The sequence below is a fragment of the Ostrinia furnacalis genome, unplaced genomic scaffold (genome assembly GCF_004193835.3).
Source record: "Ostrinia furnacalis isolate ACB-3 unplaced genomic scaffold, ASM419383v2 OfSCF3147, whole genome shotgun sequence".
Lineage (NCBI taxonomy): Eukaryota > Metazoa > Arthropoda > Insecta > Lepidoptera > Crambidae > Ostrinia > Ostrinia furnacalis.
The window spans coordinates 77,055-221,233 of record NW_021133386.1 but is presented as its reverse complement, the minus strand read 5'-3'; the positions used below and the strand labels follow the sequence as shown (position 1 = coordinate 221,233).

Here is a 144,179-nt window from a genome sequence, read left to right as displayed (position 1 = left end):
GGCAAACTCATGTATGTACCTCGCTTTGTATACCTCTCTCGCTCGCACGCTGTAACTTTACAGTATTATTGTTTATAACCCTGAATAATATATAGGCTATAATTTATGACGATCTGTGACAAACTAAATTTCACGCGGGTGAAGCCGCGGGCAAAAGCTAGTTATCTAATAATTCCTAAAACCTCTCTAAACAATTCGATATTCCTAATAATTGAGTTGGCTTTCAATTTCAATTGAAATTCAAATAAATAACTTACTTACCTCCCCGAATCAACTGGTAATTTAAAAAATGAAAATTCGGCATTTAATGATGAGTTTAAGCAACCAAATACCGAATAATTAATTACGACTTTTTCTGTTCACTCATTTTCGTCAATTGCGCAAAACAAAATAATATCACAGGCGGTTGACCGGCGCGTGACTCAAGCGAACCACAGGGAACGTGTGGCGAACGTCTGTCTGTCGCGCCACGTCGCGCTCGCATTCGTCCAAGACAGTCTTGCTCGAGCGGTGTCTGTCTATGTGTGCGTGGCTCGAGCGCGTTTAGTATGGAGTTTGTCTTCTGTTATATTTTGTGGTGCGGCCGTGTGATTTTTCATCGGTCATTGAACTGGCCTGATTATTATAATTATGATTAAAATGGCCACGGCCGAAATGACTGCGACCTCGGGCAAAGCCACGATAGTTATTTCGTCCTCTAGGAGAACTGTATTGTCCCTTGTATTGATTCTGAGCCCCGATTACGGTAATTTTTAACGTCAACAATCCAGACACGCTTCTCGATTCTGCGATACGATTGGTCGTTCAACAGCGTACGTCAGCTGTTTTGACCAATCGTATCGCAGAATCAGAAACGCGTCTGGATTGTAGACGTTATAAAAGTTACCGTAATCGGGGCTCAGATTCAATACATTGTGTTCTGGGACTAGGAATGACTGTTCATCTGTGGAGGCCCTAATTGCTTCTGGAAGTGAATTAAAAGTTTTTGATGCAATGATCGTACTTAGACGAGTGTTAGATAATCCGTCTGAAAATCGTTTGATTGCTAATCTCTCGTTAATGGGGCGGAGAATCTTAAAATTATTTTCATCTCCGTTTGCTTGGGCTATTGTTAAATTTACAAATAGTTCTTCTAATTCTGAACCGAATTTTTCTATAGACCTATTGCCTTGCGCGAAGAAGTTGTGTCTGAAGTGCGACTTCGGATTTTTTTTGTATGAGTAAACACTTCATATCTTTAACCAAATCATCAACTGATGTATAGGAAGACTGTAGGCGAAGTTTTGCACTGGGAGACAATCTTGTTTTTAATACAAATTCAATCAAAGTTTGGTGTAAAGCGGCACCTATCATTTTACTATATAAACTAATTCCATCGATTAGCTGAAGGGTAACGTGCTCTTGCCCTGTCATGACAGGTAGCAAGGCTATTGCTGTCTTTATATCAAATATGGGAGACATCTCGGTTGCCATATCTAAATTAGAACATTCAGAATATTCGGAACTCGAACTAGAAAAATCTCTCTCCTCTTTTTTATACGTTACTAAACTTTGAATACTTTTGAATAGGGATTTTATATCATTTATAATACTATTTACTAGAGTTAAGTCACATGTGGCTATCTCAGAATCGTCAATCTGTTCTTTTACACGGCCCAAAATATTATCTAACTCTTTATAGTATGACTGAGCTTCTAATAATTTACTATGTGCTAGTTTTGACGAGCGACGCTCCGGTCCTATCTTAGTTAAATATTCCTTTAAGTATAATAATTTTCTACGTAATTCACTTAAGTCTTGAGTCATATCATAATATTATAGTTTATATTTTTATAAGTAAAATAAGAGTAAAGAAAAAAAATGTCTACCTAATTGAAAACGTAATGGTCCATTTGAAATTTATAAAATAAAAACGCTTACTAGTTAAGTAGGTCACGATGTCATGATACGTGGGACGATGACAGGCGCGTGACGTGTGGCGTGATGACGCGTTGAGGAGCTAGCTGGCTGCAAGACTGCGTAGATTGGGCCGGGTTTATTCCCTGGACTCTGTGGGCCGGGATTACCCTGGACTCCGCTCGAACTTGGGCCGGGTTTATTCCCTGGACTCCGTGGGCCGGGATTACCCTGGACACCGCTCCAACTCTTCGTCACGAATTTATACTGATGTTGTTAGTTCTTGCGTTGATACAGTTATGTTGCCCCTGGTTATCTCACGCCGTAGTGTTTTTACGATATTAGCTCTGCATTTTCGCACCATGTACCAAACAGCAGCTAATATTGCGAGGATGATGAGCACGATGACGAGGATATCTGTTTGGCTGACTGCTGAGGCCTTTGACCAGGGCCGGATCGTGAATTTGTGGGGCCCTGGGCTGAAACTACTTGGGGGCCTATCTTAGTACTCAACTAATAGCCAAGCCAAAAAACTGTTTCTATACAATGACATATCATATAAATAGACACGTTATGCGCCTACATTATTTTATTTTAAAATGGCGCAAGTAGTCCTATTTGATAACAGCTATTCATTATGACATTTTGCACAGAAAAGGAGAATGGGGTAGAGTGAACCTCACAGGTATAGAGAACCTAAATTGTATTTTCGAATGAACTATCAAACTAATATTTAAACAAAAGCAAGACAAAACGTAACTTATTATTTTCCCTCAAATCAACTTGAGTCTTATGCCTTTTTTGTCTTTTATAATGAGTTTTCAAATCCGGATTATTTTTATGTGCAAAATTTATGAGGTTGTACCCTGAGATTAAAAGTGGAATATTCTCTTGCTAGCTACAAACAGACAGACATGACGAACCTATAAGGGTTCCGTTTTTGCCATTTGGCTACGGAACCCTAAAAAGACTTTAAAATTCGATTATTTATACAAATTGCAATCTTTTTGGGATCGGGAAGTAGCATTTCTGACTGTAGGCTTTGAAATATAATCCTCGATAGGAAAACATAGTACGCCAATCTTTTTCAGATTAACCACAGTTTTGATTCAGCAGACTGTAAATACAGGTACATCAAATTTGTTTGGGACTAGAAGCGTATTGTAATTTTGTAAAAATGTCCAAGGATAAATAATAAATAATTATTGTTATTCGTTTCCGCTATAATTTAGTTCCTCGAGTGAGTCTTTTTCGTTTGATCATAAATCATTATAATCATACAATAATAATAGCCATAGCATTGATTTTATCGATTTCGGATGAATACGTGTCAACACAGAAATATAATAATATTCTTTTCTGGAGAAAAACAATTCCGTGAGTTTAAAATGCAGAGTTCTTAAGTGATAGATATTCGCCCCAACTTCCCCTGGCAGTAGTCTCTAGATTTTAGCTCACATGTCAAATTCAACCGTCAACCCTTGGCAAATTGAATAAAAAATAAAATTTAAGTTTTTACTAAATAAACTGTATTTACGAATGAAATGACACATTTTTCTGGTTCATAATAGTGGCAGTGTAATTTGTACATCAACTAAAAACACACGAAGGCATATTATCAATCAATCAGGAAGGCAATCGGGAAGTGCATTCGTGGCTGTTCGCTGCAACCGATCATGTCCGACTGAATGCAAGTAGTACAATTGGCTTACTTTTGCATTGCCATTCTTGAGCGGGTATAACGTATTTATACTATAAAAACATCTTAGTTTCTATAATGATATATTATTCTTATACATACAGTGTGAGTCACGATAAAGTGCACATATGAAAATAGGCGAAACTAGACCTACTTTTATCGACAAAAAAAGAGGTCAAAATTTATTTGAGATTTTTTTTTCTGCCAATTACTTACGTTAGGTAACGTAAGGCCCCGGGGTTACAAGGGGGCCCCAGATCCCGCTAAAAAGTAGGCAATAATATGAAAAAAAAAATAGTTGTCTGTAAAGTCGGTTTACGGACGATATTTTTACGTGACAACGTCATAAGAAAATATTGATTAAAAATTGCATACTAAATTGTTGAGATTTTTTTTTTAATTTTTTTCTGCCAATTACTTCTTGTAAAGAAAACGTAATAACTTTTAAAGTAAGAGGTATATCCTGATAAAATAAAAACAGTAATAATGCTAAATAACAGGCGATACTAAAAAATACATAAAATGCCAACAAATAATAAAAAAATGATACATTTTGAGAAAAATCTGCATTTTAATTCGTGTTTTTTTGGTTATTTGATAAATTTCTCCAAATAATGCCCCCATAACAGATTGTTTTTATTATACTTTGTGTTATTCTTTATCGTATTACCTTTGTAAACCTAAAAATATCATGTCTCTATCCCTATCACAATGTTTGCAATGATCGTTTGAACTAAGCCTTGTCACGTAAAAATATCATCCGTAAACCGACTTTACAGACCACTTTTTTTCTTTTTTTTTTTAATTATTGCCTACTTTTTAGCGGGATCTGGGGGCCCCTTGTAACCCCGGGGCCCTGGGCTGCAGCCCAATCAGCCCATAGGTAGATCCGGCCCTGCCTTTGACGTGGCTTGTGCGTCTCCACTGGCGGTTTGTGCAATTATCACGTCCTCTTTTGTTTGAGTGCTGCCCATAATTATGTATCCTTTCTTCAGTTCTTCTTTAATATGGTGATGTATATTAATATACATGCGAAGATAATAATGACCGCCAATAGGGTAAAAAGGGTTGCTTGATGTGATTTCATGTTCTTTCTTCACGATTTCATTGGCTCGAGTGGCAGGGTCGCCATGAAGTATGTTGAGTCTTGAGGATGAATCAATACAAATGATGATCTTCAGAGGTGTTTATTAAAACATCTTCTCTCAACCAGTTTTACACTTATAATAATATAAAATCTATTTACATAAATTACTTTAATTATTCTTACGAAATCTGCCTTACTATGCTTTTAAAGCGCATACTCTGCTACTTTATGTTGCAGACACTATTAATAATTATGTTACTGTTAAACACTAAATAGCGACTTATTACACCCGTCTGCCGGACCACCTTCTCGTCCGTGCGCAACCGCGCCATGGAGGGGGTCAGTATAGCGCCGCTGGCACACCCATGGCAACACTCGAATAACAGACCAACAATCGCCCGGAACATTGTACCCCACTCCGGTGTCGCCATCTATTCGAAATTTGGTGTCAAACTTTGGGAATTTTTTCATCGCAACAAAATAGCCGACGGCTCAGCCGCCATTTTGTTTTTTGATAATCTGTAAATGTGGCCGTGAAGCAGACTATATAAGTCATAAAAACTCAAAAGAATTTTTAAAAAACAATTGCGCATCTCGGAGTGACACCTCCCTGAAAACACCCCGAAATCGCATTTTCAATCCAAGATGGCGGCGCGGCCATTTTGTTTTTCTTAAATTTTCTCAAATTTTTGAACACACCTTGGCAACCTCAACAAGCTCCCAAAAAAGAAAAAATTCAGGACTGAAAACAAAAAAGTTGGTGTCTCAAAAAATGCCGCCATTTTGTTTTTTGGTTCAAAAAATCTAAAAAACCTGGGTGTCAAAAAATCTAGTAAAAAACAAACACTAACAATTTTACCCCTCTCCCCTCTAAATACCCCAAAAATACCCCTGATCAGTCAGTCAGTCAGTGAGTCAGTGGTAATCGAGCTTTATATAATATATATATATATATATATATATATATATAGATAGATAGATAGATAGATAGATAGATAGATAGATAGATACCCTCAGAAATAAAAAATGTAAGCTCATTTAGTGGATTTAAAATTAAACTTGCTCAACATATTTTAGAAAGTACCTAAGCAGTTGGTTATAAAAAAATAAAATAAAATAATACGAATGCACTAAATGAGTACCTACCTATGAATAAAATAAGCGTTTTGAACGATCTATTTGAATACTCATGTAAATGATGTTCTCATGTAAGTGACTATTTGTCTTTTTTGACAATAAATATCTTTAACCATAACCATATCAAATATTTATGTATAATATGTATAACTATGTATTGAAAAAACATTGCAGTTCTTAGGTAGACCAAAGTGAAAATGTTTATAAGTTGTTGGCATAAGCTTCTGTTTTGTAACTATGGAATGAAGCTGGTATACTGGTTTAAATTAAACCTTATCACGAGACCAGAATAAAGCGTAGAAAGCAGAAATAATTCGCTGTTGTTTGTTTTGGACGAAATTGCTGTAGCGATCGCTGGTCGTCGCTGCTGCTGCATAAGGATGACCGAAACTGAAACTGCTGATGTGTTTTGGCACTCAAAACCTAAAGGTAGGATTACTGCTATTAAATATCTGATATATAATCTTAATAATTTTGGTGTTTATCATGCCACCGTTCAATAAAGCTGCTGCTTAAAAAATTGCGACAGTTGCACTACTACTGTAGGGTGTTGGTGATGTTTGCGCACGCGCACACATACAGTAACCGGATGGTGTTGAGGAAAAAAAATGCGTGAACCGGTTACCCCACACAGAGGCAAATATTCGAAAATAATATTTGAACATTTAAATAACGTTTTCTTGATTTAGATTAAAGTCCTTATTCCTATTGTAATTTTAATTTAATTTATGGACTTGTATACAAGTTTTAAATAAATACATTTTATCATTTTGTGTATTTTTCTTATTTNTGGTAGGGCTTGTTCTAAGTCCGCCTGCCTACCTACCACCATCTTACCTCAGTCTGTCGCCATAACAACAATATTAACAGCATTGTTGTGTTCCGGCAGTTACAGGTAAATTAGCCAGTTCCTCCGTGGTTGAGGATTCCGGGTGAAGATCGCTTCCACCTTCGGCCTGATCATCACTTATCATCAGGTGATATACAACCAAGAGCTTTCGTTGTGGATTAAAAAAATAATGTGTAAATAATGAACGTCATCCCGCAATACACATAACGGCTATACAGAAGTCATTTTTACGAACCAGTGCTTTTGTTTAAAGCGCTCGGTTTCCCGAGGACAAATGTTTTTTCATTAGCCTGCTATTGCAGACAAAGGCTTACATTTCACTACTTTTTGCGCCAATAGACCCGAAGCAACAAAAACCGTTTCGAAATTTCAATATTGAGAATCAACTCGTTCCTATTCGAATTCGAAACGCAATAAAAATACAGTAACCACGAACAATCGAGTGCTGTCTGAAAGCTCACTGTCTGTGATATTTGAATCGAAAACGATAAAACAGAAACATATAGGTATCCCAACTTTGTTCAAGGTATCCATGTCCAGATGTCGAGGAGGTTGCGGAATTCGTCTACGGGGTCGTTGCGTCAGTATTTTCAGGTCTAAACGTCGCTCGCTTTCGTCGGTATCTCACAGCGATTGAAGGATTGATAGATTATAAACTTCAGAAAACGATGTTGGGATTAGCCCTGAAGGGGTAAATGTACACAATTCTTTATTCATGTATGAGTGAAGTACTCTTAATAACAATGTGTGTGACAATCTTGTGTGACTACGAGTCGGGAGAAGTCTCTACAACTACATACTTGCTATCAGGTCAGTGTGCCTACCATGAGTTTACGTTAGGTGAGCTCGCTAGCGAATACGTCAAAAATATGTCATACATTTAAATGTCATTTTTTTACGCAGTCGCTAGCGAGCACACCTAACGTAAACTCATGGTAGGCACACAGTTCGCTATTATGACAATTTTAATTTTGCTAATAAATGCTACAAATGTCAAAACGAATACGTGCTCATTGATATTTTACAATCTACCAGCCGATGCCACAATTCATGTTCAATTTAATGCTCAAACTCTATTAGGCACTGGTTTGAGGTTCATTGGTTTTTGACATTACATTACTACTTTATTTTATTTTTCTACCTACTATAATAAGCATGATAAGTGAACACAAGAATGAAATTCACAAAAAATATTCAATCAATAAAATGTATTTCACGAAAATTATGAAAGATGCTCACCTGTATCACTAGGCACCAATATTATATGCGCCGTTTTAAGTCGCAGAAGGGCGTCGAATATTTTCCAAAATTCCATTATTATATCAAGTAATTCACAAAGAAGAAAATCCCAAGTTATCGCTAAATCACAATTTACCCAAGGTATACTAAAACGAAACCATTTTATTCTGCAGTAATCAATATTGTTTTTCAATCTCGAAACCTAACGTATCGAAATACAATAACAAATCTAGTTTAACGAAGTAACCGACACTTCTTAATAGTCCCATTAAACTGCAAGATTAAACTCGTTAGTGGGAATGGTGGAATTGTACAACAAGTATAGCCGAAGGTAAGTAAACAATCATTAAGTTCTAGACTTGGAGTTTCACACTGCACGAGGAATACGATCCTAATGATTGCTGCGTTTCCCGGCCCTTGCGATGTTGTTATTTTAATAAATAAACAAGGCGAACGAATCGGCGTTTGTTTATCTTCCGTGTTCACTTGTTTTTTAAATCGCATTCTGTGTTTTTCTTTCGAAAAAGAAAATCAATAGACACACCGAAAAAACAATAACAAAACAGTGAGTTCATTTCGAAAGTGTCCGAATGAACTAATAATTATCATATCATCAGAATACGATATTTGTGTTGAATGGTTGGTTATTAATGCTTATCAGCGGTGTGATGATCTTTGCTTCGGCGTGGTGTAGTTAAAATGAAGCCGCTTTGGGTATTTGGAATGTAAGCGACATTTCAGAACATCACAAATAAACACTACCACCGCGAAATTGCTTTGCTACGAATACCTTCACTCTCTAAGCCCTCGCGAAGACTAAAATGTAGAGATCTTAATAGTCGATTTTCTTTTACAGTGCACGCCACACTTATGTTCGCTCAACTTTGGTGGACGTGCAGTGTACTCGCGATAGTTCCTGTCGAAGAATTATGTTCGAAACGAAAGCACGTTGTTACCGATAATGCCACTGTCAATTATTACTCGCATAACTGCAACTCTCCCTATTTTTTAAACGGCAACCTAACGGCGATTACCTCCGTCGTGTATTCTAATCTCATTATGTCGAGTGGTGATTTGATACGCCGTACTTAAGCCATGATTTCCCAAATTGTCGATATTTGACCGATTTTGTTTGCAGATAGTTTCTAAATGAAAAGATATTTTAGCAAACAAAAAATTGTAGGAGTAAGTTAATGTCTTTAACTAGGGCGACAACTTTTCCAAAACACGATATTGCATAGTTTGTCCGATAAAAAAAAATTCCAAAGAAGTACGTCGACGGCTTTTTTGTTTTACTCTCATATATTCATTTTTAACATTTTACACTTAAAATATATACTAATAGATAGGACTTTGTATTTTCTAGGTCGACAACTTTTCAAAATTTTGTTATTGCGTCTTATTTAGTTACTATGATGAAAAAATGTGAAAAAATCGGCCATGACGGCTTGAACAATCTCAATCAGTCGCGCGGTGGCGCTTACGGAGGACGGACGCGTGTCAGTTTTATTCCTGTGACAGTTCGCGATTTGTCAATATTTTTGACAAAATCGCCTCTGTCTGGCGGGTGGCGAGTCACAGTATAATAATATCAGTATTACTGGAGAAAGCTAAGAATTTTCAATCATGCATGATACATAGTACATTTTCCAAATATCAGATAAAACCAATGAGTTAAAATTAATTTATTTATGGGAAATTATGAGTCAAGCCGCAGATAATTTATAATAATATTTTAGGCTGTTTTTATACAGAAATAAAGTTTATTATTATTATTTTTCCACGGTATCCAACCTTTGATTTTAAAACTAAGCCACGGGAATATTAAGAGGCTTCTAAAGTTCTAATATACTAATTCGCCTTCTTTTAAATGCCACCTAACTATTCCAAAGAAAGCGTCAAATTATAAAGAACAATATTTATTATGACTTGTCCTCCTGATTTATATGTTACGGTAAATGTGATAAAAATTATGAATAATTACCGGTTATTATGAAATAATTATGATTTGGTAAATGTGATTAATATGAGATCATTTATACATATATGTATCGGGTTGCCAGGTGTCCGGTTTTATCCGGACATGTTTGGCTTTTTACGGTCTTGTCTGGCCAAATATTGTCTTGTCCAGCCTGTCTGGCTTTTGTTAGGCTTTTTATGCGAAAGAAAGCCGAGCTACGGAATAATATCAAGCGCTGGGCAACCGATGATGATAGTACTTCGTGAGCTATGACACTAATTTTAAAGTAAAATGTCCGGCCAAATGAAGCACAGAGTCCGGCTTTTGTGTTTCTGGACCTGGCAACCCTATGTATGTATACATAGTCTGTTAAAAAATAACGGGAATTTTCGTTTTTTCAGAAAAGTATTTATTTATTGATCTACATTAGTATTTAAACTTTTAAAATAGTCCCTATTATACATTATACACGTGTGTTAGCGCTTCTTCCAATTCTCAAAATACTTCTCAAAGTCGATCTTTGAGATAGCCTTTACATCGATCGGCGACGCGTGTTTAATGTCACTTATGTCTGTAAAACGATGACCCTTTAAAGTTATTTTTATTCACGGAAATAGAAACTAGTCATACACAGCCATTTCCGGTAAATTTGGAGATTGGAACATTGTTACAGTTTTGTTTTAGCAAAAATTCGCCGCCACTTTCGCTCAAAATTCAGCAATTTTCTAACAAATTAATTTTTCATACCGACAAAAATCCAAAAAATATTCATAGCATGAGTCAAACGATATGCTAACATCATCAGCATCTTCCCTAATTGTGATTCGACGGTGTTTCATAACCACTTCTTTCTGTTTTTTTCACATTTTCATCGGTTGTTGATATGCTGGTGCGTCCAGAGCGCTCGTCATCTTCTATGCATTCATGGTCTTCTTAGATACGATTTTACCACTCGTAAACCCTTGATTCACTCACCGCAGACTCACCAAAGACCATTTTTAACATTTCAAACACTTTTCATTTCATTTTATAAGTAAAACTTGATTTAAATTCTTTGATCGTAAGGAGTTTGTTCCGGCGTTTCTTCTCAGCACTTGCCATATGTTTGTCTCGAAGTGCTGGTAGGGCCCAAAAGGTAAGGAGACATGTAAAGTGCCCCATAGGGGCTACCTTTTTTTTTATTATTTACTATATTTTGACGTTCATAAGTGCCACTTGTGGTCTAAACTGAATAAATATTTTTGATTTTGATTTTTTGATCCATTTTTCCTAACAAACAAAAATCGCCTAACTTATAAAACACGTGTAACTTAAGTGAATGACAAAAGTTCTCGATCGCAGCCTTTGAAGGTCCCATTTTTGGGATTTTCGCTTATATCTCAGAAACTGTCTAAATAAATAACTATGCGTCCTGGCGATATGACTATTGCAACAAAATGAAATATCATTTCATTTACTACTTTTTTCAGTCAAGTTTTTCGATAATATCTTGTATAGTTTTCGAGATATCTGCTCTTCATAGTTTTGTAAAACTTAAACATTTTTGCCTTATATTGCCGCTAAAAACCAGCGTCGGGGCACGCGTGCATGCACGCGTGGCTCGATTAATGCTGAGCGGGCGCCTTTTTGGCACAAAATATTATGCGTGTATAGTTTTAAGTCCCTTTGTTCTGTTTTTCTGTTTTCTTTTGTGTCAAATAAAGTTTTTCTTATTCTTTCTTATTCTTATATTTTCAAATAATTATGAGGAAATAGTTGCCGTAATTTACAATTAGATGATAATATTAGGTACTTTTTGATGATGAAAGAATATAAGGCGAGTCATCAATTCCGATGTTTCACAATTTTTTAAAGATGCTGAATTATATAACTAGATGGCGATACAGTTATTTAATTGATACCATAAATAATTATTTTAGAAGTTTACTGCTTGAATCTGAGTTAAAAATTATAAAAGGGCAGAACTAGGCAAGTTGTTTTGAGGATTGTTTACTATTTCTGGGTTTAAAATGATTAATTTAGAGTCATTTGCTTAAATAGAATAGCAATACGTAAAAGAACATTAGTATTTCATATTAAAATGAAGTTTACATTTTTGTGATCATTTGCTTACTATTTTTGTCGGTAAAAAGTATTTGTTTGACTTAATATTATCATCTTTATTTGACATTATTGATTGACAAACATTTGTGTGCATGAACATTATAATAATGTTTGTTTCAGGCTGGGTGTTTTCTAAGCATAATATGAATGTATTTATTTGTGTTATGTTATTTAAGTAATATGTTCATATCCTATAGTACAAGCTTTGCTTAGTTTGAGACTAGAGGCGCAGTGTTAAAATATTATGTCGAAGGATATTTAATATTATTATTTATTTATTCACTATTTGAAGGTTACGGTTGAATCCAACTTACGGCTTGTTTTTACACTGTGGCGTCATCGCGAAGCGCGAGTGTCAGCGCGAGTGTCAGTGCGAGGTGTGCGGGGGCTGAGGTAACGAATGCACGGCATCGAGGCGGTAAATCCTAGCCTTAATGTGCAATGGACTATTTTATGAAAGTAGCCTGACTATGAAAGAGTTCGCCGATCGATCGCGATTAGACATTATTGTAGGTATTCCTATAAAGAAGTTTATGTCATTTAATTAGCAAAGTCTTTAGGCTTCAGAAATATAAGCAATTAAGCATGAATGGAAACATCTGTAGAAAAGAGTTAGCTAATCTGAGATTTGAATTGTATCCAGCGGCTGTGGACTTCGCACGCGGGAATTAATTCTCTGCGAACACGAATGTCGAAGGATTCCGTGTAATCATTCCGCTCAAACCTAAATCGATAGCGAAGTTGTGACATTTTAAAAGCGAGCCACATTTGCCGCATTGAGGTGACAATATTGTGGCTGGAGGTGTTTGCGGTGGCTTGTTCGTGCCTCAGCTCAGAGACAAACTTTTTGCACCGATTACATTATTTTTGCGGAATACTGTTTAAATCGGAATCGTTTAAAGTTAGATGCTATACATAGTGATCCAAATGGAGCGCCGAGAATTTAAATGTCAAAGGCAACAATGTGTGCCGTGAACAAAAACTTTGGGAGCCCGTGGTAACAACTTCCCCTCGCGGTCGCTTCCCCATCACGATGCGACCATACCGGTTGCGTGTTTACCATTTGAAAAGCACTTTATGCATGACCATCGAGTAAAATGAGGCATTTGCGTCCGGTTACCTTTTTGGTTTTTGATTTTTATTGTAGGTTTGTGCATCTGTGTGCTTACCATGAGTTTACGTTCGATGTGCTCGCTAGCGAGTACGTCAAAAAATCTATGAAGATTTTATTTCTTGAAAGTAGCCGCTAGAGGCGCTGCACAATATGTCATACATTTAATGTCATTTTTTTACGCAGTCGCTAGCGAGCTCACCTAACGTAAACTCATGGTAAGCACACTGAGCTCTGTGGTGTCGAGATAAATCATAAATCTCTATAAAGATATACTACTATAAATAAGTGAAAATCACTTAGTCCATATTATGGAAAACTGCTCTTATAACTGACAATATATTTTAATGTCTTCTTCCCTGAATAATGGATAAATTAATACTTTATTAATTCCAATTTTAGCTATCGTAATCTGTAATATGTAAAGCTCGTTTATTACAAAGGCAACGGAGATTAATAAGGCTCATCATTATAATATAATACTTTTATAATTATAATACCCATTTAATAGAATAATAATAGTTCAGAATTAATGTTTTTGAGAATCGGCAATAACGGGTAAAAACATTAAAACATAGAACCCATTTAAAGCCAATTTCAAACTGTATGCGAACAACGCGAACTGTTTTGCAATTGAAATATTCCTATTGATGCCATTAAACAATACAAACCTCCTACTAAGATAAGTTTCAATCTAACATTTAATTAGACCCCTCTGTGGTCTAGTCTGGAGGTTATAAGGCTGGATTCTGTACTGTAAGCTGTTAGCTTAGAGTTCTATTTCGTAGGTAGGGTGTTAAAGTGGTGAAGAAATCACTTTCAGAGACTGCAGGCTACCTGATTGTCCGTTTAAATTGTTTAATAAAGGACGCTGGGTACTGCCGCTGGTGGTAGTCGTTACATGGGCCATGACAGACGCCTAGGGCGACTACAGACCGACAGTGAAGCTATTATAACCTACACTGAGTAATAAGTACCCGCGGAATTAAATCTTAAATCCTCCGTTTTAAAGATTCAATGAATTATAAACATGTTGGTGTGGCGTGTAAATAGCCACACCAGGAATAAAAAAATTGCGGGGAAGAAAGATGATGCGGGGGTCGGCTGGTGACTCCAAACAACTCAAAAATACAGCTGCATAAAACGGAAACCACCAACCTGCGGATCAGAAGACGGAGACCAGGCTTCGAGGGTCGACCCGTCGATATTTCTTGCGGTTTTGATTATTTCAATATCTTCAGCAAATATTCAGCGGATTTTTTCACAATGACTTCATTGACAGACGTTCCAAGACAAAACAACATAGAGTTTTTTTCTTAATTTAAATACCTAGCCACACCACATGTTTTTATTAAAAAGTCATAAAACCCATTTATTCTCCGCAAATATGTTTTTAAAACACGTCCGAATATTACTTTATTAACCCTACCACTGCTTCGGGACCATAAATGGGCCAGTGCTGAGAGTTGGCGTAGCTTTTTGAATCATCCGTAACGTTAATTGTGTACGGATTAGCACAATTCGCTTGCGAATCCCTATAGTATAGGTCAAGTCAATCGTATAGGGCCTATACGATTGACTTCGATTTCGCACGTAATACGAGTATCACGATATGGTAATTGTACCCTCCCTAATAAAGTTTCATAGCCAACCAGGCTTGATGTCATAATCAAATTACCGTGCTCCAAACATAATTGATGCATTTTTCGCCGGCGGACGGAGCTCGCAATTAAATTTAATAAGAGCAGACATGCTAAAATAAAACAGTGAAATACAGGAAGGCGTCATATACGGCGTGGGGGCCAAATTTACCCCGTGTCGCAGTTTGCTTTTTGTTTTCTTGTGAAATTTTGTCTTCCTCTCTCATTTACTTTAAAAATTATTTATCATCAACCAAAGTAACGTTCATATGAATACTTTTTCTCCGTAAAGATTCAGATAATTTTAATTTTAAACAACATAAAATTGAATTCTTCTATGTTTTAGCGTGTTATAATAATATAATCAATAGAGAAGGTATTATAGATTTTCTAAAATAGAACATTTCCCTGAAAATCAGAGTAGGCGTAATACCAATGCTCCCAAAACTTCAAAGAAAGAAAAGTGACGAAAAGTTTACAAGTACCTACCTAACTTGATGAGAGGTCCTGACACAATAACAACCCTGTAAAATTCAACTTTTTAAAAAAGTATCATAGTGCTTATAATGAGATATAATGAGATAAAATGAGATACACTCAGCAACACGATACTCGTAATAATAAGCAAGCTCTACAATCTCCACTCGACGATATTCATAAGGGTATTTGAGACAGAATTAATATTAATCCCACATAGGTGGCTTATGTTACGTTCATATGTAATTAACTATTGCGAACGAACAGCTATTGTTTGCATAAATACAAGGTGGAAGAGATAGGTATGGACTGTGAGTACCTAGTACGAAAATGGAAAACCAACAGAATTTCTTACGGGAAATTAAAGATTATAAAGTCATGTTTTCTTTTTTGTTGCATATTATCACGTAGTCCGTATTGTATTCGTATCGCATTAACTAGATTTCTATTAAAGTCATTGATTCATTAGTTATCTCTCCTTTTTAACCATAAAATCCAACGGGACCCACGAGAACGTTTTTGTACCCTTATTTTCTTAAAAAAAAGTTCTATGTTCATTTTAAGTCAATGAATGCATCAAACGAATTAAACGTAGTGTCTATTTGCTGCACTGATTCAGATAAGCAAATACACACAAAGCTTAAATTCATTAACAGCAGTAGTAGTAAACACAGCAGCACCCATTAGGATTACCTTTGCCTAACTAATAGCGTGGAAACGCTCCTGTACTGGACGAATAGACCGTCTAGATAGTAATTATCAATTCCGAATTTCCGAACGTAATATCGAATTATCGCACGCATTTGATATCGAGGGACGGGTGGATGACGAATGCAAATTGCATATTGCATTAAAAATCCACTGATGCATCGCGGGGGTTGATCGGATTTGACTCGAGCTCCGGCCACGTCATGTATAATGGTTTGCCTTCCAAATTCGGTTTATTGTTTTGCCGCTGATGTGGCAGACGGGATATTTGCTGTCTTGTCCTGAATTTGAAGCTAATTTAACATTTCAGCAAAAAGCTAATGATTTGGTGGGTAAGGTGAAATTGAAGATAATTACTTTATTATTAAACAAACAACAAAACTGACAGCTAGCCTAAGATACCTACTTTAATTAGAAAAAGAAAAGGAACATTAAAAAGCCTAATGAGATCCAAGTAAGATAAACATTAATTGAAAATCGCAGACAAAGTGAAATAAAAAAAAGTGTTCTGTGAAAGTTCTGCAAACAAATTCGACTGCGCCTTGGATTTCCCAAGGTCCATCGATCGTCCGTCAAACCGAACTGGTGTAGGGCTGTGAACTTGTGAATATAAAATCCTTCGTGACAACGTATCGTAAAAGGACGAGACGTGCGAGGTGTAAAAAGTAGGCGGCAACTCTATTACGGACGGGTAAAACCAACCGCCGGGTTCTATACATTTCGCCTGCACTCCTGCATTGACGTTGATGTTATAGGTATATGCGCCCATGCAGTGGTTCAATTTCAGAACATTGTAAAGTCCCCTCCCCACGTCCGTTGAGCGCTCTCTCAAGCGAAAGAAGCGTCACGCGATCACAATCCGTACGCATACGCCGACTACGGGTACATAAATCAGTCGCAAAAAATTACGCCGCAGCGTAAGTGAAAACTGATGGGCGTCATCATCACTGTCACTGGCAACGTATCTACAAACTCAGCATCAGTACCATAACGTGGGTCCTATATTTTACCTCAAATTACGAATTTATTCAAACCATTATATTGCTGTGGATTGTCCAATGTGGTAAAAGTGCTACTCGTATGTCGTAACGTAAATTCAGTGAATTCATTGGACTAAAAGTAATGACACTTATTTCATACAAGTGAATCAATATCATGAGATGTTTGTTTATTCGAATCATTCAGAAAGCAGTGAAAGCTGTATGAAATTACATCTACGCGTATCATTTACACACAAGATTTTCTGCAGGCATTAAGTACACGACACGATTATTTATTAAAAAATGCCCGACGGCATCCCTAAATACTTAAAACTTTTTCAATCTTGCTAATTAGCGACTGAAGTATTTTCGTATCGGAAGTGAAACAAGACCGCTGTAGTAGTGAAGTTTGAAAGAAACTGCTCCGCGGAAGGGGTAAATCCCAACTAATATTATAAATGCGAAAGTAACTCTGTCTGTCTGTCTGTCTGTCTGTTACGCTTTCCCGCTTAAACCTCGCAACCGATTTTGATGAAATTTGGCATAGAGATAGTTTGAGTCCCGGGAAAGAACATAGGATAGTTTTTATCCCGGTTTTTGAAACAGGGACGCGCGCGATAAAGTTTTTCTGTGACAGACAAAATTCCACGCGGGCGAAGCCGCGGGCGGAAAGCTAGTAAGAAAGTAAAACGAGGAATGTACAACGTCGTAATGAGATAACGAGGATAAAATTTACCTGAAGGTATTTCCAATCGACGGAGTTCTTTATATTTCTTTGCACAGGATCAATTACACAAAGTGTGAGAAATGAGAGCGGTACAGTTAAAACAAAACAACAATTTCTACTCAAGCTCCATTATTTGTAGTTATTGTTTACAAAAGTCCGCGTTCATTTGTTTTGCATAGAACTCTTTCAATAGTCGTTGTTCAATAGTTGTGGTAATTTCACACTAACTGCGCAAATTAAACGAATCAAATTAACCAATACAATGAATGAGTGTGCATAAATGTAACTGCTGGGAATGGTTTCTAGCATTTCTCTAAGCCCGTAAAGTGCCCTTAGCCCGTTCTAATATTCCAGCGCGGAAAATGAAAATTATTGTTTGACTACAGACAAGTTACTCGTGCGAGCAGCGCTTGTATTCCCCATCTTTCTTTACGCAGCAGAGACATGGACAGTACGCGACTTGGAAAAGAGGAAGATAGATGCCCTGGAGATGTGGTGCTGGAGAAAGATGCTCGGGATATCATGAACAGAGTTCCGTACCAATGTGTCCATACTCCAGGAGCTCGGTGTCACTCAGCGTTTATCAACCGTAGTACAGTCGCGCATACTGCAATACTTCGGACATGTCTCGAGGCGGGATGACAACTCCATAGAACGACTGGTCGTCCAGGGCAAAGTCGAAGGAACCCGATCGCGTGGCAGGTCACCAATGCGCTGGACCGACCAAGTGAAAGCAGCGGTAGGAGACGGCTTATGTGACTGCACCAGAAAGTCTGCCAATAGAGAGAGATGGAGGGAGATCGTGCGGAGAGTTGTATCCGCCTCTACAACCGATGTAAACAAAGCCTCAACGTGACCACGACCGCTCTGCCAAGAGCGTAACGACTAAGAAGAAGAAGAAGTTACTCGTAATGTTTCGGAACTTGCAAATTAAAATCCGTCACACCGTTTAAGTTACAGAAAAGTGAGAAGAAATGAACGTACGTCAGTTGGACAAAAAAGATTGATTGATTAATGTCTTGTAATTAGTCTACAGTTATATGTATGTTTAAGCACTAACTTAATTTTAAGTTAGTGCTTTCTCATGAAACAAGAACTAATACTAAAAATACACAAGGAACGTAACTATGGGAACACGGCACCTGCAGCCGTATGTAGCGCGGGTATTCCCCGACTAATAAATAATTGTGAGCTTATAAAAACCTAAATCTTAAATTATATACTTTTATTTTTATTGTTTTAATTAAGCGAGTTAGGAAACTAAATAACAATAAATTTAATAATTATGAAATGTAATTAGTTTAGTTGTAAATATTATTTGATCGAATCGAAGTTATTATAAGACAAAGAACGTTTGTGGTTGGTGGCGATACGTAAGGCGAAGAATTAAGTTCATGATTCGTTTTTATGGACCAATCACAGGACTGGTTCTTTACTTCAGCGCACTTTTAGATCCAGAAGAATAATTAACAGCCGACATGTAGAGTATAATTACGCACAGTATGTATAATTGTATATGAGTCGTCATAATATGGTATAATATTCGACTTGACCAGCACCTCCAGAGCACGAAATCATAAACATGTACGTACATATTAGGTTGATTCCTGATACTCTAACTGGAAACAAATACACGAGGATATTTCTCGCTGGGATTCAAACCCAGGACCTTCGGATCACTGAGTCGAACCCTCGAAACTCTAGCCATCGCATCCAATGCTGTAATTCTGAACTTGTGCAAGAATATTAAAACTACTTAGAGGGGTGTCCAAGTTACTTTCAAAATGTTGAATGGAATTTATTAAATAACAACGTAACATTTTGTTTAGAGCTGTCGAGGTTGAGGAAGTCTTAAAAGAGGAGGTAAGCTGCTTAATAACCAAGGTAAATTACTTTTAAAAGAAAAAACTTAAACGGTGATTTAACATTTTATAATTAATTTACTAGTAGTACATTAGGTACTTCCAAGTGGAAGAGAAGATTTTGCGTCGACTACTAAATTTTTTCAGCGTTGACTGAAATAAAACAGGAATATTTCTGTTCAATTTGGCTTTGATTTGAAACTTGTATCGTCGTTTTAATCTTATTTCTGAATGCTATTATAGTATAGACAACAGCACATCCGACTACACATTATCATTGTAAAATAGTTCATTAACAACTAAATTACATTATAAGTACCCACACAACATCCTTCAGTGAACTTGACGTGCAGTCGTATCTACGTTGTATTGTTACGGGAGTCTAAGGCTGGGTTGCACCATCTTACTTTAACTTTGACAAACGTCAAAAATCTGTCAAACTCCATACAAAAAGCACCTGTTATCGTTATAGTTACGGTCAAAGTTAGGTGGTGCAACCCAGCCTTATATGTTTGACAATAACAAATGGAGTCTACTAACCGGTCTTAACAAGAAAAAGCCGAAAACTTGGTACATATTTCGGTAAAAATATCCAACATTTCCAACTTATATTAAAAACGAACTAATATTAAATGCTATTCATACCTCAGACTTTAATATCAGAAAGCTAATACTTCATATACAGAGTGTCCCATAAAGGCAGGCTGTAAGTGTACACAGCGTGTTCCATGAAGTTGAAGGGTGTATTACCGAACCCCTGATGTTTGAAGACAGGTAATTCCAATTGATTACATAACCTTGATTTGTATTTTAGGAAAATTTAATAGTTCTCAAGATATTAAAATAGATTTGGCCTTTTTGCCAATTAAGCAGGAAAAGACGTGTAACGACTAAACGACTAGAGTACTTATTTTTACTGAAGTAGTCAATTATTGGAAAAATCTTATAGAAATACGAAAATAACAATTAGCAAGAAAATTAACAGGCAATAATTAGGTACAGGCAGCAATCAGTTAAAACCAACACGAGCGTCTAACAACTTATAGAATAATTTTCAGAAGATCCTTGAGTTATTATTGAGTGGTCTTTGTTTTGAACATTCAATTATAATTATAACTAGCGGCCGCCCGCGACTTCGTGCGCGTGGATCTCGTTTTACCCCCCCTTCATCTATCTTTCAGATTTTTTCATACAAATGTTTTTTCCCGCTAACTCCCGTTCCCGTGAGAATTTTGCAATATCCTGTTGTAACTAAGCTTTAAGTTTACTAAAGTACCTGCATACCAAATTTCAAGAGTCTATCTTACGCGGTTCAGATTTTTTCATACAAATGTTTTTTCCCGCTAACTCCCGTTCCCGTGGGAATTTTGCAATATCCTGTTGTAACTAAGCTTTAAGTTTACTAAGGTACCTGCATGCCAAATTTCAAGAGTCTATCTTACGCGGTTTAGATTTTTTCATACAAATGTTTTTTCCCACTAACTCCCGTTCCCGTGGGAATTTTGCAATATCCTGTTGTAACTAAGCTTTAAGTTTACTAAGGTACCTGCATGCCAAATTTCAAGCGTCTAACTTAAGCGGTTTAAATTTTTCGTACAAAAGGATTTTCCCGCTAATTCCCGTTCCCGTGGGAATTCCTAAGTATCCTATAACCTGCCCAGGAGTATGAAGAATAATTGTACCAAGTTTCGTTAAAATCCGTCAAGTAGTTTTTGTTTCTATAAGGAACATACAGACAGACAGACAGACAGACAGACAGACAGACAGACAAAAATTTTACTGATTGCATTTTTGGCATCAGTATCGATCACTAATCACCCCCTGATAGTTATTTTGAAAGTATATTTCATGTACAGAATTGACCTCTCTACAGATTTATTATAAGTATAGATTAAATTAAGAAATTGTTTCTAAGCTTATTTTCGTTGTTTCACTATAATTATGTTTGAATATACTTAGACTTTGAATGCCTCCTAGCCTCCTACACACCACACACCTTATGCTTCGCGTGATCTTTATAAAGGCATAAAAGTAGGTAGATAGTGACAGACTTTATTGTACCTACAGACGAGTCTTCCAGTGACTTGGCCCAATTTTAGCTTGGCCCATGGGCCAAGTCGCTGGATTGAATTTTTAAATACTTGTTCTTCTACTAACTGGGCCCATCTTCAATATTTTTATTCTACACTAACAAATGTTTAAACAATCTAACAAATGTCCAAATCTACTCTACAATGTTAGATTGGGCCAAATTGCTGGAAGAAAAAATATTTAAAAAAATTCAATCCCGCGACTTGGCCCGTGGGCCAAGCTAAAAGTGGGCCAAGTCACTGGAAGTCTCTACTTATGACAGCTTATCAAGCTAAACATTCTAACATCGTAGCTGTTATATTAGATTCTATTTTGCTAACAAAAAGGCATAGTTTGATGTGCAGCAGACTGTATTTATCAATGAATGAAGGGGAATGAATCAATTTTCTAAAATGAACACACCTCAACGTGCCACAAAGTTCCAAATTTAAACTACGTTGCTCCTGTTAGCGACCTCCCGATAAGTTCATAAGAACTATTAAGTAATCGACACTTTAGCTAAGTTTTAAGTACTTTGTGTAAACGCCACCACCAATGTGAACCGAGATTTAGCATGTTAATAAAGTTTTCCTAGCGCGGGAAGCGGCAATGCATATGACTCATATGATATGCACAAGTTATAATACTTGTAGTTAATTGTTCATAAAGACTGTAACCTATAAAACACGTTGTTTTTAATTTGTACAAATATGTACCTACTTCAATAGGTGGAAAATGGTCGGTGTAAAACAAACATTCACCAAACTCAAAGGGCAAATAGCGAAATACAATTTTCCGTTGACATTCGATTCGGTGCATGGGAAAATTTTGTGTGCATTTTTGTTTGTTTTTCAGTTTTTATTTACCTTTTGTGACTAAAATAACCGTGTAGAAAATTGTTAAATTCCTTAGTTCCTTCTCTTCTTTTTGTTGAATGAGAAGTAATAGAGTCGTTTAACACTAACACACAAGAATTAGGCCCGATTTCCACCAAGGTGGAGCGATGCGAAGACGATGTGCGGCGAAACTGGCAGGCTATTTTCACTAAAGCAGAGCGGAGAAGAGCGGAGCGATGCGGAGACGAGAGGAGATGTGTGAACTGTGCGTAGCTGTCAGCTGTCAGTCTATTGCTATCTATGAAACATTACACCGCTCCGTACATCTCCCGCACCGCTCCGCTCTTCTCCGCACCGCAACGCGTTGCACCGCTGTCAAATTCTATAGAAAAACAAGTGCACCCGACACTTCTCCGCTCAATCCATTTCCACCGAAGCGGAGCGGAGTGGAGATGTGCAAATAATGGAATCAGTGTGCTTACCATGAGTTTACGTTAGGTGTGCTCGCTAGCGACTGCGTAAAAAAAATGACATTAATTGTATGACATATTGTGCAGCGCCCCTAGCGGCTACTTTCAAGAAACAAAATCTTCATAAAGATTTTTGACGTACTCGCTAGCGAGCACACCTAACGTAAACTCATGGTACACTGATTGGTTATCCAAAAAACTTCCCTGATTGTTGGAAAGCGGGCCTTAAACAGAATGATGTATTGAATTTAAATATTGTTGTTGAAACAACAATGGGTTCATAATAGATTAAAAGTGAGTTATGAGAGAATGCACTCGCCCCAATATGGGGCAGGAAGGTAATCTTGTTAGCGGACACGCAAACATCGCCGCATAAAACGTGTGCAACAAGGTATTTATTGCATAAGCCATAAATACATAAAGATGTACCTTCTCTCTAGAATATTTTTTGGAATGTTTCTTGTTTTTCTCTACCTGCCTCATGTTATTTGTGTATGTTTATTTAGACAATTTTATGCAGCTTACTATTTTATTTATTTTACCAATGGTCCGTGACCCTCACTCGGCATGGGGCACACTGAAAACCAGCGCCGTGGCCTTCGTCACCGTGGTCCACGGCATGTGCTGAGTGGGGTGCCGTTGCAGTGGACATCTTGTTGGTGAATGGGTGGCACTGCTCAGTTTACTCTTGTTTTTTTTTTCTTGTTCCATTATTATGTGCCACTATCATGTCTATGTAATTGCCTGTAAAAAAATGATTCCCACGGCAATCCAGTTATGCGGGATCCAGTAATGCAGGCTCCGCAAAACTGGACTATATGAGAACACACATTACGTCCTAATACGTACATAATATTAAAACACGTAACGTAAACGGGCTCCTACAAAAAACAGTACCTGCAAAAAACGGAATGTCTCCGTGGGAACAAGCCCTAAGAAATATAGGCAGCAGCTAAATCAAAATACTTTCATAGATATCTCTCGTCTCTCTGACTCATGATGGCATAAAAGAAACAGTAGTTTTAGTACATAAATTAACATTTTTACGTACTACTAATAGCGGCTGCAATAAAAACAGGAAATGTCCATTGTCCTGAAAAAGGCACTGTAAGTCTATGGAAACGGGATGATGTAAATTGATACGAGAAAAAAGAAACTGAAAGAGCTGAAAAAGAGACTTTGCTCTTTCGCTTTCAAAAGCTGAACGTAAGCAGCAAGGTAAGAGACGCAAACGCTTCAGGAAAATTGACTAAACGAATAAGATCCGAATGCCGTAGAGATACGGTGCAAAATCATACATTGGTGATCTTTGGTGGTTATATTAATATCTCATTGTTGGACATACTGTTTTCCGCGTCAACTGTTTATTTTCATGCGGATCTTTGCGCTTTTCCTTCTGCCTGTGGCTAGATGGATGGATTGATTTCGATTTGTCACAGAAAGTCATTAAGAACCATTTTAATTATTTACCAGGAGCATAACAAGTATAGTTTCATATCATGTCTACATTAAATATTATTGATTAAGTTCCCTTTTTTATTTACAAGCTTTATATTGACTTCACTTGTTAGTATGTGTGGGACAAATCTTGCAACTGAATTTAAGACAACTTCTCCTCAACCTATTGAGCTATAATTTGGTATACTTATGTAAGTTAGATGACAATGCAATGTTATGGTACCATTGAGCTGGTCTGATGATGGAGAAAAAGGAGGAATAAATTCCATGCGCGATACAAGCTTTCGAAATTATTTGAACCTTGCATACCGACAATTATTTTTTTATGATATTTTTTTATCATTGTTCAGGTCTGTCTAATGACGGCCTATATAAAATGGTAGAGGTCGCAAATGTATGACCAAACTCCTTGGCCGCTCGCCTGGCTGGCGAGAAACTTCTTTTTCTTTTATGTTTCTTTTTCGATTGTCACTTTTTTCTCTTCTCTTGACTTTTCTACTTCGAAATAAGCAACATGTAATTTGATTTTATTTTACAATATAATTTTATTTTACACCACAAAGCCTTTCAATCAATAATCTCTCGTAGTGTCGGTGACGTATTTCGTTCATGGTCCTACGAGTCGGATTGGCTTTGAAGAAAATGGTAGGAAAATTACGATAGTCCATACAGCGGAGTATCGCCCGTACAAAATTACCGGATAGCAAAGGTGCTATCTTGGACTCCATGCAGTGGTGTCAGCGGTGACCACACGGCAGCGGAAGGGTCCGGTCTCTGGTGTAGACTGGATAAACAGTACGGGAGGAGCAGAGAGTCTTTGGCAGCGGTTGGCTTGGCGGCAACCGAGGAGCGCTAGGGAGCGCTACATAGAACGAGCAAAGCGAGCGTGAGTGAGAAGTACGAGCCTAGGAGCTGATAGTGCACGTATCGTCGTCATAGTGTGTGTTGTGAAGTGTAATCGTGAGTACTTTAAACCTTACTTATTGATACGAAACAAAACGAAGATTTAAAACGTAACTTTGGGACATTTAATATTAAATCTACATTAGAAGTTTGCAATTCTCAAATTTACTCGTATTTTTTAAAACAATTTTATGTTTTCTGTTGCTGTTTATGTGTATTTTTGTTCATATTTTGCTTGTTTTGTGTATTTTGTAAATAGATTTGTAAACTATGGAGCCGCTAGTAAATGTTCAAGAGGCCACTAAGGCGGCAATTGTCAGAGCGTTCACGAACTTTAAAAAGTCTCCAAAAGATAGACTGACTCAAGCTTATCTTGAGACCAGGCTAGAGTTATTAGAGCAACATTGGGGAGTCTTTTTTAAAACACAACAGGAGATAGTAAGCACGATTGATGAGGATGAATTACAGGAATCTCACTATTGTAGGGACAGTGTGTTTGATGATGTTGAGGAGCTTTATATGGAGTACAAGTCTCACATCAAGGATAAATTAAATAAATTTCATTCACAGCCTAGATTAGAATCACACACAGAGCCAGCTCAACACTCAACTCAGTTTAAGTTGCCTGAAATTAAAATTCCAACGTTTTCAGGAAAGTACATAGAATGGCAAACTTTCAGGGAGCTTTTCATAGGACTAGTTCACAATAATCAATCATTAGATGCAGCACAAAAGTTGTACTATTTAAAAGCGTACCTTGTAGGAGATGCTGCACAACTTTTAAATAACGTTTCAGTTTCAGCTGAAAATTACATAAGTTGCTGGAAAAAACTCGAGCTTATGTACAACAATAAAAAGTATTTGGTCAACAACATTTTACAACGTTTGTTTAATCAAAAAAGCTCAAATACAGAATCGGCTCAGGATATTAAACATCTTTTAAGTACCACCTCTGATTGTTTAGAATCTATTAAGAACTTAGGTGTGGATGTCTCCTCTTGGGACATTTTTATCATTCATCTCATCTGTGGGAAACTTGACAAGGAGACTAGGAAGGCATGGGAACTAAACATTTCATCAGTCGGGACTGATGAACTGCCGACCTACGAACAGTTTGCTCAATTTTTAACTGCACGATTCAGAGGTTTAGAAAACTTGCATGAAAGGACTAGTTCAGAGAGGGTTACAGGTAAAAGCTCACAATCTTTTCATTCACGAAATGTAATTTGTACATATTGTAAAGCTAGTCATAAGATTGTAAATTGTAAAAAGTTTGCTCATGAAACTAATGAAACTCGTCGGTGTTTTGCTCGGGAAAAAGGGTTGTGCTTTATTTGTTTGTACAACAATCACTCTGCCAAGGCTTGTAAATCCAACTTCAGATGTCATATTTGTAAGAAACGTCATCATACGTTGTTACATCCCAGCGGGTTATCGAAATCTACGGGAGATAAATCGGCGAAGGGCGTAGATTCTGCCATGCGGGCGGAAGGTAGGACTAAAGCTAGTTCAGGCGCAGAAGTAGGGAAGCCTAATGAAAAGGCGGTATCATTTTCATCGACAGGGAAATATAACGAAACGGTTTTATTACCAACTGCCTTGGTTGAAGCCGAGTCAAAAAATGGTACTTACCGCGGTTTGCGAGCCTTATTAGATCAGGGTTCGCAAGGATCTTTCATAACGAAAGCAATGGTTCAGCGCTTAGGGCTGAAAGAAAAACCAATTGAACACGCCGTGACAGGTGTAGGCGGGGATAGTAGCTTATCCACGAAATCTACTGTGACGTTAAATATTAAGTCTAGGTTGGACCCAAATTTCAGTATGCAGGTAAACGCGTTTGTCCTGAAATCGATCACATCTGTCCTTCCTTCGGTAGAGGCACGTCCAGTAGATTCGATCTACTTGGTACCACAGGACCTTGCCGATCCTGAGTATTACAAACCTCACAAAATTGACGTCTTGTTAGGCGCTGAGGTATACAGCCAGGTCACACGAACAGGTATAAAACGTAGTGCAGATAGGCGTGTATTAGCTCAGGATACGACGTTAGGTTGGATATTTTCAGGCGTCGTAGATACAAACTGTCCATCCAAAACCAAGTCATTTACAAACATTGCGGTAATGCATTCACATGCAAGGAATAAAACACTTACCTCAATGTGTAAGCGGCAATACTGTTTCTGTAAAACTTGTAAATAAATAATCTCAAATTGTATTCTGTTAACCTATTGTGTTAAAATTGTTTAATTTCTATGTGTTATAAAGTATGTATGTAAATATTTGTAGTGTAGTTACTACAATGCCTCGAGGCAAGGATGTTTCTGTTAACTTTATGTAGGATAGTTTAATGTGTTACCTCTAAGGAAGAGATTTTAGTTGTTTCTTGTTTTTTAAAAATAGCTAAAGGACATTCTGCAATAATGTCCTTTGGCGGGCGGAATGTTCAGGTCTGTCTAATGACGGCCTATATAAAATGGTAGAGGTCGCAAATGTATGACCAAACTCCTTGGCCGCTCGCCTGGCTGGCGAGAAACTTCTTTTTCTTTTATGTTTCTTTTTCGATTGTCACTTTTTTCTCTTCTCTTGACTTTTCTACTTCGAAATAAGCAACATGTAATTTGATTTTATTTTACAATATAATTTTATTTTACACCACAAAGCCTTTCAATCAATAATCTCTCGTAGTGTCGGTGACGTATTTCGTTCAATCATTAAGAGGCTCATATTCAACTGTGGATTTTCTATGGCGGCTATCGTGTTTTTGTTGAAGCCTGTATTCTTTAAAATTCTTTTACAAGGTATATTCCAATATCAAAATTCTGAAAATTGATTCAGTGGTTAGGCGTACAAAGGTATAACAGATAGAATTACTTTCACATTTATTTTACCATTATTGTTATGAAAAGCTATTGAGCTGCACTTCCAGGAAGAGCGATATAATGCAAACTGCAAATAAACAGCTTCTGTCACAATTTGTAATTTTTCCATACATTATGAAAGCGAGGATTACGCAATTACGCTTTTGCATTAACACAAAATATTCCACGAAAACCAACCTTTGGAATTCCTCTTTAAGTGCTATAAGCTGCATGTAACTGTACACACGAATTTAATTGATAATCGATAATTAAAGCGATTTTATCGAGAATATTTTTTAGTAATGAATTTTTTCGCTTCAGAACCAATCTACATAACTATCTGAAATCATACTGTTTGAAACGTAACGAATATTTATTAATTAAAAGCCAATTCCACGCGAACGAATACGAATTTACGAATACAGGCACAGCTAGTATGACTATATTGATTTATCTTGATTAACTTCAGTTTTTTCCACAATGATTACCCTCTATCGCGTTGCCATGACCAATCAGAGTAAGCAAACACAAATAAAAACGTGCCGTAATGCCATAAAGCCCTGAAAAACAAGAATAAATATTGCCGTAAGGAACAGCATTTTCCTCGCGAAACAATTTTCCTATTTGCTTTATTGAGAAAGCTGTTGTTCTGTTTCGTTAATGCGAAGTGAGAACGTGAAAGTTGTCTGAGGATAACAAAGGCGTTTATTAAGAAAGAGCGTTGTGCCGACAGCTTCTATTTGAAAGATGCAAAACACATGTTGAGTTGAGCTCGTATTAAAGTTGAGCATCTGGCTGAACTGGCGCTAGGGGGTTCCCAACATTTAACTAGCCGCTGCACTGGCGAGCTCGCGCGAAACCTTTCAGCGAACTTTGAAGATATCAAAGGTTTAACGTTAAGTCTGGAATTGCTCTGCCCCCACAATCCACCGCATTCCCATGTCTATTAGGCATAGCTCAACAATGGCCACGTTGATTATCGGCATTTACGATTTCAAATACTGAAATTAAACGCTTTGTTGAGAAATACGAACGCGGACGGTTTATGAATGAAATTAATAATCAAATAACGTATTGGTAATAAATAGCGTTATTTTAGAAATTAAACGTGGTTGCCCGACAATATTGGCTTTTATTCTATGTAAAGAGAGAAGACCTTTTCTGGTTATATTGAATAAATGGAGTGGATACCTGCCGCGTGCGACGAGGAAAATGGTGCAATAAATTCCGCAATAAAATAGGTGTCGGCGAGCATAAAATGTGCATAACGATCGCCGAGCTACGCTGCTTATCTAGCTCCGGCCGCCTCGCGCCCGTCATTGTTCCGCGACTCGGTCTAAAAACTTGACCAGTGACGTTTGTGCACTCGATTTTGTTTTGTCACAGAATAATACAGTACACATCTCAGGAACTGTTATACCTATGTCGGATGCAGAATAAAAAAGAAATAATAAAATCTTAGGACGGTTTCACACAGCGCCAGCTAGCCCCATAGTAAGCAACTTATATGCTTGTGATATGGGTGCTAGCTTAACGGATATACTACTTATATACTGTTTTTTAATTTGTACATACGTATAGTACCTACATAGTAACACTCAGACCCGTCACAGAAAAAAAATCAATTTTCAATTTCCACCCGACCGGGAATCGAATCAAACAATCGAACTATGTAAGTATCATGTATCTCTTCGGAGTGTATCTTCATAAACACAAAGGCATATATCACGTCAGCACAGTCTATTTCTAATTAGGGTTTATGGTTTTGGCTTACCTCCATTATTCCGATTACCTAAATACATATCGATAGCTTTTGAGCATACAAACAATAGATCTTCAATGCAGATGTGATATCAATCTAGAGGTAATTGTCTAATAACTAATTCTGACAGGAATAATGCAGTAATGTAAAGCATTGTATAATGTCTCATTATTGTTTATTATATCAATCTTGTGTTAGAAACATAAAACATTCATATAAGTGTTTTATTTGTTTAAAATGTAAGTTCGTTAAAAATCAATCGTTGCGTTTTGAAGATATTGATACTTCACCGTCGCGATATTATATCTTTATGAATAATAACGATCTCGATTGACAAAGGAACTGTAATTTTTCACGAGAACTGGTGATTGATAGCGCATTCATGGAATTTCATGAAAACGTTCATTCGTGAAGGGCGACCCTCTTTGTCTTAGGTGCAATTCATTTAGGCGCTGAAACTTTTTGTAACAAACGAAGTCTGAAGCACTAACGTTTAGTATACTAAAAGACAATGGAGCGGGGTATCAGCGAAAAAAGACGGATTAAATGCCATTCCCGGCTACGACCGAGCCGGAACAGAATCTTTGTGTTCTAGCTATCAAAGATGTATTTAAACCAGGCACAGACTTTAAAATGGAAACGGTATTGAAATGTTTTAGAGGTGTCCGTCTCTAAATTGAAGTGCCAAAGATAAAAGTCCACAAAACTAAGGCCGACTGTCTATATCGAGAGAACCTCTAACTTTTATTCATATGCCGTAGGAGGCTTATCCAGTTACACCAGGCAATATATATGAGCGCAGAGGGCTCTCCACTCAACCTCATCTAACGCAAGGGGGCTCAGTAAATTAGCCTAACCAGTAGCGTGCGTGCATTACTTTTCAGAGGGAGGCAGACTTTCATAATATTTTCTATAATAAGACGCCATGCACTTTGGTTACGTCTTAGACAGGCACTGCTTTTGCCTATAACTTTAGTTTAATAGGCTTCTTACTTGGTACAATAATAGCGAGAGTTGCTAAGTTAAAAGGTACATAAAAGTAACTTTCATTGGTACATTATTGACAGTAAAAGGTATCGCGTTCCTTGAATCGACCTAGTAGCTAGAAATAGGCATGAGAAAGTAAGTGATTGCTTTACCGTGAGGTCTGCCTCATGGGAGACATAAAAAGTAGCGTAAGAATCCGACCTCTACTTTTCTATTCTATCGCGCCGAATGTAAACTTCCATTACCCAAGTACCGATAAGTTTTAGATTTATGTATACACTTTCGTATGTACACATGGTTCAAAATCCTAATTGATCAATATGAGTTGGACCAGTGGGAACGTGCCTGTGCATACAATGCGTCCGTTGTTTGTGACACAGGATAAAAAGCATCAAATTAATGCACTCACACTTAATGGATTTTGCACCAGAACCAAACGTTGAATATGGATGGAAGTGACAATCGATTAAAAACGTTTTAACGACAGGTTTTCCTTCGTGACCGTTATTTTTAGTCACAAAACGGTGTATGTAATTTTAAATTCTAATCTTAGCACCTCTGTAAAGATATTATTTGAGTTGTATTATATTTTACCTGTCCTTGCAGTTTAGAGATGCAGTCTGGAGTGTGAATAGTGTCTGGAGCACTGCGCAGTGCGTGCCTCCCGGAATCCTGTGGCAGGGCACTCTCCGGCACGATGTAGGCTTCCGCTTTGCTAAACGTTATCCATACCACCGAAACTCAAGATATATTCGAACTAAAATTCTGCCAAAGGATTTTAATCCTTAACACTTCAAGACCGCTTTAAAATGTTAATATTTAAAAAAGAAAGTAAATACAACCCCGTTATTGTAACTAACAAGTTCTTAACAAGATTAATCTAGAGGAATGGAGAAAATGTCAGTAAATAACAAACGCTGAATAAAAATATCTTCTAACATTTGCTTAGAAGCGTGTAATTCTAGGAACCTGAGGAGTTTTCAGGCCGAGCTTAACGAGATTGGAATTACGTGTACATTTCTAAGAATATGTATTTTTTATGTGTTAATAATGTTTTAAGTATTCAACGGAATAAGTCTATAAGTTTATTTAAAAATGATACATTTCCAAACAAATAGCAATACTAGTGACTATATTGTTGCAAAACATAGATTCAACCAAGTTGCATTAGTATAATATTGGCTAGTTGGAGACTCCGAAAACTATGTAATTAAATCGCAAAATAGGCTAGCAATTATGTGTCGTCCGACCAACTCGAAATGGAGCGATATTATTGATGCATTTACTGGAAGTAAGCTCCTGGGGGAATCACGACAGGAGCTTATGTCTTCACTACACCGCGTTTAATTAACGGAAAGTAAATTGGACATGAACACCTTCGTGTGATAGCGTAAGTACTGTTAATATACGATCTCAGACTGAAGAACCGACCTTTAATGGGTCAAATATATTTGTTTAGTATCCTTAACATTGCATTGTAGCTTTCAGTGGTTATTTTAAGCACGTGTAATCTTTTATAATGGGTTTAAGGAATAATGTGTACTAGTAACTTTCATTTATTTCTTCGTTCAACTGTCTAGTCTTACATTTCTCCCCATAGACGGAAAGTAAATAGAAATTAGTTCACAATGCAAGATTGTCTTGAGTTTGTCTTTTTAAGAATATAAAATAATAAATAAATAAAATTAAACACAGCCAAAGAGCACTCAGTAGTAGTGTACGTATCTGAAATTGATCTAGTATTTTTCCTATAGACTTTTATAAGTGACAATAAGGTATTGTGTAATAACTACAATAGGAAGGAAGCGGCGGAAGCGTCGCGTACAAAATGCTGCATCTCTAGACGTCCAATTCCGCACAGCGATTCCGATATATCCTATTTCATTTGTCTCTCTCGCTCACTTGGGGATCTGGCATGAGTGAGAAAGAGGAACAGTGACATGACACCGGAATCTTTTTTTCTTAGGTCCCATCTGTCGACGTAGAATATGTTCGACGCGCCTGTTATTCGCAATAGAGCTCGAGCCGCTCTCGTGAGCATTTCATTAGACTCCCACGAGTTCAATTTTAAATCCATTCAAAAGAAATATCTACAATGTCTAAGCAAATAGTCCGTTCAGAGGAATGTCAAATAATCGTAAAGAAAAACAAAACGTCCGGATTCTTCAGACTATTACGTAAATACTTCAAATAACTTTTTTAGCTTTTTCATTATGAAATAAGACTCATGTTGAAACGTAATTTGTTGTCAATATAGCGCAAATTTTAAACAATTTACACTTCTGATATATGATAACACGTACAAAAGTGGTAATAAAATAGTTGACAGCATTTTTCTACAGCTCCCAAGATTGTTTCAGGTAGTAAATTCGATTCAAACATTTTTATTTATTCATAAATTGTGAAGGTGCGAGTTGAGGGCGTTTCGCAGAAATTCCGTAATAAAAATTATAGTGAGAGAGAATGAGCACTCCGCAAACACACAGCCGCCAACCTGCAGTTTATTAAAATCCAATGTACAGGGTTTTAATAAAGTGCTTGCCGGAGACCAAGATTAAAGTTTAAACTGTGAACATTTGCGCGTCTCCGCACGGGGGCTTTATATTATGGGGTTTGTGTGCGATGGTCAGTGGATGACCGATCGATGGAGAATCCTATATAAGACTATCGATGAGTTTAGATCAGTCTTTCCCAAAGTGGGCGATAACGTCCACTTGTGGGCGCTGCAGGCTTAAAGGGGGGCGGTAAGAGACCCAGAAAAAAAATCGGGACGTTGTGTAGAGGCTTGGGAGGCGTCATCTACTAGGAGGACTCTTAGACACCGACTGAGCTCGACTCTTGACTACAAAAATGGGGGGCGCTAAAAAATATTTTATTCTCAAAGTGGGCAGTAGACTAAATAAAGGGAACCGCTGGTTTAGATGATCAGTTATAGTAGGTACTACTTAGCTCATTTACCTAACTAATCTCATGTAGCTATTGTAAAACTTTTGCATGTCCTGTAGATATGCTTTTTTATCTAACACCTGTACCGTGTTTCTGTAAAAATATGTATTATTATCTATACTTACTAATATTATAAAGCTGAAGAGTTTGTTTGCTTGAATGCGCTTGTCTAAAGAACTACTGGTCCGATTTAAAAAATTCTTTCAGTGTTCAGGTTGTGAGCTGAGACAAGTAACTATCTAATCCCCGCGGGCGGAGTCGACAGAAGCTAGTATTTAATTAATAATAGTATAAATCTGCACTGTAATCCGGAATGGCAGGATCATTCAAATCCTATCAATAGTGCAGCAGGGCTTAATTAGCGTATCTATCAGCTCGCGTCTTCACCGCGATACGAAACGGATTATTGTTCCGTTCAGATGCTCGGTCGTCATCGATATTCTAAGGGAAATTAATGAAGTATGTCTCGTAGGTATTGTATTAATTAAAACTGTCTTGCTAATCCTCCCTTGGGTTTCCATTTCCAACGCTTTAACTAATGCCACTTTGCTTAGCTACGAGTATATCTGTGTTTTGTGAGAATATCCGTTATGGGACTATCTCAAGTGGCATATTTAGTTGCCATAAAGTTCTTTATTTGTTTAGACTAATAAATAGTTCTTACAAATCGTCATTTTGCTCTTAAGGAGCCTCTACATGTCTCATAATATTTTTACCCTACCACGCTTCGAGACCAACATTTCATAAGTGCCACTTGTGGTCTAAACTGAATAAATATTTTTGATTTTGATTTTGATTTGGCAAGTGCTGAGAAGAAGCGCCGCAACAAACTCAGTCACCACTGTCTGCCGGTTAATATAAATAAATAGAAATAGCAGTAGTAGGTACATTCGATTCAGGAGCAGTTCCTGAATTTACCATGCATTCTTGTATGGTGTATCTTATAAGAATGGGTATACAAAATTGCGTGGTATATTAAACAAGGTAGTGTCGTGCTAATATCTAGACTTACAGATTAAGATACTTAAATACTAGTAGAAATGACTCGCATACATAAATTTGAATAACTTGGATTGACCAGTCCCCGAAAGCAGCACCTGTTCACAGACATGACGAGTGAACCAGCCATCGCTTCACTCGACCATATTAGAGGGAATGTAACGACCCGCCTCACTACGCCACCACCACTCCAGAGACGTTTTAGTGAGAATGACAATACCAAGTTATCTCTTTAAAAAAATCTAATAATAAAGCTAAGTAACAGTCCAGATTGAGAAGCATGACACTATAACATTTGAGAAAATTAGATTAGTTTATACATTACTTTTCATAGCACGATTTTAATTCTTTTTAGTGCGAGCATGAGTTTAAAGTTAAGTTAAGAGCACAATTTATTGACAAACAATTATTAAATATACCAATTAGTGTGTTAGCAATATAGAGATAGGTAGGTAGGTTGTAAATCGTAATTTAAACTGTCTTTCTATTCCCTGCATTGGTTCCCGTTTGATCAAATACCATTTTGCTAGGTACGAGTATATTATTGTTTTCTGAGAATATCAGTTATGCAATGCAGCTATTATAAGGGGCACATTGCCACATTATTATTGTTAAAGAGTAGAATTTATTGTGAAACAACAATTAATATAGTGTGTTATTAGCAATGGAGATAGGTACTGTTGTAATCAATACTGTCTTGCTATTCCCTGTATTAGTTTCCAAGTTCCAACGTTTGATCAAAGACCACTTTGCTTTATGAATCGGTTATGCAACTACTAGTATCATAAGGGGCATATTGCCATATTTTTTAAAGTTAAGAGTACAATTTATAGTCAAACTTTGGACTGTGGCAGCTTGCTGCTGGCGAATGACATTGACTGGTGACTCCCGAGCAAGGCGGGAACGGCAGATGGGGACAATTCGCGGTAATAACTGTGAATCACTTTGTTTTAATTATTTTTGGTGACCACATGGTGATTGAAATCAAATAAGTATCAAAATGTGTGTTGAAAATGTAGAGCGAATAACTAAAAGAAAAAGTTTCTGTATGAATTTAAAGAGTACTACTCAGGCACAAGTGTATGCCAATTTTAATTTGTGACCGTCTGATCGTGCAAAAGGTTCTATTGGTAACTTGTTGCATTTTTATTAAATCCGTCACGGATATTGCAACGAAAGTGCTTGAAACCAAATAAATGGCAATGCCAGATTTTGTATGGAAAGTGGCGTCTTTTTTTTTTCGCGCGGCCATGGACCAAACTTTGTTTTTTGATTACAAAATAGTGTAATAAACCAAACTTACTATGGCATGTATACCTCTAAACTCAGTCTGAACTGAGTTACGAGCATTAGAAGTTTGATTATTTTCATACTAGATTTGCTTTTTGTGCGCAAGTTTTGTAAGAAATTGCAACAAAATATTGCGCTATTTTTTTATTGCGCTGATTCTGCTCCATACTGATGTCTGGAGCCTTTAATGGATGATATTGTTTGTTTACACATACAATCTCACTATTTTGTTGCAATTTCTAACAAAACTTTGCGCGCAAAAAGCAAATCTTGTATGAAAATCATCAAACTTCTAATGCTCGTAACTCAGTTTAGACTGAGTTTAGAGGTATACATGTAATAGTAAGTTTGGTTTATTACACTATTTTGTAATCAAAAAAACAAAGTTTGGTCGATGGCCGCGCGAAAAAAAAAGACGCCAATTTCCGGCATTGTCTTTTAAAAGCCTTTAATCCAGTTTTCTGTTGCATGGTGGAACATGTCGAATGGACGCGATCATAATTGTGTTACATTGTTTTCGGCCTGTTTTTAGGGTTCCGCACCCAAAGGGTAAAAATGGAACTCTATGAGACTACTATCTTCAGTCTGTCCGTCATCAGACTGTAAATCTCATGAAAGTGATACTTAGCTAGACAGTTATTTTTGTGACGTATTTTTGTTGCCACTTTAAGAAGAAATGCTAAAAGCAAAATAAAATAAATATGTAGGGCTCCCCTACACTTACTTACTTTTGCTCGAAAACCTAATTTTAGGGACAAACTATTTACATCTTTAAGTTTATTAAATGGAACCCTACGTGCGCGAGTCCAACTCGTACTTGGCCGGTTTTTAAACGATAGGCGCGGCTTGCGAGATCAGAATATCGGATTTTAGTGGTCACGGGCGCACGGCAAAGTTTAATACCCGACCTAAGTACACGCCGGGATTTAAACTTAAGATGGGTTTCTTGCAAAGCTGCATCTTAAGTAAACCATAATTGAGCTGGAAAAGGTTTTTGAAATGTTCGTTGAGATAACCGTATTTATCTCAAGAAATAAATCGTAAGTAACACAGTTAAGTACATAATATGCTAATAATATACAGACTTCTAAAACTCATAAGTCATAAGTACATGCTAATTGCCAGTATAAGGAATTTTCAAATGAACCCAAAGAAAATTGCTATATTCGTTACGCATTAAGAATACATTTATTTTAATTGCCTATAAAATTGAAACAGCTTATCAATTCAATTTATTTTAACATGAAAACCGTCTTGCCGGTATGAATTTATTTACCTAACATTTAACACGATAACTTTTACACAATAATATGCTAGAATACTTGTTCATTATTTTTAACTTACTATAACTATTATTACCAAAGATATTAATATAACCGTACGATTCATTAATGGCCTGTCACAGCGTTACATTAATATCTGCAATCAGATTATGTCGACCACCAAGACCAATCAATCAATTTAAACTTTAAAGTGTCAACTAATATTGATTGTTCGATAACAAGTACTCGTATAGGACGATGGATTGTCTCTAAACTAAAGTTTATTTATACATCGCCCCAGGTCAACTTGCTTAATTACTGATTTTGCTGCTCGTTAGATACGTCGCTCTTTTCGAGAAATCGAAAAGTCAGAAACAATGTTCCACCTCCCATGAAAACCATACCAGCGAAAACTTGTTAATTAGAAACTCGGACGAGGCTGCAACCCAATAAAAAACAATCTTCGCTCTAACAAGGGACTGTTACAAACAGTTTATTCAGAATTTAAAAATACGACAATGCCCGGATACGTTTCTCCGTTTCATATTTCACCAGGAACAACGCGACCAACGAAAACTAAGGTAGAAAGGAGTTCAAACAAACATTAATTAACTAGAACCGTGTATGCTCTGAACAATATCAAATTCGAACAAAGAGACAAAGGTTCGCTTTTGACAGTCCAAATTGGTATGCATTTCGTGTGATTCTTTAACTTGCTTGCAAACTAATATAGAGTGGCATTTTGAATAGGACAGAAGGACCGAATTTTCTTTGTGTTCAAAAGCACAGATTGACAGCGACACGTGAGTCACATCCGAGCAAACTCAATTATTTGTCCAAGTCGGGCGAACTGGTCAAACTAGTTCTCTTGAAGTGATGTACCGAACCGGCGCCCCCATATTCTCACGCAGATACGCGGAAGGTCAAATTGTCAGCTATCCTGCTTTTTATGCCCAGCTTGTACGGGACAAACTCTGCGGGAGGTAGCTTACAATGTTTGTTCTCTTGTTGTCGAGCTAAACTATGAATAATATCGATTATCGATCGCCATTTAACTTTTAATACGCAAACGATACGACTGAGTCGCCTATTATCAAATTAAATATGCATCGATATGGCCTGCACTTATCATATCATGATGTTGGTTCAAAACGGCGGTGGAAGATTTTAACGGCATCGTTAGTGTAGACCAGTGGTTCCCAAACTTATTTCGTCTACTGCCCACTTTGAGAATAAATTATTTTTTAGCGCCCCCCATTTTTGTAGTCAAGAGTCGAGCTCAGTCGATGTCTAAGAGTCCTCCTAGTAGATGACGCCTTCCAAGCCTCTACACAACGTCCCGATTTTTTTTCTGGGTCTCTTACCGCCCCCCTTTAAAAGCCTGCAGCGCCCACAAGGGGGCGTTATCGCCCACTTTGGGAAAGACTGGTGTAGACCCATATTTTTATGCCTAAAAAGTTATTAAAAAAATAGAACTTTTTTATTAGGTGTAATAAATATCATCTGGGCTACACATTCCTATACGTAGAAGGGTCGATACAGAAACAGATTGATCCTCGTGTCAATTTAGCAAGGTTTCCTTTTATATGTTACTTATAATTATTTTATTGTGCATAATTTTAAGATCCCTTTCGTTAAAACATCTTGTGTTAAATTAAGTTTAGTTTTTTATGCTTAGTTTAAAATTTAATTATTTTGTTTTGATTCACAGTTCTCATGTATTCTCGTCGCAGAATATCAGTATCAATTACAGTTGAAGATCGCAGAAACTTATTAGAAGTTTCTCCCATTAGCCGTCGTCTTGATCGCGATTCATCCATCATGCAATATTAAGTTTGCTATCACAACGCGCCGAATTCAACTTTACTTTTATGAAAATGGAAAGATACCATACATAAATATTTATGTATCACATCAACGCCCTGGGCGAATACGGTACCCGATTCTCATGGCAATGCCGAAAAGGATAAGGCAAGCAATTTTTAAAAAATTACAGGAACATCACAAAATGCAAGCTTTGCAGAGGGGACGCCCTATACTAGTAGATACATACTCGTACAGGAAAATCTACGTAAAGTATGTTGGCATATTTTTTTCCTTTTAAACAAATCCTCGATGGAATGGTAATGGATATCGACTTATGGTGCTTTTAGATCAGAAACTGATTATTTTCTTTAGTAAGTAGGTAACTCAATCTCAAGTTATAAATCACTTTCAATCGATCACTATGTACACAGCGGAACCAATTTTTCATATCAGTTTTATTTTCAGATTCAATTGCTTTCCATGGTTTGATAAGTTAATCAATTGAACTGTACTTGTCGTTGCGCAATATTGAAAAACCAATTACGTTTAAAACGACGAGCATTTACGTGTCGACTAGGTATACAATACGTTGCCCTAACCAAAATTGACACGCAACACGAACTTGCCCTAAAACAAAAACATATTGGCTAGACTACACACGGTCAGTTCACACACTAAAACGTCCGTTTACTACGTAAATATTGACTTGGAAGTCTATATATACTTTCTTTCCAACGAGTCAGGTGAAAAATAAACTTCGGCTTCGATTGCAAACAAGAAATTAAAATAACGAAGGCAAATCGTCGAGTACGCTGTTTGCTTTACTTGCCATTGTTTACCATAATGTCTATCTGAATATTGAAGGTGGATATTTGTTTACAAGACCTGAGAATAAATTTAAGCCGTACAACTTGAACTCAACAGGGGGGTCATTCCATCGTTTCGGGTGTTACGTTCGTACACACATATTCAACAATTTCTTGTATTTTGAAATAGTATTTTAATAATATTAGTGCCTTAATCTGTCCGTTTTTAGTTGTTTTATCTAAATAATAAAGTTTGTGCAGCTTAGAATGTAGGATAACGAAAATATGAGTCGAAAAGTGTGCGTTTCGGGCGTTACAAGATTTTGCCTCTATGTTCTGACTGTTGCTGCATTTACTCGAAATTAAGCGAATTTTCTTAAGGAATCATACCTAAAACTTACAGGACTTCTAAAGTATGAAATTTGCAAACCATGTAACATACAATCACTGTTACATAAAACGTTTTACTATTTTTTTATAATTTTTTTCTTTGTTTCGGGTGTTACAATGGTTCTGTTTCGGGTGTTACGAGTACGAAAATGCAACGCGTTTTATCGATAAAATCGGTATTTTATTAGTCTCTAGGTACTACAAAATAAGGAGTACAACAAATAAACACAAATAGAGCGAATTCTGGTTTGAAATTACGAAGCAGCTTTTCTTAAAAAATATACAAAGTTCAAGTTTAATTTTTCCTCAGAATGTAGCTTTTTCTATTGTTTTTGGCTTGAAATAGCATTACTTTAATTTCTAATTACGATATTTAATGGAAATATCAAACATCGAGACTTTTTAGCAATACCTTAATTTTAGTGTTAAGTCGACATTTCAAAAATATCTTAAATAAAGAAATAGGACTCCTTTTCCGACGCCAGCGCTAGTGGGAGGTCGAAAGACACTCACAGTAATACTTTTTGACTTTTCCAAGCAATATACACACATTATCGACGTATAAATAAAAATGTAATACCCGAAACGTTTCGGGTGTTACAGTTTTTAATCAAGAAAGAAACATACTAAATTAGTATCATGCTCAGATATTAGTTAGTATTTGAAATCATTACTACCATGACCTTACTTTTACCAAATATTGTTATCCTAATCCATGTGTAAGGTACAATAATAAAACAAATACCTGTTTTTTTGTTTCGGGCGTTACATCGCCGAAGTAACAAGAAAACACACTTAAAACTTGATGATTATCAATTTTTTTGGGACTATGGCGCTATCTACCAATACTATGATAAATACGCTCAAATCATATAGTGGCAAAACGTTTCACAGATTGATAGTTTTTTTTTAAATCGTATTACCAATAATTAGAGAGAAAATGATCATTCAGACAGTTGACTTAAGTATAGACTTTGAAGACTAATAACTTAAAAATTACTTGTTTCTTGCAGATTTTTTTTTGTTGCACATTATAATTTGGAATGTTTACTTTCAAAATTCATCAGATTTAATGCGAAAAGAACATATTTAGTTTTTCACCCTCGGTAACATTTGTCATGGAATGACCCAGGGGCAATCGAGTGTTCAGATGATATTCTGTCTGAAGTGGAGCCCAGAGCTAAATTCAATTAAATGATGGGTAGTCTAAGTAGGTACAGGCTGTTCACGAACTAGTGAATCAAATTATTACGGCTGCTACGGACGGTTTAAGATTGGCTAATGTCCTCCAACCAGATAGACTAAAACAAATTAAAAAATGGTCATTAATAAATTGAAATCCAAAACATTACAATTTTTAGTACGACGTTCAGATATACTTTTTGACTAGTAACTTATGTATTGAGTTTAAACTTTAAAGCCCTCTTTTTCTGAAAGTACTTTTAAAACGATGAATTTAATTACGATTCCGTTAAACTTTCGCAAAACTAAAATTTTGGGATACTGTTTGCTTGTGCTCTCTGCTTATTGCTGTTTCAATTTAAAAATCATTTTAGAACGACAGCCGCAATGGCTAATAAATTAATTTCATTATTACGAGTATAATTAACTGTTTCCCTATTTCAAGTTACTTTGGGTAACACAGTGGTAGGCGATGGTGGTTTCTCAGTTTGGTCAAATTAACATCATTTTGCCTTATACGAGATGAATACAAGCTTAATATTCTCCATGATTATTCCCTTTCTTTACCTAAGAGCACCTTTTTGAAATATTTCTCGCACACGTTTCATATCGTACTGAATTGATAAGAGGGACTTTTTACATATTTATGGCTGCTATCCCGGCCCTTATAATTGGGCACACCTGTGTCGTGCTCGTGATATTCCTGATATTGAGTGCTAGCTATACAAACGATCTGATAGAAAAAGTATATATTATTCGTTATGTAACTAAACGAGGCAGTCGTATTTTAAGAATATTAACTTTGAAACTCACTAATACTTACACAAAATAACTTATTCAACTTTGAATGTCAGGGTAACTTTGAACAAATCTCAGAAAACAAATTAACTTTTTCATCGTTAATGTTTCAGACGGAGAAAAGTTGCGAGAAATAGATCGCTAACGCAAAGGTCTTCAGTAAAATGAAATCTGAGTGTTGATATCTTTCTTTTCGCAGTCTTTTAAAGAAGCTCCTGCATGAGTACCTACTTTGGCTGTGCAACTTTTACTTTATACCGCTTTTCAGTAATGCGATCAGCAGGTTCATATTTAAATTCAAATTCAAAACAAATTATAGTGGTGTTTTTATTATTATTGGTGGTTAGGTTTTATTATAATAATAAAAATGTAAAATATTGATTTTTATGCCGCATATTTAGACCATCCTAGATAAATCAAAACCTGAAAGGTATCACATGGAAGACATGGAAAGCATTGGGGGAGGCCTATGTTCACCAGTGGACGTCCTATGGCTGAAATGATGATGATGATGATGATAGGTACCTATCTCCTGTTGTCTCAATAAAGTTTTTTGTTAAAAGTAAGGTCTTGCAACATTTTACTTTACAACGATCTTTCGTACTATCGAACACATTTGCAGAACGTGTAAACTGCAAGTTAAAAGCAATTTCCGTATGTGATATGGACAGCATAATTATAGTGCAAGGGATGAAAGAAGGGAGAGAATTTGGTGAAAGGGGTTACAGAGATGAGTACATACGGAACCCTCAGGCACATATTATGGACATGTTAAATTAGTTTGATAGACGAATATCAGCGACGATCCAAGAAGATTTCCAATTTCATAGGCTACTTCTCATCCCGGGACTACAGTTCCAGGACTTGCCAAGAAAATGCGCATGTGTAATTGCATATAAAATATAAAGACGTGTGTTAAGTATACTGTCTACAGAAAAAAGTATTTTTATAAAAATGCTTGTTAGATATTCTTGAGTAAAAATTGCAGGATTCTAAAAGAATAAATATAGGGTAGTAACCTAGTAATTTTTATCTTCGTAAGTAGAAGTTGTATTCCAAAGGCACTTTTCATAATTGCTGTATTCTATAAATGCACGAGTGTTGTCATAAATTATAGCAACAGTTCATAATAATAATCATGTGAATAAGAAATTAAGATAGCTGCCATTAAAAGGGGTGAATACTAAGAAAGGTATGGTCGATAAACATAGGTTCATAATAGTCGTCGACTTAGTTAGTAAAAATAGACGTAGACCTAACTACAGTACAGCGTGGTACATATTTAAATGTATTTTATTAAAGGACAAATAAACCCGCGAAAATTTTAAACGGTCGTGGGTTACAATTATAAGCGGAGCGTATGGTAACCGGATTATTTTGTGCATCGATATTATAGATCGCTGCTCGATGTTATTCCCGTATCGGTTTTGCCAAAATGAAGCGGCGCTTAATAAATTGACAAATTGGCATGCTCGCAGCGCCGCAGGCAGGTGGGAAAATGCTTTACTATAGTGGCCCGTATATCACCAAATGTATACTTTAATATGGTAAAGCTGAAAAGTTTGTTAGTTTGGTTGAACGCGCTAATCTCAGGCACTACCAATTCGATTTGATAAATTTTATTTTTATGTTGGACATTCCATTCATCGAGGAAGATTAAAGGCTACATGACGACCAATAGGAGCGGAACATCAATGAAAAATGTTGCAAAAACGGGGAAAAATATTCAAACCTTTTTCACGTGTACCTAATCGTTGGCACAGTTAAAAGACTAATCGCAACTTCGTTGCGCAATTTAGTAGGCACCAGTTAAACGTTCTTTTTTAGACGTGAGCAAAATCTATATTTTGTTATTGTTAGTGTTATACGACATATAAAAAGATAATGTTGTTTATGAAGCCCAAGTGTTCCAAGTACCTGCTTATCACATCGATTAAAATGTATGCTCGTGTTGACTACCTACTCTGCGTCCTAAGCAGAATTTGTTTGTATTATCATGAGTCATTATTGTTGTGTTTATACACAACTTAACGACTGCATGCACCTCGCTTTGAAGATTTCTGAGATGCTATAGCGAAACCATTAATGGTAGGTTTTAAAGCATAAAACCTGCAAAGCTGCAGGACTGTCCGTCTCTAAATATCCCGAATAAAAACTAAAAACTCATAGAACTGATTTATATTTGCAAATAGGCTTTTAAAAAGCTCTTTTACTCTTTTACACGTCCCAGTATTAACCCTACCACTGCTTCAGGACAATAAATTGGCCAGTGCTGTGAAGAAGCAGCGCAAGAAACTCAGTCACTATTTATTTTAATTAATTTAAGTTAAATCATAATCCAAGTCACATGATTTAGTATAAAGTGTTTAATCCTTCATCTTGTTTTGGCTACTTTCAGGGAGTAAGTATAATGGCACGTTTTGGCGACTGAATCAATTGCATAAATTGTTTTAGTGACTCCCTAGGTGAGATCGCGAATTATAAAAGCGGATTTGGCGATTTAAATTCTGCATTGCATGCATCATGGCCACTCTCAGATGTCTCAGAGTTGTATTGAATATCTAAGTACATTACGTGTGATTGTCAAAATTGGATTGCGATATCCTCATCGCACGTTTTGGCAATTGTGCATCGTTTATGTCGTTTAAAGACCCAGAAATTAATTCTGGGTCTAAATCTTAAGATTATTTAAACCTATTGCGCGTTTTGGAGACATTAATTTTTAGTAACTCTCAGGGCTGGATTGCGATACCATAATCGCACGTTTTGGCGATTCTTCAAATTGTGCATGGCTTGCATCGTATTTTAGTGACTCCTAGGGTTGAATCGTTATAATCATATCGTGCGTTTTTGCAACTGCATGAATTGAGCATCGCTTGCATCACATTTTAATGACACGCAGGGTTTGATTTCTATATCTAAATCGCAGACGTTTTGGCAACCGTTACAACTGACGTTAATGTATGCAATAATGGAATGTGGTTGAAAATAACCCAGGTTGGTATTTGTTCGTTTCAATTATATTAAGAGCTAATCCATGGTTCATCGATGTTAAAAATAGCATGACTGCAATGGCTCGTATGTATTGTTAAGTTTTGATTGTCAATTCAGTTAAAGCAAACACAAAAAACTCGAACTCATGCGCCTGTATTAGTATAGTTTGACACAGTAGGCAGCGACGACTACAATGTCGCGTAGCATAGGTCAATTCAATTAATTACTTTATTATTTTTACACATTAACGGTATCGTTAAACAGCATTGTGGAACTCGTGATACAAGTAGGTAGAGTAATAATTCCTGCTGATGTTTTCCTCGTATTTTCCAAGTTATAATTAGCGTCTATAGAACTGAGACAACAACTGATAGGTAAAAAATTGAGACAAAGTAATTTGTAGGTATGTTAAGAATATCATTTATGTACGTTCGATTTTTGTACTTGAACTCTGATCACGCAATCCGTAGGTACTGATAAGCCGGTCTCAGTTTCGCGAAATTGAGACGGCGGCTACACGATTTCACGTCGAATTTGAAAATCTTAGTAGAAGATGGCTCTCGTTCAAAGTGTATTGCTTTAAAACTTGATCGCTGCACTTACTGTGATAAGACGAGTTTTAAAACTGGGCGTTCAAGATTATATTTATTAAAATGATCTTTGTCTCAAGGTCGCGCGCAAATTGCGATGGGTTTCTTGATACGTGTCCTAAGGTTTTTATTTTTAGATTAATGTTGCTGTTCCAGATCACCTTGTGTTGAAAATTTTACTACTGACTAACTTCAAATTTAAACCAAGACAAAAGACAAAGAAGGGTTGGATATTTGTTTTAATATGGAACAAATTACCTTGTGATGAATTAAGTGTTTGAATTTATAACTTAAATCGGGGATTATTTAACTAAAATAGCCAATGTTTTTCAATTCCATAAGTGAAGATCAAATAATAACGATTCTGCTGACTATAAAAGCAACGTATTAGCGTTATTATTAGCAACATGTCATTCGTGAATAAATAATTTTTATTTTAGTGTAATTTCTTTAAAAACGGATAAGAAAGAAATATTGATGTAGGTAGAAAGATAGCTAGCAAAATCACTCTCTTTTAAGTGCGACCGCTCTCGTACGAAATGCGAGCCCCGACACAGGTCCTGTCCTATGACGCTACCGGCAAATATTTATTTAAGAGAGGGCTCTGGCTGGGAGCGTTGGCTTTACTAATTTGGTTTGCGAGAATACATTGCACGAGCATTTTTAGCATTCTGTTGCGAACCGAATAGTTTAGGGAACACAAGAATCCACACTATGTCTTTAGTAATTCAGGAGCTGGAAGAAGCGCATTTCGAACCACGAATAACGCAACGAATTCACAGCGATCGCCTAAGGACGATCGCGAGCAATGTTCGGTTCGCTGTGGAACAAGGTTTTGAACGCTGATACCTACTAGATGCATTTTGAATGCTGATAGTAGATACATTTCAACTGCGGATGACGAAGAGGCTTCCGTGGTATGCCCTATATGACTGAGTGAGCGGAGAACTAACAGCGAACGTTTACGTGCAGACGCGAGCCATGTTCGGTTCGCTGGAGAACTTTGATTACTATTGGCAACTTGGGGATTCCTACTACTGGGCATTAATGTATCGTCTAGGCATATACTTAGGTAGGTACTCATTTTGTACAGTCCGCAAATTTATTTTCGCCAGTTAACTAGCAAAGTCTAAACAATTAACTGTTTTAATGTTTGTAACAAATGCGTTTGCGCAAAGAATGCTCGCAAACTTTAAGGCTAATGTTTTTATCGAGTAGCGATTTTAGGCTGTTAACCTTCACCTTTTATAAACGTTATAAGTGCAATGAGGAAGCATTAAATTCAATTTTTTCCTCAAGTAGGTAATTAATCAAAATAAATTAATTAGGAGGTAAGATTTATTTTATCACAACTTGTTTGTGCGGGTAATTTTGATTGCTTTACAAAGGTTATCGCGCATTTTCATGGGAGCTGCACTGTGTAGGGAAAAAGTGTGAAGTCCCTCTTAGATGAAAAGTAGTTTACATTTAAATTGTTCATTTGTGATATTTGTTCTTCATTATTTTATAGTATTAGGATAGAAGAATTCAAACCCTTTTGAAATGTATTGTTTTTTATAACATGACCATTTTGGACTAAAATGGTACTCTTGAAATTATGAGTGTTTATTAACTGACCTGTATCATCAAAAAACAATAAGAAAAACGGCTATGTAATTTTTATAGCTGTTATGATTTTTTATTTTATCATACAGTAAAATGTCTTTTGTATCAATAAAGCAGGGTTCGAGGATATATATCAAGGGATATATATCAAGATATATATCGGATATATATCCGATATACAGTGTGAGTCACGTTAAAGTGTACATATGAAAATAGATGAAACTAGACCTATTTTTATCGACAAAAAAGAGGTCAAAAAATTTTTGAGATTTTTTTTAAATTTTTTATAGATTTTTTTTTCTTCCAATTACTTATTGTAAAGAAAACGTTATAACTTTTAAACTAAGCGGTATATCCTGATAAAATAAAAACAGTAATAATGCTAAATAACAGGCGATACTAAAAAAATACATAAAATACACAAAAAAGGCCAACAAATAAAAAAAAATGATTCTTTTTTGAAAAAAATCTGCTTTTAAATTCGTGTTTTTTTGGTTATTTTTTAAATTTCTTCAAAAAATGCCCCTATAACCGGTGGTTTTTACTACTTTGTATTATTCTCTATCGTATTACCTTCGTAAAACCAAAAATCGCATGTCTCTATCCCTATCACAACATTTGCAATGATCGTTTGAACTAAGCCTCTCCGGGCGCGCTATTCAACGCTTCATTAACAACGAAACTGAAAATGGCTCTAGATTTGTAATTTAGATAAAGACAAATTAAAGTTCAAATAAAAACAAAAGATTTCGAAGTAAAATAAGCATTTTAGTTAAAATTAAATTTTTCTCTACCTGCAGCGAAGAATAATGTTGTGGCAGGCCTTTGTTCAAACGCTCATAGCAAATGTTGTGATAGGGATAGAGACATGCGATTTTTGGTTTTACAAAGATAATACGATAGAGAATAATACAAAGTAATAAAAACCACCTGTTATAAGGGCATTTTTTGGAGAAATTTATCAAATAACCAAAAAAACACGAATTTAAAAGCAAATTTTTTTCAAAAAGTATCCTTTTTTATTATTTGTTGGCCTTTTTTGTGTATTTTATGTATTTTTTTAGTATCGCCTGTTATTTAGCATCATTACCGTATTTATTTTATCAGGATATACCGCTTAGTTTAAAAGTTATAACGTTTTCTTTACAATAAGTAATTGGAAGAAAAAAAATTCTATAAAAAATTAAAAAAAAATCTCAAAAATTTTTTGACCTCTTTTTTGTCGATAAAAATAGGTCTAGTTTCATCTATTTTCATATGTACACTTTAACGTGACTCACACTGTATATCAAGCCGGTTTTGATGATATATATCAACTTTTAAAATTTGTTACTGTATTTGTACTTTTTGACAAGATTTTTATTTTTTTAGTTGATTTTGCCGTATTTCAAAGATATTTTATGTTTCTGCTTTATTTGTCTGATTTTAAGTTTTAAAAACATTAAAAACATGTTTATGTAACACACATGCAATAGTATTCATGAATAATACAATAAAACATTATGGAAGCAATAAACTATTGAGTATTGAGTATTGAGTATTGAGTATTGAAAATAATACTATGGCTTTCATACAAAATTGATATATATCAAAGTTGATATATATCGGATATATATCATAAATATCCGATATTTTGATATTTATAATAAATATCGGATATTTTCGAACCCTGCAATAAAGTATAATATAAAGGGGGACTGAATGATGGGTCCCGATGTGTTATACAATGTAAAACTAGTCTTACCTGTTTTCTGAATCGAAGGGGACGTGGCATAATAGCAGTATGCCCCAAATGCCACGACAAAGAACAGCAGAACCAGCAGCCGGGTGGAGAACGGCCTGCAACGGGGCAAGCGGGTCCTCATCGCGGACTCTGTGAAACAAAACACTGCGTTAAAACAAAGAAAAACAAAATTCGTTGTTCAATGTACAGAACTTTTAACTTAATCTCTTTTACTATGTTCATTTTTTTATTTTGTTTTAATTTCAGTTTTAATTAACATAAAATTCAAATACGTTATACTTATTTTAATTTTAAAACACTGACTTTTACATTAATTGATTTTTTTTATTGCAATTTCTAACTTGGTTTTGAATAGGGTGTCGAAAAAATGTTATCAATAACAAATCCAATGAAGATCAAATTAATCTCTTTATCTCTCTTCTTAAATAGATTTATAAATATTACGATACTACGAAAATCCGTCATCAATACTACGTACCGAAAGAAGATAAAATGAGTACGAACAAAAAGAAACCAAATAGGTATAACCAATGTAAACACTACCTACACTCCCCACCTAAATCTTGCGTTGTTTTTCTAACCTATCGAAAATCTTACTCGAAGTATATTTCACTCTCAATAGACTAAATAAAAGAATATGACCCTAATAATATCTGCATTCAATTCATTAGCAACTTTTTTAGCTAAGATATAATTTATAATGTCCTAAAAACGTACGAAACAATGTGTAAAGTAGCCAAAAACATATTAAGTTAGTTGTTGTCATTAATTAATAACAAGTTATTAATAATAGAAATACATACAAAGTTATTCTCAAGACTGCCAAATATGTAGGTATCGCGTAAAAAGTATTTTTCAAAACTTAAACTAGTAAGTAGTAAACAAGTAAACAAATTAGGAAATCCTGCGTACGGCATATAATTTTAATACTTACGTTTTATTTAATATTCAAGAGACAAAAATGATCACATTTTATTTTAATTTTCATACATAGTTTCAGCAGAGTTCTATTACGAATTTTATATTTAATACAGAGAGCACGATTAACTAATGACGTACGACACGACCGCTCCGGACGCGGAGTACAAGACTATAAAAAATACCGATTGGTTGGCATGCCACTGCAGGGATACCAACTAAGAAAATTCGGTTTTTCTACCATTTCATTTATTAAGACATGAAAATAATGTGTTCGAAGGCAAAGAAATTGATAATAAATTTCATGTTAATTGATACACATTTGTTTAGTTAATAATAGAGGCCTTAGCTGGAAAAAAAGTTCAACACAACATTATAAATATTTTTAGTAGTAATTTTGTTTTTTGGCACTAGCAACACCATTACGTTCAGAAATTAAAGAGGTTTAGTAATGTAAAGTAACATTGTTGATAAAATAAAATTAATTAATGTAACAAAAAATTTGAAAGATTTATTTCTTTTTTTTTAATAGCCCGATGAAAAATCGCCTTAGAGCTACTTAGAGGTTCATGCACAGATATGGATAGATGCAGCTTGTCAAGAAATTTGTATGAAGACGAGCGTGCCACTTTTTAAACGTCATTAGTGTCATTTTAGCGAATTTTAGTGATTGCCGCAATGTAAAAATAATCGTATCATCGTACTGCATTCGCAAAGTCATCGAAATATATCGTGTGACTCGATTCGACAATTAATTAATTCCGATAAAACTGGTATTTTGCTATTTATAGCTAGTCCAACTGTGGATTAAAATAAATTCTATATTATTAATTTGCAAATAACATTTTTATTGTGCGTATATCAAAGTAATGATCGTTATTCCATTATGTTAAACAGTACTACTAGTAATTCATACTTAATTTCATACTTTTAAATATCCTAGTACCTGACTAACGGCCGAATACTGAAACGCCATTTAAATATTTGACGGCTTCTCAAATAGTTAAGCAGCTCCTAAACTTACATTTCGCATACTCAAAACAATATCTGAGCAGTTCTCAATTTTTAAGCACCTCTCAAATTAAGTTGCACTCAAACGCCACTTAAATGAATTTTCGCATACTGAAACGCCATTCAACGCTAAGCATTACTCAAACAACTGTCAAATCGTCTTAAGCAGCTGTTAAATTTGAGAGTGCTTGCGCGGTATCTTAAATCCTATTCTTATACCTAAATCGACCTAAATAGTGGTAAATAATGTGTGTTATCGTTATCATTTCTTTCGAGCCTCGAGGAAATACCTAGATCTAATCGCAGGAACGCAATAAGGCTGAACGCTATTGAAAAATATTATTATAATGACATGCAATTCCGAGCGAGGTTCCGCGTCTCTAAAGAAACGGTGTTGTTTCTGGATTCATAATTTGGAAGCTCTTTGAAACCCCTCACCAAATGCCATACAACCAGTGGACCAAATACTTATTATAACCCTACTGTTCTACGCAACGGGAAGTTATGAACGTGTACTAGGTGATATCTTCCACATCTAACAGCCAACTGTGCATCGTATAGTGCACGAAGTAACAACCAAAATAGCTGCTATGAAATCGCTTTACATAAACATGCCTATTTCTGAGGATTAAGGGGACATCGCATAGCAGCATTTCCAAGAGTTGTTGATTTGTCAATTTGATGCTCTGTCAGTCAACAATGATAAATGTCAATTGTGGTTACGTTTCGGTCCACGATCGCCACTTAATAGATTTCAACAATAAAAAGTATCACATTTAAAATTATTTTTTTAATTAAATAAAAATGCAAGCATTAATTTTTTTATATGATAAAACGAGATTTATATATAATAGAAACTAAAAATAAACTGTTCTATGTTAAGTTGATTGAGTATATTTCCATAAAAGACAATACATAACCAAACGATGCTGCGTGTAATGGATAAAAGACGTAAAGTTATCATTTGTGTAAATGAAAACATACTTTTTTTGGTAAATGTTGCCATTATGTAAACATTTGAGAGCTGCTTAGCTGATCACGGCTTCAAATCCGTTGAGTAGCGTTTGAGAATACCATTTAAAATTGAAGGATACTTAAATTTAGGAGCCCGTCAGCTGAGTGACAGATTTGAGTAGTGTTTCAGTATTCGGCCGCTAGTTTCTTAAAATAAAGACTAACTCAAGCTTTTCATTTTTAATAAATGTAAAAATGCGTAGTTTTGCCAATACGTTTAGTTTCATAAAGCTAAGTCAGGTACCTAGTTTTGAAGATATTTCTAAATGATTTTCTGTGGGTGGTTGATCAAACTGATGTTTTTTAAAGGAATTAAAAATATTGCTATTAATAAAATAATGAAAAACCTTATTGATAATGTGACATTTGGTTAGTGAAGGATTGGTGTTAAAATTTTGTGATTTTATCATTATTTATCTGATAACTATTTCCGATATTTTTTATTTCCTGTATTAAAAACAATGCTACTTTATACTTCTTCTACTGCTACTTTATTCTAATTTAATTATTTGTTACTTGTGCTGTTAATTACATTTCTCAATCCGTTAATAATTTCTTATTTCTACCGTGTTCGTTCGTACTACTGTCCTCGTAAAATCATCGAAACCGATTGTTGTAATCGGATTACAATTAACAACGTGAACATCACTCGACCATGTATGTCCATTTGGACATATCGGAATGGCACGCTTTGTCGTCAATGTTGCTCGTGCAACTTGCTGTATCTACTCTAATCCATATCTGTGGGTTCATGAAAACTTACATTTCAGAACGTCACCAATTGGTGTTGCCGTTATAAAAAAAATGTTTTCGTTAGTCAGTTTCTTTTCAGGTTTCGGAGATGTCTTGATATTATTTTATTTTTTATCAACCATTCATTTATTTTTCATATTCAGTTCATTTATGGTTGAATCTCCACTCCACTCATTTATTCTATATTTTATTTATTTTTAGTCTAGTTTGTGATTAACTAACTGAGAATAATTTTACTGATGAGTTTCTATAAGGAAAATCTATATAGAAATAGTAAGATAAATAGTGAAAAGATTATGTTATTAAAATATAAACTGCTTATTAGTCCAATAAAATTAGATTTTAAATCGGAAATAATTCCTACAAAAGATTTTATCGCTTTAATGGCTTCATTGGTTGCCCATTAAGAATCTCCTAGGTTTTCGACTTCGACGGAGTTGTGCTTAAGTGGTGGGGGCCCCCGAAAGGGGCGCTTTTTCGGTTTTCCGGTTATACCGCGTAAAGGACTTACCCTATAGAAAAGTGGTCTTCCTGACGGTTGAAGGGCATTTAATCCTGCATTAAATAAGACCAAATTCATATGTTTTGGACAAACCGTTCTCGTGCAAATGTTCGGCAAAGTAGAAAATATGTGTATAACTATTGACGCTCTCCACGTCCAATAACTAATCACCCGTAAGCTCCCAAGCCTTGTAAAGGGTCGTCTTAACCAGCGTATCCCTGTCAAGGCTCACGAGTTGGATTCGCTTATCCTTGTTTGTCCCAGCCGTTCCTGAACTGCGGTTGCTGCTAGAGATGGGTAGTGGGTAAAAACCCATTTCACCCGATTGGGTTTAAACTGGGTGATTTGGGTTTAAACCCGGTTTTTACCCATTATCACCCATTCTGGTGGGTGAAAACAAAAATAGCGTTTTTTTAAGTGAGAAGTGGTATTTGTTGCTAAGGGGGCGTTCTAGTGTTACGTAATGCAATCTGGGGGGAGAAGAGGTCTTGAAAAACGTTACAATGCGTTACAGTGGCGGAAGGGCGGTTCGATTTCAAGTTTTTAAGCAGAAGTACTTTGTAGTTGGTGTTGTTATTTGTAACTTTATACCGTACTGTCATCAAAGAGAGAGTTTGGCATCTTTGGCATCCCCCCCCCTCCCCCCCTCCATGTCCTTGCCATGATCACAAATTATTGTTTTCCTACTGAATTTCTTCTAAATCGGTTCAACGATTCTTGAAATAACACCATTTTATAAAATAATTGGTCACATCATCATAACGTGATCAATTTTACGATTTGGCCACGATATAAATGCATATTAGTGTTAAATTTGACTTATTACTTATTAATCAATAAACTTAAATGAGAAAAATTCAATAAAAATAAAGAAAAGATACCAATTGAAATAATTATAAAATTATTTGTTTTCACCCGGTGTAAACACCCACGGGTGGAATGAAACGGGTTTNCCTTGTTTGTCCCAGCCGTTCCTTAACTGCGGTTGCTGCACCTCTCCCTGGCACTCTCCTGAACGACTCTGTGTTACCTAATGTGGCTGCCCCTCTTCCTTGTACCCTCCTGTACGATTGCATTGCTTAGCCATATTCCTGGTCCAAGGTTAGACGCCACAAAATCAACTTCGTACGCGTGAAAATAGTTTAAATAGTATTTTCCGTGCTTGCAACATTTTTCTTTACTGCTTCGCTTCTATTAGTCGTAGAGTGATTGTATAATATCCTATAGCCTTCCTCAATTTATGAGATTCAACACAAAAATAATTATTTCAAACAAACTAGTAATTCTTGAGATTAGCGCGTTCAAACAAACAAACAAAAAACTCTTCAGCATTTTAATATGAACTTGTTATTGTTGATTTTTGGCGTCGAACCTTAGACCAGGCATACGGCTAGTAAATGTGGTCGTGCAGGAGGATAAAAGGAAGAGGGGCAGCCACAGTAGGTAACACAGGGTCGTTCAGGTAAGTGCCAGGAAGAGGTGCAGCAATCGCAGTTAAGGAACAGCTGGGACGAACAAGGATAGGTGCATCCAGCTCGTAAGCCTTGATAGGGTTACACTGGTTAAGGCGCTCCTATTCAAGACTTAGAAGCCTGCGGGTAACGAGCCATTGGACGTGGAGAGGGTCATTGATTATACACATATTTTCTACTTTGCCGAACATTTGCACGAGAACGGTTTGTTCAAAACATATGAATTAGGTCTTATTTAATGCAGGATTAAATGCCCTTCAACCGTCAAGAAGACCACTTTTCTATAGGGTAAGTCCTTTACGCGGTATAACCGGAAAACCGAAAAAGCGCCCCACCACTTAAGCACAACTCCGTCGAAGTCGTAAACCTAGGAGAGTCTTTATGGGCAGCTAATGAAGCCATTAAAGCACTAAAATCTTTAGTAGGAGTTATTTCCGATTTAATTCATTTTTGTGTTTAATTCTACTGGCCTATACATGATCTAACCAAAAAATTACGATGCGTTTCAACTGTGATGTTTCAAATAATGTTTGACGTGGGTACAGCGGCTGATGTAATTCGTAGCGTAGATATTCATTGCAACAAAATCTAAACACAGGCTATAACTTACTTAAAATGAAGAAAACGAATTTAAAAGCGTAATTTTTTTTTATACAATATACTGGCAGCACTAGAAATGTCAGTTTGACAATCGGTTTTACATCAATCAATGTCATACTCTGTTTCTGTCTCTCTCTCATCTGAAATCTGCCTGTTGTTTACGTACTGTGTGTACCCGCAAACTAAATTATCATGAGAAATTAGGTAGGAACTTAATTATTAGAGCACTAAAAATATTTTTATTCATGGCTTCAATCAATCATTGATTTCAATTTCATAGAAATCCGCCATCGAAGTACTTCGCGCGGCATCAAGCATAGTTCTTTCTCTTTCATTCACCCTAGGACATAGTGGTTCTCAAACTGTTGCTGATTTTCGGATAAACCTCTCTATGGTTATTTTGTTTAATATTAAATTAATACTGTAGAAATCGATGTGATAGGTAGGATGATTAGGTTCAGCGGTTATTCAGGCAGGTGTGCCAACAGTGTCACAAAATAGAAAAGTAGGCAACAGTATTTCATCTAAAACTCGGAGCTCATACTGCAAAATGATAGGATTAATTATAAAATTACCTACTCTACTCAGTGGATTAGTGGAGTAGTAAAGTAAGTACTTATTATTATACCTACCTAGGTACCAACGAAATTTTTTCAACTTTCTTTTAAGGTTTGAGAACCGCGTCGTCCTTGATGACGCACATCATTGTCACCCACGTGAATAACAAAAGACGTAGATTTTATATATTTATTTAACCAATCTACCAATTTTAAAGAGGATTTAGGACGCTATTTGGATCAAATATGTAATTGCTCACTAATGAATAATAGATAAATAAAATAAATTGTTTTAGATAATTTTCGAACTTCGTTTCATGAGTAGGTAGGTACTTAATTTTAAACCATACTACGAGACTTACTTCTTGTTAAATTTAATTTATTATGACGACAAGATTTAGGCTATTAGGTATTAATAAGTGCGTAATAATTTTACTAAGGAATGTTGATGAATTAAGATAAAAATTACGAAACGACGTATACAAATTAATTAAAGGTACCTACACACACTACCTGCATAAGGAAAACCAACATTTTCGGATTTATTATGACGATTTGGTATCTACCTACCTACTTGGGTTTAATATAGTTTTCCTTGACTGTTGTTAGACCGAATGCATAATCTCTTCGCGCGCAGTAAGGTTAATAAAATACAGTTTATGAAGCGGTTGCTGCGTAATCAGCCGGCACTTCGCTTCGGCGGTTCGCGGCAGATAGTGAGGCCGCCATTCGTTTATTTGTAAACAGACTAAAGTAAAAGTTAATCCAATATGAAATATAACGAGTTGGGTACAACGGGGATGAAGGTGTCCCACGTTAGTTTAGGAGGAGCAGCCTTTAGTAACATCTACGGGTATGTAAGTCGGTGTTAGATGTTTGTCCTACTACTGATAACAGAACTACTTAGTTGTTATTCTATTTATAAGTGCCTCGATTGAATACCGACGCTCGGTGTGTTTTCCCTTTCGATGCTTGTTGTAAACAAGTTTTGTTGTGTTTGTGAGACGCGCGAAAAGTTTTTGAATTTACGCGGGCTAAGCCACGGACTGAAACTATTAAATATAACCTAAGCCTGTTGGAAAATGGTAACCTCAGTATGAATTTATAAAAGAACCACGTCATTCTCCATAAATAAGTATTTCATTTAACAGGCGTCGGATAAAACTCCCGCGCGCCACGCAACACGATTTTAGGTGGATGGAAATAATAATTTTCCCAAGAATTACCACAGTTACCTAGCGAATAACCTTGATTCATTAATTAAGGTCACAGAGGTCGCAAATCTTAATTACCCATTAATTTTGTCTATCATGCATGCATGCGTTTCTAACCGACTTCATTTTGTAATTTGATCTGCCTGTACTTGATTTAAATAACAACTTAGCTACTTACCCACTTATATGCCATAATTTCAGTATTTATTACCTATTCAGTATCTTCACAAGTGGTGAGTGGGTAACTGAGTAAGGTATTTACAGAAATTTACATTTTAGGACGTTTGACGAGGAACGGAGTCTGGAGTTGATAAGAGAAAGTCTTAACCGCGGTTTAAACTACTTGGAAACGGGACCTTGGTACGGACAAGGAAGTTCCGAAAAGACTATTGGCAAGGTGATGCTTTTTATCCAATTATTTTATTAAGGAAATGTAAATAAATAGATGGCTACTTGTTATGGTTACTACAGTTTTTATTATAATTTTAAGTAGAGAGGAAAATGCATGCAGACCACCAACCAGCAACACATTATGACCACCAATCAAAATGCTAAAATATGAATCTTTTCCGCGACCTATCCTCATTCAATGGCCATAATACCGTTAACTTTCATTGTAAGTATTCATCTGGAAGAGATCGCTTTATGACGATAAGACCGCCTAAATTGTGCAGAATCATTTTTATATTTTCTTTCTTTTCTTGTGTGGTGTAAATAGTGTGTTCTATCTATCATGTTCTTAATTTATAGGCTCTCAAAGATGTGCCCCGAGAGTCCTTCTTCATCGGCAGCAAAGTGGGGCGGTACGAGAAAACCACGGAGCACATGTTCGACTTCTCCGCGGAGAAGACTGAGGCGGGCGTGGACATCACTCTCAGTCGCCTCGGCCTGGATTACGTGGACTTGATACAGGTCAGCAAGTTCTTCCTCCCCTTGGTGGTGGCCAGCAGGCTGGAGACGCAGGGGGCCTCCTCCTGCATTAGATAGTACAGGCTACCACCGCCGTCGGATGGGATTGGCCTCGTGGTCCCGGCTAATCCTGTCGGCCCCCCATTAAGTGGGGGCGTGTTGGGTCCCGCCGTGTAGGGCGGGACGTCCGCGGAAGGTGCCTTGGTCGTTAATAATACCCTTAATAATACCCAAGGCGCCGACCACTATGCGGCAGAGGGAACATCCCAGGTTTTTAGTGGGTTCGAGCCACACATAACCTGCCGTCTCCCGGCAGTAGGTATGGATAGGCCATTTTCCTGGGTAAAAAAAAAGGTCAGCAAGTCAAGATCATCACGTTAGCGCCAATTTAAAGCAATTTGGTCCCGTTACGTAAGCGATGCGGCGATTGGTCGGATCATCTCTAGAAGTTCTAGTACAGACTACTAGACATTCTATCACCCGTGTTCACAAACATTACTATGAGGTCTCACAGTGCGCGTGGACATACAGGGTGACACACGAACCAATTACAGAGGCTATCATCGTTTGTGAATACGGGCGTATTTCTTTTCTTTATCATACAACACAGCACAAAACACATTATTATAACACTAACATAATATGTAGAATGACTATTGAATAGTTACATAATAAACAGTTCGGCTAAGATTAGATTAGGCATTTTAAGCAAGCGATAGTGACTATAATTGATTGTACTGATGATGGCAGCTATCATTATGGTTGCATTCAGATGCTACTTAGTTACCAGGCATTAAGTTCTTCTGGTATTAGCTTAAATCACCCTTGATTGTGGAGATTTACCTACTTAATTAGTATCGGCAAGTAGGTACCTACATATGGTAATTAATTACCTACGTAGGTAATTCGTATCGTAAGTAAATGTTGATTAGATGGATGATATCTAATTATCTCTAAGTTAATCAATATTTTGGAACTCATTAAATACTTAGGAGTTTATAGACTAACTCACGGAAAATGCTTTGATCATAATACCCCACTGGCACGGCATTGTTTTTAGGGTTCCGTACCTTATATAAAAGGAAAAACGGAATCCTTTTAAGATTTTTATAAAGGTTTTCTCCTACTTGACCCTATGTTTACTTAAAAAAATACATAAGTACATATTTAAATATTATAGTATTTAGGGACGATTGTGCTATAAGAGTAAAGCCTACGATATCAAGTCAAGGCTGCAAACCAAGATAGACAATACCCATTTCCTGTAATTGAGAGATTAATTTGCTTTAAATGGGGTGCCCAGAAAATAAAAGCACTAGAGGGCTTAAACGACGTTACTGATTCAATTTACCACGTCTGGATTAAAATCACTGGCCGAGGGCTCTGTCTGTTGGATTTACATTTAACTTAACTTTTAAACTGATAGATCAAAGCTAAGTAACTACATGATTTTGTTCTTAAATCGAGATCTGAATGGCCACGGTCTGCTAGATAAAATACAGGAAGGAAAGGCTAAAATAATCTAGTAACGGTCTACCTATTATTTTAGCCTTTTTCCTTAGCACTTATGGTTAAGATATTATGAAACTAAGGCTGAGTTACACCATCGAACTTTATAACTTTGACAAACGTCAAAAATCTGTCAAACTCCATACAAAAAGCACCGGTTAATGTTAATATTACGATTAAAATACGGTGGTGCAACTAAGCCTAAATAATTGAGTATAGGTATGATTAATATACTCAACATCAAATAAACCGCACCTTCCGCGACGCGAACTTTAACGATTTTCTTCTGACACAATCATGGTACCCCAATAATATTGGTGTTATTTGAAAGCCCAATAAATATCCTTAAAGAAAAACACAATTAATTTCTTAATAAATGAATAACATTTATACCATAAATGTGACTTGAAAAAATACCTCACTTTGGGCCCACCTATGGGATCAATTAGACCAATTTTTATGGTTATAAAACCAAATAATGATTTCACGTGTCCTCTTTATCAGATGGATAGCAATTAAACCCAACTTAACAGTTTTATAGCTATAAAAGTTGGCTCTAGCGTAACTACCTAAGTATTTTTTTAAGAAGTAACTCTGGATCCTTCTAAAGACACATTTGTGGGGTAAAAACCTATCCTTTAATGAAATGAAGGTTAGAACTAGGCTTTTAAATGGTACCAATATTGGTGGGAACTGGGAAGTGGGGATGCATACGTTTGAAAATGCTTGTCGCGGGAGGTGCGATTTATTTGACGTCGAGGTATTACATCATCGTGTTGTTATCATAATAACGTTCGATACGTTATCTATCAATTTACTATGTATTGGTAAATTACTTTACCTAGTATACCTAGCCAAATTATACCCATTGTGTGTGTAAAACGGTAATATTTTTACTAAGTTCTAAGGCTTTTAAAAACCTATTCCAATAAACCCACCACAATTTAGATACGCTAAAACATTCAACTAGGGTCATAAGTAGATATTTGTAGTAGTAACAATTATCTCTGACCCTTTAACTAGGGTTTTAACGTACGCCTACTTATCTAAATTAAAGGAATCGAACTCATCCGATTTTAGGCCTCGGGTGAATTAAACGCTTATGCACCTACAGTGGAGACTATCGCCCGTATTCACAAACATTACTATGAGGTCTCACAGTGCGCGTGGACACACAGGGTGACACACGAACCAATCACAGAGCTCTATTCAAAGCTGTGCGTTCGATTTGCTGCTTCACTTAAGCAAGCATCGTTTGTGAATACGGGTATAATTTTCACCGGACAAATGCCAAAAATCTGTCAAACTCCATACAAAATACACCGGTTATCATTATAGTTACGGTCAGTTAGTTGGTGCAACTCCGCCTTAGGCAGTTATAGACAGTTAAGGTTCGGCCAAACCAACGCAATCAGCCGGCGGATGATCGCGTTGGTTTGGCCGAACCTTTAGGGAATGAATTAATGACAAGAACTTGGCTGTCTCCTTCCAGGTGCACGACGCAACATTCGCGCCAGATATCTCGATAGTCCTGAAGGAAACTTTGCCTACCCTCGCTAAGGCGGTGCAAGACGGCAAGGCCCGGTACATCGGGCTGGCGGACTACGACATTGAACTGATGAAGGAGATCATCGAGGAGTCTGATGTCAAGATATCCTCCATCCTCTCGTACGCCAAGTCGACTCTCTTCGATAACCGTCTCCAGAACTATACTCAGTTCTTCAAGGTTTGTCTGATTGTGATTGTAATCATGATGGGCGATGGCTTACTTATTTTCAGATGCAGTTCCTCTCCGCTTGAGCTGACACAAAATCAACAGCTTGCTGTGACAAATTATCTTAATATTAATTGTAGCACGAAATATCTGACACCTACTGGTTTTTAAGACTCTTGTCTTATCATAATAAAAATACCTACGATTAGGTATTTTATACTGTTAGTATGTAATAGAGATCTTACTATGAACATGACATACCAATTGGTAGGTCTTCGGACAGAACGATTCTACAACTAAGTACCTTATCTGACTCAAATAATAGTACCTGTCTATGCAGAATATTAGTATCGTAAGATTTTAAATCTCCTGGCACTGCGTCAGTTGATTGCAGCGTAACTTCCTGCGAGTGTCGCTGCATGATAGTTTTTGCGACTATCATGCACCAGACCACGCCAAGGTGACAATTGCAACGATTACTTACTTACGCGTTTCCGTTCCACTCTGTTGGGATCCTTGACGGCGACAGCAATTGGCTTCTTGCGTTCGCTGCATTGCTGGGAACGCTTTCCGTATCATTTTCCACTTGCCTCGAGTGTGTGCGTGTGGATTGAATGAGCACCCCCTGGAAAGCATTAAATTTATACTTAAGTATCTAATTGTAAAAGGCCTGACAGAGGATTAGCCGGATCTCCGTATTATTATAAGTTTATAAATATCATTAATGCTCGTTATATTGTAAAAACTCTGCAAAGTTAGTGTCTTTAATTTTAGATTTGTGAGGGCCGTAATTAAAAAGTTATACATGATTCTTTGTGCTCACTCAATCCACACGCTATTATAAGGCCCGATATTCTGACGAACCAACTACAAAACCGCATTCCAGCACATGTCTTGTCGAAGTAAACCTTAAACAGCACAGCCTCGAGTACCCTCGCCGATATTTGCATTGGCTCAAGTGTTTGGATGCGGTAGTTAAATGACTGAGGACTGTTACGTAAAGCCCATATCAGTATCTTACATTTTGTTTTGTAACTTAACAGTACATAACTGTGCTGGTCATGACCTAGTAGACTCGTGGCGGATTGCCGCCCGTTAGGCCTGGGGAACTGGGGCGAACATTGATCGTCCTGCTGGTAAATCCACCACTGAGTACACTAGGTACCTATTAGCCATGTTGTTAGATATACTCACTCGTACTTTACCTATCTTATCGTTACAACCTTATGACGTCCACTTCTGGACAAAGGTCTCCTTGGATTTCCATCACGGCCGGTCCTGCGCTGTTCGCATCCAGGTGCTTCCCGCGACATGCACCAGATGTACTTATCTTAAACCTTCTTGTTTATATTAAGGTTTCTACTTAAGCTACTACTTATTTATAGAAATAATAGTGTTGGGGAAGACACATGAAGACCGAGGTCATAATGAGTAGCATTGTTAAAATTGGGCGTGGCTCCTTCTCTGATAATAAATTAAGTGCTCATTGCAAGTATAATGCGATCGAGTGTTAACTGCGCACCTGACAGCTGTGACGTCACATCGACGCTCTGTGGAACGGGCCGAACGCGGGGAAGTGTTCGGGTGAGTGCGAGCGAGAGTCTGCGAAGTGCCCAGTTAGTTCGAACGGCTTGTATATTCAAGTTTCTCTACATTAATGGATTATTTTATTTATTTTCTTACTTGCAGAGCAAAGGCGTGGGCGTAATAAATGCAGCTGCGACAGGCATGGGGCTGCTCTCTAACAAGGGGCCCCAGCCGTGGCACCCGGCCAGTGACGACATCAAGGCCCTCTGCAGACGAGCCTCGGAGTATTGCAAGGTAGGTTGCGGTCACAAATGAAATGACCCAATGTCTGTATTGGACTGCAGACTTGAGGGTCGGTATTCGGTAAGTAAGTGCTCGGTAGTTCGATCATCGTTGCTGGTCTATTTTGGTGGTAAACCTACTCGGTAGGAGAAGGAAATCATAGGAAGCTTAACTGGAAGGTTAGCGCCCCGGGTACCAAGACATGGCCATGGCGCCGCCACTGGTTAGAAATACTTTTTGCTTTTGCTTTTTGTACACCCTATATAAAATTAGTTCTTTATTCGATAGTGGTTAATTTTGTTAACTCTAAAGTCAGTAAAATCATTTTCATTTTAGGCGCATAACGTTGAGTTAGCCCGTATAGCGACTTGGTACACGTTAAATCAACCAGGCATTGATTCAAATGTGTGTGGGTTCTACAACAAGGAACAGCTGATCGACACGCTTGACGTCATGGACAAAGGACTCAGTGAGCACGAGAAGAAAGTTCTAGCTGAAGTTCAGATGAGGTTAGTCTTCTAAAGCCCGTTTTCACCATCAATCCCTAATTTTTAAGGGACCCCTATGAAAACAAAACTCCTGTTGTGTGTTACCATAGGGGTCACTTGAACTCACTCACTACCTTGGGCATAATTTCGTCAATGAAACTACCTAATGATTGACAGGATTATTTTATTACCTACCTATTACCTTCCCGTAACTTTTTTGGGTATCTGAATCAGATAATCTCATAGGTAGTAAAAATTAAAGGTAACCGAAGCAAACAGCAAACCGAAGTTCAGCAAACTTTAGAACATGTAGTACAGTCAGCGTCAAATAGTTCGTGACACCCAAAGTGAGCAATAAGTTGATAACACCACCTTATTCCAACTGTAACAAAGTTGTGTTACGAACTTATTGGCTACTTTGGGTGTCAAGAACTTTTTGAAGCTGACTGTACCTATATAGATTCTGAATAAAAGCTAAGCGTCCACATGTCGGTATCGTACTTGACTTATGGTCCTATGTCCCCTAGATGGGGCAGAGGGCGTCCACAACAGTCCTCCATCTCGTTCGGTCTTGAGCTTCTCGCTTGATCTCGCTGAGGTAGGGCGGAAGACCTCCTGAAAGTGTTCACGCCATCGTTGCAGTTGCCCTTCAGACGACACAATCAAAGTATCGTACGCATCGGACGTATAGCACGCAACGGATCGTAGTATTATTTATATGGAAACTCATATAAGTGCGTCCACCTGTCCGCATCGTACATGCGATACGATGTGTTTCGTACGATGCGTCCGTTGCGTACGATACCGACAAGTGGACGCTTAGCTTTATGCACCAAGTTTATGCATCATTCTCGTTATACCCTTCACAGTAAGCGAAACATCATGTCAAACAAAGTAGGTAGTGGCTTTTTACCGACTTAGAACAGGAAGTTCTTTGACCCGTATGTTTGTCCATATTCGCGATTATCTTACATTTGGATGAACCGATTTTGATGCAATATATTACATGTATTTCTTAAACTTGTTGTAATTTACAGGTTTTTCGACAACTTAACTCTTCACTGGGATGACGTTGAACTGCCTCTGTACAAAGCCAAGATGAATGAACTTCAACAGAAATGATGAATTCCGAGTTCTAGGTTACGACATTTTTACTTCTTTCTTACGCCCAGTGGCCTAATTCACGTATTTTGAAAGTCAAGATCCCACCGACGTCCAGAAGTCGTCCCCTTGAAAAATAGTTCTAAATCCGTATTCACAAGGGTCATTTTGATAGAACGATTACTCGATGGGATCGCAACTCAGTGTTTTGTTGTCGTTGAAGTTTTGTTACGTGAATAAGGCTACTGGTACAGACAACGATACATCAAGCTGGAGAATGTGACGTCTTATTTGTATGTAATTAGGTGCCATTTGGCAACAATTTGAACTGTGTACCTAAATTGGTTCAAATCGGCATTATGAAGTTTTAGCCAAGTTTGTATCATTGCGGTATTTCCCACTCACCCAACAGAATCCATACAATAACGTTATTAAAACAACTGTGCAAATTAATTATACGTCATAAAATACTCTTTTTTCTGCACTTCACAAAAAACGACAATAGGCTAACTACCAATTTTATTACAAGGAATAAGTACCTACAATTTGAAACGGCACGATTTAGGCGGTCTGATCGCTAGGAAGCGCCCTCTTCTAGGTAACCTGAAGAGAGATGAACTTAATAAACCTTGCAACCAATATCTTTAGATACTAACTTGGTCGTTAAATTACACACGTTTCAAAACTTTATTATCTTGCTTGGCTTCAACTTTAATGTTTATATTACGTAACCTGCCTATAAACAGATTGTATATTCTACAAATTGTATATTTGGTGACACTACTGTATGTATGGAATATCGAATCTAAATAATAACATAAGACAAAATGTATATTGTGTTACAATGACAACCAACATTTTATAATGTATTATACGATAAAATAAAACGATATGTAACATTAAAATGACTATTTATTTTCTCCTCTACATACAACATTAAGTGGAGTGTGATCCACGGTTTTAATTTTAATTGTGTTTTTAATTTTTAGGTCATGTGCTAGTGTTAGGTACATTATTTAAAATAGTACATGATTTTAAGCTTACAGCGACAAGAAATACATAGTCTGATTTGGCGTTACATTAAACAAATTATGAACATACAAACAACCACTCTTTTTAGTTGGTATTACTCTCTTTGTTCAATTTTTTTGTACTCACATAATATCTTAATTTTCAAAATTACAATTACAGATGTCGTTTATTAACATACACGTATATCTCAACCACAATTTGTTGATTAAAACTCCAGTTACTGACACAATTTACAAATAAAACATCCAAATTTTACAAAGACAAGCAATACAATAAACAAAATAAATAACGTTATAAATAAAGGAAGGTCGATTCCAAAATATGAAATGTTCGTTTTTAAATATACGTCATTGTGATGGTTATATTTGGTTAAAAAATACGGTAACATTACCTACCTACTAGGTATAGATAACATTTATCCATATAATAGCAAAACACCTATTTATTTTGATACTTTACAGATTATTTCCAAGAACAGTAAGTATTTATCATCAGGATACTAGAGACTCAAAATCAAAGTTAGATCAATTTAGGATACTCTCAAATCTATGTTAGTTATATTGTTCTGTAGTCTTGACATATTTAAGAAAACATTGAGTGCTTCTTATAGACTTTATCGGTGAATTCAAACAGAGTTTATGTTAGTTACTTACAAACTACCGATAGATATATCACGGCCTTTATATGAACTATATTACTGTAGCTATACACAATGTGCCCAAACAGAGGTTACAAATAACAAATAAATAAACATAATGAGATATTACGAATTTAAGACAATAACATTTCAATTTGATAAAACTAAATCTATTTATACATTTCATATTCACACATGTCTAGATTAATAATTGAGTCAAATATTAAGATTATTATAGAAGCTGCATACTACAAATAAAATTAGTTTGATATAGGTAACACAAAAAAAAAAACTGTATTACTATAAGCTGTCTTCGTAGTAGTAGTAGCTACCTACCTATAGGCATTATTAATTATTTCATAAGAAAATATACAATAGGGATGATAACTGGGTAATGAAATCGAAATTCTATTTAGTCCGTCAGACAGATAATAAAACAATTTTGGACACATATTTTTGATTTTTTTTCATAATCGAATAATTACAGTATTATATTATTGAGTTGAAATGTCGTCACTTTTGAGTAAAAAAATCTACTCAAGCGTGACGTAACGCGCTATTTCAACTCGATGTAGCACTGCTTTTATTTAATTATGAAAGAAAATAAAAAAATATGAGTCTAATATTTTCTAATATCTCTCTGACGGACAAATAATTGGAATTTTGTCATCTAGCCTATTATTTATCTCAACACCAATAATATTCCACTACATCCACAATATCAACACGCTTGTTAGAAAAAGAATTTAAATAAAATAATTAAAAATAATTGCCATCAAACAATAAAATTTACGTACCTATATTAAATAAAATGTGATGACGATATTATTCAACGACTTCGAAATGTGTAAGTAAAAACTAATATAATGTGAACATTGACACATGAATGTTATACGAACACAAGTTTGCAACTTCGAAATCATAACTAAGCATAATATTTATATTTATTAACAACAATCAATAAATGAGCAAACTTTGATATATTGCAAGTCTTACAAACAACACAAGTGTTTGAAATAATTAGATTATATAACACAATACATTCAATGTCTATGGTACATAAGCATAATTCTATACTTAGCTATTTCTTTCAGGTATGTTTCGAGACATTATACGTACTTTTATAAGTCGAGCCATAATTTTAACGAATAACTGATTTGAGTTTATAAAGAAGTATAAGTATATTAGGTAGCTATTTCTTAAATTAATTAGATGCTCAAAAATTTAAAAGTTCCCGGAATTTATTAAAATTTGGTTTAATATAATTTCTCCCATTAATTTGTTTCATATTATACAAGTGTAGTTAGGATTATTTAATTGATTAAATTGTATACTATAACTAGGTCTATCTACTGCTATAGCAACTGGTCACAAATATTTAAATACATAACTATATTAATATAAATGCCTGTAAACAATGTAACTTCGCTTCGATTATAAAACTTAACACTTTTTACTCTATACATGTATAAACTTCGAAACGAATAATTTTCACTCCATAAAAGTCGTTTGAAACGAATTTTTACTTCATAGACATTTTTAACACTCTTGTAGGAATTTGTTAGGTTTTAGCGAATCGCGATTCGAACAACGAATGTTACTTTGTCTAGAGGGTCTGCTAAAACTAACCTTTGTCTATTACTTATTTCGATTTTCAAGTTAAAAAATTCGGCATTAATATTGCTTTTAAAATGACAGAGTGATAATACTGGTCTACTAACTAACACATTTTACAATAGGTTATTGCCAGTATCACAATACGTATGCAATATAATATAAGTACGTTTTGTATAATCCAGTTAAAGAAGCAGCTACACTTAAACATATTCTGCCAGGCAGTGTGATTACAATAAGTTTGCTCTGTTGAAGTAAACATAAGGACGCATATTTTATTTTCCTATAACTTAGTTTAGTACTTGGATAATTTCTTAGATACCTAACCTAATTGATCATTTATAAAATATCACAATAACATTAACAGATACATAGAGTTATTGGCTTCAGTTGCAGATTTATATTCCGATTCAGCCATGGGCTATTGGAAAGACGAGTTCTATGGCGAAACCATGAATAGATTACAACCATAATATTGTATTATTGAAATCGTTAGAGATATTTCCGAGAACATTATTACAGAAGATTGTATACCTATACACAAATATTGCTCGTATAGATAGGTTTTAGATAAAGGACACTACAATTCGTTGTTGTAGAGCCCATAGGGCTTCCTAAAATACACGTGGCACATCATATTAATACAAAAGACAAATTAATTACCATATAATATTGTCAAGAATACCACATACCTAATAATTTAGAATGAAGACGTGGTGATTCCAGCTTACATATTCCAAGTTACTAATTTGAGTTGAGAAAGCAAATATCACCATATAAATAACTAAATGACCATTTATTTTACACCCATTTTAATTAAACTTATGTATGTATGTTTGTATGTCATTATAAAGCATAGTACAAGCAATTAAGTATTCTGTGCTGCAAGGTAGGTTTCACCCATACTAGGTAGAGAGCTTGGTTTTAGATCTTATTTGGAACATCACCCATATTGCAATAAATAACTTAGGATGATTTCACATAGCGTCATCGGGTGAGAGCGAGGCGTTGTCTTGCAAGTTTGCGACTATGCAAAAATGGCACCAAGTAAACGCGAATATTTGGCTACACACATCGCGATATGCGAATCTTCGGGTTATTGCATTGTGTGTGGCCCAGGAGTTACAATGATACATCGTCGATTGTTCCAAGTGAAGCCCTGCTCTTATCGCTGTTAGGTATATCAGTAGCTAATAGACAGCCTTTTATCACGTTTATACTTCTTCACATTCACCCTAACTAATATACTAAAATAAACTACACTAATTAGTAATTACAGCCATGAAAGCCGTCAATTGTAGCGTGTACAAAAACCTACATAACTAAATTATGTAGAAAGTTTACATTGTCAAATAATAATATGTACTTGCAAGATTCATTGGATAATTAATTAACAATAGTAGTCAATAGAATTATCACAACAGCAAAATGTAATAAGTTAATGTACATTTATACACCCCAATAATATACAGATATTTGTACTTTTTATAATTGCTTTCAATGGCATTTATAATTGTAAGGTATGCACCATGATTTATAATGTAAGTCCTATAAAGTTGTATTTAACCTATGACTTATAACCAAGTCAAAGAAGCAGGATTATGTAGGCACGTTTTCGTTCGAACTTTGTGATATACTAGTAAATAAGACTTAAATCTATGGATTAGATATTTAGCTGCGACGGTATGGCATTGTACCAGTCCGATAAAATTGGAAACCTCAAAATCCTATTAACACTACGACCATCAAAACTTTAAATGAAAGTGGAAGACAATAAAATGACTACGCACGGTGCTAATAGTAAAACAAGCACTAATTTATACATCATATCTAAAATCACAATCCGGACGCAAGACACAGTACCACGGCTGTGAATTCTACTCGAAATTTAGCCAAAACATCACATCCTTTTAAAAATATTCTTAGAACGTCTACAATACGAAATATTGTCCCCTCTACTATGCTGCACAGATTTTAAAATTTCAATAAGTTGATACCAGCAGATATTTTGACCGTGATGGCACCGAAAATTCATTATAATATCTACGAATCGACTCTCTGAAAATTGGAGGGAAAGACAAGATTGCTTAGAAGACAATAATATAATTATCTTCAGCCAGCTGCCTTATTATTAGGCATTTCTCTATACAAATTGGCGTGACTCCATTTGTTACTATCATCCACAATTATAAAGCATTATAATTATCTCAATTCGACAAGCCTATTTTGAATTAAATTTCATCAATACGTATTATTTACTTGTATATTTTTTAAAAACATCTAAATAGCAACTAATGTAATTGAAAGCTGAAATTGTTGGGGCAATCACGTGACTAGAGTATACATAGAGTTCAGTATTTTTATGTCATGTCTATATTAATTTATGTAATTTGTTCAAGAAGAAAATAAGATTTAAATGTTACATTACACTTGAAACTTATATTGATATATGTGCAAGATACACATTAATTTAATAAAAATTGACGAAATCAGTCAATGTAGTGATAATTACTAGTGTTTAAATATTTCTAAATGAGAAATCGATAGATACAGATATTTCACTATTATTATTAATGTCATTTGTGTATACTTATGCATTTATGAAGACTGATAGAATAATTTTAAATAGTTAATTTTAGAGTAGGCGCTCACCGTTGATTTTTAGTTGGCCGATAGTTGTGCCCGATTTTAATTTGTATGAAGAATCGGCCAAATCGAATCGGCGTAGTGTGCGCACTCCCATACATGCCCATACTGATCAACTGCCCGACTAAACTATAGGCCGACGAAAAATCAACGGTGTGCGCCTACTCTAAGTAATCAACTTAATTTCAGCTGTCAATAAATTAAAACGTAAACTAGAGAATGCCAGCAAACGTTTCAAATGTTTTGCGATTTCGCAGGATCATTGGTTTGGTCCCGCTATGAGGATCAATGTTCGCCATACCTAGATAGGACGTTTCGTTGAGCAAATGTGCGAAATTTTTATACTTTGCATCTATTTTATCATAGTTAAATTTCAATGTAGGCTTCTTATACTTCATTGTTCTTGTGTGCCATACCAGTACTTTGGAGCAGTTGTCTGCTAGTGGTTCGATATCCTCCATTTTTAAACCTAGACTAACCAGGAATCCGTCTTCCTCGTGGCCCAGGATGTATGGCATGCTGGCAGATGGCTTCAGGAATTCCATGTTGACTGCAAAACCTGCCATGTCCACGGGAAACATTCTTGATGCAGACCATGAATCGAAGAATGCAATAACCTGTAAATTACAAAAAATGTCATTAAAAATTTATTTTTCTGTTTATCTCTGTTATTTAACCATATTGTCGCTATCATGATAGATTTAAGTTAGGTATGTTTTATCTATTATGTTTAATTATACAAGCTACAATTTTATTAGTATTAATAGATTGTGCAAAACATAATTAACAAACATTAAAAATGAAATTTCGCACTGAAAGTCTTCACACTAAACAAGATGTATTCTGAAAATCTATTTTACTATTTCTACCGCTTATCTTTAATTCAGCGATAATTTCTCATAATTCTTTCATTACACTATGTAGCATAATTTAGTTTCTAGTCTACTTCATATTAAAATGTTTTTGGGAGTTTAAGCATAAAAAACATAACAAATGGCCTGAATTATGCATACATCCTAGAGAATTTTGTCTTTTGTTTTTGAATGTTATACACAAAAAGCAATTTATTTATTTATTTCAAACTTTGCATAGAACAGTGTACATTTGAATGTCAAGTATCAAAATGGTTTCGTTTAGCAAAATATTATTCTGTGACCGAGTCACATTGAACTACATATTACACATTAATGCATTCATCTGCAAGGTCTGTGGGGTAAATGCAAAGTGTTGATCAGATAACGTATTGAATACAAGCCTTCAATATGTATGAATACTGTACTGTTAGAGAGGTGCCACACGAAAGTTGACGTTGCAGTGCGTTGCGATGTCGCTGCGACGCCGTTGCAGTGACGTACTGCAATGTAAACGCCCATGTGGCATCTCTCTAAGCTTCTGAGAGTAAGCGAAGATAATGAATGAATATAGACAGAATGAAACATCAGATTGATTCTCTCACTCTATAACTGTTCACTTTTGTGATGTACAGTCAAATATTATATTTTTGTAAAGTTCATACATAATTTTACATTGGAAAGTGTGCCCTATTGCATAATTCATAAAAGATCGCTATATCGCCTGTCGTCACGTCTAAATAAAATAAAACCTAAAGCTTACATTCGCACGAGCCCATTTTCAATATTTTTGTCACTGTAAATAGACCTTGACACGTTTTAAGTGATTTCGCACGTGAACACTTTAGTGTATCCAAAGTTTTTGTTATTGATGGTACTCTTTTTTAAGTGCGGAACGCAAGCAAAGTGATAATGAAATATAACTAAAAATTAATAATGATTTACCTTTCCGTCTTTCACCACAGGACTTGACACACCGTAAGCACCTATGAGTCCTACTGGGAACATAGATACTTTCTTGGTCTGTCTCATCTCTTCGAATAGCTGCAGGTCAATAGTATTGTCATCATCCCCGAAGTAGAGTATACCCTCTTTTACATTATTCGCTAGCCAGGTGAGAGCTGCTCGGCGATTTGATACACCACGAGGGAAGTTCGTAACTCTGTTGGGATATGGCTTTGGACTAGAGATATGTGTGAATGGTAAGCCTGATCTCCTGTAACAGTAATTAAAAAAATATTATTGATTACTATTATTTACATTTGGATATATGAAGTTAAAGAAAATTAAATTAACATTTAAAGAAAATTATATCCTACAGTAAAATCTTAATGTTGATAATTAGAAATGAATTAAATAGCGACGTTTTACCTGAAAATAAAACGTTTATTAAACATACTTACCTTATTCGAAGCCTTTATAATGAGAGTAGTGTCTGTCTTTTCCTGTTTGAGTACTAGTTTTGACGTATAATCTGCCCACGTGACTTCCGCTCCGGTCCCCCACCGCCTAAGCACGCCTCAATTAACGACACTAGCGCCACCAACGGTAGCTCGAAACTAGGTTTCGATATTCTCGCCATTGTGTTTTATGACACCAGGTAGATTTAAAAAGTAGGCTTCGAATAAGGTAAGTATGTTTAATAAACGTTTTATTTTCAGGTAAAACGTCGCTATTAAACAGTACTGTACCGTTATTCGAAGCCTTTATAATGAGAGACGTGTCTATTATCTCCTGGTGGCGCTGTGTAATCGCCAATGTGATCAATTGAAGAATAAGACATTGATCAGTGAGAAATGTTATGAATTAGTTAGAACTTTAGCTTATCTGTCTACTGAGTGGTAATGTACTGTGTGTAGGTACATTATAATATTTTACAGAACGCAACCTGCATCTGCATCTCCGTAAATTCACGTCTAATGCATCGTTTATTAACAACTATGTAATAATGAACTATCGGTTACTTTACGTCATGTAAAAGGCGCAAAAGCTACGTCCACCCTCACTCACAGTATCAGACCGTTGAAAGGTAGTTTACCGTTTATTTATTTTGTTGATTTATAAATCAACACAATCCGTCCGATGGAATTCGTATGTCTGAAATGGTATTGGTAAGTTGGTACTTACAGCTTATTGTAGCAAGCAATCACATCTTGCGACTATCACATTACACCACACCATCCTTTGATTTGACCTCTACGCCAACTCTTGCTCCTCTTCTGCACGTGGACATAATATTTCCTCTTTCCTTTTGAAAATAAAGACATCTAACGGAAAACCCTTAGGAACAAACACAGCTAAAAAGGAGTGTTATACCGTTAGGAATGAACATTGCTAAAAAGGAATATTAGTTTTAAAACACATCTAACGAAAACCGTTAGGCACAAACATTGCTAAAAAGGAATGTTAGTTTTAAAACACATCTAACGGAACACGCCGTCAGGTACGAACATTGCTAAGAAGAAAAGTTAGCTTAAAAACATATCTAACGAAAAACCGTTAGAAACAAACATTGCTAAAAAGTAATGTTACTTTTAAAACACGTCTAACGGAATACCGTTAGGTACAAGTATTACTAGAGAAGAAAGATAATTATTTAAAATTACACTGAGTTAGATTGAATGCAATCTACCCCCGAACGGTAACACCGTTGTAAAAATAAATTACACTGCGAAATAAGTAATCACAGTAATTTTTATAAGTTTTCAGCCAGTACATAATAATTTAGAAGTACTTACATTATGATGGTAATATTTTACCTGAATCACGTCACGACTAGTACCTGTGAGATGGGTCGCGAACTAGCGGAGCTAATTCTACGACCGTCTCGAACGGGAACTAAAACACCAATGGCGAGAATATCGAAACCTAGTTTCGAGCTACCGTTGGTGGCGCTAGTGTCGTTAATTGAGGCGTGCTTAGGCGGTGGGGGACCGGAGCGGAAGTCACGTGGGCAGATTATACGTCAAAACTAGTACTCAAACAGGAAAAGACAGACACTACTCTCATTATAAAGGCTTCGAATAACGGTACAGTACTGTTTAATACTTTAATATAAAGGTTCAATTTCTTACTTTAGTACACTGAGGACTGGTTCAGAACACAGTGGTTGATCATCTGCTATTATCCAATGTATTCGAGGCACATGCATTAATGTATGAGACAGACGGGTGAGCTCCGGGATTTGTTCTGGCCTTGGGTATGTAGGTGTGACGTAGTATATAACTTTTAAATCACTTTTAACGGCCATATGAGGCCTAGTATCATTAAAATTCACACTACAGAGTTTATTCTTCACCGGAATAGTTTTGTATGCGAAACTTTCAAACCTGTAACATAAAAATGCAAGTGGCATATAAAAACAATTATTCATTCTTACTTTTATTTCAAAATAACTTGTTCATGCAAATGAAATAACCTTGTATTTAGATTTGTGTAATTGTGAAAATAATATTTGCTAATAAACTAAGTAATTACACATTAGTTGAATGTAAAACTAATTAAAAAATACAGTACATACCCAATAACTCCTATGTTAGTCCAAACAAGCAATATTACACACAGTAAAAGAGCCATAATGAAAAATTTCCTTAACGCAGTTTGTTGCATCCTAGACGATGTTTGGCCCTGATCACATGTTTCAGCAAAATAGAAATCCACAACAACACACTGGCATTGCAATTTAGTATAGACAATACATTATACAATTACAGCTAATAAAGCACGACACGGCATTACTATACGTTTAGATTATAGATAGGTATTATTCTTTGAGTATTATGCATAACTTTTTGGTAATTTGAGCTTGTGCTTTGCCACGACCACGGCACGGAAAGATTGGAAAACACTCTCGAAGGAAAAATAATAACGTCAACTTTTAAAACTTAAAGAATAGATACTATATGTAACAGTTAGGTGTTTGCCAAAATATTAAGAAACTAAAAACTAAATAAATTATTTAAAAAGACTCGAATGATTTTAAAAATTTTGACCGAAAGGGAATAAAAATTTGACTATTCTGACAGTTTTGACACAACCAACCTGTCATTTTTCATTTCACAGATTATTATCGTTTCATTGCATAGAATAAAAAGCCCTTTGAATCCAATTTTGTGTGCCAAACTTGAACAAACATCCACAATTTTATTATTATAGCCTGACCAGGAACATAAAAACCCTCGCCATGTTGCGGAAAATTAATGGTACTAATTTCTTTTAATGGCAACAGTAACTGAAAACTTCATTGACATGTCACCTTGCATGTCAGTCTATTGCTGTCAAAGTGTAAACAAACTTTATTTTAAATGTGCGCAATTGATTTTGTGAATTAAATTGCTAAAATCTTTTTATAGTCGTGAAAGAAAAGTGGTTCACAATGTGTTAAAGTATTTGTCGAAGAGAAATACTAAGGGTTCGGACAATATTTTCATTGAATAATGTTTCCGACAAAGGTTGTCAAATTGACTGACATGTTTATCGTATAGTACAGTCAACTATGAAAATTAGCTGTGGTTTGTTTCAACTACCTATTTTAAAGTTTTTTGTCACTTTGTAAGTATTGAATTTTATGGAATTGGGAAAGAAGTACCGAGCTTGAAGCGTTCATGAGCAGACATTGTAGTTGAATATTCAAGTTCAGAATTTGATTATTGATGAATAATAATAAAATCCTACTTGCTCGATTGATGGTTTCATTTAATTTATTTAAACCAGTTTACCTTAATATAATACGTTTTTGTTAATTAAATAAATTTCATAAATTTTATGAAAATATTAAATAAGCCTATAATCCTGAATCCTGATACATAAAGTTAGCCTATTAATTTAATACAGGTACGACTGTACCCAGTGTTGCACTATCAAATGCAATTGAAGCGCCTCTATTCCAGGGTTTTTATGTTCCTGGTCAGGCTATATTTTCAATGTTTTTTTACAACCAAATTAAATTGAAATTAGATAATTGCCAGACAGATTTGGATTGGGATTGATTGAAAGAAAAAACATTTATTCTACATTTTTACATTAGTTTAGGTTGGGTTATTGGGTAGCGAAAGTTGAGGCGTTCGCGCTAAGGTTGCCGGTCCGTGGAATGCGCACCCCTCCTCCAATCACGATTAAACGCATTTAGTTAGTGATTAAACGTATAGTGTGTCTTATTTTACCTAAACACACAATTTTTATCATATAGTTTGTTACAGTTACGCTACCCTTCGAATGATGTCATATCGCCAGAGGCAAACTTATCGCAAACTGGTAGTAAGGACGATGTAAGTTGTAGATGGGACCGCGGGACCTGTAATTTCAAAAGGAAAAATTTGAAAACCGCCGGTACCCTTCACTCCATCAAAATGTGTAGTCGCTAGGCTAAGACACGACTATCCGGCTCACAACCCGGCCTTAGCTATTTATGTGAGACAGAAATTCATCCAATTGCTGTAAGAATTTCAATCAATCAGATTGTATTGGTTTAAGCTGGGTCTAGACGGGTGTGCCAAGCCTCTGTCTCATCTGTGTGCTAAGCCAGTAGGAGCTTTAGTTGATATTACGTAGGTATAATGTAATAAAAATTCTACGTGTGGACGGCACTACGAGTATTACATGTAAAGTGCCGCCTATACTAATTTCCATTACGTTACGCGTTCGTCTGGAACCGATTCGATTCTTTTATAAATTAAATGACCACGACACGTGTTTTTCACCCTGTATGTATAGAAAGTTGTCCATCATTCATGAATATCTGATAAAAAAAAATCAATTTTGTAACTTAACCAAAAAAATTGTTTCAAATTATTAATTTCACTATTTTTAAATTTATTTCTTGAAAGTTTCAATAATTTATAAATCCACTAAAAAGTACGATAAAAATCGTTTCAGCATTTTCGAAACGGTATCATTGTGTGAAGTGCAATCCGAATTAAATTGATTTATTTCTTGTGTCATGTTGGTGGTATTGATCTTGATGTGGACAACTAGACAACTTCAGTGTGGTGGTCCGATAGTGATTGCGCGTAGTGTTATTGTTTTGTGGAAAATTTTGTGAAACCTAACTAAATTCTATACTCTTTCTCTAAAAATCTACTGTATTTTTCGCCTTTGATCCCTAAACACTTCTTTATTTCATGGAACATGTTATACACCAGCGTGGTAAGTGTGAATTTATGCTACATCAACATCAGCGTAGGGCGGTACGATCGTGTGGTAATTGACAGCGTTACCCAATTTTATCTTATAAATTATCACTAAAATTGATCTTAATTGGTTGATTATCGTCATAAAACCGCTAAATAACTTTTGTTATGTGAAACGTCGCTCTTGGGGGAACTCTTTTGATAGATTTGGATATGCATCCTCCATATTTTACTGCTACGTGCATGGTACCAACTACCTAAATATAAGTAGGTACGTATAGAGGCTTTTTTTGGCTTCAGGGTTCCCTAGTTTGTTGATTTTTATTTGTGCCCGCTCGAAATCGATTTTTTACAATATTTATTCATGTATTTTGGGTCAAAATATATGGAGCCCATTTTTCGACACATCTCGCTTATCTCGTATTTGACCTCAAATCGGACTAGGCCAAAAGGTGCTCACTTTGTCTTTTTCGTTTTTTGATGGAATGACTACTGTTTATTTTGAACATTTCTAGCCATGCCCTTGATAAGTACATGGTGGTATACCCTAAGCCTTCATAATTTTGTTCTATTAATTTACAAACAATACCTTTATTTATGTGCATAAGCAGATAACAACATAATTCTAAAGTAACATTGATTAAATTCATAATTATGTTTTATTGACATCCCTCTAAAACAGTTAAATAATTTAAATAGGGACTGTTATTAAAGATAAATAGGCTCACAAAAACATCTTGAATTAATTACAATAAAGTAGCTCCCTAGGCCATGTCAGCAAAAATACACCTAAATACTACTTACTGGTATTTAGTTTACATAATAAACTGGACAAAAGTCAGAAAAACATAGGGTTTCTTACACAACATCATAGTTTGTGCAAATTTATAAAGAGTATAACAAGTTCATGAACTTGACTTTCATATTACTCCAAGACTGTTCACAAAAATAAACACGCTTAGTAGTTTCCCAATAATGATAAAATACAAAAGTTATGAATGCACCATGGGTACTATAGGTAGGTTATTAGGTATATTGATAAAACAGAGCTAGAAACGAGTTAAAAGAGAGCAGAAGGTGATGTATATTTTAGTACAAGATCTAGAATAACCAGAGCAGGTGATCTAATCTGCTATAGAGATTGATAAACTTATTATGAAAGTTTTCAAATTGTATAGAGCTTGCTTACTATTTGGGTTTTTTTTCATTGGCGGTCAAGCTGTAAATCCTGGCTACACAGGAGTTGCAGCAGTGAGAACGAGAGGTGGGAATAGTCCCGTATCTTGCTTACTTACAACCATGTTTTCATATGCGGCTCAATCAAACTAACGGTAACATACATGTTGATTTACCTGTAAGTCTACTGAAAGAAGAAACATCTTTGCAAATTATTTTGTATGTATGTCTTAACTTGGTATCAAAGCCTATCTCTCTTACTACCCTTTAAGACACCTAAATAAACATAAAGGCCATAAAAACAACTCTTACAAATGGCATTCTACCTTATTCAACAATAAGAATACAAAAGCCGACATTTAGCAAATAAATTGGTAGGAGGATGCCTGCAATAACAAGGTAAAAGAAAGCTGTACAATACAATACAAAAAGCTGTTCGGTTCAAAAATACAAGTGTATTATGTAAAACTAACTTTAAATAAATGTTTTGTTTTATTTATATTACTTGTCCTATATTTTCACATCATTGAGGGGAAGAAATAATAATTCACAGGAATAGGTGACACAAGTCAATTTAGACTAACTTGGCTTATGTTAACTTAGTTGGGCTGTGCTATGTAGGCTAAGCTATGCCATGCGAACGACATTTTAATACCTCTTTTTACATCAAAAACGCCTGTCATTTGCCATGCGATTGTTTGCTGTCATTAAACGCTATAATGATAGTCCAGCTTTGCAGTGACTGAAGACCTGACTTCTCCAAGAGAAATACTGTTTTTAATTTTTTATATATTCAAGAACTTAATGAATCTACCTGTTAGCTTCCATTCTACTAAGAGTTTAAAGAAACAATGCAAGATTTAAAGAAATGTGCTGGGCAATCATTTTAACGTTTACGCTACTATCCTTGATTAATTCCTATGTCTATATGTACTTGTGTAGTCTGTCTATGTGTGGGTGCTGTCTGTGTCAAGTAATAACTAAGATTATGCCGCAATAAATACGCAATTAGCGTTTTGAACTTAAAAAAAATATAATTACCAAGTGGCATTTTGGACAAAGACATCAGTCATCACATTTTTTACATAATATAATGAATGGAATTTAAATTCCATCTTTTGATATATTTTTTCAATCGTCATTACAAAATGCCATTTCGGCGAGTTATAGGTATTTAAATTTTAATTCAGTATTCATAGTAAAAACGAGATAATCAGTTAATTGCAAAGATTTTGCTTTAATTTTTATATGAACCAATTTTGCAACTTTCTGAATAAAAAGTTTAAAAACGGTTTTGTTTTTGTAATATTAAATCACCTGTTTAACTTTAAGCCAGATTCCTGAAGCACGGAAACTAAATTTTTGATCCAAACATCAGGAATTACTGGAAAAATGTTAGAAAGGTTTAAGGTGCTGCTACTGTTGGAAATCAACCATGAATTAAAAACGCAAAATAACGTTTTGTTGAATTGAAACTGCTAGATAATTCTTGCGTCTTAATAATTATACGTAGCATAAAATAGTTGATATATTATAGTAAACAAATAAATAGTTTAAGTTGTTAATGCATTTGCGTCTGTCACTCGTTGAAATGAACCACATTATTAATGAAATAAGGCGAATAAGCTGTGCTATGGCACTATGATCTCGAAGGGATAAAGTTAAGCAAAAAAACACGAGGGCAAGTTGAGGAATCTACGTAGTTTCCGTATAGGCTTTTACGGTGGTGGTTAAATATACTAATAATTGGGAGTTTTTTAAATTTCCCAAAAACAGTGCCTAATGAGCTCTAATTAGGTACGACCCCGTAGTTACGTGCTTATTTTTAAACGTGAGCGACTTGTTTAATAGAATAGATCATACCGTTTTATGAAATTAGTTCAAACTAAAGAAGCTACCTTATTAACTAACGTTTTTAAGTGTTTAGTTGCATTGCGGCTACCAAAAAATGGTTATCAGTAGCTATCATTGTTATTAAAACGTCGATTGTTTATAAACTACGCATAAGTTTGGTCACGAGGCCGAAAACGGGCCGCGTGTTTTCGTTGAAAAGGGCTCGCGCAGTCAAAAGATGATGGTGACGCCGCCGCGCCGTCTCCCGCCGACTGCGCGTGTCCCGTACGACACGCTCTGCGCAAGCCCCGTAGCCCGTAGCAACGAGCAATACCGTGTGTCCGAAACGCCGTGTCGCCAAAGCTCATCTCCAATGGTATAATTAGGCGCGACTCTAGATTTGATAATGATGAATGTCAAATTTTTTTTATTTTTTTTTTATTTATTATTCATTATTGAGCAATTACATATTTGAAATAAATCTAACACCGTGTATTTGTACAGGCACACAGACTGCATTTAAGTTGCAAATTCGTAATTAAGACCAAATGAAATCAATGTCGTCTGACGCTCTACTAGGAAAATATGCAAAAAGAACAACAAAATTTGTTATGAATTAATATAAAATGGGCGGCGCTACTAACGTTAATTAAGCTATGACTACGAATTTGCTTACTCTGCTACGTATTGGCCGCTCAGCGGAAACCGAGGCCGTGTTTACCACTTTGTTTACCTTTTCTTCAACTGAATAGCGCGTTGATTTATGAATGAGCGTTGCATAATGTTTGGAACCCGTTTTAAAATTAAATGCAAATCTTTTTGCTTCAACAACTAACTTTCTCCTTTCTTTAACTCTGCTCTGTGAATTTTTCGAGTTAAAAAATAATTTCATGCAAAATATACATAATAATATAATAAAAATATACTAACGTTCTATAAAATTATAGCTCTTGCTAACATTAAAAGTTTCATCGATTCCGTATCAAAGTAGTAAGATTTCCATTCATGATCCATTTCCATTTCGAGATTAAATGATAATGTAGTAATTTTCATATTATAATTTATCTAATGAGTCTTAATTTTTTCATCAAATTAATGTACAAATAAGAACACACTAGGCGCCGTTTAGACGGCCTTTTTGAAGTGTATTCATTCAGTTAAATCCAATCCTTTCCTTTAAAATGTCTCCTATAATACTATGAAATATGAACCTAAACTATCATGGATATATCCATTAACTCGGTAGAGGTATACCTTCTAATAATTACCTAGAATTGTCAAATCTGGATGCAGCACAAATTTCAGGATAAATCAACAAGATACCATTTATTGGCAAATTATTTTTTTTGATTAAAAAAATTGTTTGGGGCACTTCGCTCTCCTGTCTCACACATGGTAAAAGGAAGAGTCTGTGTAAAATGAATAGCCAATTCTGATGCATTTCCTAATTAATTTCAACTAAAATGGTCCACTGCTGGACAAAGGCGTCTTCCCCAAGAATTTCCACATCCAGGTGCTTCGTCCGTCCACTAAGTGGATTTGGAGCCTGCCTATAAATTATTTATCACTGGACAAAACGTCCTATTTTGCGAATATTTCAGATTCCAGGAGATCCGGCAACCTTACTCTTTCGAGGTGAAATCTCTGGTTCACCGTACCTATAAAGTTGCTAAGGTTGTGATGTTCAATTGTAAACAAGGCAGAAAGTTCATGAAACAGTAAGGCTTTTGAAAAAGTTGCTGTGCATAGTAAACAAAAGTGTAACGTGACTTCCTTCACCTAACAATTGTTTTACTACAATAATAAGTTTGTTTATAAAATTTACAATGTATCACTGCCTGAAAGTAATAACGGGAGCACTAAAAATAAAAAAGCACGTATTTTACGATACCATTCAGGTATATCTATATCTACAGTCGGGAAGAGATTCAATGTTGTAGAGTTGGTCTGAATATTCAAATTGACCCAATAAAATATTACTATAAATAAACCTATAATAGAGTATGCCCTTAAGTTTGATATCACTTAGAAAGTCGTTCTTCGAGGCCTAATACAGCTTCTGGCTTCTCTACATAGTATAAAATAAGTCGCTCACGCGTAGATCGTTTAATAAATTGATTTTTATGTGTTTTTTCACTAATATATATAGGTATTGGTATTCAAACAGCAAGGTTAAGATGTTTTTAATTCCATCTGTGCAAAGTCGCAATTTTAATTATCCGCACTAGTTAGAAATAATAATTTCCTGGAAGTTTTTGTACGACACCAATTTATAGTCACAAATTTAACTAAACTTGTGTATCCGATCATCCGATGTGGTACCGAAAAGTCTCTTTTAACGGCAAGATGTTACCTACATCTTCATAACAATACTAATAGTATTTATGTTACACGGGAATGAACCCTAGTAACAATCACTGCGCCAAAGTTTGCTCTATTTCGGTACCTCAGCTTGACATTATTTTTGAACTCCATGTATATGTATCTAAGATTGGTAATGCCGGCTAATTGATTGGTAGTGCTCATCCCACTGGCATTAGTTCTAAGTTTGAACCCGCAACTGGCGTTGTAGTCGGTATAATAACAGTACTCATTACACGCCATACTTAGTTGTGTTGTGTGCAAGCTGACCTCACTGTATAGTTTGCTATACAGACACAGACATCTTTTCTTAAAGGTTTTAAACCTTTGTTTGTCACCTGTCATCCGCTTTGCAATGAAGGGAAGTCGAGTTGCGGGTCCAATGACAGTTTAACTTTCCCCCGGGACAAACTTGACCTTCATTGGTTGGGTTTTTGTGGCGGTCAAGCTGTAGATCCTGGCTACACAGTAGTTGCAGTGGTGGGAACGAGAGGTGGGAATAGTCCCGTATACAGACACTAGAAAACTGCGTCAGCTATGCGAGTTTAGCTAAACTAACTTTAAAACTTAGCTCTGGTCTGCAGGCGCATTAGGCTGCGTTTCTACCAGAGATGTGCGAGGTTACATAGCGAGGGATGTGTTTGTAAAAAACCAATAGAATCGCTTCATTTACCGAGGCGAGGTAAATGAAGCAATTCTATTTTATTACAAAGAGTCTTCCAGCGACTTAGCCCACTTTTAGCTTGGTCCACGGCACGCGCCAAGTCGCTTCAATGCATTTTTAAATATTTTTCTTCCAACAAAAATCTACTCTAGAATATTGAGTGGGCCCAGTTGCTGGAAGTAAAAATATTTAAAAATTCAATCCAGCTTTATGACCCGTTGGACCAAGCTAAAAGTGGGCCAAGTCGCTGGAAGACTAAATTACAAACACATCCCTCGCGTCGCTACGCATCCTCGCACATCTCTGGTGGAAAGAAACGCAGGCTTATCGTGGTAAATGATGCTCGATTTCTATGTCAACAAGACATTGGGAAAAAGATATTTTATTAATTGGCTCGCGCCAATTGTCTCACTAACACTGTTTTTACGCCGGATTATCCTGTTTCCTGCTTCCGTGATAAAAATCAAACCTTCCAAGTACTACAACACACGTGTCTCATTATAAGCTAAGGGTCACGGGAAAATTATCTGTCAATAATACACCTATGATCGTTTCTAATTATTTGTGTAAAACATGGTAACTTAATTAAAATAACATAATAATCGTAAATTACTCAAAAATGCTAAATACAGACTGCAGCATTTATAAGATTGTTTCAGTCGCATTTATTACAATTCCATAAAAGGTGCATCTGTATGTTCTATGCATTATCCTTTCTAAGTATGTGTAGTAAGTCTCTAAGCCTTAGAGTCTAAGGGATTATTAATTATTATTCCCCGCGGTAATACGCCAGACCTACGTCATTTTATAAAAGCTGAAAGTTTGTCAGCGTATGCTCCCAATATAGGATATAATGTTCCTGAATTATGAAGTTTGGATCATCGTGGCTTTGGCAGCTATCCTAAAAAAACTGTCTGGCAAGGAGTTGGAACTGTCAAAACTGTCTGGCTGATGGGGAAACTACTTCTAATTATTGCCTAAAAATCGGTATAACGTTAGTAGAATTATAGTCTATTGAATTAACAGAAAAAGCCACCGTAAAAGTTAAGACTTACGTTATACCATAAAAGCTGATTTTTATAAATCATATTTGGACAATAATTCTCTAGACAGTGCTAATAGTTTCCAAGCAAAACCTCGGACGGACTGACAGACGGACAGACAGACGGACCTTCTCAGGACTACGGACGGAACCCTAAAAAGGATACGAGTGTCACTCACGCATGCGGGACAATCCCTTGTCCGTGATGAAATCGTCACTATATTAAAAACACCCTACATGAGAGTAATTCCGATAGATCTACTGTAGCCCTGAAAGTGTTCTATCTCCTGACTAGCAATAATAATACTTTCTTTGATGAAAACAATCAACCAACGTAAAATTTTATTCGGAAATTCATTAAATAATCTTTCGTCTAATCCGCGCCAAACGACTAGCAATTTTGTAAACAAGGTACAGTGATAAAATTTCAAATCGAAATTAGTTAATTATTATATTAGCTGTTACTATTGTTTGTCAGAAATCTTTGAATGCAGTTCTCTTTCATTTCAAAAATAAATTAATGTTTTCTTTGAGTAAAAATTATCTATCTACAGTATTATTATGAGCACTTTCCCTTACTTCACAAAGTGGTGGCATTTAAAAAACTCCATTCTGTATAGTATTTAAAAATATTTTGGCTTTTAACCTTATGTATTACCAATTACGAAATGAATCACACAACTCACAAAAAAAAAAGTCGTCATGGATTAAAAAAAAAATACGCGCCGAAATTTTATTTACCGAACCAAAAACCGTTTATTTATTTATTTATTTATTTGATCACAAACAAACACAACAATATACAAAACTATATTTTAGTAATAATGCTGGTCAACTATGTATGATTAAATTGATTTACAGATTACTTACTGATACTCCGCAAAAGGCACTTATCACGATGTCCCAGCAAAAACAGGAATAAACGCTCTAATTTTCGGAACACTACTTAAACCGTATCCATGATACGTTATGCACGCGTGTAGTACTCGACTACGAGCGTACATACAACCTCGTTGTGCGCCCGCGCACACGTAATGTTTTGGCGCCTACTTATCACGCACGCGTCTTACCGCAGCACCTACCTATACTTGCACGTGTTAGGGAGTGCATATGTTGTTCGAAGATATCACACAATAATAGCAGCATCCCGTCCTTGAACTCTCACCTTTGTTATCAATCAAAATTCAAAGTAATGTTTGTAAATATCAGAGAAACAAATGTAAAATCTTTTTGTTTCCTGTTTTTGGTTCCTGCCATTAGGATAAATGTAATTGTTAAACACACCTGCTTAACTTTTTTCAAATATATTTTTATAGACAGGAAAATTACAATATGTAATTATTATTTCAATCCTATTTAAGCACAGAACAAGTAGGTTGAGGAACCAAAACTGTCCTAATTATCCCTTAAGAAAGAATATTTTCATAAAACTTAGGGCTCGTATGAAAACTTCGTTAATGTACTGTTTAAAACTTACCCCGCCATTTTCCGACACCTCATGTCGCATATTAGTTGACTGGGTGATATGATATAAAGATACCACAAAGAGGCTACTAAATTACCATATACTTACTTACTTATTATTAGAATAAAACATTATTGGTCCTTAATACTTGCATAAAAGCGCCTAAGTAATTAAAATACGAAAAGAAGTAAAAGCATACAATTTAACAGCTGATATCTAAAAATATTAATATTATATTGGCATCAATGTTAATTGGCATTTAAAATCCCTAAGTTGTAAGCCAGTAGTGGAATATTACAGTAATATTTCAGATAACCTTAGTTTACTACGGTTGGATATGTCTAGACCTAATTATCACGCGCTTTTTTATGGTCCTACGGTGACATACAGTTAACAAAATATCAGATTATACATTCTTGTAGCAAAATAACATCTATTACAATGATATAAGAGAATCCAGTCGTTAACTTGTTATGCTGCTGTTTGTATATAGCAAGATAGGTGCAAGACAGGAGAAATAATACATTGTTGTATTTCGAGGAGATATCAGTTACTAATTACTATTAATAGAACAAAATCCCGCCCTTCACTTCACCTTTAAGTAAGAAAGTCATCAAGATAATAATTATTCATTATGTAATATGAATAAAACAAGTAAGCACGCCACAAATTGGTTACATAATAAAATTAGGGAATATCACTGAAATAAAATTATAATAAAATTAACTTTTTTAAAAACAAGCTTTATTCTGAAACGCAGTTGTACTAAAACGAAAAAAAATTTCGAAAGCTTGTATCGCGTATGGAATGTATTCCTCTGTTTTTATGTTTGCGCTACAAGCTTTCGAATTTTTTTTCGTTTTAGTACAATTACTGCATTTCAGAATAAAGCTTGTTTTAAAAAAAGTTAATTTTATTATAATTTTATTTTACACTTTTTAGTTGTCTCAATCTCAGAGTCAGGTCATCATTTAGCACCAAGGTGCTCGGGAAGACGAATCCAACGAACCCAAACTCGATAAGTTTCCGCCGTTTCATTAAGGAGTTCCTATGGCCAACTCCTGACTCCATCATCAGACCAGCTCAATGGTACCATAACATTGCATTGACGTCGTACTTACATAGGTATACCAAATTTCAGCTCAATCGGTTGAGGAGAACTGGTCTTTAATTCAGTTGCAAGATTTGTCCCACACATACTAACAAGTGAAGTCAATATAAAGCTTGTAAAAAAGTGTAGTTTTTGCCCATTTGCTTTTGATAAAATGTAATCAGGAGTATGCTGCTTGAGCAACAAGGAAATTAAGAAAAAAATTTGCTAACTTAGGGTCAAATGGGCGAACTTATATTCTTAAAATAATTTCAATAATAACGGATATCTAAAATTTGTGTTACAATGTTATCAATACAGTCAATAGGCTTAAACATCTTTGTAATTTAAATTTTAAATACATAGTTACATTCACGTAACTCAATGTTAGGCTAAGAAGTTCAAATGCCTAGATCTAGATTATACTGTCGTGTAAAATATGTACCTAATATGATCTTAGTTTTCCTAAGGTTACAGATATGCCTTATTTAACATCTTCCCTTATTTCATATCTAGAGTACCCTGTGTATCCTACTAATATTATTATTATAAATGCGAAAGTTTGTATGGATATCGGGATGTTTATTACTCGTTCACGCAAAAAGTACCAACGGATTTTAATGAAACTTTACAGTATTATTGTTTATAACCTAGAATAACATATAGGCATAATTTATGACGATATGTGACAAACTAAATTTCATGCGGGTGAAGCCGCGGGCAAAAACTAGTGTCTTATAAAAAACCCTAATCCCCTACGTAGATATTGGATTCTGCTTAAAAAAATATTTGTTATAGCTGCTAACTGATCTTAAGTAGGTATGTGACTTGAATATGATTCTGAATCAGTGGCATCTGTCCACAATTTCTCCTCATCTCTGAAATTTTGACTTCGACGATTTTCCAACATTACTACTGCCCTGGAGCCTGTGCGTGAACTACGTAGGAGCTGCATTAGGTGTTTTGCATTCATTGGATTTTGCAAGGCCTACGGAACTATAAACTGAAGTCTGGTCAGTCCTGGCCTGTGGACAGTGTTTTTATGCATGAGGCTAAGGCTATAAGGTAATACAAAGGTATTACCAATGAATTTATAGGATAAATTATTTATTACTAATATCTTTAAAAACGGGCGTTGGTCGTATTCATTGAAGGAACGGAATGTAAGAGCGTTACTTCGTTGCAATACTAATCCAGTACGGCAACTGAAAAACTTGTTCCTTCCCCTTTTTGTAACAGTTTCTCTGTTTTTATCTGTTGGTCCAGTCTGTGACCATCATTCTCGTGAGAATGTGCTGTTATATGCAAGTAATGCAAATATGCAAGTTATATACTTTACTATTATACTAAATTAAATGCACACACATTACATCTGTGTGTCGATATACATTCTGTTATAGGGTTCATATAGCTAGAAATGAAGGAATAGTGAGAAGCAGTAACGCAACGTAGTCTCTCACTTTTATTCTATAACTAGCGGCCGCCCGCGACTTCGTACGCGTGGATCCCGTTTTACTCCCTTAGGGTTGGATTTTCGCAAAATCCTTTCTTAGCGGATGCCTACGTCATAACATCTACCTGCATGCCAAAAGCTCGTCCAATGGTTTGGGCTGTGCGTTGATAGATCACTATGTCAGTCAGTCACCTTTGAGTTATATATTTAGATAAACCTTCTATCAGAATTTAAACTTTCAAATACGTTTGCGATTGCTATAAATCACTTATCATCAGGTGAGATACAGGCCAAGAGCTTCCTCGTTGTGTATAAAAAAATCCACATGTAAAGACAACGGCACGTCAAGGTAAACACTGAGATCTTATAAGTTGTATTAGGCGCGAATTTGCAACAAAACTATAAGGTCTGATATGCTTTCTGTCGTCTTTGTTTTGAATACAAAGTTCTCGGAGCCTATGCCGGCTTATATTCTTATAATAGAGAAACTATACATTCATAAGATCATGAATTAATACATGAAATTTTAATCGAATGTGAGAAATAAAAGACATTTACCTACACAGGGAAACACACAGAAAGAATGAAAATTATACTTACATCTAAATATATACATGTCNTCAGAAGTGGGATTCCGCGTCGCGAGTGCGAAATGGCGTGGACTGTCCGCGTGTCCAGGTGAAGACAGCTTCTGGTAAAGTATGATCATCAGGAGCTGAGTAGCATCACCGGGCCTGCACGGTGGTGGAGATTGCTGCATACGGTCAGTCGTTCCATTTTTATTTTGACTTTGAGACTGCTTTTTCTTTGAATAGAGAAAATGTTGTTTTAATACAATTTCTGGATGACACATAATGTATGTGGTCACTTGCATGTGTAGTCTCAAGTCTGTTTTGATACTTATGTGATCGATTGTTGATTTGATACGTTGTTTTGTGATTTTCGTGTGATTTCTGAAAATAGGTACTATGTGGTGGTAACTTATTATTTATTGATCGTAATTTTTCGTACATTGAGACGGTTCGTAAAATTTAGATTGTAACTCAATAATATGGCTTTGACACGATACGCGGTTAGGCAATAATAAAATAATTATTACCACTTTTTGCCTGACTTTGCTCGAGTTGCACCGGCTGTTGTAAACTCTAAAGATGTTAAAAAAAATAACGAATGGTTAATTTGTGTGAAGTAGGCACACCATCTGATCGTGCTAAAGTTAATGAAACAGATATACTATGAAAATTTAAATAAAATGTATACTGATTACTGTGTCAAAATTACATGAAGGATAAAATTGATTAATAAAAAAATCCTACTTTAGAATAGACAAGTATTCTAAGTAATGGTAAAATTGAAAGTTGATATTTTCAGTAAATTGAATGTTTTTGGATCGGCCATACAGATCATTTAATTTGACTTATTTAAAGAAATAATGATAATCCTACCAGTAATACTTGGTACTACCACTGAAAGTTATAAACTATTAAAAGGATTACTTTTCCGCCTTCCAAATTTTTGGTTCTATTACTTATTGTTGTGCAATTACCTGAATTTAAGGACCCAATCTAAAAGCGCTGGTGTGGTGGAGCGGTGAATGAATAAAATTTGTGTTTTATTATCATCATAAAACGTGTATCAAAAATTCGATAATCTCAAATAGAATTGTGACTCATGTGTCTCCTGAAGAGGCGCTCTCCTAATGCTTAAAGGGTGAACAACCACCACTGTTGTTTTATTGCTATTTTAAATAAGGAAATTGTTCATCTATCTAGCTATACATTTGTTGTTTGCCACACTAATGATGAAAAGATAAGACGGATTTAACACTTTCGTGGACAGTAGTATCCACAGATGTTAGGTGTTAACTCAGACCTTCTATGATCTGAGGGTGTTAAGATTGATTTGCTGAATTAGTCACAGTGCACGTATAAATTCAGTACGCCTTACATTTGATTTTTCATACTGTTAGGTACAAGGAAAGTCATGTTTTAGTGTCAACGCAAAAGTAATACGCTAATAGTACTGTCATCTAGCGAATATTTTTCGTGATGCATTTTAACACCTTATGCAAAAAAAATATGGGCAGCGTATGAAATATTTTGGTGTCACATTTGACGTCATTACTAAACGTGTACCTACTGTTTGCCTGTATGTTGGCTATTATGACTTTAATGAAAATCGCAATACAGTTTCCAATCCTTTGAGAAGTTCACTTTCTGTATTTTTTACAAATCTCTAGGAAATGTAAGTAACTACATTCCATTTTATAATAATTATGCTGACATAATGATGTCATACTTCTTATGGAATCCATCGAACAAGGGATTTTTTGTAAAGAGACCTTGTTTGAAACACTAAAGCTTTGAAACCAAAAATCAATAAAAAAGGGATCGTTTAAAAAAATCTTAAGTGAAGTACTTGAGTTTTGGGGTCTCATGTGGAGGAATTCAATCGTTAAGTACCTACCTACTTAACCATAAACATTTTCGATATTTTTTACTAGCTACGATTTTACACTTGTTTCTGACTGCAACTTTTTAACAAATTACTCGCAATAAAGTTGACTTCACTTAGTTTGATAATAATCAAATTACTGAATGTCTGGTATTATGCACCGAAAAGATGCTATTTTAGAACATTTCTAGTGCTATCAGATTGTTTCTAATTAGTTATGCCATATTTTCAAGTCTGTTCCAATCCAAACATTGAATAAATAAACAATGACTATGGTATAATTCGTATTTAGGTAAAAATAAACAGAGATTTGAGAAAACCAAGAACGCATTTCAAAATTAATGTTAGTGATTTTGTTTAAATAAGAAAATCATGATAACTGGATTCATGTTAGACCCAAACTATCGTAACTACCTATTTAGGGTCGTTGAATTCTAGTTGTTATAACGAATTTGAATAGAAGCAATGTAAAAATGAAAATGCATAAGTATTCTCAAAAATATTGACATTGTTATTACACTCGGTTCATTCTTGATGATTGATATTGAGTTTAACATCGTTAGTATTTTAAAATAAGTTAGTAGTTTGTATTTAGGACTACTAGGATTACTAATATTAGATTTGACATTTCCTTTTCTTTATTCTAATCTAGAATTATGAAAAAAATAATTGATTCTGTTGTAGACATGCCAAAATAGTATGGTGTAGTTCAACAATTTCTTGATTCAATTACATTTTTATCAGTTGTCGCTCTCAAAAAACTGATAGGTTTTTATGAGCAGTACCTATCTAAAGTTTGGGTGCAAGTACTAAACTTTCTGATTCCTTTCTGTTTTTAATTTTGATTTGATTTTAATTAAATTTTGGTTCAGATTAAATTTTAATTAAATTTTGATTAAATTTTAAATTTTGATTTTAATTACATTTTGACTTTGATTAAATTATGATCTTGATCAGATTTTGATTTTGATTAAATTTTGATTTTATCTAAATTTTGAATTTGAATTTTGATGATGATTTTTTTTTATTAGAGTATGTTTTATTTTGATTTTAGTCTAGGACTGGTCGTGTATGAATTATTTTTAATGATAACACGGTTAGTGACGCCTTATACAACCTATGTAAGTAGTGTGTGATCTTTATGTACGAGTACTTACATTATGCAATAAAATTATTTTTTTTTTTTTTAATTTGAGATAATGACCGATGTGATTTTAAAATCATTAGTCAGTTGTTTATAGAATTTATAAATATGCTAACGATTGCTATCGAGTGATGCTGAAATGTTACGTCCCCACAGAGCGAGAAATAGTCAGGTTTAGCCGTTGTCGGCGCTAATGAGATTGAAAGAGTTATTATAAGAAAGAATATCAATAATGATGATATTGTTGTAGTATCTTTTGACATTTTAATGTTAGTTATGACGAAAATTATGGCTGGTTAACATGACTAAGAGTACTCAGGGCCTTGTCTTGTTGTCGATCGTAGGTCATATTCCTAACCCAGTTTAGCTGGTCGGAGACTGCGCGGCGATGATGAGTAATGAGGTCATGGGTTGGGCAGTTGATTGAATTTGTTTCGATAGCTGCTGATCGGTCGTGAGTACCGATGGTGGGGCCATGAGAGTGCCTTTGTGATCGGCCATGAGAGTGCCGTTGTGTTCGGTCATCTATACCGATGGTGAGGCCATGAGAGTGCCTTTGTGATCGGCCATGAGAGTGCCGTTGTGTTCGGTCATCTATACCGATGGTGAGGCCATGAGAGTGCCTTTGTGATCGGCCATGAGAGTGCCGTTGTGTTCGGTCATCTATACCGATGGTGAGGCCATGAGAGTGCCTTTGTGATCGGCCATGAGAGTGCCGTTGTGTTCGGTCATCTATACCGATGGTGAGGCCATGAGAGTGCCTTTGTGATCGGCCATGAGAGTGCCGTTGTGTTCGGTCATCTATACCGATGGTGAGGCCATGAGAGTGCCTTTGTGATCGGCCATGAGAGTGCCGTTGTGTTCGGTCATCTATACCGATGGTGAGGCCATGAGAGTGCCTTTGTGATCGGCCATGAGAGTGCCGTTGTGTTCGGTCATCTATACCGATGGTGAGGCCATGAGAGTGCCTTTGTGATCGGCCATGAGAGTGCCGTTGTGTTCGGTCATCTATACCGATGGTGAGGCCATGAGAGTGCCTTTGTGATCGGCCATGAGAGTGCCGTTGTGTTCGGTCATCTATACCGATGGTGAGGCCATGAGAGTGCCTTTGTGATCGGCCATGAGAGTGCCGTTGTGTTCGGTCATCTATACCGATGGTGAGGCCATGAGAGTGCCTTTGTGATCGGCCATGAGAGTGCCGTTGTGTTCGGTCATCTATACCGATGGTGAGGCCATGAGAGTGCCTTTGTGATCGGCCATGAGAGTGCCGTTGTGTTCGGTCATCTATACCGATGGTGAGGCCATGAGAGTGCCTTTGTGATCGGCCATGAGAGTGCCGTTGTGTTCGGTCATCTATACCGATGGTGAGGCCATGAGAGTGCCTTTGTGATCGGCCATGAGAGTGCCGTTGTGATCGGTCATCTATACCGATGGTGAGGCCATGAGAGTGCCTTTGTGTTCGGTCGTGAGTACCGATGGTGATTGGCCGTGAGTGCCATTGTGACTGGCCGTGAGTGCTGGTGGTATCGGATGGTGATTCCGATGGTCGGATGCGTTCCGATAGTGCGTGACAGTGTGTCGCGGGTATTAGTTACGTTAACCTTGGCCTTAGTTTTGGTTGAAACAACTTTAAGATTCTAGTTGAAACTAGATTTGTTCTTGACTGAGTTGAAAACTTTGTAGTTTTGATTTGAATCTGTGGAGACCTGACATTTTACTGACATGTACCTTCCTACTCATAGTGGTATTGTAGGATAGCCGAACGGTACTTTAAGTTACATGAGTGAGGTTGTCATATTACATGACGACTTAAATGCTGATCCACACGAGGACGTGTGAGAGTCAGGATCGCCGTGTCGGCGCGCGGGGCGCAATAAATTAAATAACTTAATGTTATAGTTCTCACAACACTTTCAATGTGTTAGCTAGTTTATTGCTATGGAATTTTAAGCAGCGCCAAAGCTCTTATGCCAGAGTTAAGTGCGCGCCTGGGAACGAAGGTGACATAAATCTCCATGTTGCCTGACGTAGTTGTGGACCCGTTCAAGTGCAGTATTGATGGATTAATAGCTTTACAAAAACTTCAGGTACAGAGCCCTGGAACGTAGAGATTTTGGGACTCAGTGTTAGAGTCATTGCACATTCGGGTTTTGGACGTGGTGCTGACTGGGCGTGGTTCACAAATTCGTCAATCGCTCCCAATTTATTAAGTCTAGGCGTCTCAAACTTTGTTAAAGTAATTCAGTAACTTTGATCTTTCTGTTAAATTTAACTGTGGACACTATTGATTAAATTACGAACCAGTCTTTACATTCTAGTCTAGTAAAGTTAGTCGTTTATAATCAGTGATTATAATTAGTGTTAGTATCCACTCGCACGTGTTTCCTATACGCCCACATAGGTAGATAGTATGAATTCAATGAGAGACCCTTCTGGTGCCGTCCGAGAGCCCGACGCTCCGACATACATTTATAACTCAAAGGTGACTGACTGACATAGTGATCTATCAACGCACAGCCCAAACCACTGGATGGATCGGGCTGAAATTTGGCATGCAGGTAGGTGTTATGACGTAGGCATCCGGAGGATTTTACGAAACTCCACTCCTAAGGGAGTAAAACGGGATCCACGCGTACGAAGTCGCAGGAGGCCGCTAGTCATGTATAAGCAGCAACCGACAAAGGCTTGTGCAAATGTAAACAGCCAAGACGGGCTGCAGTGATACGCACCTGCCAAAAGGCACATTGATTTTTAGTTGATTTAAGAAATATGTTAGTCTATAGTGACAAATATAAATAAATAAAACATTAGTTTACCCAAATTAATAAATTAACAATATCGTACACGGTAAGAAATACAAAACTACTTCAAATATCTATTAGTATTTATAATAACATAAGCTTTCCGCCCGCGGCTTCGCCCACGTGGAATTTTGTTTGTGCTGTGAAAGAAAAACATATCGCGCGCGCTCCTGTTTCAAAAACCGGGATAAAAACTATCCTATGTCCTTTCCCTGGACTCAAACTATCTCTATGCTAATACATTTTATAATAATGTAATATATTTTTTAAAAATTTTATAAATTAAAATTGAAGGCATTATTTATACCCTAGTAATTATACGTTAGCAAAGCAATTATAGCATAGAAATCACTGAGCCCTGTAATCATTATTATTTATTTACGTTTTAATCAAAAAACAACCTCCAAAATATTACAATTTTAAAATCGTTATTTTTGCGCAATAAATATTGGTTCGTCGTAGATGACAGCACACAACTAAACTTCCCCCCATAGCCACCCCCAAGTCTGAACATAGCGTATCTGTGAGTGTGTCTGTGAGATGCACACCAGCGCACCGCGTACGCGTTGCAATATGCAACAGGTATAGGGTTGTTGCGTCTGTGTGAGTGTAAAACTTTCCGCCCCCCGCCCCTTATTAAAATAATTTTAAATTTTCAGGTGTTTTCGGTTGATATGATCCCGAGGGCGCATCAAGCTGGCTGTGACGACGAATGCCCACTGTAAATTAATTTGTAGTGGTTTTCGCGTATTGGCCACAGCGAGGAGAAGGCGCCACGTGTGGGCCTGCGTACACCCGGGGGCGGGCGCTTTGCGCCGCCCCACAACTGCATAAGTAAGTGCATTGTATGTACACGTCCAATGTCCACACAGCACCAACACATCGACAGTAGTAACCATGGTGATAGCTCTTCTAGACTATAAGTTCACCTGCAGCCCGGGCAGCCCGCTATTCGGAGTTCTGCGCTGTGCGAATCCACACGTTGAAAATGGATTTCGCCCGCTTCTTCTTGTCTCTCTTGGCCGTTTCGAGCGGCATTTGCCTGTATAGGCTTATAGTTTTTTGGGTTTACATGTTTCTTTATTTTACCGGGCAAATCGAATGTTTTGGTGAATGGTGTTAAATTGAAAAGTTTTATTTAAATAGTTTTTTATTATTTTCGGTTTTTATTTTTTTTTGTTTCGTGAAAATATTTTCGTTTCTACCACGGACTACATAGAGTAGCAAGTGTTTTGATTTACTGGACAAAGTAGTGTTGCAATCATGTGTTACATGAGGATAAAGCGGCCGCAGCCGTACATCTTGGCCAAAAGGTTTGTTTATTAGTTTCATTTAGTTGTAGAAACTTTACTAGCTTTACCGTCCTTTTATTTTACATACTACAACCTAATTCTTAGAAATAGTTTATTTTTGTTTTTATTCATTTGGCTGAGTTTCTCTATGTGCTATAGCGATTTGAATTTCCTTGCTGCTTTTCAATAATTATTTTGCACAGTTTGTTCAAAGTTATAAGCATTATTTAAATAATTTGCGGTCTATTTTGTATTTTATTTTATTTTTGCAAATATGTTGTGCTAAGCGAGTGCAATTCTTACTGTGCTTTTTAAAAAATATTTTTATTTTTGTGTTTCATTAAGTTATTTTGTGTCTTAGTTGATGTTCGTTCGTGTTTGCACTTTAATCTAGTCGTATCGTTTACGTGAAGGAAAGTTTTAAAGAATATGAAAATTACGTCTTATTTACAGACGGGCTATCAGAACAAGTAATTTATTTGCCGTGCCCTTGAATATAAGTATTGATTAATTAAATGGCTGCCGATAGATGACAGACAGAGGTGGCCAGAGGTCCCAGCCTCCGCAGTGCCTATTTCGCAGAACTTTTAAGCGTCGAGGTCTTATTAGTAGAACTTAGTACGAATTACTGTTATCTATTTCTTATCACGAAGAATATACTTATGACTTTTAAGCTCGCTGCAGATTCTAAATACAATAGTTCGCTAAAATCACTGTTAACTTTTACGGTACTAAATCGCTAGGTAAAATTTCCAATAAATAGTACTTTGTCAAAGATGTCCAACAAATGCCCAACGCTGAAGGTGCGTGATTCAAGGAACGCAGGTTCGAACCCTGCCGCGCCGCCGCTGGATTATTGTGGTGAATCCAATAACACAATAAATTTTATGTAACTGAGCTAGTCCGCGACGATTTAAAAGTCTAAAATTATTATCTAAGTACCTACTTACTTTTTTTGCAAATAATTTCTTGCTATGAGCGAATATTATTATTTAGTAGTTGTGCTGTTTGTGTTAACATTTATTTGGTTAATAATATTAAAATGAGGAAAACATATTGGTTCTAAATGTTCCAAAGAAATCTGGTTGGAGACACTGGTCCGACCTTAAATTGAATTTCACATAATACAGACAGCTGTCTCTAGATTTGTTCTTAAGTTACCCTTTTTACCCCGGGAATATAAAACTGTAAACAACTTTGAACCCCTGAGAAAGAGTTCTTGATAAACCGGAGCTACCACTAAGCATAACCTTGAAACACCGAACTTCACGTGCAAAGTCTAGTCATGTAAAATTAAGAGGGGTCTATTACTTAATAGACCTAGGTTTTGCTAAGACACAACTCGAGATCAGATAGCAAAAGCTGTTAAAAATTTAAAATGAATACTTACCTCTTTTTAATATCAACCTATCGACTAAATGTCCCGATAAAAGTCGTAAATGCGCAGAGCAATGTGTTTATTATAACACAATCTGTCAGCTGTGTTTTTGCTGCAAACTGCGTGCTACGGTGTGCGAAATATCCACATTATGCATTTCGTATGTTTACCAAAAACGGCTACGCATAGAATCTTGACCGAAGTCACATGCAATATGTATGAGCCCTGATCTGATACAGATTCGTATGGCTGTCGAAGTAAACACAAACCACGTGAACAATACCTAAATAATAATGTTATTTGCTTATAAGATGGGGGCATAGTAAAATACTGACGTAGTAGTATATCTTCGCTTAGACAAATCGTAAATGCCAGCTATAAAGGATAGAGAAGTTGTCGTAAGCAAAATTCTTGTTTAATTTTGGAAAGAATTAAAATTAAGCTTTAAAGCTGCAGCGTTAAAACATTAGTTGTGTCGTCTAAACAAACTATTAGAACATGCAGCGCTCGATCGTTTACTTATGTCAAAGTCTCACTAAAGAAAGGTGTATGCAGTACAGTTCAGTTGAACAGAGCGAGTGTTCGGATCGCGAAATCTAGTGCGTAGTAGGTACATAATACTATATCGATGGTAAATGCACACTATGACGTTATTTACAATGGTAGGTCCGTTAATTGAGATGTCGGGGCTGTTGCGATTGGGCTATACTAGGGGGGTGGCGGGCCGGTGTTTCGAGAAAACCGGTGTGACGATTTTGATTGAATGCAAAATCTGGATTTCCAATTTTCCCCCTATGCAAATTATTCTTCTAAAGACAGACAGTCAAAAGACGGCAGATGGACTGTTGCTAACTAAACTTGCACACGGCTCCGGCTACGTACGGGTGTCAAATTTGTATGACGCGCGAATCAAATACTGAATTTAAGTCATTTTAATCTGAATAAAATGTCGTCATACTAAAACATATGAAACCAGCCGAGGGTAACAAAACCTCACATTAAAAAAAAAACAAAGTTTATGAACAGGAAAAACTGCGACGCGGAACATACCAAACCAATTCAATATTTTTACTGTGATCCTAGATTTTTTAAATAATTTATATTTTTTATATTTGGTGCAATATTAGCCAAGTTATTAGGAAACTAATTTTATAACATTAAAATATAACATAAGCTGTTGAGTTTCTAATAAATAAATAAATAACTTTATCCGCATCCAATCTGTACTGTGACATCTCACTCATCCGATGCAACTACGCACCTACTTCTACAGCTCTGATTGAGTCGCTAACACCGGAACGGGCTTATTAGGCGTTCGATTGACCAGTTGAACAATGTACTTTGAACTAGGGGCCTATTGTCTTATCTTCTTAGTTGAATATAGGATAAAATAATTAGGTAAAAACAAACACTGCAAAAGATGAGTTCGGAAACCCTGATATAAAAAGGCGCAACCCGAATTTTGGCCAGCTTGTTTTATCTACTGTTAGACCCAATTTAATAGATAGAGCTGAGCCTAGAGATTCTCTAAGCCAGTGTTTTTCAACCTTTTTCATGACACGACCCCTAGTATAAAAAATATTTTGCGACCCCCCCGACCGTTCGCTTTTTTTTCGTTCGTTCGTTCGTTTCAGCCAAATGACGTCCACTGCTGGGCAAAGGCTTCCCCCAAGGTTTTCCACAATGAACGGTCCTGCGCTGCCCGCATCCAGGCTCTTCCTTCTTTTTTTTTTCATGCATTTTATAATGTTACAAAGATGTTGTAGGAACTGAATATTTCAATCCATACAACTATGCATTTGCTTAAATTAGATTTCGGATGAATCTTTCTTTATAACTTTACTGTTTTTTTTTTACTGAGGTTGTTTTTACGAACTCTCGCGACCCCCTTGGCGGCCCCCAGGGGGTCGCGACCCACAGGTTGAAAAACACTGCTCTAAGCTCTAGTAGAAAAGTGCAATAGGAAAAGGCGGCCCTATCAAGTGTATGATCTTCTGAAATGTATTGACAAGTCGAGTTGTATTGACAAGTCTGAAGATGTTCAAGGTCTAGTTCTCATGAAAAGTGGGTTCAATGAAAAGGTAGCAGTGATACGGTTGAACTGATGTTATAACTTTCTGAACAGAATGTTATGTTAGGTTGTCTATGAATGCGTGTTTCTGAATTAAATTCGTCACTTTTGACATCTGATAAATAAACAGATTTTGATTCTTCAATAATAAATCTGTTATTTTATTTTATGCTATCGGTCTATCGGTATTTACGTATAAGTTGTCATACGTTCATTTGAACATTAGACTACGTAAAAGTCATTCGTAGCTGTTCGTAGCGACCCAAAATAAGCCTTCAGATGCAGTTTCAGGTTTTCCCTTGGGAAAGGACTGCGTCACTTGCGGTTTTGGATAACAAATGAACCTTGCTGCCAATTTTAGTCCCTAACATAGTTATAAACTAGCGACCTGCCCTGGTTTCGCATGGTTAGTAAAACATCATTATGCCTACATGTTTGGTCTGTCGTAGGGGTCGTCAACGGTCACACCGTTGAGCGAGAAACACACTTGAATTGATTTTTGCGCGCGTACATTTTTGCGATAACTCCCAATGATATTAATTTATACTTATAATGTGTAATCCGATGTGCAATTCAAGAGGCTTTTGCTAACGTAGATTTTCTTTTCAGATATCGGCTCGATGTCGGTTTATTGACATCCGGTATAGCTGTAAAACACGATGACGATCTAAACCCTCGCATCATCGCTCCAGATCCAACCGCCGGCAACTTAGATGACGTCTTCACTCATGGTCAAGGGCTCCCACTGATCAAGTAAGTGCCTGCAGCATCATCATGACCGTTTTGTTGTTCTTTACACTGATTTTAGAGAAAAAGATAAAATTTGTCGAGTTTTGTAGGTAAAGTAAATTAAAGATTACGAAACTGTTAATAATATCACATTTCTATTTAAATTTTTGGGGTTCTGTAAAAGCGGAACCCTTATAAGATCATTCACGTGCCAGCGTTTCACAGGAATCACCTGGAGATACTTTAATTAAATGATTATATTTTTCGGAGCTTAATCATTTTTTGGTAGGCAACAAGCTATCAAGTATACTTTGGTATTTGTCAGAAAATATTATTGAAATTAATCATAGCCTCCGAAAACTGAAATTGATTAATTTAAAAATATAACTAAGTTTTCTTCTAGCTTTACATACACCATTTGCATGATTATACTTAATAATTTAGAAATGCTAACGTCCTTTAACGTGTTTAGGTAATGTAATCCGGCGGAATTGTAGAGTTGCGGCACTAAATCTGAATTAGTAGAATAATTATTTATCTATTATTTTAATATAAAATTATTGGAAACTGAACATGGATCTATCATGCTTTATTAAATTTCAATGGCATTATTCGCATATTTTTCTTCATATGTGGATCCGGAATGCAAGATCCGGTAACACCGTACCGGGTTGCAATGCCTAATCTTATTTTTTTTGTTTTTTATTTCACTACATGTATTGTTTTAGGGTGCTCTACAACATGAGTGAAGATGAGCCATTGTCTGGCTTAAACGGAAGGCTGAGACCAAGAAGGTCTACTGTCACCAGTCCTCATGTTAACAAAGCATTACGTAAAAACGAACCTAAGACTTCTTTGGAACGGCAGAAGCGAACAAGCACCCCGTCCAAAGCGTCGTCGACCAAACCAGATGATCTCGCTAACAAGTCTGATACCGCTAATACGCCTCAACTGTTGTGTCCCTACTGCGATAGGAAATTCGCATCCAAACAGACGGTGTCCAAGCACGCCCGCCGCGTACACCTCTCCAATCCCAAACATGACTCTACAATCGCCTGTCTCTTCTGTAACCATGTCGAGTCTGAGCCTAACGATATCATTCGCCACATGGTTAACAGCCACCCCAATCAATACTTCGCCTGCTTAGAATGTCATACAAGATTTTCCGCTACATCAGACCTGGCAGAACACAAACTAAATGTTTGTGAGAAACAAAAGTTACCCTATCGTAGTAAGCTGCGACAAAAGGCTCCTTTTGGCGCAAAGAAAAGCCTCAAAGCACTTAAGGTGGATGATAAACTCTTCCGAAGTGAAGGCAAAGATTTTCCCGAAGGACCTCGTTTCAATGGCGTAGTTATATCTTGCGAACTCAAACCTTCTCAAATTAGCGATGAAGCTGATATTGAAGACAATATAACAACGAACCTAATATTACCGCCCAGCAAGAATTTAGGCGGTAATTCCGCAATTGAGAAAAATGCTGTTATTGTCCTTGATGATATACAGTGGAATAAGCGTATGCCAACGAACTTTTCTTTCCACAATACGGATGCTGATCAGATCCTCTCCCGATTGGGAGTGGTACACCGGTCACCGAGGACGGCTGAATCTACCAAAAAGGACTGGCTTAAGAACGCTGAAGAGGCTACTCAAAAATTCGAGAAATGCTTTGACACCGGCTTTTATTCCAAAGTGGCTAGTAATGTCCATGAGAATTTGTCCAAGTTTTTGGATGGATCTTTTAATTTCAACCCTGATCCAGACAGTGTCATCAAAACAAGGAAATCTAAAAACAGCGTTGTTATAAATGCCGCTGAAGGGTTTCCCATTCTCTTGGCATACGAACAGTATTCTAGGAATGTGTTCGACGAGTTCATGCCCCGGACCCTGGCGCCAAGGCACAAGTGGAAATGGGGAAACGAAAGAGCTCTTTTGAACCCTGATGATATAAAACATGATACTCATGTTAATAACTGCATCATCACCTTGGTATCTAGTCTAGACATTTGGACTCAGTTATGTATGAGGCGTAAGTTCGAGAAAAAGTTCAGTATTGCTCCATTGGAGAAGAAGACTGAAAAACAGAATGCGGTAAGCAACGAACTAAAGCAAATACTGGAGAGTAGAGAGTTACCTTCAACCTCACAGCAAGTTGTGAAGTATGTCAATAAACCATCGCCATTAGAAGACAACCTTGATTTCCCCGCTTCCCTCGGGCTGACGCCGTCGCCTCCGTCGTTCGATCTCCAACCAGCAGTTCTGAGCGGCGAGTGGGTGCGGCCCAGATGCTACGTCTGCTGCGCCTGTGGTGCCCAGACTCGCGATTCACGAGGTCTCTCCTCCCACATATCAGCCCAACATCCCAATGCCCAAGTACAACACTATGAAATCGTCGGGGAACTGTTGTTAAACGCGGATATTTTGAAGCACTTATATGTCCCTCCTAGTCAGATGAGTAACAGGACAAGACCTCTTAGAGGGTTCAGAGAGTGCACCAAGTGCAAGAAATCCGTTAGTCTGGAAGACTTCCATCAACACATGCTGGACTGTGCCGGCGACGCGCCGGCCGTGCGTCGAAAGTGCCGCTACCGTCCGTTTGGGGTTCGTCGGCGACGATCACGGCTACCCGATAACACTATCCGGAAGAAGATCCGCAAAGACATTAGAAGCCGGCAAACAAGACAGAAAACTCACATGAGACAAAGACCAAAAATCAGGAGCGAAGTGGGAGATGGTAAGTTTACCTTCCATACTTAATTTTTCGCTTTCATTTTTACGGCTACATAGGATGTCAATTATAAATTAGGTGTTAGTCAATAAAAGGTACCTTAGTTAAAAAATAATAATACATGTATTCTAAAAATATTAAATAAACATTTTGAGAGATACGTACTGTTTTAAATCGCGGATGTAGCTATTTTAAAACAAAGTGTTACATTTCTTGTGAATTTATTTTCCAACGTTTTCTTTGCAGCTGAAACCATTCGCAAGATGTTAGCTGATCTTCCCGCTAAACGTCATCGGGTGATGGTTAATCCAATGAACTCAATTTTGAGGCCTCGCCGCAAAATTGATAAACAAAGAAATACAATTATTATGAAAAGGCGATCATCAGAAATACTGAAAAATCGAAAACGTGAGCTCAGGAGAAATACTATGAATCGGGGTGGATCAAACAATTTGGACAATGATGATAATGACGCTAAAAACCCTAACAAAAGTGACGACGAAAACCAACCTCTTAAGCCGAGGGGAAAACCGTTAAAGTTGACTCATAGAACTAGACAGAGTGAGTCTTTGAAAAGGAAGGTGGCTATGAATAGAGCTAAAAGAAGAGCGCAGATAAAAGAACAAAAAGCGTTTGAGGAAAAACTTGAAGCACCTACTGATACTTTTGGAGCAGGCTCTAGTAAGCAAGCCAATTCAAGAGGCTGTCAAGCTAGTTCAAGAGGCGGTCAAGTCAGTTCAAAAGGTAGTCAAGTGGACCAGCAGTCAAATGACAACTCCCCAGAGCGCGTTGACGTCAGTACTGGGCCTTATAATACTAGAGAACAAGCAAGTCGAGGTCGCGGTCGATCATCGAACAATCGTGATGACCAGATACCTGGACCCAGTAGGCAAGATGGCCACACGAATAACCATTATTCCCCACCAGAGCAGAGACCGCTTAGACATTCTACATCTCAGATTCCAAACGAAGATAAGGATAATAAACAGGATCAAGCTGTGCCATATAACCATCATTACTTGATGCCACCTGAATCTAGTGAAGTTCCAGAACATGTGCACACACCTACAGGACAACAGCGTCAATTTGAAAATGAAGAAGGGGTTACCAAATTAGATAAACCACCTTTACATTCCTCAACAGATCCTGACCCGTCCCAAAAGGGAAAGAATCTGATCGCGAGCAATAACAAACGGAAGGGCTTGAATGATTGTATAGCAATGCTTATGCTTAAAAATAATTGTGTGATTCCGAGTGTTCCGACATCAGACGCGTTGGAAGTACCACCCGATAATAATGAACGTGCAGATAGTGAATTGGGTTCGGTGTCCCAAAGGTCTCCAACACTTGATTGTCCAATGAACATGCATCATGATCCAAATGCTATTCCTCCAGATAGTGGTTCGCCAGGTGGTGGATCGCCAGGTGGCGATTCGACAGGCGGTGGTTCGACAAATGGTGATTCGACAAATGGTGGTTCGCCAGGTGGAGGTTCGCCAGATGGTGGTTCGCCAGGTGGTATTCCGCCAGGTGGTAATCCGCCTGGTGGTATCCCGCCCGGTGGTATTCCGCCCGGCGGTATTCCGCCCGGAGGTATTCCGCCGGGTGGTATTCCGCCAGGTGGTATTCCGCCAGGTGGTATTCCACCAGGTGGTATTCCAATAGGTGGTCTTCCACCAGGGATGTTTTATCGTCATCCATTTATTCAAGACAGATATCTGGATTATCGCCCTGAAAATAATCTGCTTAACTTCGCTGATCAGCGATATCATTTCCCTATACCCGGGGACCCCAGAAATCTTATACCTCAGAAGGCTTATGATATGCCGATGCCTCATGATGCTAGGCTTGACCCTCGTTTTGCTCACCCTACACCTAAAAAGAAGCCGAATGAAGGAACGCAACGAACTACACGTGCAAGGAATAGTCGTGCTGAAAAAGAGATGAGAGAGAGGGAATTGCTCTTACAGGCCTCTATGATGCACTATCAAATGAATATCCCGCCGCCTGCGAGAATGACTAGCGCGCAAGCACGACGCGCCTCTACGCACAGCGTCGCCGAGAGTGCTAGCGCTTTGATAAACCAGCGGCGGTCCAGTGGGTCCTATAATCAACCGAGTCCACATTTTAACGAATACCGGCCTGAGGCTATGAATATGGTGCCACCTATACGATTAGATTATCACCCTTTACAACAACTTTCTCCCGAAGCTCAACAGCTGATAGAGTACCAACAGAGGGAAGTTTACTTGAAGGCTAAACAAAGCATACAAAACGCTTGTGCTGAACAATACACTCAACAGCAAATGGCTCTTCGTGTTGACACTGATTACATGAATAAAATAGCTACTGCCCTTAGTCCTGAGGCTAACAATTTGAGGAATCAGAACAACAATCAAACAACAAGTCCTGGAAGCAATTATGTTAACAAGAAACAAGCCGCTGTTGGCTCAGACGGCACCTTTACAAGTAGACACAAGCAAGCTGTATCTCCTGTGGATGCCATTGCCACGAAAAAACATGTCTCAAATGACAACGAAAATGATTATTACAGTAAAAATCCCCGTGCTTCTAAAGCTGAAATTGCCTATAATCATCAACGTGACTCGTATGTATCACATGAAAATGACTTAAGTGGGAAGGTTCCGGCGACCCCATACTACGTCGAAGGAACTTACAAAAATAAAAAAGCTCAAGCGGTAGCAGCAGAGAACAAATCCATGACAAAATCTCACACCGTTGTTTCCCACGAGAGCTTAAACAATAAGACGGTTTCACCAAGAGCAGAAAATAGTTATATTAGACCACATGCTGTAACTCACACGGAAAGCAATTTTGCTAATACTTTGGTACAAAGTGTCAGTGATGTGAATTTCGTCAACAAAAGTGTCCCTACTGAATCTAATGTTACTCCCAAAACATCACCTGTTCAAGTTCGTGAAGGCCAGTTCATCACCAAAAAGCAAGCTGCAGTCAGTGAAAGTAACAACAAAAAGCAGTTAGCTCTCACGGAGAAACACAAGAAAGTAGCAGAAAACACGGTTAATAAGGACAAGCAATCTGACAATGTCTTTGTTAGTAAAAAACAAGCAGCAGTTTCTGATAATAATAGCGCTAAACAATTCGCCACAGCCTTAGAGAGCCGTATGGCTAATACCGACATTAAAACATTCCCTGCAGTCTCAGAGAGTGGCGTTGCCAATAAAGACACTGAGAAATTTGCAACAGCCTCAAAGAGCGGTGGTGTCTCTAAGGGCACTAAGAAATACGCTGCAGTCTCAGAGAGCGTGGTTGCCAATAAAGAAGCGTCTACTACCGACAGCATTTATGTGAAAAATGCTCAATCTATTAAGGCAGATCGCAATTATTATAACAAGAAGATGTCTAACGTTCGCGCCGAAATCTATCCAGAGAGTGCATTTAATAATTTACCAAATAACATTCCACCGACATATACAAGTATAGGTACTAATTTTGGAACGATTCCGAATGAAATTGAAACTCCCCTCGATCTTTCCAAGAGTACGTGTAATCAAATTAAAGAAATATCGATGAAGAAAGATACTACACGTATATCTGACAATTTCGAGAAATACGAGACTTATAATGAAATCAGCCGAAATAATAACATGGTTGAGTCGAGGCGAACTCAACTCTACTCTCCAACTATACCTAGGCTCGATATGAGTTCTGAGTTGTCAAGCGCTGATGATAGAGACTTCAATAAACTGATGGAGCGTCAAGCCCCCGATGCCCTTAAGCATTACATGTTGAAAAATAGTTCAAATAACAACTCATACGAATATGACCCTCGTAATAATGAATTTGAACAAGAATTGCTTCAAAATATACATAAACCACACCATATAGATCGGGGCTACCCCGCGGATATGTCTGGACGATTCAGAGATGCCTCATTATCTACAACTAATACTAATAACTTCGTTCAACCCGTGGAGCATTTGAAGTCGGTAGACATATCTGTGGAAAAACAATCGAAAGACAACTACTTGTCATCAGTAACAACGGAACAAGACTCACTAAAAATAACCGCACGTGATAAAGAAAAGAACAAACCACGGAGAAGGGAATCTGCCTCAGTAGGCGATAGTTGCACCCCCGTTACAAAAAGTTTTATTGATACTGGTGCACAACAAACATTGTATAGTCTGCCTATTTCGTTGACTACTACAAGTGTCGACACTACAATTGTAACGGGAAAAATAAGAACTTCTGATATAGATGAAAGTGGTAACGTGATTTTTAAGAAGAACCTTATGGCTAATACAGTTTATGGCACCCCTTCGGCTGTTTCGACAAGTGTAACGGGTGGTAGCATCATCCCCGGTGCAATCTCATGTGTCACTTCGCCTATCCCCTTATTTACGCAATCAAATACAGTCGCTAAATACGAAATTACTAAACCAGTGTACACGCTAGCAAATGCGTGTATATCAATGGCTAAAGTAGAAGATTCAAGTGTAGCCTCTGCATCAAACAATTTGAGCGTCCCAAACACGACAATTGCAAATGCTGTCAACGCTGCAACCCAATATGGACCAGTTCATAACATATCATCTCACGATGGATTTTTCACAAATGCAAATACTACTTGTAATACTGATATTACCACTAATTCAAACATGAGCCGGTACGATACGATGGTACCGACTACAAAAGATTCTGATGAAAAACAATCCAAAGAAAAAACTGCCGGTATTAGTGATTTAGATCCAGAAACAGCGAAGAAGATTGCAATGCTCCCCAAAGAACTTGTGGAAATCTTGGGCACGATGCCGGTGGACCACAGAAACCAGTTGTTGAATGTTCTTCCTCAGTACGTATCTACATCAGCAGCTCCTAAAAATGACCAGTTGAATAAACCAGGAGCTAGTAATGTTTCGGTTGTGAACAGGGGTGTGTCTCCTCCGAGAATGTCAGATTTTGATGTGAAGCCACCTATAAGATACTCACCAGTATCATCATCACAGTTGACTCACCATTTATCGCTCGCGCAACCAATACCCTCAGGATCACATTACCAACCTAGCGACAAATCCGTACATCCAGACGCAGAAGACAGCAAATATGAGGATCCCTTGCCTGACTTGAGTGAGGTAGACGCCTTTATTGATTTAACAGAAGAAGATCCAAGAAAAAGCGAAATAAAAAGAGTAATAGAAGAGCAAAATAATTGTGAAATAATCCCCACCAACAACGAGCCAGTGATTATTGCATCAAGTTCCAAAGAAAATAAACAAAAGGCCAATGATCAAACAGCTATCCTGAGAGCATTTCGTATTAAAACGGCTTTGGAAAGAAATAAATTGTTGTCCATTGACATTAATACGGGATCAAACACATCTGGCATTGAACAGCAAATTATTCTAAATGTCCAGTGCAAACCAGATCTGGATGCTGATTTTGATATTTTATCGGACTTAGACAAAACTTTGGCGATTCAACAGGCTGAAATTAGTAGCACTCAACACAATACGATAGCTGGGCGTTGCAAATATCCACCTGCAATATCACCTAGTAGTACAGAGTATAGTGGAGATGAATCGAATAAAAATTTAACTCGACCATCACCTATATTAGTAACCGAGGTGGTTGCGAAAGATGTTGAAGCACCTACACCAAAAAGGGGGAAAGTAACGTCTTCTATTTCAAAGAATGCGATAGTTAGTCCCAACGTAGAAAATAACTTGCAAAATATTGTTGATGCTGGTACTCAGGCCTCACCAAAGTCTTGTGATATTGAAAATAATGATTCCATTTTGATCTCAAAGAGTACGGAGTCTGACAAGCTTAGTTGTGAAGTGATTGATCTTGAAGTTACAATAAAACACAACGAGACTTCAATACGACCAAAAGAACCCAAAGACGAAGATGATTCAGAGGATGATATTTCTCTGGCTGCCATGATAAAACGAAAACAAAGCGACCAAGAAAAACTTGGTGACATGTGTGAGGTTATTGCACAAAACATAAAAACAACCCAGCGATCACACAAGAAAAAGAATAAGCAGAAGAAAATCCAAAAAAGTTGCAAGAAATTTGCAAAAAATGAGTCACTGAATGATGTTTCATTGAGTATCCCACAGGCAAAAGATGTTAATGTCGTGCAAAGTGATAGTAGTAACATGAATAAGGTTGATGCAACAACTAACGAGGAAGAACTTAATCAATCTTTATTAAAACGAGTTAAAAGGACCCCGCGCTCTATATCAACATCAGATACTGTAAATATCCAAACGGAAACAGTGCAGACTATTGAAAATGATCAAGATATTAACAAAGAAAATAATATGGCATCCACGTTAATCAATAACAACAAAACTACCGCTCAGAATTATGTGCCAGTAGACATTAAAGCTCACACAATCAAGGAATCTTCACCATGTAGCCTAGATGTAGCTGACCACGAAGATGCTGAAGGTGTTAAAATCAATTCTAAACTTACAGTAAACCAAGAAACTCTAACAGACAAAACTGCTATCGTCACTGCTATAAATCTCGGCGATACTACTGCCAACAATACCAGTAAAAAGCAAAGCAAAGCAAAATCGAAGAAGCTAGAATTTTATGAACCTGATGACATTCCACAAATTCATAAAGATGATGTTGATCAGACTGTAAAAGACACGCTTGAGTCATCCAAAATAGATCAAGATGTCACATTAACTTCAGTGACGATCGATGAGTTGCAGTCTACAAGTGACCACGACATAAATTCGGCTGTTACCAACAAAGAGAAAAAACATTCTCGGGCTAAGAAACAAAGACACGAAGATGTAGAAAATCTTGTCCATGAAGGGAATTTCTCTCAAATAGTTTCCAATGATTTAGATATTAAAGAAAGTACCGAAACCCTAGCCCCATTACGTCGAAGTAGACGTGGGAAATCTTTATATTTAGAGAGTACATTGATGGAAACTGAATTGTGCGAACTTGCGCTTGAGTCAAAGACACCACTTACGAAAAAACAACTTATATTTTCGAAACTACGACAAGACGATGAAGGAACCCCTAAACCATCTGCTCATTCTACACCAGAAACACAGAACAATTGCGAAATTGAATCAGGAGATCTAGTAACAGAGCAAACAGTTGACACTCCAAAATTAAGTAACATTGATAACCTGTTTGAAACATTTGAAGAAAGACCTAAAGGTACTAAACGTAAAATCAGTACCCAGCTTATGAAGAAATCAAAGAAAAAGAAATCTATTGAAGAAAGCGACAAATTAAAAGAGGCGAATAATACAGAGAACTTAGAAAATGTTGATCATAGTGCTGAATATCCGATTTCAATTAAAATTGACTTTGATAAAGAGAAATTAGAATCTTTCAATGATGTCAATGAAGTTTCAATCAAAGAATCAAATAAAGTCACTCCGGCCGTCGATTCTCCAGTACTTAGTGATTACCAAACCAACAGTGATAAAAATAGCGAGAAACGTAAAATCAGTAGTCAAATTTCATTTGATCTTAGCCAAAGTTCAGAACCAAAAAAATGTAAAATGTCCAAAGTTAACAAAAAACTTGACGTTGATATGGATAACGATGACCCGGCAGCTAACGTACAAGAAATCACACAAGTACCCGAAACAAAAACTGCATGTTATAATGTCCCAGTAAGACGTGCGCGATCAAAATCTGTTATTGTGAAGTCCGCTAGTTCAGAACTATATGACCCATATGATATTGATTTGGAAGATATGGCAGAACAAAATGAAAGTACCAAGCGTAAGCAAAATACACCTAAAAATGGCAAGAAAAAGAGTGCTAATTCGGGTTTGGGTGAAAATAAAGTTAAGAAAGGTGGTCGCAAAAATAACCAAACATTTGACGTTCAACCTGAAAACCGCAATGATAATGAAATAGGCGATTCGGACGATTCTTCCAAAAGCGACGTACCATTGCAAAAGTACGTCAAGGAAAAAAGAGATAAACAACCCGAAACGCTTAAAGAAAATAATATTCAAACTCCGAAAAACGACTTGAAAGAAAATGAAGAGAATAAAGACGTGCAATCCACCTTGCCCTCCGTCAAAACAAATGATGTTACCCAGACTGAAGCTGAACAAGAACTACGATCTGAACAATTCATGCAAAGTTTTGGCTTCTTTTCCGAGAAAAAGCCTAGAAAATCTAATTTATTGGCCTCAAAGAAAATTTCAGAGACCATAAATATTACTAATGAGAGCGACGATATGTATTTCGGCTTCAAAGAAAGATCTACGAAACGCAACTCACATACAGATGCTAGAAAATCCTCTGAGGGCGACTTATCCAAAACGCATCAAACTTCGACATCCAAAAAGGTTACCAAGCGTGGTCGGAAGAAAAAGCCTTGCACAAGACCGACAATTATGCCAAAGTCAATGACGTGTAAAATGTGCAAAAAAGAATTCCAACGGTGTGATAACTACTTACGTCATATGCTTTGTTTGTACCACATATCAAAGCTCTCCTTAGCCGAAATGAACATCATGATACCCTTGGCTGAAGAATCTGATTATATCCTAGCATTTAAAGTACATTATGAGGGTTTTTTGACATTGAACTATAGTATGGATAGTCTTCAAAAGAAGAATGAAAAAGAAGCAGCGGATATCCCCTTACCCACATGGGAGGGAATTAGAGATGAAGTCAACAAAACTATCGCAGCTATAAAAGCCCGCAAAGAGGCATGTAAAGAAGATGAAGACGAACTTATGTTTCTTCAATTCTGTATACTTTTAAGGGATGCACACAGAGGTCAGGGATCTCCCTTAGAAGTTTATGAGAACTCTCTAGAGATAGAAGAAGCAAAGTTGCTATTGGCTTCTGACAATTTTGACATCGATTCTGCAACTGCAAAAAATATACTTGAAAGTGAAGAAGTACGTAAACTAGAAAATGATTTAACATCCGCATTCAAAGAAGACACCAGTGGGACTATGGGACCTAAGATAATCCAAGATGAAGTTTGTGACTTTACAATGGTCCAAGACGTGATACCAAATGAAGTCGTGCAATTTAATCCAGAGCTTCAAGATCAAATGGTTCATACGGAGCAGACACAACCAGCACAGGAGCTCATAGACACTCGAGAAGATCAGGAAGACATGAACGAATTGCACGCGCCTGGGTTTAAAGACACTGAAGAAAAATTATCCAGTCCGATCAATTCTGATTGTCACTACAATAATATCGAAGAATTCGAAGTACCAGCTAAAACCAAAACGACGAAAGTGAAAAAGTACATCGAAATAAAAGAAAAAATGTATCCTGATATTATTGAAGATATTGACATGTTCGAAGATAAATTTGATAAAATCAAAAGAAAATGTAGATCTCAAGCTGCTGCAGCGAAACAACCACAACCTGTGATAGAACCAGTAACTAGGTGTGTATATTTTTAGTTATTTTGAATATATGTTACGGTAAATGTGATAAATGTGAAAATTTTAAATAACTAATTACCGGTTATTATAAAAAATTACCTCATCATTAGGTAAATTTGATTAATATGAGATCATTTATGTGTGTTTAAAACTAAATAGGCGGGCCACCCCCGCCGCACCTTAACCTATTTTTCACTTTAAATTATGGGCATTATGGCAAAGTAATATTACGCAAAAAATAGTCCAAACTCATTATGCCAAATTATATTAATATAATTTGATTAAGATATCAAAACGTTCAAAATGTGTGGCTGTACGAGCCGGTATTCTCTTTTATGATATTTGTAAGTATTAAGGTTACAATTTATTAAACAATCACTGATAAATGTGATTCATTTATCACTTTTACCTCGACTGTCTATAATTTGTATATTTTATAGACTGTAAACCCTTGAAAAGGAGGTTGACAATAGTGACTGAGTTTCTTGCGCTGCTTTTTCTCAGCGCTGGTCCACTTACCGTAACATATACACATGTTTTTTTTTGTCCATACATTTTAAATGTGATATTAATAAAAATGTTTTCTGTTATAGCTTCAAAGGAAGAAAGAAGCCAGAAAAGAAAAAAGGCAGAAGGAGTTCTAAAAAGGCAAGGTATCAAAATACGCAGGTGCCCACAAAAGGGGCTCTAAAAGGTTTTGATGGTATAAAAGTGTCTATTCCAACTTCAGACATTAATATGTCTGGAATTGTGCCCGTCTCTGAAAGTTCACCTAAAAGGAAAAAGAAATCAGGTTCTAAGAAGAGGAGAGACAAGAAGGATTCTGAATCTAGCAGTAAATACGACAGTGACCATCGGGCTAAAGACAACACAAGTCATAATAAAAAGGTGGATGTCTATGAATTCATGGACAACGAAGATGCCGAGTTGTTTGAGTTCAGACCATCTACTCTGATGGAAAGGTTCAAAAGTATTAGTAATAACAACAAAGACACGCCAGTAGTTACAAAATTCAATACCGTTGTTGACGACGACAATTCCAGTGAAAGTGGTTCTGATGGTGATGACTTTGTGTACATGTCCGATGACTACGTTTGCAGCGACGATGAGACCGAGAACAGTTTGATGTCTTGTGAAATGAGCAATGTGAAGATTGGAACAGACGTCAAGAAAATATCCCCCCAGAAAAGAAAAGACGTGGTCGAGAAAAATGCTGTCATGGGCAAAATATTCAAACATGCAGTCCGAACTGAGAAAAAGCCAGTTGCCATCAAAGAACCTGCAAAGCCAAAGGCTAATCTCGATCAATTATTCGACAGTTTGTTAGAGGAAGAACCAAGCTCGTCCATGCTGAATAGCGACGCACTTTCTCCTAAGGGCGAGGAGCCGTCGACATCAAAGTACGGTCATTTATCAAAATATGATACGTCACCCGAAAATCCGTATACATTGACTGACGATAACTTCGTGTCTCCACAAGGATCATGTTCGTCCTCACCTAATAAAACTGATATGATGTCTTCAGCTACCCTATCTAAACGTCGAACCTCTTCTCCTCTCAAAGAACACATTTCCAAAAAACTTGACATGTCTGATATTAATTTAAGTCCCTCCACTTCCAAAAAATATGATGATTCCGTGATCAATTACGGACCAAGTACTTCCAAGAAATATGACAACCCTTCGCCGAACGATTATGAAGAATTATCACCGACGAGTTATGAATCTGAATCCTCAAAGAGATACGACGAGAGGGTGAAGCGTCACGAAACAAAAAATAAAAAACGGAATGACACTTCGGCATCTAAACATGAAGATGATTATAAGGCTTATGCGGACGTTTCGATCTCACCTGCGAGTAAGCTCGACGAGGGAATAAGCACAAGCTACGATTATAGCGCTGAACAGGATATAGACGAGGCGGGTGTGGCTAGACCTCGCCGCAAGTGCACAGTCGGAAAGCAAAACGTGCTGTATGAGTTTTGGAGTTCCGAGTCCGAGCCGGACGGCGGGCCTCCGCGGCCTAGCAGCGCCGACTCGGTGATGGTGGCGAAGGAAGGTAGGAAGAAGAGAGGCAAGAAGAACCCTCCTTCTTCTCGGCGCGGCAGCGGGCGCCAGGGCGCGGCCAAGAGGCAGGAGGGCGGTCGTGCTGCGGGCGCGCGCGAGCGGGAGGAGCACGCCGGCAGCGGCGACGAGGACCCGGGCGAGGGCCCGAGCGAGGCAGCAGGGCCCGCTGCGGGCGTCGGCCGTGCTGGGCGGGCCGGGCGCCCCCAGCGCGCCGGGCGGCTCGGCCGGGTCGGCGGTGCGGCCGCGCGCGCGCGCCGGCTCGTACTGGGCGCCGGGCGGCGACGAGCCCGACCATATGCCGCAGCACGGCTGGATTGTCGGCGACAGCCACAAGAAGCTGGTCACGATGCTGGCGCACGCCAAGGGACGGAAGCGCAACAACGACGACAAACGCCATTTGGACGAGTAACTCTATATTTTTTTAAGTTGTACCCTGTAAATATTTTGTATATAGCCCTTTTTCGGCCGGAGTTCACCGACAGACTGTTAAAATTGAAACACTATTTGTCCGTAAACAGTAGTTAGTGGGGAGAGTAAACGATAGAAGAAAAAAAAACAAATTTTTAAAACTGCTCTTTGTCTGTTGGTGAACTCTGGCCTTAAAAATTCCTGAACCTTACTGAAACTAGCGTTTGTACATATTATTTTAGTTAAATTATCTTTATCACTGTAAGGACTGGATTTATTTAATGATTGTTTGCAACAGCCCTTGCAGTACATATTAGTTGAATCTTCTAAATATTACTTATTTTTATTAAAATTAAATGAATTCAGTCGATATCTCACTCCCCCTTTCGAAATAATCGACATTTACATTATTTCATGTATAATTAATACAATGAGTAGTGGTATACTTTAATGTACAGAATATGTTATGTATGATGTAGAAAAATACATTTTCAATATCACAGTTTAAATTGATTTTAATAATTGATATATATTATGCAATTCAATTACAAATAATTTATTACCATTTAATAATAGTAATGTTTATGAGATGTATTGATTTCTTGTGGCCCCACAATTGGCTGCATATTGTTTCAACTTGCACTCACTGCTGATTTAGTGTGCCAATCTCCTTCATTTTCTACTTGCGCTTTGCACAAGATAGTCCAAGTTAAATATTCTTAATGTGTGTTAGCAGTAGTACCAATAAGTACATTACTTCGTAAAATCGATGTAGATGCTCTCTGCTGCTTATAGCGGCTCTTCAAATGTATGTAAATAAAAATTCATTACATAGTTTTAACGTTTTCGTTAGACAGTTCCTTTAAAAGCATTATACCAATTAATTTCGTGGAAACGACCTCGTCTGATTTAAAATGAAATATCCGCAGACGACTTCAGTTTATGAGAAACTTATTTGTAATTTATGCATAATATATAAGTGTATGTAATATTAATAATAATACGTATTTTATCTCAAAAATTATGTGGAATTAAGATAAAAATATAATTAATTTTAATTTCAGAGTGTTTTTATGTTGAGAGTACTGTCCGAGGGGCTGATAACGCGGTCTGCGTGGATTGTGTATTTTGAGTTTGGTTCATTTGTTAACTATTTTTATACTTACATTAGATATTTTGAGTAGTCAATATTAACATAATATTATGAAATCTCAATGCATTAGCTATTGTTTTTTTCTAGTCCAATAAAAGAAAGACTAAAAACCCCATTATCAGCCTCGGTACTATGTGATGAAATATTTTTAAAAAGAAGACTTATTATTTTCTAAATTGACACAAGTAATTCTTAGCTTGTGTGTATTGATTTAATTTTGTTTATATGAATGGACGTAAACAACATTAATTCTTAAATAAAGCTCAATGTTGAATTTCTGTCTTTTATTAAAATTACTTTTCTCAGAGCTCAGAGAATATAATACACAACAAAGTAACATGAACTAACACCTACATTTATTTTATTTTGTAATTACAGCTATAATAAACAACTTAAAATTTTTGTAGCACTATAATACAGGGTATAAAAGATTGGCCATAAAATCCAATATTACACATTTTGCACAAATATATGTAGCGAGTATACTATTTTTCAGTGTAGGTACACAAAACAAAATTCAATATGAGTTCGTTACGAGGAAATGGCTTACCACAGCTAAATCATTTTTTATTTTGACCTGAAGATATTGAATCTTCAAAATCATGAGTTGGCCAGTGCTGCAGTGGGTCTAGTAGACAAAGTGCAATATAATCGCAAACCACTCGAAAAATGGTCGAAAGGCCTTTTTAGGGTTCCGTAGCCAAATGGCAAAAAACGGGACCCTTATGTTTTTTGTATGGAGTTCTGTGCAACTTTACTAGGGGGGCAGGTATAGTTCATGTAGGTACCTATAGTCGATTATCGAGATGTAGAGAATAGGCGGCTAAGAACCTGACTTCGTGATAAATTACACTCGCAGTTTTTATATGGGGGTAGTAAGCTAAAGGTACTTGATCACAAAGAAATGAAAGTCTTAAGAAAAATCTATAATGGTTTATTCAGTCAGGCTTTTTTGCTCTTGCAACACACGCAAGCGATGATGGTGATTCCGGTCAGCAGGACCGCGGCGCTGAGGGCCACCGCCACCGGCACCAGGATGTTCACTAGGCTCAGCGTTGACAGCAGGTCAGAGGACAGCCGGTCGGTGAACTCTTCCGTCAGTTGGATACCCTGAGAAATAAGTATGCAATGTTAGGTTAGGAAAGATAAACACGAGCGTATGTATTTGGTGAAAGATAATTTAGAAACGGAACCCCTATTAAAAACATAATAACCCTACAGCTAACGGCTTATTCCACTAAGTATTCCCCGTTGACAATCCCCGTCAACGGGGATAAGTGAACTTTTTGTTCACTATTCCCCGTTAACTTTAAATTGGAAATTATAATGGGGAATAATGAACTAAAAAGTTCATTAATGAAAGGGAATAATGAACTAAAAAGTTCATTAATCCCCATTACGTTCAAAATAAAATCCTAATAAGTATAACGGGGATTAATGAACTTTTTAGTTCATTATTCCCCATTAAAAGTTCCAATTTAACGTTAACGGGGAATATTGAACAAAACGTTCATTTATCGCTCCTTGCTCCTTAAAACTGCGCTTGCACATTAGGTCATACATTCTTCTCTATCAAGCGAGTTCGAGACTCGTTTGAATCTAACTATAATTATTCTTGGCACGTTAAAATTAAGTATATGGCAAGACGTCCAGTGGTTTGACAGATCCTCAGATATTCGAGTTTATCTGGGATCGCTACCCAGGTAGGTACCTAGTTTACATTTAGTCTAAACTCACTTATTGTATTTCTTAGTTAGGTTAGACATTGAAAGCTCGATATCAGGCTGCTCTGGCCGCTGATTGAAATGAAGTGGAAAGACGCAAATCGAGAGCGGCATTTTTCATTCAAATCAATGAGACCACGGATTAGGCTAATCTAAATCTGTGAATGAGACGAACGGCACGTAAGTAAACAGTATGGGAACTTATTATTCTAAATACTGACCTCTTCAATCCACAGCAGTGGTGTTAGCGTTGTTCGTAGATTTTGCGTGGCAGGGATCCCGGCGATGGGCCGCATGAACACGTTGAACTGACCCCTTTTGGCCCCTCGCACCACAGTTCCGGTATTCTGTTAATAATAAAGAAGTTATATTAGCTTGCACCTTTGCACATTTTGATTTTAGACTTTTTTACGGATATTTTGCTTCTGGCACACTGCATTTATTTCGCGCTAGAAGTAACATAAGTAAGTCTCTATTCACAAAAATCAAACACACAGCGTTGAATAGAGCTTTGTGATTGGTTCGTGTGTCACCCTGTACATTAACGCGCACTGTGAGACCTCATAGTAACATTTGTGAATACGGGCGTTACTTAGGTTGTTTTAGTACACATACCTATAGCGATTACGGCCTGGTTTACACCAAAGCACAAAGAATAGGGGATGTGTTTGAATGACCAATTAGATTTCGTTATTTCCACATCACCTTAGCTTCGGTTCGGAAATCTGATACTTAGATTAGAGAAGATTTCTCTTCTCCTTTTCACTTTGGTGGAAAACGGGCCTCACTGAGTAGGTTCCTACGGCGGCGGAGCAGTGCAGAAGGCTGACATGTGAAGGAAAACAGCAGTCTTTTTTTACATTGGAAATGGCTTAGCGGAGTTTACCTATAGGACGCCTTAGTTAAACTTGAAATAAAATGTGAGCGATGTTGCAGCCAAGCCATTTAGATCAAACTGTCATTCAAAACGGCCTAGGCGCTATTATAACTAGTGTTGCAAAATAAGTAACCTGAATGCATTTTTCTTCTCTACCCATATTGTATGTTGAAAATGAATAAGTAAGTAGGTAAGTAAACACGGTTTATTATAACCTAACAGCTCAGCAGCAGCAGCAAGAATGAGTTTTTGTTAATCTTGAAGGAGAATGAAAATACAAAAACCTAAGTACTTATTGTGCTGAAGAAAAACAAGGCTGTTTAAAAATTTAAACAGACAATTAGTAATTGCCCTGTGGCGTGGTCCATTTCATTAAAAGCTTTGTCAGTTAATACTTACTTGAATGTCTGATTAGCTAGTTACCTACTTACTTACTTAATAGTTTCGGCCAAACAAAGAGTCTGCAGACCTCTTGATAAGTGCATCTTAGCATTCCATTATAAGTAAAGTAAGTACCTACCTAGGCTTAAATTATAAAAGTGCCTTGCGGCTTTGCGCTATTATAAAACAAAGGTCTTCCATCACTTTAACCCCTTTCCTTACCTACTTTTTCTTCTAGATACACTACTTACAAAATTACTTGACTCATTACTGCAAGTACGAGTAAGTTACTGAATAATTTATNGTATCCACTCGCACGTGTTCCCTATACGCCCACATAGGTAGATAGTATGAATTCAATGAGAGACCCTTCTGGTGCCGTCCGAGAGCCCGACGCTCCGACATATATAACTTTTCCACCCTAATGGACAGTCATGTTTTGTTTCAGGGGAGCATTTTTTCGGTTCTAAATTGCTCACATGTACAAGAAATGATAACCGTATCTTTCAAGAAGAAACCAAACTATGGGAGAGCTATACTACTTCTAACTATAGCCGCCTCGGTTTTCGCTGCATTCACCGTTTACGGGACATTTGGTCTTCTATACCTGTACACAAGGAAGCATTTAGCATGGACAATGAAAGACTACACGACGTTTTCGTCCACCAGCACCGCGATGTGGTTTATAGGTTCCTTCGTCGGTGTTGCTTGCATTCAGAAATGGCTGCATATCAGCGACTTGACTTTTACTGTGGTATCGTTACTCTCGTGTGCCGTGGAGTATGTCATAAAATCATGTGCAACCACCACGTCGGTTATGTACTTCGGTAAGTTTCTTTATACTTCGACAAGCTATTGCACTCTGCACTTTTTGCCGTTAAAGATACGATTGTTTCTTCTGCCTGTTAATTCATAGTGACAATGCCACAGATTACATTAGATACTCCGTAACATGCACTTGAACGGGAATCACCTGTTTTATGTCTTTAGGTTCAATATACTCTTTGGCATGATTCACTAGCTTTCTTTTAGACCGACTTTTTCATGAGTCATTGAGTGCTCTCGAGCGGTAAACCTCCTTGATAATCAATTATTTGTTTCAGGTTCCGCAGTCGCATTCTTCGGTTCGGTGTACGGACCGCTGACCAGGTCATTCCTAACAAAAACATTGCCCAGTCAAGAAATTGCAAAGGCTTTCGGATTGTTGGGATTCGCAGAGTCCTTCTGTCCTCTTGTGTCGCCACTCGTCTACAACGGATTGTACGAGCTGACCGTCTCAACTTTCCCTGGAGCATTTTTGGTGCTCTCAGCAGTTATTTACGCTAGTTCGCTGATGTGCATGCTGTGAGTATAATGTGTATTAACGCAATGAGGGCTATAGTTTTTTATACATAACCGTTGGCACTACCAGCGATTGACATTACCCTACTCTACAATGACGCCATCCTGAGAACTACTTAAATATAGTCCTTCTCCTACGGCTTAAACCACAGATATGGATTCAATGCTCACCAGTTGACGCCAGTCTTCTTCGCCACTAGCAAGTGACAGTGATCTTACTTTACAGTGACGTCAACTGGTAAACGCTAGGACGATAGCCCTCATTATTGGTTAATTTTAAGCTAGATCACCAAGTCAGAAGTTCAGGATATTAAAGATTACTAAACAACTTGTTGCTAATGATTTGATTATTTTCGTTTACAGAGTCGTTAAATGCCTTATAACAAGAAATCCTTCAGCTTCTTACGAGACTATAGATTCTGATGATGATGCAAATGGTGCAGCTATAAACTGACAGATCAAATGAAAAGGAACAGAAAAGGGTCGAAAAAAGACCCTGTGTGATCCCAATTTTTCACGCAGTTTCGACTATTACTTGAACCACGTTCTAGAAAGTAAATTCTAAAGGCATATTTTTAGTGACAACGGTGATACATTATTAATAATAGAAAGTATTATTATTGTACTGTGTGAGATGTGCATTGCGATTGGATAAAGTGACGTGCCGATGTATCAAATGCCTAAAAGGCTATCAAGGACTTGAAATGGTGAAACAGACCCATGGTTACATAATACCTAAAGGTATATGTAGTGTTTTTAAAATTAATTTCGGCTCAAGAAGTGTAATACTGTGTGGTGATTTAAATTAGTACTATGTGTTGTGTGTGATGTTGTGGAAAAAGTGCATTGACTTTCATCTTAGGGAGTACCTATGCAGGGAGGTTTGTAAAGATGAAAACAGTATATATTGACAATTTCAATCTTTTATTAATAAAGTAATGTTAACAACAAAATGAGTTTTTTATCAAACAATATTTTAATAATGCTCGATACATATTTGGAATTTAGACTTGGTACAAATAGTTTGTACAAATTAATTCGTTTTGTCATTGCTTTGCAAACATTTTTTATGTTCAGTTAAATACTAGTTTTGAACTAAACAATACCTATGGCAAAAGATGATGCGAATCTATCTCTACTTATAATAATCATCACAGATTATAAAATTAAAACATTCACAAATGTTTTGTTCCAATTTGTACAGAGGGTAAGTGTACGAGGCACATAGCTGCCTGGGCCATATAACACAGGCCTAGTCCGCAGTGGTTTTACTTTGTACATAATAAGAGATTCTGAACAAGCAATGCTTTCCATGTAAGTAAGATAATAAAATGAGTCTAAAGCTCACAAAATACGTAAAGTAATATCTTACAAGTTATCGAAATAAACCTATGAGTAGTAACTATTTTAAAATTTAAACTGAGCAACTTTAACATTACATCACAGATTTTCGTGTAGCATTTATAAAAGCAAACCTTTGTCAAATGCCTACATAAATCCTGATTTCCATCACACAATGAAAAAAAAAAATAACAGAAAAGAAACTTAAATCAACCACTTTTGTGTTAAAAATAAAAAAAAAACAAATGTTAATTGAACTTACTAACTAATTAATGTTAAATTATTTTATATAAGTACAACAATGATGTATAACCAAAGGGACTTATGCAATTGGTAAAAAAAAATGGATAAGGTAGGGGGTTTCTTATATTTAATTCTTAAATCTAGAATACTAGGTCAAAGGTTAGGTTTCCAGTCTTACGTTGATGACGATTGGTTAGTGGAGTTTGATATTTGCGCAATGTCACTTGAGATGATTTTATGGATCTAGTTCTGTATGAATAGTCCACAGTGTCACAGGTTCACAGCATAAGCACCATTGATATACACACACCACGTGTTGCACTACAATCAAACGGTCGTTCACTGGTATACCAAGTGGTGTAATTTCAAGAGGTCCATAAGTTTACCATTCTTCCTCAGGCTCTTGGCCTTGATCTACACTGGAAGCGGCGTTGTTGAAGTTCTGAAATCAAATGCTTGTATTAAAAACTTGTAACATCTCTAAAAACTACGAATATGTCTATAGTCTGGTCCGGGAGCACATAGAATTTTGTCCAATGACCCCAAGCTACCCATCCTTATCGCTCGCGCGTTATTATATTGCTGTCGCGACTGTGCGACGGGCGCCCGCAGTGAGTGTGCGAGCGCGACAGCAACATAATTACGCGCGAGCGATAAGGATGGGTANTTATTATATTGCTGTCGCGACTGTGCGACGGGCGCCCGCAGTGAGTGTGCGAGCGCGACAGCAACATAATTACGCGCGAGCGATAAGGATGGGTAGCTTGGGGTCATTGGACAAAATTCTATGTGCTCCCGGACCAGACTATAGAAACTACGTCAAACTGTTTAGGTATGTATAAAACATGCAGATGGGGCAGCAAGGTTCTGGAGTGGAGGCCTTGTACCGGAAAGCGCAGCGTAGGACGTCCACCCACAAGGTGGACCGACGACCTCATAAAGGTAGCGGGAAGGCGCTGGATGCAGGCCGCTACCAATTGGCCATTGTGGAAATCATTGGGGGAGACCTATGTTCATCAGTGGACGTCCTATGGCTGAAAATGATGATGATGATGTATAAAAACTACACATGGGACTACAAAATGAATTGCCTTAAAGTATTTTTAAGATAAATCATACCTGCGAAAATTCACCTCCCTTTAGAAAGCATGGGAAACAAACAAAACGTTAAGTTTTGCAAGAATCCTGCTTAAGTATAATTTATGTGCGCACTTAAGTTTGATGCAATCATTTATGTAATGCAAACGCTTACTTTTTAAGTGTCTGAATTAGCATTCATTGTACAAATAAAACATTCCCGATAAATACAGGTAATGCAACCATGTCATCGCTGTGTAGTCGGACCGTTATTTTTATTGAATTTTTAACTAGCATTTCTATTTCAACGCCGAAGTGATACCGAGCGAGAAGTTGCAATTGGCCTTTGAAGTAATATTCATAAGGGCGCTCAAGTAGTGTTTTGTCCTTCATTGGACTCGGGTGTATACCGTCGAGTTTTATTGGGTAAGCCCCACCCTGCTCAACGGATCTCCCGACGTAAAAAAGGGTGTTTTGTCAAATAACTTGTAGCGTCGTCCATTGCCCAGTACTACCCTAATCCATTGTAAATGCGATTGAAACATCATCCATTGTCGTAGCAGTCAATTTGTTCATCATCATCACTTCAGCCACAGGACGTCCACCGTTGAATATAGGCAAAGTAAATACAAATGAGTAGGTTATCTAAATTTTTTCAGTGTGTGCCTGCGCGCCGCATACGTATTGGCGCGCTCACATACAAACCGCGCTCGGTGCGTTTCCATGAAGAAAACCTACTCATTCGTATTTACTCTGATATAGGCCATATTTACCGGTTGGTAGCGGCCTGAGTTGTCCACTTACCCTGATATCGCTGCCGCCATACTTGTTGCCCTTGTAGGTAGCGGTGCCTGTGGTCTGCAGGAAGTCAGGCACGTCTTGCTCGGCCTGCCGCAGGATCTTGGCCAGATCCGCTGCCAGTGCGTTGTCCTGAAATCAATTACCGCGTTACGAACTTACACATCCAGAAGTCGTTTATTTGGTTGAAATATGTAGATGCTATTTTACAAGAATAGTAGGAACAGTTGGGAGTAATCAATCTCCCGGGATTCGTACAGTATAACCGAAAGGAGGTAAAGCCATGGGAAGGTGAGAGGGTTTTTGCATCGACAGTTTTCCCCCGTTGCAGCTACTTTAATGTTTTTTTCCTCGGTTGATATTTTGGCTATTGATCAACACAACACGTCCTTAGATAAGACAAATACCATGGGATTAGACAGCAAACCCTGAACTCTAGACTAGAAACTAGTTCCAATGCAGTTGAATAATAATATGTATACAGGGTTTTAGGTAAATGGGTATATGAGCCGACACTAGCCCATGTTATTGAAATTTGTATGAAAATTAAAATAAAGATATCAATTTTCTGACTTCACCATACCATTTATATGCCCATGTTAACATGGGCTAGTGTCGGCTCATTTACCCATTTACCTAACACCCTGTAGAAGCTTACCTGGTCAGAGTCAAAGAAGGAAACAGCTTTTCCTCTGTTGCCGACACGACCGGTCCTGCCGATCCTGTGTACGTATTCATCTATGCTCTTTGGGAGGTCGTAGTTCACGACGATGTCAACATTTTTGATATCTGTAGAGCAAAAAAACAAGTTGTATGTATTTATATGTAGATGTCTTGGAGCGGACCTAGAAAGTAAAAATAAGTATCGCTAAATTGGTTCCGGGACGTTTAGATATCTGTGTGGTTTAAAGTTTTCTGTAAAAATCAGTATTAACCAATGCAGCATCGCCGCAGGGGGAGTGTTAAATCCAGCGACCAGTATAAAAGTTGTAGCCGCTCTTGAAATTCAGTGAGTCGTCGCGCTCGCGAATTTATATTTTACTAGCTTCCCGCCCGCGTGGAATTTTGTCTATCACAGAAAAACTATCCTATGTCCTTTCCCGGGACTCAAATTACATCTATGCCAAAGTTCGGTATCGGTTCAGTGGTTTAGGCATGAAAGCAAGACAGACAGAGTTACTTTCGCATTTATATTATTAGTATAGATAGTTTCTGTGAGAATATGACTGAAAATAGTGTTACTTACCAAGCCCCCTGGCGGCGACGGCGGTGGCGACGAGGATAAAATGGCGGCCGCTCTTGAAGTTGTGCAACGCTTCCTCGCGCTCGCGTTGCATTCGGTCGCCGTGGATGGATGACGTCAGCATCTGCCGCTCCGAGAGCATGGCGGCGATGAAGTCCGCGTTGCGCTTCGTCTCCACGAACACGAGGACGCGCTTGCCGTCTGAAAGTGGACCGTGAACATTCTATAATAACGTACAAAATTGAATACTTAAAGAGATATAATTTACATTTTTACGCGTCGTGCGTCATTTGAGAACTTTTAACATCTCTGTTGTTTCAAGCAAATGTAACATCTAAAGCCTGGTCCGTGAGCACGTAGAATTTGTCCAATGACCCCAAGCTACCCATCCTTATCGCTCGCGCGTAAGTATGTTGCTGTCGCGCTCGCACACTCACTGCGGGCGCCCGTCGCACAGTCGCGACAGCAATATAATTACGCGCGAGCGATAGGAATGGGTAGCTTGGGGTCATTGGACAAAATTCTACGTGCTCACGGACCAGGCTTTAGTTAATAAATGTGATGTGTGCAAGTGTTACACCTATTTTCTTGATTAAAATTGGCCAACTAAATAAGTACAAAAAAAATTAGCCGCCAAAGAACAAGCATCGGTCGGTATGTCATTGACATACGAAGACTACATTCATGACTCGCAAATACAACCTATATTCCTTAAATTGATAAATTCAGCTCCATAATATAATACATTTTTCGATAAAAAATATGGTCCAACTAGTCATTATGGAAATCATTGGGGAAGGTCTATGATCAGCTATAGACGTCCTGTGTTTGAAATGATGATGATGGTCTTAAGATACTCACTGTTCTCCTCAATGAGTTTCTTCAGCTCATTCTGCTTCTCATACTTGGCGACCTGCAGGAATATCTGCTCCACATCCGTGCTGGCCCCGCCTACGATGCCGACGGCAACGAACAAGTAGTTGTTGAGGAAGCGGCCCGCTAAGTGCTGGATGTCTTCGGGGAAGGTCGCGGAGAACATGAGCGTTTGGCGGTCAGTCTGGAAGGGAAGCCATGAGAAAACGTTAATGCCGGTTGTAGACCAAGAGCTAAGCTCGCATTGCTGACGCAGTTTTCCATAGTGTTTGCAGTCTGCACATTTTAGCTGACTAGATGATTGATCCCAGAGCTTACAGAGTATAGAGAATGATGTTATTGTAATACTTTGTGTTGTTCATTGTGTTACTCAAACTTTTATAGTTTATAGATATAGGTGCTCAAGTTCTAATATGTTTGGTTCTGATTAATTATCGTTAGTGTAATTTTTTAAATGAATGAAATCCCTCAGCCTCTAAAATATTCTCGAAGATAAATGGCGAAACTGACATAATCACTACACTTGTTCAATTAAAATAAAAACTGATTGTACCGTAATTACGTCCACGATTACACTCACATTTTGACGCCCGTATTCACAAACATCACTATGAGGTCTCATAGTACGCGTGGACGCACAGGGTGACACATGAACTAATCACAGAGCTCTATTCAACGCGGTGCGTTCGATTTTGTGAATACGAGCGTGAGTGTATAAGTTATGTAGTGAGCGTAGCCGGGAAGGTTTTAAAAACACACGTGTTGACCAAGCGGCCATTTATACGGAATATTTGTAAAAAAATACTCACAAGAGGCACCATGGTGGAATGTTCCATCATCTTCTCAACGCTGGGTATGAAGCCCATGTCCAACATGCGATCGGCCTCGTCCAGGACCACGAAGCGAATGCTCTCGAAAGACACGCGGCTGCGGTCTACGAAGTCATGCAAGCGACCCGGAGTCGCCACTAGGATGTGGCAGCCTCTCTGTAAGAGAAATAAATAATATTCTTGTCACTATAGTCTGGTCTGCGAGTACGTAGAATTTTGTCCAATGACCCCAAGCTACCCATCCTTATCGCTCGCGCGTAATTTTATGTTGCTGTCGCGCTCGCACACTCACTGCGGGCGCCCGTCGCAAAGTTAGATCTTTAAAACTACGCAACGGATTTTGATGCGGTTTTTTAAAATAGGTCGAGTGATTCAAGAAGGTTTTATATGTTTACTTAGCACCCGTGCGAAGCCGGGTCGGCACGCTAATTATTAATAAAAGGTTGAAAAAAGTGACGGTTTCTTGCGTCACTTCTCAGCACCAAGCGTTATCGCGTTAAGTGGTAGTAGGGCATGCTATACTTAGAATGTGAAGTAGGTTGAAAAGGGCCTATACTTTATAATGAATTTGATTTGGGAAAATGGACTAGTCTGTATTAGCACAGAATAATAATAAGTACTACGTACAGAAGTTTTACTTCGCGAAGGAATTTAAAAAAATGTATGCTCAATGTCATTAACAATATGGTGTAATTTAGCCTGTCTCAAGAGTAAAGCACCATTTTGTTGACAAACGTCAGTAATCGGCACTGCGCCGAAGCTATAGGGCTGACTTCGGTAAAATGATGTGACGTGAGGTGCCAAATTGCGGAAAATGGCGGAGGAAATACATGATTTAGCATGAATATTCAAGAATAATATTAACTACTTATTACCTTTCAGTGTCTTGAGACAACTTAAAAAAGTACATTCTGTGTTTTTATTATTATTTAGGCAGCTAAATACTGCACAGTATTTAGTACTCCATTTTCTTTATTTTCTTCCATCATACACAAGAATACGCGTGCGTGAGTCAATGTTCGCTCGTTTGTGAGGCCTTGTCGAATAGTATCCTGTAGGTGGGCCATCGTGCGTGTTTTGTTTTCGATGTAAACTCGCGGAGATGAACAGGCCTGGTATTAGGTGCAAAACTCAATCCGAGCAGTCATAAGTCTAAAACTAAATATTTATAAGCCCTTACTATGCTTGACATTAAATACAATTTATTTTGAGCTGTTTTGTGATAAATATAATACGAAACTAAAATAATCATTGCACGTTTGTCACGTCTCGGAGAATACGATGGATGGTAGATGGCCTTTTTGCAAGCCGCAATATTATAGCTGATAGATATTATTAAATACTTCTGAAGACGTGCCGGTGAAGTTAACAACTGATCCATTAGGTATTAAATAGGAGTTAAGGTTTTCAAGTTCATTGAAGTGTAAAAAAGACTTAGTTTTGTGTGCGAATTTAAAATAAAAGTTAAAACTTGAAGATATTAAACTCGACGTGCGAATGTTATTTATTGCTCATAACTCTGATTAATTGCTCTGTTTACAAAGCAATCAATTAGTTAATTGGAGTTATTATTAAATAAACGTATCATACTATAACTGACCATGTACTACGGACATTTCTCCCAACAAAAATATGTAGCGACCACATGAAAACATAGCTCACTTTTCTGAATCCTGTCAGGACTTTGCTAAAAATAAATATATGGAGCAATAAAGAATTTTAATTATGTTTATTGTATAACTCACAGCAATGTTATCTCCTTGGTGACGCACGGCCGTCCCACCGTACGCCACAGCGATTTTCAGTACCGAGCCGTACGAGAACTTTCTCGCCTCGTTGAATATCTGCAGCGTCAGCTCGCGTGTGGGCGACACTATGATTACCTGGAATAATTACAATGCATTAGTTGATAACATATTTAGTGACAGTCCTTTGTGGCTTGAACAAAGTGATGCAGACATAAATGTGAAATTATGAATATCTGTTTAACGAACAACACATTTAGGCGAGGCGCAGACTACTAACTTTTAGTTGGCTGATACTTGGGCCAGATTCTAATTTGTATGAAGAAATATCATAAATCTCCATACTGATCAACAGCCCGATCCAACTATAAATCGGTAGTCTGTGCCTAGGCTTATAATTAAAAAATAAAGAAAACAAGTGTTTACATGACACATGTTAATAATCGGTTAATTAAAATCAATGATTATAATATTAATTAATCGCCTTCTTGCTGCGCCTTTATAAAATGTTCAACTACTAAAAACTGAACATAATAAATAACTTACTTGTGGCTGAGCACATCCATTTGGTCCGACTATAAGCTCCCTGTTGTCTTGGAGCAGTGTATTTATTATGGGTAACAGGAATGCTGCCTGTGAGAAACAAAACAGTGAATATTACAATCAAATCTGAACATGGTTTCATGAAATTGATCCTTATTATTGTTGTATTACTTACAGTTTTACCCGAGCCAGTCTGTGCACATCCCATGAGATCCCTGCCATTCATGATGATGGGTAACGCATGCTTCTGAATAGGTGTGGGTTTTGTGTAGCCGGACTTTAATATGTTGTCTAGGACGTACTTCCGAAGGTTGGCGTTTTCGAAGCTATCAATAGGCCGTGGCGGGTTCTCTCCACTCACCTAAAAAGTGTGATTTAGTATCAGTTTTTTTGTTGTTGAAAATTTAAATGCTAATATGTACCTAGTCTGCAACATAGTCTGGGAGAATTTTAGTACATTGCAGAAAGATTACAGCGCGCGTATCCCTCTTTTAAAAACTGGCATATGAACTATCTTTGTTATATCCTGGATCTCAAGCTACCAATATGCAACACTTTATCTAAATCAGTTGCTTACGCGGCAAATGGTAACAGACAGAGTTCGCATTTACAATATTACTACAGAAGTGCAGATTGGCGTTTCCTCTCAAATTAATATACTCACTTTAACAGCAATAGCGTCAAACTTATCAAAGTTGATTCCGGAGCTAATTGTGCTGCTGAAGATTTCCTGCTCATCATTGCTGGGTTCCGGCGGGACGTACGTCACCGGCGGCTTCTTCGGCTCGCCGTCTTCGCCCAATTCCGGCTCGCCGTCACCGTGATCGCCGCGGTCTCTATCGCCGCCGCCGCCGCGCCCGCCACCGCGACCGCCTCGGCCCCTCCCGCGACCCCTTTCCCCGCGGTCGCCTCTGTCACCCCTGTCATTGTCGTCGCCGTAACTGTCACCTAAAAAATGATGAGCACATTGGAGACTGCGAAAGTGAAGACGCTTTTGTGCCTGTTATGTGGTATACAAGCCACCAGCGACTATCTTTGTGTCCAGTTTCTTCCACTTCACACCATACGATTAGTATGATGGCTGTGACGGTAAAAAAGTGTCTACGTTCGCACAGTTCCATAATAGTGCTAAGTCAAAAGCTGATAAGGCTATGTTCAGCAGATGGACACGAGTATAGTTTTATGTGCATAAAATATAATGCTTTCGCGCGCGCCTATATCCTTGGAAAAGTTGGAAATTATTACATAATACAAAAATGTAAGCGTCAAATTGTAAGTCATGGCTTTTCGTGGATTAAGCGATTTCAATATACCTATTTTACGGTAGCGCATTTTCTTACATAACTTTTCAATTCCTATCATTGGAGGTCCGAAAATATTTCTCATACAATTTGATACCATAATGATCATTCTTCATAAAAAATTTAAAACCTACATATTTAAAAACATAATCATTGATATTCAAATATCACTAATCATACACTTAGTTTTTACTAATATTTGTTTTCATATATTTTTCTATACTAATGATCGAAACTCATAATCATTCGAATAAATAACTATAATATTCATAAATGTGATGTATCCTAATATTTGTTTTCATAACTTTATTACTCATAAGTGTATTTATCCATATTATTGAAAATCATGATGTCTATATTCGTATTAAATCGTATTTTAACATTAAATTAATTTGAAATGGTCCAAAACAGGCAATATTTTGTGCCACAAAACTAACGTGACAGAAACGAATCGCTGCAAAACCGACTCCACGTAGTCTTGTCTGCCCTACCCCTAGAGTGTAATTTAAAAGCCGGAGGCGAAGATCTGAAAATAAAAATTATGTATTTTAAATGGTTCTTGGTAGTGACAGTATTGATAAAAAAATTATGATTACTAACTGTTATGAGCTCCGATGGTAGTAATAAAAATGTATGAATAAAAAAAGTATGAAAAATAAAATTATGAAGAGAGATTATTATGAACAAAAATCGGTAGTAAGACAAAGAATAGGATATAGAATTTTATGTGAGCCAATATAGAACCCTATTTTACTTCTCAAATTCTGATAACTGTATACGCACAGCAAAATATTATAAGTTTGGTTTCAAAAGACGAATAGCGTAAGTACGATTTTCCAACAAAAAGTAGCGACTTGTTGAAATATTGCATGCACATCAAGAATGCGTTTACTTTTCGAGTGTCGAGAAAAAACGGCGACTACAAAAAAATATTGAACCCTACTCGAACATATCACTTTAAAGTGCCGCAAAAAATTGTTACTTAAAACACTTACACAATGGGACAAAAACAAAATTGACGCGCATGTGCACGACACGTTTTGCAATCGGATCGCATTCATGTAGCATTTAGAAACCTACTGAATTTTTATTAACTTGATGGATGGGCTTGTAACAAGACGATTTATTTAGCACTCTAATGAATTTATTGCATGAGAATAATTGATTTTATCACTGAAAGAATAAATAAAGAAAAATTTTCTAGGTCATTTTCTTCCTCACCTATAATCCTGTATTATTTGTGGAATAAAACATATAACAAACAAGACACTATAATAGACAAGACAATAGCTAGCAATATAGGAGGAATATTTCAAAGAAACCATGGACAGGTTTTCTCACGACCTTGACCTTTTATTGGCGAAAAAATGGCAATAACAACTACATTATTGATACAGATTGAATAAGATTTAGGATGTAATCTATCCTCACGTGTTCGGTGAGTCATCGGCACTATCGGCGCGAAATTTTACTTACAAATAAAATATCTGTCACCTCGATTATCGTATTTATCAACAGCTGCGCAACTAAATTCGTAAGACAAATATTATGTTGGACTGTACTTTCTTTCTGGATACGTTTTCCCCTCCTATTTATAGCACGACTAATCGGCATCACAGATTCCCTTGTGTGAAGTTAAATTGACACACCAGTTTACAATAAGTTAATAGCGTACAAGGAGTGTCAAAATACATCCTCATAAACTTACATGTTTAATGTTATGAAGTACCTACAATACATATTTCAAAACAGTGACATGTGAATAAAACACATGATAAAGAGTAAGACTGTTCTGTCACAGTAAATGTATTACTGTGGTTCTGTTGATAACTTTGAAATCCTACACCTGAATCAAGTGCTTGATCAACAAAAAGTTCAAATAATATATTTAATGCTGCAACCTTCTGGAAATCATTGTGTTATACTGTGAATGTCTTATGTGTTTTGGCAAAACAGTTTTGCTGTTGATGAACTTTTATCAATAAACTAGCGGCCACCCGCGACATCGTACGCGTGGATCCCGTTTTACCCCCTTAGGGGTGCTTTTGTAAAATCCGTTCTTAATGAGCACCTACGTTCTAAAAGGAAACCCCATGCAAAATTTGAGACTCCTAGCACTTGTACTTTATGAGACTTTGTGATGAGTGAGTGAGTCAGTCAGTCAAAGTGACCTTTTGCTTTTATAGATAAAGATAAATAAAAAGTATACAGTACCATTAGTCTCATAATCCCGGTGCTCCCTGCCGCCGCCGCGCCCCCCGCGGCCGCCTCTGCCTCGGCCTCCGCCCCGGCCGCCGCGCCCGCGTCTGTCGCCAAAGCCACCGCCATTGTCTTTATCTAAATCTGTAACAAAGCTCTAACTGTGAATGCGCCCTTGTATTAATAGCATGTCCAACTTTATGGTCATTTTACATCAACATGCAGAATCAATGGCAATTGCGCTCTTTGTTCAAGTTATAGTTGTTGCAATTCACGTAGGCGAGTGAGCTTCACATGTGTGGTGGCTCTCTACTGTTCGTTTTACAGTTTTGATAGACATTATACTATCATTATGTGCATGTACATGTACACACACAAGTAAAGCTCACTCGCCTCCATGAGTTGCAAGAATTCTTCATGACCAAATTATGGTTCACTATGAAAACTGTATCTACACAACTTTTAATTCAACTAAAATAAATAAATGGAACTTGAGAGTGCCCTTCTCCACTTGTAAATGTTTCTACTTTTGGGTTGGCTTACATTGATCAAGAGCAACAAAAAACCATGTAGGTCTAACAATCTACTAAAGATGCTTCAAAGTGAAAAGGTTATTTAGCATTATGTTAGCAGAAAGGGCGAGACATTATCAGCATACTTTTAAACACTTCAGTGAACAAACTCTTTTAGATCTTATAAAAAAAGCGAGTATTAAATCTGCCGTGCTAGCTTGTTAATCGAAATGCTGATAGACAATGAACTTGAGCAGTCAACAAGTTGTTAACAAGAATAAAAAGTGTAACAAGAGTAATAAAAATGTTTTTATAGTGATGATGACTTCATACATAAAATTTTATTGGGGCAGTGTATTTTATATGATTAAAAAATGTAGATATATTAGTTAGAAGAATGACTAACATCATAATAATTAAACACGTTTGTATTTAATGCACTGAATCTTTGAAATGTTTGATATGTGAAGGACAGGCAAATTCTGTACTCTTTCGCAATTAGCAAAATAGGTGCACTAATTGATGAAATACATAAAATCTATAACATTGCTATTTGTTCATCTCACTAAAACTTGAGAACGGCTGGGCCGATGTAGCTTATTTTGACTTAGAAATGTATCGTAGTTCAGGGAGGATTAAACGGTGAGAAACTGGTATTATTTAAAGAAAAAAGTGGTGGTACAAAGTTCGCTGGGTCTACTAGGTCTTTAATAAAAGCAAGATATTACCATCATCAAATGATGTGAAGCCTCTGCCTCTGGATAGGCTGTGTCCTTCATCTACTGACGGGTCATCATAACTATTGTATGTGTTTTTAACTACTGGAGGCGGGGCCACCTGCAACAAAGATTTTATTGTTAGAAAAAAATAATTGAATAGGTACTTACACTAGTCCTTAAATTGAATAACTTATTGAAAATTTTATACTGACATGATGACTAAATAGTTCTAATATGGTGCCTCAAGACTGCATAAACATGCTAGATAAAAAATTATCTACATTATTCAAGTAATACTGAGAAAACTCAATACTTACAATTTCAGAAGCATCATCCCATTCGTCATCCATTTTCTGGAAAGAAATTATACGATGAGGCCATTGAAAAAAAATTCGAGAAAAGTGTAATAATTCTACCCACATTTCTTTTTTTTTTCTAAGTCGTCAAGTTCTTCTGTACCTCTCTTATACCTATAGGAAATTTTCCAAGGTAAATCCAATACTGTTTCCTATAGGAATCTGTAGATCCTATCATGATGAACGTGAGTAAATAATCCGGAAGGTAGTTATTTATTGCGTTGTTTTAAATTGAATACCTACATCTACCTACTAGAGCCAATAAACCATAAGTGATGTCAAAATGTTGATGTATTTATAAACAATAGGCCTTCGGACATTGATTTTCAAAAGTTGGATTTACTTTTTCAGTCACAAAGAAAAGATAACCGTCAAAAAACGCCGAGACCGGCTATGGAACTTTCATCGCACGTGCATATCTAAGATTTTACAATGAGATTTAGTTTAAAAACAACTGAAACATAATTGAAGACACTTACCTGATTGTAATTGATGTAATTACCAAGTTACAATGTGTGTATTAATTACAAATTAATAAAAATACGGACAACAATGATGAAGACCTCAGACAATGGCGACGGGCAGGACCAAAGAGAATAGAGTTTAGATTAGACGATACAAATTGAACAAAAAAAAAGTCAATCGAGATAAATCGGTACAATCGAAAAATAACCGGTAGTCAAGAAATAGTGATGTGCATTCACCTTATACTTTCTTTGGCCATAACCATTAACGATTAAAAAATGACAATTATAAATGTGAATAAAAATGATTGGACTGGACATAAAATTAAAAAAAAAAAGATCTCATTGGGACAAAAAATATGGTATAGCCTGACCAGGAACATAAAAACCCTCGCCATGTTGCGGAAAACTAATGGTACTAATTTCTTTTAATGGCAACAGTAACTGAAAACTTCATTGACATGTCACCTTGCATGACAGTCTATTGTTGTCAAAGTGTAAACAAACTTTATTTTAAATGTGTGCAATTGATTTTGTGAATTAAATTGCTAAAATATTTTTATAGTCGTGAAAGAAAAGTGGTTCACGGTGTGTTAATGTATTTGTCGAAGAGAAATACTAAGGGTTCGGACAATATTTTCATTGAATAATGTTTCAGACAAAGGTTGTCAAACTGACTGACATGTTTATCGTATAGTACAGTCCACTATGAAAATTAGCTGTAGTCTGTTTCAACTACCCATTTTAAAGTTTCTTGTTACTTTCTAAGTTTTGAATTTTATGGAATTGGGAAAGAAGTACCGAGTTTGAAGCGTTCATGAGCAGACATTGCAGTTGAATATTCAAGTTCTGAATTTGATTATTGATGAATAATAAAATAAATCCTACTAGCTCGATTGATGGTTTCATTTAATTTATTTAAACCAGGTTACCTTTAATAATATTTTTCGTTCATTTATGAAAATATCAAATTAGCCCGTAATCCTGAATCCTGATACATAAATTTAGCCTATTAATTTAACACATGTACGACTGTACTCAGTGTTGCACTATCAAATGCAATTGAAGCGCCTCTATGCCAGGGTTTTTATGTTCCTGGTCAGGCTATAATAAATTATATTATATACGAACGAACGAATGAAATTATATTAAGATTCTAGCACATTGTTAGTAAAAGTAAGTGCTTACGGCTAACTAGCGTCTCCATTGGCAAGATTTGAGCAAAGGAAAGATATTAATTTATAATCGGACGTGTTTTATAACTCATTCATAAAAAAAACTACCAAAAACCTTTAATCGATTTTATTTTCTACTATTGCTATTCTTGTTTAAGTGCGTAGATAGAGAACTCTATCTACGTTTAAGTGCATGAGAGAAAACGAGACAACATACAGGTTGTCAGTGGTTCGTGTTTGGCTGTCATTTTGTAATGGCGTTTTATAGTTCCAAAATACTGGACTGTCCTGTCGATGACATTGACAGTGGGGCGCCACCGTCAATACCAGATCGCTGGTTCAGATTTTTGCCATGTTGGAAACCATATAGTTGCACGATGGTAGCGCCCCCCTGTCATTGAGTTTGGCGGGACAGTTCAGCGTGGGTCATCTATATTTATGGCTCGTTCTGGCAAGGCATCGACTAGTGAAATAAATAAATAGAATTTGTTAGTGATGGCCATAGAGAAAAGTAATAAGTGATGGCCGTGTTGTGACCTTAGTTTTAAAGATAAACTTTTGTGTATTTACTCATTGACGTTATAATCATACGTAATCACAGAAAAGATGAAGAAAATGTTTTTAATCTTATTCAGTGCTAACCTAAATATACTGTCAAAGTGAATTAAATTTTATCACCAGCGTCCCTTGTTTTTATGGTGTTATTTTACAATGGCCTCAAGAGACGACACGGTTACCGTGTCAGTGGTTACAGAGCGTGCTCCAGTAATCATAGAATGCCCCACTAGGACTTTTACAGCTGAGCAATTATGCATTATTTTATGCAAGAAGTACAACATACCTCCCTTGACGCGTACGTTGTTTGCATTGAGAATCAAAGGGAGTCGGTATTTTCTCAAAGACAACTGCGAAGTCTTATCAAGCTCCAGGGACTATGAGCTGAGGATTCGTTTCAAAGTAAGTGCTTGGCCTAAGTTGTCAATTTGACCCTCAGATTGTGTTTGAATATGCATGTGATAATTGAATTAACTCATGTTACTGTACATGCTATGTTTATTATGTGTGCATACTAATTGTCACATACACCATAGTGTATTTGTTATCTTTTAGCATCATACCTATCACAATAATAATGTTGTTTGTGTTGTGTAATAGATAAGAACTGTGCAGATGGGTAGATAACAATACATATCTTTATCCTGGTGTTGTTGATAGGCAGCATATTAAAAACCATCAAATAATCATTTCAATTGAATGATATCAAATTATCAAAGTTTAACCTTTCATATGCCTTAGGTACTGATAAATGCGAGACAATTACTTTTGCATAATGTCTGAAATCTCACAAGTTCCATGAATTAAAGAAACTTGAACAGTTGTTGGTCATAAAGACAATCTGTAAGGCCACTATAGCCAAATAAAAATTTTAAGCAATGATTATGTTATTACCTTAAATCTAAAAGAGATGTCACAGTACCTACCTACAAATTACTCTTAATTAAAATCAAAACATGTACCTACCTAAGCTGGTTTGATAAGATAAAAGTTTTAAAATCCAAACATTTAACAAGACATTGAAGATATTTAAATTTTTGGATTTGATTCATTCAATTGTTTTAATAGTTTCATACATTTAAACTATTAAAACAATTGAATGAATCAAATCCAATCTAAACCAATGAGATCTATACAGGGTGGCCAAAACAGTGAGGTCTAAAAGAAAAATTTAGATTCCTTACATCAAGGTGTACCTAAATCACCCCCATGTATGTAATACGATTGTGCTTAGTTTAGGAGATAGAGTTAATTTTGTGATATTTTAAAATTTTGTGACCTAGTAGGCTTTAAACATTTTTATCTTTTTTTTGGGGTGACTTTTCTCAGATTTCTTTTTTTCGACAGGTTTGTTATTAATTGCAGATGTTTGAAAAAAATAATCACCTTCCTATCTTTGATTCAAGATAAAAAAGTTTTGCTAGAATCATTAAAATTATGCTTTTATCAGAACACTATCAAATTTTCAACTTAAAAGTTTAAGGAAAAAAAAGAACTTCCATAGGTCCAAAACCATTTTAAAAACTGCGCCGTTTCCTGAACTTTCATAATAATACAAAAAAACATGTACTTAATGGGCCACTATTTCCTGTAATCGGTCCACTAAAGTGGTAAGTCGGAGATTCCGTTACATGTTTTTGACTTTCTTAGAGTGAATTAATATTGGGAATCCTCTAAGTTTACATTACGTAGAACAGATTTAGAGCAGTAACTGGACAGAACATGTTTTTATTCTCAACGAGGAAGCTCTTGCCCTTCATCACACCTGGTGGAAACTGATGATTAGGCTGAAGGTGGAAGGGAACTTCAACTACAGAGGAACTATGGCTTCCTACCTCCAAATGCCGGAATACAGTAATGCTATTAACATTATTGTTATAGTGACAGACTTAGGAAAATAGAGTTGCTAGCCAGGCAGACTTAGATCAACCAAACCGAGCAGAAAATTTTACCTCCACTGGGAATCAAAGCCGGGACCTCTGAAACTAACCTCTTACCAATTGAAGACAGAGTCAGTTGTTACATTTTACTGTTACCCTTGAAATACCTACTACAGTGAGAAGAAGAAGGAGGGAAATTTGGTTTATGTTCATTAAAACTTACTTAAAATAACAATGTGTTCCAGAATTTCGAGGTAGGAAGCCATAGTTCCTCTGTAGTGAAGTTCCCTTCCACCTTCAGCCTAATCATCAGTTTCCGCCAGGTGTGATGAAGGGCAAGAGCTTCCTCGTTGAGAATAAAAACATGTTCTGTCCAGTTACTGCTCTAAATCTGTTCTACGTAATGTAAACTTAGAGGATTCCCAATATTAATTCACTCTAAGAAAGTCAAAAACATGTAACGGAATCTCCGACTTACCACTTTAGTGGACCGATTACAGGAAATAGTGGCCCATTAAGTACATGTTTTTTTGTATTATTATGAATGTTTAGGAAACGGCGCAGTTTTTAAAATGATTTTGGACCTATGGAAGTTCTTTTTTCGACTTAAACTTTTAAGTTGAAAATTTGACAGTATTCTGATAAAAGCATAATTTTAATGTTTCTAGCAAAACTTTTGTATCTTGAATCAAAGATAGGAAGGTGATTATTTTTTTCAAACATCTGCAATTAATAACAAATCTGTCGAAAAAAAGAAATCTGAGAAAAGTCAACCCAAAAAAAAAGATAAAAATGTTTAAAGCCTACTAGGTCATAAAGTTTTAAAATATCACAAAATTTACTCTATCTCCTAAACTAAGCACAATCGTATTATATACATGGGGGTGATTTAGGTACACCTTGATGTAAGGAATCTAAATTTTTCTTTTAGACCTCACTGTTTTGGCCACCCTGTATATCTAAACTGTGTTAATTATAGTTTAAATTCATAGATTCATAATGATAACGATCTGTGGTTTATAATTCTTTAAGAGTCCTTAAAGAATTCCTTCTCCATTAAGTCCATTTCCTTACTTGCAATAAATAAGTTTAGTAATCAATGCTAATTGCTATATTTTTGATAATAGGTGCCAAGATTGGGGCTCTTGATGTCATTGGATGAGGTCACCTTTGACTATTACTTTCAACAAGCCAGAATTGACATCAATGACAATCAAGTGTCGGAGATCCGGTATCCCGATCATAAGCAAGAGCTGCTCGGCTTGGGCATCACGGATATGTAAGTATGAATGAATTTATTGTTGTTATTGTATTGCTAAAACTCAGGACATGTATCTCCAGCCAAACAAGTGGCTTATTGTTTTTGAAAAGATGGCCATATGGCAGAAAAAAAATAAAAAAAATTGTATTGCTCTCATCGCCTTTAATCTACAAATCTTCTGACTGATTGTTATACAATGAGAGATAAAAATTTTATCAGATAGTATACCCCAATCATTGTCAGGTCATTTTGTATATTTTAGCTTAGACGCAGACCATAAATTTTTCGTCGGCCGATAGTTTAGTCGGGCAGTTTACACCCATTTTATTTGACCAATTCTTCATACAAATTAAAATCGGGCCCAACTATCGGCCAACTAAAATTCGGTGGTCTGCGCATAGTCTTAGGAAAATCTTCTACAAGAAGATATTTTGTTTTGAAATTGAAATGCTTCTTTTTCTCACTACGATTTTATGAGTTCATCAAGTGTAGGAGACATTTTTTTATAGAATTTAATTTTAAATTTTAAGTTTCATTGCAGTTTGCTAAAGCACTGATCTGACTTAGAGGAAGCTTTAATTAATAATTGTAAATATACTAAGGTCTAATTAAAAGATGATTATTACTGAAAGATAATAATGACAAGTTTTTTAAGCTAGTGTTTTAAGCCTATTTACACTGACTACAATAGAATTCATGGATTGAAAATATCACACAAATGAAACAATAGGACTGTAATTACTGACGCTTAAATTACCGACACTAGAACTATACTCAGCAGGATTGCTTAGAAATAAACATGACTATCTGAAGAGTATAAGAACATAAGCTTTAAATAAGCTAAAATGTAAATCAAGAATTCCAGATGAATATTTGCAATATTCTGTCCAGTCTGGATGAATCTGTCCAGACAGACCAGTCAAGGAGCTGTCTAAAAAAAAAGGATTATAATGATAAGAGAGTGTCCCTGTGAGTGAGAGTAGCCCTTCATCATTATCATTTCAGCCATAGGACGCCCACTGCTGAACATAGGCCTCCCTCAATGCTTTGCATATTCATCTCTTGGTAGCGGCCTGCGTCCAGCGCTTCCCTGCTTTATGATGTCGTCGGTCCATCTTGTGGGTGCAGCCCTTGAAAAAGGAATATTCTGTTTAATTCCGTATTTCAAAACATTTACGATAGATCATACAAAAGAGGCTGATTAAGAATGGGCCCACCATAATGGTTTCTACATTACAACAATCTCTTTGAATGTTTCATGTCTTCAAGCTATTAAGATGTTATGTACCTATCTACATAAAGATTATAAATTTAACAATAAATGTTTATATTGTTGTAGTTTTTAGTATTTCAAGAAGTGATAAAATTACTTCTGGGTATTATATTTTTCTCAATAAATTAATGCTACTACTTTTTACCTAGCTCTTGAATTAATATTAAAAACTACAACAACATGATGTCATTATTATAATTACATAGTTTAAGTAATAACTATGTTTCAGGTGCCGTGCCATAACTGAAGAGAAACTATCAATGAATGAAGTAGTGAGAAACTGTAAAAAGTATATACCAAAGATAATAAATAAGCGTCATGGGCCTTTTCCCAAGCGGCACGCAAACTATTATCTCCCCAAGCTATTTGAGATGCACTACAGTGTCAAGTGAGTAAATGTTATATTGATAAGGATGTGTATATTTTACGATTAATTTGTTATCGTTGTGTCTCGGATGAAAAACTTGTATTTGATTTGGATTTCACAGTTAGTTGCAAAATGCTTGTAATTTCTATGAAATGAGCTACATTTTATGTCTTAAATGTAGTCAGAAATTGGGCATCTTTGTGCTGATGAACTTTCTTACGTATTTTTTTTACGGAAGCAATTTCATAAAATATCTTATGACTTCTAGTAGTCCTCAAACTGGGTAGACCTGACTTTTGGTTTTTAGTCAAAAGTATTATACACTTATTAATAATTACACTTATTTGTTGTAAAATAGCTTCTATTACACCTACATAAGATGCCACAGAGTGTAACTTTATGTGCCTTCGTCTGTACATAATATAATTTTGTTTAACAGTTACTTGAAAGACAAATACATGGTGCAACTGTATGGGCTCGCGCCGAACTACTTGGCTGAAGAGTACGACAATGTTTTGTGGCTGAACGCTGATAACATAGTGCCGGTTCGACTCGTTGTAGCGCCATTCCATCCCCAGCAGCCCGGTATTCGGTTATACGACACGAATAAAGGAGAGGTAATACATTCTTAATATTCATTCTTTGAAAGTTTGTGTTTAGGGTATTTTGAAGAACTTGCTCCACAGCTCTCTAAAACGATGGTCGATAATACTATAGCTGCAGTTCAACAGGGATAGGATGTGTGCCGTGATAAAATTTTATCGATGATTTAAGGCGACAAATGTATGAACTTATCACGTAAAATCGATAAAATGGCGCGGCATTCTAGATCCTATCCGCTTACAAGAGTTCAAGCAAGAATCTTTAAAACATTAGAATTTACAATCGAAATAACACTACTACTATCAATACCCTTACAATCGGCCCAAGTTATGTGGCTCTAAAAAGCAAATATGTACCTACTTCAAAAACATGCTAGGTTGCCCATGAGTTTTATACAGTTCCTCTACAAATATAAAATAAAAATTTGACGATCATTGATGGCTTAATTGTTTTAAAGGTGATTTTTAAGCAGTCCCAGTTCCCAATTAAATAATGTTTCAAAAATATTACATCTGAGAATTGAACTTTTAGTAGCTATTAAAAGATGCAAAATACCCTATTATAGACAAACGTGTCCATTTTTATGGTCTTTTTATAACTAGTTCGTAGAACTCATTTCTATTTACATAAATGAATATGGCTGAGCAATATTAATTGTCGCCGCGCCTTTTCCTTACTGCGTTTTTGTTGCTTCGTTCGCGCTTATAAAAAGTATTTTGCCTCAAGAATTCTTAAATAAAACATATTATACATAAATATTCCAATGTTACTACTATAATAGCTAGAGGCTTCATGGTGGTAGGCAGATGGTATTTTTTACGTTAAAATAAAGGTTTACGGTTTTAAAAGTTTCCAAGTCTTACGCGGGAATAATGCACCGTTATTTATCTACATTCTAATCTTGTGCCAATAAAGAAGATAATTATCAATGAGAAGATAAAGTTGTTATCATTGATATTTCGCACAATTTGCGTGCTTTAAAAAAGTAATAGACAGGGCCATTGACTCGTGAACCTGTCTTTCTAATATGCTCTGAGCAATTTCCCAAGCGAGCATTAATTAATTGTGGAAAAACAAATTAAGTTGCTAAGCTAATTATAGTCTATCCAATATAGCTTGATTAGAATGACAGCTGTCATCAATAGTAACGACATAACTTTGTAGTAGCGATCAATGAGAGCTAAATATTGGCGGACAAGAAATAATTCACGTCTGACCTACAAACAATATTTTCGACGACAGTGCTTCCAATAAAAATGATAATTTCGTGTAAATGCAGCGTTAAATTACCTACACCAATAAGTAGTAATTCGAAATCATAAAAATCAAGCTAGAGTATTAACGACGTCTCTACAAGGTTATCTCGAGTTACAAAAATGTTAGTGTTGGGACATATCGATAAATGTCATATTAAATTAAAACTATTCTTTTAACATATTTAACAATTTTTTTTCTAACTATTTTTTTAACATATTTAAGTCAAGTTATACGTTTTTCTAAATGTTCACTATTAAAAACCAAAAAACATTTCATTCTTAAATAATTAAACATCGGAAATCAATCACCGGTAATTTTTTGGGTATTCATAGCACCGTTGCTCTAGAAGAGATGCCCACCGCCCTCTAGCGAGAGGAAAAAACCACTGAAGAACACTGATGATAATGACTACGACTTAGGTTGTACATCTACTTAGATTTACTGTCTTTAAATTTAAATCATAATTGTCATTTTTATGAATAAAGATATATGAAGAAAAATTGGGTGCATTTTTTCATATCATTTTTTCGAAAACTTATCGATACATCTATGTGAACCGTACGAAACATACCCATCACTAGTCACATTCGTTTGACAGCCGTCATTTTAATCAAGCTATATTGGATAGACTATAACATACTTGCCTTATTATCGTAATCTCTAACCAGCTGTGGTAGTAAGAATGTGTTATGACCGGTAGTCATTCCCACGGATAGCTCGAACTTATCATATCATCGACCGTTATGTCCTTTTTGCTATTTGTTTAGTGTACTTTAATATTTGGTTAAAGTACAATATTATTTGATTAAAGTACAATATTTGAATC

At 36.6% G+C, this 144,179-nt stretch overlaps 7 protein-coding genes across 8 annotated transcripts in view; 4 read left to right on the top strand and 3 right to left on the bottom strand.

Moving 5' to 3' along the window:
- The first annotated feature begins 56,663 nt into the window (after positions 1-56,663).
- On the top strand, positions 56,664-65,670 carry LOC114357408 (L-galactose dehydrogenase). Its single transcript, XM_028311005.1, has 7 exons — positions 56,664-56,912; positions 57,553-57,670; positions 58,024-58,185; positions 61,184-61,417; positions 63,095-63,226; positions 63,551-63,723; positions 64,740-65,670. Exons 1-7 carry the CDS (start codon positions 56,830-56,832, stop codon positions 64,822-64,824), a joined length of 987 nt encoding a protein of 328 aa, XP_028166806.1. The 5' UTR covers positions 56,664-56,829; the 3' UTR covers positions 64,825-65,670.
- Positions 65,671-70,864: 5,194 nt separating this feature from the next.
- Positions 70,865-75,585, bottom strand: LOC114357409 (galactosylgalactosylxylosylprotein 3-beta-glucuronosyltransferase S). The gene is made up of 4 exons (XM_028311006.1): positions 75,104-75,585; positions 74,658-74,912; positions 72,529-72,799; positions 70,865-71,349 (listed from the first exon to the last, which is right to left on the bottom strand). Exons 1-4 carry the CDS (start codon positions 75,190-75,192, stop codon positions 70,945-70,947), a joined length of 1,020 nt encoding a protein of 339 aa, XP_028166807.1. The 5' UTR covers positions 75,193-75,585; the 3' UTR covers positions 70,865-70,944.
- A 1,954-nt stretch (positions 75,586-77,539) lies between these two features.
- Positions 77,540-116,689, top strand: LOC114357404 (uncharacterized). 2 transcript variants are annotated; one of them, XM_028311001.1, is made up of 6 exons: positions 77,540-77,727; positions 95,854-96,028; positions 100,545-100,688; positions 101,393-103,398; positions 103,639-112,789; positions 113,381-116,689. In XM_028311001.1, the coding sequence occupies exons 4-6, from the start codon at positions 101,406-101,408 to the stop codon at positions 115,377-115,379; spliced, it is 13,143 nt and encodes a 4,380-aa protein (XP_028166802.1). In that variant the 5' UTR covers positions 77,540-77,727; positions 95,854-96,028; positions 100,545-100,688; positions 101,393-101,405; the 3' UTR covers positions 115,380-116,689. The 2 variants fall into 2 exon arrangements, with proteins under 2 accessions (XP_028166802.1, XP_028166801.1); XM_028311000.1 differs by lacking the exons at positions 77,540-77,727; positions 95,854-96,028 and adding an exon at positions 96,435-96,507.
- A 644-nt stretch (positions 116,690-117,333) lies between these two features.
- Positions 117,334-119,176, bottom strand: LOC114357403 (sensory neuron membrane protein 2-like). Its single transcript, XM_028310998.1, has 3 exons — positions 119,150-119,176; positions 118,361-118,486; positions 117,334-117,525 (listed from the first exon to the last, which is right to left on the bottom strand). The coding sequence occupies exons 1-3, from the start codon at positions 119,174-119,176 to the stop codon at positions 117,358-117,360; spliced, it is 321 nt and encodes a 106-aa protein (XP_028166799.1). The 3' UTR covers positions 117,334-117,357.
- A 631-nt stretch (positions 119,177-119,807) lies between these two features.
- LOC114357406 (solute carrier family 46 member 3-like) lies at positions 119,808-121,847 on the top strand. The gene is made up of 3 exons (XM_028311003.1): positions 119,808-120,224; positions 120,501-120,741; positions 121,102-121,847. Exons 1-3 carry the CDS (start codon positions 119,822-119,824, stop codon positions 121,190-121,192), a joined length of 735 nt encoding a protein of 244 aa, XP_028166804.1. The 5' UTR covers positions 119,808-119,821; the 3' UTR covers positions 121,193-121,847.
- Vlg (vasa-like) lies at positions 121,824-134,579 on the bottom strand. Its single transcript, XM_028311002.1, has 13 exons — positions 134,480-134,579; positions 134,172-134,280; positions 132,947-133,075; positions 130,096-130,379; positions 129,607-129,792; positions 129,435-129,521; positions 128,889-129,026; positions 127,123-127,299; positions 126,302-126,497; positions 125,444-125,641; positions 124,856-124,986; positions 124,204-124,329; positions 121,824-122,764 (listed from the first exon to the last, which is right to left on the bottom strand). The coding sequence occupies exons 1-13, from the start codon at positions 134,510-134,512 to the stop codon at positions 122,705-122,707; spliced, it is 1,854 nt and encodes a 617-aa protein (XP_028166803.1). The 5' UTR covers positions 134,513-134,579; the 3' UTR covers positions 121,824-122,704.
- Positions 134,580-136,680: 2,101 nt separating this feature from the next.
- The window catches only part of hop (tyrosine-protein kinase hopscotch), a 12,120-nt gene continuing 4,621 nt past the window's right edge, over positions 136,681-144,179 (top strand). Inside the window, exons 1-4 of the mRNA XM_028311008.1 lie at positions 136,681-137,114; positions 139,720-139,871; positions 141,356-141,514; positions 141,933-142,110. Coding sequence (XP_028166809.1) covers positions 136,869-137,114; positions 139,720-139,871; positions 141,356-141,514; positions 141,933-142,110 — 735 coding nt within the window. The 5' untranslated portion in view covers positions 136,681-136,868. The remainder of the gene's footprint in view (positions 137,115-139,719; positions 139,872-141,355; positions 141,515-141,932; positions 142,111-144,179) is intronic.

What these genes read in the sequence shown, in the direction of transcription:
- LOC114357408 (XM_028311005.1), top strand. Translation starts at nt 56,830, where the DNA reads ATGAAATATAACGAGTTGGGTACAACGGGGATGAAGGTGTCCCACGTT. An exon ending in CCGAAAAGACTATTGGCAAG is followed by an intron (nt 57,671 to 58,023) that starts GTGATGCTTTTT and finishes CTTAATTTATAG; the next exon opens with GCTCTCAAAGATGTGCCCCG. An exon ending in ACTATACTCAGTTCTTCAAG is followed by an intron (nt 61,418 to 63,094) that starts GTTTGTCTGATT and finishes TCTTACTTGCAG; the next exon opens with AGCAAAGGCGTGGGCGTAAT.
- LOC114357409 (XM_028311006.1), bottom strand. Translation starts at nt 75,192, where the DNA reads ATGCAACAAACTGCGTTAAGGAAATTTTTCATTATGGCTCTTTTACTG. An exon ending in CCAGTCCTCAGTGTACTAAA is followed by an intron (nt 72,800 to 74,657) that starts GTAAGAAATTGA and finishes TTACTGTTACAG; the next exon opens with GAGATCAGGCTTACCATTCA. An exon ending in CTGTGGTGAAAGACGGAAAG is followed by an intron (nt 71,350 to 72,528) that starts GTAAATCATTAT and finishes TGTAATTTACAG; the next exon opens with GTTATTGCATTCTTCGATTC.
- LOC114357404 (XM_028311000.1), top strand. Translation starts at nt 96,458, where the DNA reads ATGTGTTACATGAGGATAAAGCGGCCGCAGCCGTACATCTTGGCCAAA. An exon ending in CAAGGGCTCCCACTGATCAA is followed by an intron (nt 100,689 to 101,392) that starts GTAAGTGCCTGC and finishes GTATTGTTTTAG; the next exon opens with GGTGCTCTACAACATGAGTG. An exon ending in CAGGAGCGAAGTGGGAGATG is followed by an intron (nt 103,399 to 103,638) that starts GTAAGTTTACCT and finishes TTTTCTTTGCAG; the next exon opens with CTGAAACCATTCGCAAGATG.
- LOC114357403 (XM_028310998.1), bottom strand. Translation starts at nt 119,176, where the DNA reads ATGGGTAGAGAAGAAAAATGCATTCAG. An exon ending in GAGAAGAAAAATGCATTCAG is followed by an intron (nt 118,487 to 119,149) that starts GTTACTTATTTT and finishes TATTATTAACAG; the next exon opens with AATACCGGAACTGTGGTGCG. An exon ending in CACTGCTGTGGATTGAAGAG is followed by an intron (nt 117,526 to 118,360) that starts GTCAGTATTTAG and finishes CTTATTTCTCAG; the next exon opens with GGTATCCAACTGACGGAAGA.
- LOC114357406 (XM_028311003.1), top strand. Translation starts at nt 119,822, where the DNA reads ATGGACAGTCATGTTTTGTTTCAGGGGAGCATTTTTTCGGTTCTAAAT. An exon ending in CACGTCGGTTATGTACTTCG is followed by an intron (nt 120,225 to 120,500) that starts GTAAGTTTCTTT and finishes TATTTGTTTCAG; the next exon opens with GTTCCGCAGTCGCATTCTTC. An exon ending in AGTTCGCTGATGTGCATGCT is followed by an intron (nt 120,742 to 121,101) that starts GTGAGTATAATG and finishes TTTCGTTTACAG; the next exon opens with AGTCGTTAAATGCCTTATAA.
- Vlg (XM_028311002.1), bottom strand. Translation starts at nt 134,512, where the DNA reads ATGGATGACGAATGGGATGATGCTTCTGAAATT. An exon ending in ACCAAGGAGATAACATTGCT is followed by an intron (nt 127,300 to 128,888) that starts GTGAGTTATACA and finishes TTTCTCTTACAG; the next exon opens with AGAGGCTGCCACATCCTAGT. An exon ending in CCTTCTTTGACTCTGACCAG is followed by an intron (nt 124,330 to 124,855) that starts GTAAGCTTCTAC and finishes AATTGATTTCAG; the next exon opens with GACAACGCACTGGCAGCGGA.